Here is a 141,867-nt window from a genome sequence, read left to right as displayed (position 1 = left end):
CCGTACCTTCTCTGTTAAAGTGTTCAGTACCAGATATTTCAGAGGAAAGCAGTAATCCCTCAAGTGGTCTACACTACACATACAGGAAGTTTTTTCCTGACATCCCTAAGGTAGAGCCTGGCTTTTGCTCTGAAGAATTAGATAAGCTTATGGGGGATTGGTCATCAATGGCTATTAGCCAACATAGTCGGTGATACAACCCCATGCTCTGGGTGTCCTGAAGCCTTTCACTGCCAGACACTGGGACTGGACAACAGGGCAGCGATGGGTCACTCCATAATTGCCCAGTTCCGTTCATTCTCTCTCAAACATCTGGCATGGGCCACTATCTGAAGACAGTATACTAGGCTAGATGGACCATTTGTCTTGACCCAGTCTGGGTGCTATGGTTTTATCTAATTTATCAATGAAAACTAAATTGAAAGGAGCAATACATTTACATTTCAAAAGTTACATATGAAATCAAATATCATTGTTTTACTTAAATAAATAGGGCTGGATCCTCAGTTTTCAAAGATGGGTTTAGATTCTTTGAAGAGAGTGGAGGATGTGGCCAGATAGACACATACAAACTGACAGATAACATATACCTAGATATTATTTTTTCTTTCAATGATTAACGTTCTCCAGTATTAAAGTACTTTGAGAATGAGGTTTGCAAAGTCGCTTAATGGATTTGCATTCCAAATTAAAGTTAATAAGAATCTGGTGTCCCAAACACCTATGTCTTTTTGAAAACCGCAGCCTTAACTTCTAGTCTCCACAAACCAATCCCTACAGTTAAATAATTAAAATGTAAATATACCAATAAAAATAGGGGGAACTCTCACACACAAAAACACCCTGTTGATTGCCAAAATCACAAAGTATTTTTACAGGATTCAATTCCATGTAAATAAGTATCAGACTTACCCGTTCACCAAGGAGATTAAGTCAAGAGAAGTGGTTGGAACTGCCTTGAGTGGCGAACACTTTTATACTATTCCGCAGACATCCTGGAGGAATTGAGACATTCTCTGTGCCCTCCACTTACAAAACAAATTTTGTTGCACATGTACTTCCTCCAGCTGGTTGCTCTGTTCTCTGCTTAGGAGTATCAGGACATGATCAGTCCTACATTGGGTGGCATGCCTGTTACACCCTACGTTACACCCTATATGGTTGGTTCATCTTAAAAAAGTTTAAGTGCCAAACGAATTTCTGGTATCATTACGTTGATCTCATTTGAGATAAAACAGAAATTAAGGTTGCTCCATTGGTGTAGAGTTGGTTAGTTGGTGGGTTTGGAGGCTTTTTTTTGACATCTTTACCACATGAAGAGGGCTCAGAGATGGTTCAGTAGCACAATTTGCCATTATGCCCAGGATTATGTTTTAGTCTTTTAAACCCAGGCTACGAGCTAGTTGGGGAGAAAGTGGAGATTTCCTAAGAGGATGGGGATTCTACATACTTAGCATCTTCACCCCCTATCTATTCACTATGTGTTCAATACAATACCCATAATAATTTACAGACATCTATCCTGTGACTTCAGTGATCTTTGAATCAGGTTCTAGGAGTTGTAATCCACTCCTGGAAAGAAAGCCACTACAAAACTTTCATGGGCCATTTAAGTGCTTCATTACCCTTCAAAATATAGCTTATATGGAACTTAATGTTTTCCCTAGGCCCTTTCCATATGGTGTATTTCATCAGTGATGAGAAGAAATTATGCTCTGAAGTGACCTTAGTTATAGTGAAACGTTTTGAGGGTCATCATACAGCAAAAGAAGGCTGCCTGTTGTAGATTTCAGCCTGACTTGACATGAAAGCTCGCAGTGGATGAAAGAAAATTGTCGTGCTTTTTTTTTTTTTTTTTACAGCTCTTGAACCTACAACTCCATACATGACCAATCAATACAGCATAGCAAATGTGACAGAATCTGACCACGCTGGGAGAGCGCCTCTTTGAGAAAGCCACTCCACCATCGCTGAACTAGTTTTGCACTCCAAGTGGAGCCTCCTCTAAACGGACAGAAAGGAAGAAGGGGACACTCTATGAAGTACATTGTGGACTTCTCTGTGCAGATGGAGGGATATAGGAATCGTCAGAGTGATCAGTATTTGCTGCTTCACAAAGGTTTACTGGGAGATACTTATGTAGAACAGAAACAGGCAGCTATGAAAAAAACAAACAAACTAGGATCTAGAATAAATACCCCTCGAAAAATAGTAGAGTGTTGTCATCACCAATTTAATATATTGGTGGATGAAGATGAGAGGGGCACCCAAAACCCTTTTTAAAAAATGTTGGCCTTCAATTGTCCTAGCCTCATGACTTAAACCCCAGACAACCCTTCTTCACCTTTCCCTTATGTACCAGAACTAAATGCCCGGGAAGGTGGGATATAATGAAATGTTGTGGGATATTTAACTAAGCCTGCCATTGGTAGACAGAAAATTCTTTCAGAACATAGAAAAAAGCTTGAACAGCTTGTTTAGCGCTGGAGCTTCCGAAAATACATTGTTTGAAATAAATTGCGATATCATCAAAGGAGCTGGAGTTGTGCTGATTGCACCAGCCGAGAATCTCACCTGTCAGCTGTATGAAAAGCAAAGCTACTTTTTAATTAAAATAAAATCACCCTGCATTTTAATGCTATGAATTATAACCTGATTAGGGGAATGAGATGCACATTGCACATTTTAAGGCAACACTATTACTCAATGCCTGGGTGTCAAAAGCCATTCCTATCCATTTAATATTTAAATAATATAACACTTTGCATGTATAAACCTTTAATGAATGTTTGTGAAGTGGTTAGAAACCTTTGAAGCCTCATTACATTCTCCAATGAGTCTTATTATCCAGAGAATCCCGCAAACCACACCTCATCATTGAGGGATAAGTTGTGGTGTACAGAGCAGAACATTATTAAACAAGACTGTAAACTGGTTCAGGGAAATGATCCTGTTTTCTATCGAAGGGTGGGTGTAGATGAGTCACCCTTTCCTCTGAGTGGCAGACCCCAAAAGTCAAACTGGCTGCTCGCTCAGAGAATCCATCAGGGGTTCTAAGTGTTGTCAGACGCCAGTGGTGTGGTGCTCTGCTCTGTTCAATGTTGATAACAGTTGTCTGCGTGTGTGTGTTCCTTCTGTGTGCTGCCCCGGCTCTGCAGATCGCTGACACAGTAGAACTGAGAGAACCCCCAATGACCACAGACTCCGATAAGGTACGAAGGCACCCGGCCAGGTTTATTGTCAAACGAAGCACGGTAATAGTTCCCAGCAGACTCTACAGGACGTACTACGAATATGTGGCCCCTGACTGTGGACCGGCTCAGTCAGTGGCGGGACTCTCCACTGCCCCAGTTGAGACAAAGATGTCCACTCCAGGTAAATTCTTATACAAAGGTACAAACAAGTTACACATCACTCCTGACGTATTGAGGTACAACCCCTCTATGCAGCGAGGTGCAACCCCTCTAAGTAGTGAGGTGCCGCCTCTCACCTTGTACATGTTGGTTCAAACAAAACAACTCTATCCATCATATTACCCTTTTGCCGGTCTTTAGGATGGGTCAGCCTGTTCCTTGTCATCTGTGTGGAATGTGCAAGTATCGGAGTGTTCTGGTACCTGTTAAGTATGTGTATTTTTGCAACATCAGCCCTTTCCAGCTAAATAAATGGAGCCCGTTTATTCCTGCTGTAATGCAAATGGAGTCAATAGAATGATACCAAATATTAATCTGTTAAACCAAGTTTTCAAATGAAAGAAACGTGTAGCGTGTAATGCGCACATCATTCTGCGCAGGACTGCTAATGAACAAATAACCACAAGCAGTGAGCAACACAGGAATTTGGAGACATAATATCTGCAATAATATTTGTTTTATAACTAATTAGGACCTCATGCAACTAATTAGGACCTTTCAGCTCCTTTGCGGTGTCTGAGAAATTGTATAAAAGCACTTGCCACTCAGGGCTGTTCTAACCCTTCTCTTGTGTTATTCTCCTCGGTGAATTGGATAGGTCATATACTTGAGTCAGCTCTTCTCTTTCTAACTGTCAAAGCGGAAGTTTTCACATTGACCTGAATACTCCAAAAATACTGTGATTTAGGTAATTTAAAGTGTTCTGGGGGAGGGCAGGGGAAGTGCCCCACAAACCTGTTTTTGTTTTTTAATTCAGTTACACACTTCAGTTATCCTTGCCCAAGAAAAGAAAAATGAAGTGCTTTAAAAATAAGAGACTGGTAAAATACACCTCTATCTACCATATATGGACAATGAAGTTAACAATCAGCTAAAAGCCACTACCTGGACCAAGATAAACTGTCATTTAATTTCAACTTGGTTACTGTGTAAAAACAACTGTGTTATCGTTGTATTACTGTATTATTGCTCTATATCATTTGCAATATGCATAACATCGCTAAACTGTTTAACCAACACACAGGTAAAAATCAACAAATGAATGGCAGCAAACAACATGAAGGCAAGGAAAAAACCAATTGGTAAAGAAATTAAGTTAGACAGTAACTACGAATTGGGTAAAAAAATTCGCTGTTAGTACCGGTCAGAATTTGGGTTACTCACACTGCATCCTAACTAAGGCACACATTATTCAAAACAATTTTGTTCAGTGTCTAGGTACCAATACTAAATCCTGACACAGCAATATTTGATCAATTGTTTACTGTCCATTCCGTAGGCTATCTGGAAGACAACATCCATAAGAAACAACTGGTTCTGTCAACTACTGGTGTATCACAGAGCAATTCAACCAATGAAACAGAGACGCTAACCACTTCTGTTTCCTGCCCAGTGAAGCTTACCAAAAGGTGACAACCAGCAGTAAGGGTAATCTATAACCTGGATGGACAGTACTGAGTAGTAACTAATTACAATATATTTATGTATAAAGGCCTCAGTGGTAGTGTCACTACTCCAAATTTCTGTTTTATTTCTCATATACATAGCACTGTGGGACACATTATCACGGTCCCTATCCCAGTATTTCAAAACACTCAGCCTACTACTAATGATGATACAGATGGTAACTGTAATTGCCCTCATAAAAGTGGGTTGCTATCTGCAGCATCACAAGAGCCAAACTACAACATCCAGATTGGAAAAGAATTGTTATGCTTGGATATACAGTGCTATTATATGTACACAAACATACTATATATCTATGCCTGTGTACACAACAAATATATACACCTACCCCATATCCATTATACTTATATAATTATTTGAGAGTGCCTCTAAGACTCAATTATAAAACTATTTTCCTCAGTCGAGGTCCCGGGCCTAACATTCCCAGGCCCACCACAAGGGACTAAATAATTGGATAATAAAATCGGTCTATCAGTTGTACGAGGGAACGTGCAGACTAAGGGATAGACAGGGCATGAGTGTATGGATGGTAAAATGAGGTAACCACGTAAGTGTATAGCCCATTGGGTTATCTTTAGTCCATGCATTATGCTTTTCCGAGACGATGGGTAAACATCCTTCCCATAAAAAGATAAAAAGTGGGGGAAATGTACTAAGAGGAAGCCCTGAACTATAAACCCTTGGTATCAGAGGCCCGGTATGAGGCTTGAGGCCTGAACTAAAGTAGTGGTTAAGACTTTGTTAACATAAAGCAAAGTTAAACGGGGAGCCAGAGGCAGACCCTGCTCACAGAAGCTGGCAAAGAAAGGGCTGATGTTGCAAAAATAAACATACATAAAAGGATACCAAGGATACCTAAAATACACATACCAAGAATACTCCGATACTTGCACATTCCACAGAGATAACAAGGAACAGTTTGACGCATCCTAAAGACGGGCAAAAGGGTAATATGATGGATAGAGTTGTTTTGTTTGAACCAACATCTACAAGGTGAGAGGCGGCACCTCAATACTTAGAGGGGTTGCACCTCAATACGTCAGGAGTGATGTGTAACTTGTTTGTACCTTTGTATAAGAATTTACCACTGAGGAGTTGTCTTTGTCCGGCCTAGGGGGCAGTGGAGAGTCCCGCCACTGACTGAGCCGGTCCATTGTCAGGGGCACATATTCGTAGTATGTCCTGTAGAGTCTGCTGGGAACTATTACCGTGCTTTGTTTGACAATAAACCTGGCCGGGTGCCTTCGTACCTTATCAGAGTCTGTGGTCATTGGGGGTTCTCTCAGTTCTGCTGTGTCAGCGATCTGCAGAGCCGGGGCAGCACACAGAGGGAAGACACACACGCACGCAGCCGACTGATATCAACATTGAACAGAGCAGAGCACCACACCATGTCTCACAACACTTAGAACCCCTGATGGATTCTCTGAGCGAGCAGCCAGTTTGACTTTTGGGGTCTGCCACTCAGAGGAAAGGGTGATTCATCTACACCCACCCTTCGATAGAAAACAGGATCATTTCCCTCCTGAACCAGTTTACAGTCTTGTTTAATAATGTTCTGCTCTGTACACCACAACTTATCCCTCAATAATGAGGTGTGGTTTGCGGGATTCTCTGGATAATAAGACTCATTGGAGAATGTAATGAGGCTTCAAAGGTTTCTAACCACTTCACAAACATTCATTAAAGGTTTATACATGCAAAGTGTTGTATTATTTAAATATTAAATGGATAGGAATGGCTTTTGACACCCAGGCATTGAGTAATAGTGTTGCCTTAAAATGTGCATGCAAAGCCGCTAATCTCATTCCCCGAATCAGGTCATGATTCATAGCATTAAGATGCAGGGTGATTTTGTTTTAATTAGAAAGTAGCTTTGCATTTGTTTCCATACAGCTGACAGGTGAGATTCTCGGCTGGTGCAATCAGCACAACTCTACCTCCTTTGATGATACGGCAATAATTTACAACAATTTATTTCAAATAATGTATTTTAGGAAGCTCCAGCGCTATCAACAAGCTGTTTAAGCTTTTTTCTATGTTCTGAAAAAATGTTCTGTCTACCAATGGCAGGCTTAGTTAAATATCCCACAACATTTCATTATATCCCACCTCCCTGGGCAATTAACTTTGGTACATAGTTAATTGGTGAAGGAGGACTGTCTGGGGTTTAAGTCATGAAGCTAGGACAATTGAAGGCCAACATTTTTTTAAAGGGGTTTTGGGTGCCCCTCTCGTCTTCATCCACCAATATATTAAATTGGTGATGACAACACTCTTCTCTCTTTCGAGGGGTATTCATTCTTGATCTTAGGGTTTGTTTATTTGTTTTCATAGCTGCCTGCTTCTGTTCTACATAACTATCTCCAAGTAAACCTCTGTGAAGCTACAAGTACTGATCACTCTGACGATTCCTATATCCCTACATCTGCACAGGGAGGTCCACATGGGACTTCGTAGAGTGCCCCCATCTTCCTTTCTGCCCGTTTAGAGGAAGCTCCACTTGGAGTGCAAAACTAGCCCAGCGATGGTAGAGTGGCTTTCTCAAAGAGGTGCTCTCCCAGAGTGGTCAGACTCATACTTTGTCACATTTGCTATGTTGTATTGATGGGTCGTGGATGGAGTTGTAAGTTCAAGAGCTGTAAAAACAATTCACCCACTGCAAACTTTCATGTCAAGTCAGGCTGAAATCTACAACAGGCAGCCCTCTTTTGCTGTATGATGACCCCCAAAACATTTCAGTATAACTAAGGTCACCTGACAGCATAATTCTCTCTCATCACTCAGTGAAATACAGCATATGGAAAGGGCCTAGGGAAAACATTAGGTTTTATCTAAGCCATATTTTGTAGCACTCAAATAGCCCATGAATGTCTTGTAGTGGCTTTCTTTCCAGGAGTGGATTACAACCCCTAGGACCTGATTCAAAGATCACTGAAGTCACAGGACAGGTGTCTGTAAATTGTTATGGGTATTGTATTGAACACATAGTGAATAGATAGGGGGTGAAGATACTGAGTACGTAGAACCCCCATCCTCTTAGGAAATCTCCACTTTCTCCCCAACTAGCTCGTAGCCTGGATTTAAAAGACTAAAACAGAATCCTGGGCATAATGGCAAATTGTGCTACTGAACCATCTCTGAGCCCTCTTCGTGTAGTAAAGGTGGCCAAAAAACCACACCCCAATACCCACCAATTAACCAACTCTACATCAATGGAGCCAGCTTAATTCCTGTTTTATCTCAACTGAGGTCAACGGAATGATACCAGAAATTCATTTGGCACATACAGTTTTTAAGATGAAAAATAGATGTAGGGTGTAACAGGCATGCCACCAGATGTAGGACTGATCACGTCCTGATAGTCACAAGCAGATAACAGCTGGAGAAAGTACATGCGCAACAAAATTTGTTTTGTAAAAGGAGGGCACAAAGTATGTCTCACTTCCTCCAGGATGTCTGCAGAATAGTATAAAAGTGTTCGCCACTCAAGGCAGTTCCAACCACTTCTCTTGACTTAATCTCCTTGGTGAACAGGTAAGTCTGATATATACTTACTTGGAATTAAAATCCACAAAGTAGTTTTGCAGGATTCGTCAATCAAGGTGGGGGGAAAGGGAGGGGTTTGATGTGTGTGTGTGCGGGAGGTTCCCTCTATTTTTATTGATATATTTATATTTTCACTATTTAATTGTAGGGATTGGTTGCGGAGACTTTAGAAGTCAAGGCTGCAGATTTCAAAAAGACATAGTTGTTTCGGACACCTGATTCTTATTAACTTTAATTTGGGAATGCAAATCCATTAAGTGACTTATAATTCATAATTGATTCATATAAGAACAACCATATTGGGTCAAACCAATGGCCCATCTAGCCCAGCATCCTGTCTTCCAACAGTGGCTTGGGCCAGATGCTTTAGAGAGAATGAAGAGAACAGGGCAGATTTGTGTTATCCATCCCATGCTGTCCAATCCCAGTTTGTGGCAGTTGGAGATTTAGGGACACCCACAGCATGGGGTTCTGTCACTTACCATCTTAGCCAATAGCCACTGATGGACCTATCTCCCATGAATCTATCCAATTCTTTTTTTAAAATCAGTTATACTTTTGGCCTTCACAACATCCCATGGCAATGAATTCTATAAGATGACTGCGCCCTGTGTGAAGAAATACTTCCTTTTGTCTGTCATAAACATGCTGCCTATTAATTTCATTGGGTGACTCCTCATTCGTGTGATATGTGAAGGGATAAATAACACTTCCCTATTGGCCTTCTCCGCACCATTTATGAATTTATAGACCTCTAGCATATCGCCTCCTCCCCACTTAGTCGTCTTATTTCTAAGATGAACATTCCCGATCTTTTTAATCTGTCCTTGTATGGAAGCTGTTCCATACGCCTAATAAGTTTTGTTGCTCTTCTCTGCACCTTTTTCAATTCTAATACGTCTTTTTGTAATGGGGTGATCAGAACTTCAAGCAGTATTCAAGGTGTGCTCATCTGATGGGTTTATATAGAGGAAGTTTTGCATTTGTTTTCATAAAAGATCATTTTTGAAGCTTATGGTATCAGACCCATAGTGGATAGTTAGGAACTAGTGTTGCTAAGCATGAAGAACTCCCTTCATCTTGGGAACTGCAAGAGAGACTGGACCTTTTCTCCATCAAGATACTACCCAGGAGTTAAAGGACTAAAATAAAATACTGGCATAACAGCAAACTGTGCAGCTGAAACATTTCTGAGTTACTGTACAGTTGGGGGCGGGAAGCTAAATAAATGGAGCCCGTTGATTCCTGCTGTAACGCAAATGAAGTCAATAGAATGATACCAAATATTAATCTGTTAAACCAAGTTTTCAAATGAAAGACACAAGTAGCGTGTAAGGCACGTCATTCTGCGCAGGACTGCTAATGGACTCATAACCACAAGCAGTGAGCAACACAGTAATTTGGAGGCATTATATCTGCAATAAAATTTGTTTTATAACTAATTAGGACCTCATGCAACTAATTAGGACCTTTCAGCTCCTTCAGGCTGTCTGAAAAATAGTATAAAAGCACTTGCCAATCAGGGCTGTTCTAACCACTTCTCTTGCGTTATTGTCCGTGGTGAACTGGATAGGTCATATACATGAGTCAGCTCTTCTCTTTCTAACTGTCAAAACAGAAGTTTTCACATTGAACTGAATACTCCAAAAATACTGTGATTTTAGTAATTTTAAGTGTTCTGGGGAAGGGCAGGGGGAGGGCAGGGGAGTGCCCCACACACCTGTTTTTGTTTTTAAATTCAGTTACACGCTTAGGTGTGTGCAAACTTGTGAAGTTAAGGCTGGGGTTTTCAAAAAGACATTGGTGTTTGAGACATCCAAATCTTATTAATTTTAATTTGGAACTGCAAATGCATTGAGTGACTTTCAAAATATCCACCTGAAAGTGCTTTGATACTGAAGAGTATTAACCATTTTATACTCTAAAGAGTTTACTACTCGGTCTTTCTACAATAGCCAGCACAATGTGGCCTTGATATCAGAGCTTATCTATATGGGACCACTGGCCAGACTACGGGGATGTGAATTGCAGAGCACCCAATTGCACTGTAACTGCCCTGGGTAGACCCTGCTGACAAAGATACCCAGTGCATATTAACATAGTACATTGACTCAAGCTAGATACCTTTTAGTTCATATACAGGGTCTACATGGGGCATTTAGAGAGCAACGTAGTAGAGGTATTTGCAATTCACACCCTGAAGTCTGGACTGCAGAGCCACGTAGAGAAGCCCTGAGATCAAGCTCCCATTGTGCTGGGTATTGTACAGAGTAATGTAAGTCCTCAGACGACACTTCTCGGAGCAAATTGAATTCCAATTATAAATAAGAAGATTAACGGGTAGGTGTGCCTGGGTTGTGGTCCCAGCTCCGTGACACCCATGACAGCAATAGCCGAGCTTCGACACTCTTATTTTATGGGCAGCCGGGCTTATGTTTACTGACTCCTCACTGTGTGTTTCAGGGTTCTCTCCGTCGCAGAAAGATATCTTGCTATGACAGATGCTACCCACCCTGTGGGGGCCATGCCCAGCACTCTGTGCTGAGAACTGCAAAGAGCCAGATGCCGGTCGGTGTCCTGGCTCTAGAACTGTCACTCTCAGGCCCAAGTTCTTGCCTGCAGGATAGTGGAATGGGATTCTTCGGACCAGCTGGAATCGGGAGTCTTACACAGTTCCAAGGACTCTCTCTTTTTTGGAGGCTTACACAGTTCCAGGAGTTTCCAAAGTTACTGGAGATCATCCTTGGGTACTGGAGACTGTCACCCTTATTCTTACCAGCAGTACAATAGCTATCGCTACGGAAGCTGTGGGCCATGTGAAGCCCAGCAGGAATAACTGCAGAAGAAAGATTAATCAGGAAATGAAAAATAAGACACAGATTGCTCTGCGTATCTTATCCAGGCACATGTGTTTCTGTCTCACGTTATACTTTATCTTCGATTTCTGTTCTCATGGCTTCCTACCTTACTTTTCCTCTTATATTGTGTGTTGCTGTATTTGACATTGACCGGGATTTTTTAAAACATGTATTTTGGACACCATGACAGGAGCTCACCTCCACATCTGTCCATCCCATGATTAGCTATTAATTCTGCCCCCAACCTCCAAATCAATCCTGTTCCCCTGATCCCTGCATCAGTTTGTGCACCACCAATTCAGACCATCCTCCTGCACCCCAGCCGTTCAGCGCCCACCTAGCCTGTCCCTCAGCAGTACTGCCCCCCATGTGTTCAGCATCCCCACCAGTTCAGCCCCCAACCTCCTCTCTGCTCCTTACAGCATTCTGCATCCTCCTCTCCCAGACCTGTGGGTCACCTGCAGTGCAGCTCCTCCTCATGAGGGTAATTGCTGATCTGATTTCATCCTGTCTTGCAGCTAACAGAAAAATGTTGTGGGCCTCTGCAACTATCTGCACTAGATGAACTAGGCACTGAGATGGTTGAAGATGACTTAGAAATTTGCTATAAAATCTTGCTGTTGCCATGGTCTAAGTCACTCAAGAGAACCCTTCCTTGGACGAAACTACGCCTTGACCATCATCCAGGGAAAGCAACACCAGTACCCCTTCTGCCTGAGAAGGGGCACCAAGAGAGCCGCTCAAGGTGTGGATGAGAGTCCAAAAAGCAGCACTTTGTATTGGAAATGATTGTCCGCATTGTTAATCACAGAAATCCCATGCGAGTCTGGTGAATTGACACATGAAGGTCAGTATTCCTTTCTATGCATGAAAATCTTGTCAGCAGGGCCTATAACTCTAGTGCCCTCTGGGGACGAGTCAGAGGAATGGCTGTCACCTCAAGAAGAGACCAGTTTTCTCCTAATTTTCTCGGGCAACTTCTTGAATGCCTGTTCTCAATTCACTCCTTCGGGGAGGTGGGGATTGTGAACCTGAGTTGGATGAGGAGTCATATGAACTGCTTCTGCTAACAGGTGTCTCTTTTTCTTTGCCCTTTTGAGAAAGGCTAGAAGGCCTCTAAAAGGACACTGCAGCTGCTGCCTGGGGCTCACAAGATGGTAGCCTCTGAGGTGAAAGGACTTTTGGCACCAAATTCAGAAGCCTCCTATCCCACGAGGGAATATTTTCCTTGGAGGAGATTCCTTTCTTCTTCCCCCCCATGCAGAATTCCTGACTTCCCATGGGGCTGAGGGTTGGAGACTGAACTGTCCAAGCAAGAATCTCTCAATCTGCATATGGATAAAATGTCTCTCTCCGGGCTTAGTTATAAATTACCCAAAAAAAGGGACACCCTGCTTTCTTATATAAAGTGGACCATGTGGCTTGTTCTAATGAAAGCCCTGGAAGACAGGAATGCTTATATGCAATCTGAGAATGCATAGACTAGGTCCACTTGAATTAGAAGACAAAGATTTGGTTTGTTCTCGTAATGCAACATTCATTTACAACAAAGGTGATATGAATGATATAGCCCAAGAAGGAGAAAGGCATAATGAAGGTTTTAAGCACCTACTCAAGGTATAACTTTGAAATATTCAAGGCAATTGCTTAAAAGCAGGAATACCAATTGGTAGTCGGAGTCAATAAAGAGAAATACAGTCATTACAATGAATAACTATAAAAAACCTGCTAGAAGAAAAGGTTCGCAGAAATGTGTTGTCATACACCATCGCCATCTGCTGGACATCAGAGAAACTAAGGGCTGAAAGAACAGAGCTACAGTGTTTGGAAAGTGTTCCATAGAGACCAGAGGGTGGCCACCTTCAATGAACACTGAAACCAGGGTCTGAAATACAAGGTCACTTGTGGCAATCCAGAATTCCTGGAAATATTGCACTCATATCCAGAAGTCTTTGAAAACAATATTCCCCCTCTCTTGAGGTCTAATTTGTTAAACATTGCTCAGCTCCCCAGAATGAGTCAGCTTTTCAATCACACCCTAGGTCCTGGGCCCCCAGGCTTCTTTCCTGGGGCAGTGTGGGTCAAGCCCTGGCTTCCCAGTCTGCAAACTTTCTTCTTTAGTTCAAGGTTGTCCACAGCCCTCCTTCCGGGACTATATCATGGCAGAATCCCAAGCTTTCCATGACCCGTTTCGGGTGGAGGAAGAACCACCCCCATGATCAGTTTGGATGGGCATAAGACTACATAAAAGCTGCCATACAGGGTCAGACCATGGTCCATCTAGCCCACAATCCTGTCTCCAAGAGTGGCCCGTACCAACGGGAATATACAGAATAGGGCACTTATGGATTGATTCACCCCTGTCTTCCATTCCCAGCTTCTGGTAGTCAGAGGTATAGGATTCCCCCAAGCATGGTGTTGCATCCCTAACTATCTTAGCTAATAATCATTGATGGACCTGTCCTCCATGAACTTATCCAGTTTGAACCCAGTTATACTTTTGGCCAACACAATATCCCACGGCAATGAGTTCCACAGGTTGACTGTGAAATGTGTGAAAAAGTAATTCCTCTTGTTTGTGTTGAATCTTCTGCCAATAAATTTAATTGGATGATCCCTGATTTTTGTATTGTGTGAAAGGGTAAATAACACTTCCCTATTTCATTTTTCACAACAGTCATGATTTTATAGATCTGTCATATCACTCCTTAGTTGTTTCTTTTCTAAGCTGAACAGTTCTAACTTTTTAGTGTTGGTCCCAGGATATTAGAGAGACAAAGTAGGTTAGGTAATATCTTTTATTGGGCTAACTTCTGTTGGTGAAAGAGACAAGCTTCAGAAGAGCTCTGTATAGCTCAAAAGTTTGTCTTTCACCGACAGAAGTTGGTCCAATAAAAGTTCAAGTTCAAGTCCTTGATCTAACATGATCACACTTTCCAGTCTTCGTCTGGCTCTCTCATTTTGACCAAAAGTTATATCCTGCATCTGAAAAACCTTTCGCAATTAAAGTTTAATCAAAACTGGTACATTTCCCTCAAACAAATTTTGTTTTCAATGAATAGGCATTTTCCTACAAAAACCATTTGTTATAATAATTGTTATTATTATTTATTTATTATTATGCAGACCTATACCTGCAGAATGTATGTTGGTGTTGTGATGTTGGCTATCCATTGGCTTTTTTTTTTTTTTCTTTTTGGTTCAGGTCAAGCCAGAGTTTCAAGCGTATTTCCATGTGTTCCCATAAATTCTATTGCAATTTTGCAGCTGATATAGTCTTAGCAAAAAGTTAAATTCATTCAGCTGTGAGGGCAGGGATGGTGATTCGGGATGAAATACATCTCTCAGAATTGTGTGATTCATGTGTGTCTAGGACCAAAAGACTCACCAGCAGAGACTGCTGTGGTGGCAACTCTAGCCATCTCCACAGAAATGGAGAGTGACTTGGGTAAGCCTGGTGCCCAGCCTTGGGTGGCCAGATGCTCTCTCTGGTGGGGTAGCATTTTTTACCTTAGTTTCTGCAGGACAGGGCAATGGGTTTTCTCGTGGTTGGATTTAGCAGCTACAGTCACCCTTGACTACAAAAGTGTGTTCTTTTCCCAGCATAATTTGGTTACTTTCTTGTTATTTATTTAATAATATCTTTGGCTTTTTTTTGCTATAAATTATCACTAACATGTGAGGTGGCCTGGGGGGTGTGACACTCAAAAGGTGATTCATGTTCTCTCTGAGATGCTAAAGTCACACTTTCCTACAAAGTCTACTTGGTTTTCCTCCATGATATGATTACACTCATGTTGCTCGCTCATTTAATAAAGCTGCAACCATTTTCCCATAAATTATCCTTAAATTATGAGGTGTGTTTCTGGGGATCCCCTGGGCAATGACACTTAATGGCGATGTTCTCCAGTTTCCTAAGAACAAGAATTTCAAAGCACTTCACAAACATTCATTAATGCCTTACACATACACAGAGTTCTATTATTATAATATTGAAAATACATTACTGAATTTAGACTCGCTGGTCCTGAGTAATAACATCACTTTAAATATGTGGGTCAAAGTAATTTATGTCATTCCCCTAATGAGGTCATGATTTACAGCCTCAGAATTCAGGATTCCTTTATTTTTCATTTAAATCTTGCTTTGCTTTTTTGTTTTCCATAAACATTCCTTTTTAAAGTTTTGAAGAACCTTAACTGGTGCAAATCAGCCTGTCTCCATCAACTTCAATGATTGATTTTTAACTAGCTGAGGCTCCAGCATTATATTTCAAATAATATTTTTCTAAGATACTGCAGCTCTATGAGTGACTCATTTCCCCTTCTTCTATTGTCTATAAGGATGGTCTCTCTTTGTACAGTGTCTACTCATTTATTCATCTAGCTGCCTGATGTCTCCCTAAGATTCCTTCGACCATCAGTCATCTCCCATCTCCCTATGGATGTAGCTCTGGTACATAAAGGTTGGGAGAGGATAGATGGTCTGTTGCTTAAGACTTGAAGCTTCTTTGAAGATCTTAGCCAGAAAGGTTAAGAGATTTTCCAAAGTGACTAGTTACTTTGAGCTTTGGACTGGAGCCACCTTAAAGGGGCTTGGTTTTCACAGTGTGGGTGCTTATCAATGTCTGAAAAAACAGGCTCATTAAAGTGTCCCTAGCTTGGCAATTTAATTTGCTTGTTGGTTTTTAATGTCTGGGCTCTGCATTTATCCATAGATTCCCAGAGCAATCTTGGGCAAATCAATAACCTCTTTACTCTTCCATCTCCCCAGATGTGACTTTCAGTTCAGCCATTCCCCTTCTGTCTCCTCACCCTCCACACAAGAGTACATTACTCCATTTAGTGACCCTTTGTATATTCCCAGTACGCACAAGAACCCTACATCTGTCGGGAATTAACACACTGCCATTTCCCAAAGAGGAGTCCAACTCACAATCCACAGGTTAAAGTTAAATTCCTCTTTAACAAACCGCTTGCAAAAGATTATCCTGATTTTTTTTTAAAAGCTTGCAGAAATGTGAGTTGTTTGTAAGCAGGGGTGCTAACTGTCTTCTAATTCATTAGTTTCTTAAATATTGGGTTTGTACTCTGGTACACTTCCAAGGCCAGATAGGCCACAGGTGTGCTAAGACCCCCGTCTAATATGCTGACTAATATTGTCTCATTGTTTCCTTGAACTTCCCCATACATTTGTATCCCTCCTTTGTCTTATAGATTATAAACTCTTTGGGACAGTGACTGTCTTTTAGTTCTGTGTTTGTACAGCTCCTAGCACCATGTGTCCTGCTCCATAATTAAGGACCCTATGTGCTATGGTAAAATATTAATAATAAATGTATCAGTTATTATTTTATATTGGCACAGCCTGCTGAATGTATGTTGTAGCTGTGATGTTGACTAGTCATTGCTTTTTCTTTGTTTGTGTCATGCTAGAATTACATGCTAATTTTCACCTGTTGCCATACTTGTGTTGCAGATTTTGGGTGGACATCATCTTCAGAGAGTGGTAAATACATTCAACTGTTTGGGGCAGGATAGTGAGGAGGGACGGGGACCTATCGCCCAGAATTTTTGTTTCACGAGTACCTGGGACCAAAGGACTCAGCAGCAGCGACTGTGTGAAGCCTGTCCTGTACTAGTGTCTCTCATCATCATTACAGGGGGCTGCAGCCTGACTTTGGGCAAAACAGACCTGGGTGGGCCTAATGGTACCTGTGGCTGAGAAACCATGTTGACCTTGGCATCTGCCTGTCAGGACAAACGGTGGCTCTTACTCAGAGGAGGCGCTAAAATTATCCTTTGTTGCAAAATCTTTGTTTCTTTACATGCATGTTGTCTGCTCATTAGACAAAGTTGCAAACTTTTCCATAAATTATCTCTAAATTATTATGTTTCCCTGCCAGGATCATCTGGACAATTACTCTTATTGGGAAACTCTGAGGTTTCTCCAGAACAAAGGATTTCAAGGTGTATCAGAAACATTCATTAATGGTTGATGCATGCAAAGGTTTGTATTATGCTAAGAGTCAAAGCAGGTGACTGGAGTTGGAGTCTCAAGGACAACTGAGTAATAGCGTCACATTAAAATGTGTGTCAAGGTCATGCGTGTCATTCCTCTAACCCGTCATGAGTCATAACCTCAGAACTCAGAGTTCTTGTTTTTTTTTTCATTAAAAAATAGCTTTGAATTTGTTTTAATAAAGAGTCTTTATAAAAACGTCTAGCCCAGACCTCAGCTGGTGCCAACTGGCAATACTCCATCAACTGCAATGACCCTATCCTGATTTATGCTATTTCAGGATCTGTCCCTATGTTTGATGCATCTTCCTACAGACTTTATCAGGGACTTATTGTACCTTTATGTTATAAAAGGACAGTGTCTCACTTTTGTAGAATATTTTCACTTTTATTTAACAGTCTGCCAGTCATCTGCTTGAGATTACCTTTGTCTTCAACCATCTTTCACCTGCCAATGTATTTAAATCTGGAACATAAAGGAAGAGAGAGGTGGCTAAGACATAAGACTTGCAGAAATTAAAGCCAAAGTTTTAAAAAATTGACTAGTAACTTTGGCCTCCCTTTGAAACACCTTATAGAGGCCTGGTTTTCAAAAGGTGGGACTGAAAAAAAAAAAAAAAAAAAGCATGATCTTCAAGGGTGTCTCCACTTTGTTAGCCAATATCTCTGGTCAATTTGGAAAATCTTGGTTTAGGCTTAAGCCATAGAACTTGTGAGTGATCTTGGTCAAATCAGTAAGCTCTCTCCTCTTCCCTCTCCCCAGAGATACCATTAAACTCAGCTATTCTTCTCCTTAGCTCCCCACACAGACTTGCATGGAAGTGGGGGCAAAGTCCAACCAGCCCTGACAGCTTCCTTGGATGGATGTCAGATGCTCCAGGAATCCCCCAAATTTGAAAAGAGCTGCATACCTTCCTCCCCAGAGCCTGAGATGATGGAAGTGTAAAGATCTTCACAAGGGACTATATTTATTTGGACCAGGACGCTAAGTAGGGAAAGGTATATTTCTCCCAGAATAATGGGATTCATGTGTATCCAGGACTAAAAAAAACTCACTGGTAGAATACCTGGAATCTATCCCAGTGGTGGCTCTAACTCTGTCTTCTAGAGTTGAGAATAATATGGCACAAGCAATGTGTCCAGATTTCTGTTAACTCGTTTCACAGCCTTCCCCCCTTGAATGAAATGCTACTCGTATAGCTGAGTTCAAAGACAATTGACCTCATTGGAAAGATGCCCATGCATTTCTATGGCTATTCGACTAGACAAATAATAAATAGTTAAGGGTAGAGATAATAAAACACAGATGAAAGTCAGCCTCTATCTTCAGAGTTGCAAGGGTGAACTCCACTTTGTCCCCAACTAGACTGTAACCTGGATTTAAAGAACTAAAGTAGAATCCTGTGTATTACAGTGGATTATGCTATTGATGTTCCCCTGAACCATTCATGTTTTAAAGCTCATAAAAGAAGAACAAAATAAATGAAATCTGCTTAATTCCTGGCATAACTGAAATGTGGTTAATGGATGCCAGGAATTAATTTGACACGTAAAATGTTAAGCTCAAAGAAACCTGCAGAGCATAATGTGCAAGTCATACTGTCTGAGGCTGAGAAAACACTAGCAGACAACAAACAGTAAGCAAGACAATTCCATCAGTGGTTGGAGTTAAGCATACAGTATGATCTATTTTTAAACTAATTAGGGCTTCTTGTGGAAAGTGCGTCACAGATCCTCCAGGCTGTCTGGGAAACAGGATAAAAGCACTCGCCAGTCAGGACTCTTTTCTCCACTTCTCATCTATTTTCCTTGGTGAACCTGGTAAGTCCATTTTGGTGAATTGTTCGTTACTATTTAAATGTTAATTTAGTGATGGCTCTTGGTTTACAATCGAATCCTGCACAAAGACTATCTGAGTCTCAAAAATATTACGGGATTTCTTTCCGTAACAGAATCTTTTTTGTAGTCATTCCGTTTCGGGCAGTGGTGCCTGCAGGCTTCAGAAATTAAGACTGGGGTTTTCAAAGCTACCTAAGCATTTGGGACATTCATTTTAACATTCCATTCATTTTAACTGGGCATTAGGTATCCAAACCCCTTAAACAGCTTTGTAAAATCTCAGTACTTTAATACTGGAAAGTACTGTTTTTATATTTTAAAAATACTTATATATATCCAGATCCTGAGATGTCTTCAATGGAGGTATGTTAGCTTTCAGTTTCTGAGGAACTGCCCCTAAATATTTCCATAAAACTAGAGATTGGCATTCTCTAGCATTGAGATGCAACTCTATTGCTATTTTCAATGGAGGAGACTAGATCTATCAATAGCTAGCTACTTGGCAGATAGATAGGAACCCAGAGTTTGGAAAGAATATATTTAAATCCTCCTTCATCTGGTCAAAGGCAACTTTTACCTTAGGAGTGTTAGGAGATTTTTTACTCCATAATGAACCAAGTTATCTCTGAAATGACAGACACTATCTGAGACAGGATACTGGCCTTGATGGACCACAGCACTGACTCTGTATAGCAATTCTTTCATTCTTATTTGCAGAACTAGCAATTTCAGATCCAGGTCCTCAGCTTGTATAATTTGCTGTGGTTCCACTAAAGTGAAGTGCCCTTACTGGACATATGTATGAGAGTCTTGTGGTTACAGCTCTCTATTGTGTCTCGGGAAATCTGCCTTTAGGCCTCGGCTCTGCACAGATTTCCTGGGGCACCTTCGGCAAGTTATTTGGGGCCAGATTTCTAAGGACTCAAAATGCTTTGAAAACCTAGCTCTTAATCCTCGTGCATCAGCAGCCCATCTGTAAAACTGAGATAATGAATACGTCTCCCATTCTTTGCCTGTCTCAGATAATAAGTCTATGGAGAGCTGGGACTCTCTCTTAATTTGTGTTTGTAAATGGTCAGGAGCAGCCATTACATCTTCAAAGAGCTACTGGAATTCAAATCAGAAATAATAATACAACAACTAGAAGTGCCTGGGTTCTAGTCCAGGCTGTTCTGTGGGCTCACAAAGTGACCTGGGGCAATCCTTTGTGTTGGGGTTCCTCCTTCTATTAAGCATGGATAATAGCTACCCACCATTTCATATGAGTCTTGTTTTAAAATTAAAGTTTGCATAGAGCAGGGGAAAGGGAAATTGTTCTGGTAAGTGATAGGTAGCTTTTTTTAATAGTGTCTGAAGCTGTAAAAAGAACGGTAAGGAGTGACCAGGGAACAGAGTGGGAGAATGAGAGAGCACAACGGTTAATGAAACAAGAGGACAAGAATAAGCAAATGGGAGAGACTTGTCATCAGGAACTAAGGAACCAAGTCATCTTTGCACACCACTTTCTGCCTATCTCCATGGTTCCATAACCATAGTATCTGAGCTTTGCATCTCTTACTCCAAAAACTTTTGTGCATTTTGTGTATTCAGTTTGAGATTGTGTGTTTCAGGTTTAATCTCCATCACAGAAAGATGTCTTGCTACGGCCTACGCAACATACCATGTGAGGTTCCACGCCCAACGCCAGCTGCTGTCACCTACAATGAGCCTTGTGTCATTCAGTGCCCTGACTCAATATTTGAGTCTGACTCACCACCAGGCATTGCGATAATCCCTGGGCCAATTCTCACCACTTTCCCTCATTACTCTGTAGTGGAAACTTCACCACTATTTGGCACTGAGAGATCATTCTGCTCCGAAAGATCTCTCGGTTCTGAGGGTTTCATGAATTTGTATAATTAGAGTTTGCCATCCTTTGACACCAGATCCTAGAATCCTTATTCTTCCCTGCTGCCCAATAAATTCTGCTCTGTAAACTGTGAGCATGTTAAACCCAATAGAAATATCCAGGGTACAAGTAACCTGGAAATGAAAAGTAAGATACAGATTCATGGCTGAGGTCAGGCACAATGCATTTCAGAACTGCTGAGCACCCACGACTCCAATTCAAGTCAATAGAAGTTGCAACTGCTCAGAACGATAGCTGTGTGGGAACTAGAATCTCCACTGCTGTGAAATAGTCACAAATTTCAAAAAACTTGGTTTTGCTCCAAATTAGAATTTTCAAATTTAAAATGGAATTTTTGAAAAAAAAATGTTTTGTCTTGACTTTTTACAGATTTTATACTCTAATATTAAATTAAAAAAAAACAAAAAGTTGTTTGAAATCAGAAATCAAATGTTCTATTCCTATGATATCTGATTATAACATAACAAAACACTTCCTCACACACCTCCCAAATGAAATTTCATTGAAATTGATGAGATCCTGTGGAAAGTTTCAATTTAGCTGAAATTTACATTTTCCTATGTAAAAACTTTCCATTGGAAAAATTTTAACCAATTCTACTTGGTACCTCTTAAAATTAGGCCTAAATAAGTTTATCTCATGTTATGCTTTATTTTAGATCTATAATATAATGGCTTTCCAGCTTAGTTATCTACTTCTAATGTGCTTTGTCCTATTTGACACTGTCTGGGATAAATCAAATAACTAGAAATATATGAAAATGGGATTTGATTGTCAAACTCTATAGTTATAACAAAGAAAGAAGAAGAACATCTTGTGTGAAATGCAAATCCTTGGAGTGGGTCATTGGTTATAGCCCTTCTTGAATCCCTGGAAATGTTTCCTTTATAGACTGAATTGTTTCATTTGGCAAGCACATACTCCATTTGTCATTCTCAATAAAAATTGTGTTGCCTCATAGTATTGGTCTTCTGGTTTTCCTTTCTACTCCTTTCCTTATTTACAAACCATTCTGGGTGAAATTCACCGCAGTATAGATGGTGAATACTGAGCCCATGAACTATTTAGCATCTACCGAAGCTGAAGTGACTGGCTAACCATGCCCCTTCCATGGTCTTTAGAATTTTGCTAGGCCTCTGCAAAGAGGTGATTTTCACCCTTGATACACATATCAGAACTCATCCTATTGTATAACAATTCTACTTCCTGGAGGGGTTTGGTTACATATGCTAGCTACAAAGTAACAAAAATGTAGCAATGAAATAAATAAATTATTATTCAACATGAAAATATTTCTGTGCTCTAAATAATATTTACTTGGCGCTCAAACACTCATCCTTCACTAATGAGTTAATATATATTTCATTTACTTTGAAAAATCTTTGAGGATTAGTGGTAATCTTTTGGAAATGAAAATTTTCTTTTCCACTTTTTGGTCCCAAATTGGAATGACTTTTTTCCCCAGAAATGTGAAATTTACCATGGGATGGACATTCCAGTTCCCACCTATCTCTAGTTGTATATTTCCTCTGCACTCCAATTTGAACTTGGGGTCTGCGGTTAGGGTCGTGCTGAGTCTGTGTAGATACAGCTATCCTTCGCTGCAAAGACTACATTCATTTTGGCTAGATATGAGGGAGCTGCAGACCCCCCACCTACCTATCAGCCTATGCTCCTGCTGCATAAGGTTTTCCCTGCCACTAACCCCTGGACATGGAATCTGGGCTTAGGGCAAGCAGTCAATTATTATCCTCAGGATTATTAGCATATCAATATTAGCATATGACTGCTAAGTGTAATTCTGCAGCTGATGTAGTGTTTGCGGGGGGTGGGAGGAAGGGAGGTTATGTGGTCTTTATGCTCTTCATTATCCCTAGCATGAGACCAGCCTCTGGGGGACCGCCTGAGTGATAATGCTGATTGCGGATGTTTTGAGGAAACCTCAGGTGACAAGATTTCAAAACATTTCACAAATACTCATTATTGCTCTAGACATGCAAAGGGCTGCTTGAGGATAATCTCACTATTATGTCACTCAATGGAGACACCCCATGTTGAACAGTAGCATCACTTTAAAATACACATCTCAAGGTCAAGCATGTCCACCTTTTATTTAAATAATGATGTACAGCTTCTGAATTCACCATTATTTGATATTCCCTAAAAAATAGCTTGTGCTTATTTGTTATAAATTTTTTTTTAAATTGATGGGCCAAATCCTCAACTAGTGTCAATTAGAATGTCTCAATAGACGTCTGTGACAAAGTGGGAATGTTCTTAATGTTTTCTCTGAGTGCTGTGTGGGTGCCTCAGTTTCCCCTATGCATTTCTCGAGTGTCTAGGGGATTGTTGCAGAGCCCTAGGGGGCCAGTGTGATGCTGTCTGCACAGAGAATGGCTGACACCCTGTCTCCTGGCAACTGATGGCCTGGGCCCCTCCTCTGCAAAGGGGCCAACTGAAGGTGTTGGAGAACAAAGAAATCAGGTGGCCTCCTGGCCCGGGAATGAGACAAAGGGAGAGGAGGGGCTGGAGAGTTTTCAGTTTGGAGCTGGCTGGGAAAATGGAGGGGATCCCAGATGGGGCTCTAGGCTCCCTGCCCCCGCCCAAAATGAACCTGACTGAGGGGGTCCTGTTGCAGGTACCGACAAGACCTGTCTTGGACTGCGTTCCTGTCATCTTAATAAACTTTCTGTTTTACTGGCTGGCTGAGAGTCATGGTGAATCTCAGGAAGCTGGGGGTGCAGGGCCTTGTCTCCCCCAAACTCCGTGACAATGTCAATGATTCTCTATCACCTACATTAGTTGAGAATAGGACCCTATATTTCTAATAAGATGCCACCTATCATTTAGAAGAATCGTTATGGGTGAGTAGGGCAAAATGCTAAGTTAAAACCATCACTGAAGTAGAATTTCAATAGTAATGAAGAAATTGAGGCCCAGAGCCTCGAAGGTATTTAGGCACTTAACTCCCATTGATTTCCTTGGGAGTTAAAAGCTATATAGATGCTTGAGGATCTGGACCTGAGTCAAAAAGGGTTTACCCAGTTCACCGAAGAGAAGAAGAGAAGAGAAGAAGTCAGGGGAAGTGGAGTGAAGAGCCCTTGAGTTGCAAGAACTTTGGAATTGATAGAGCTGAAAACAGTCCTAATTAGTTACCAGTTTGTTGCACACAATTCCTCCAGTTCATGATGTTATTTTGCTCCCTGTGTTTGAGTCTAGTCTCAGCCCCATGTGGTCTACATTGCACATAAGCCTGCAGGTTTATTTCATCTGTCATACAGGGAATTAACATGGCCATCAAAAAGGGAATTCAAACTCTCAATTCCTGGGTTAAAAGGCCAACAGCTCTTTACAAAGTCACTGAAAGGAGATGATCCTAAAAGGGAAAAGGTAGCTTGAAGAAGTGTGAAATGTCTGTAGGCAGAGTTGATAAATCTTCTGTGGGTCATTAACTTTGCAAAAAATGGGGTTCTAAAATATCTATGGTGCCTTTCAATACCTAACTCAGGAGTAATGACATATTTTATGAAGATCAAAATAATAATTTTTTCTTGTTCTGTGTAAATAAAGTTTATGTATGTGAATGTAATAAAAACAGATCATTTTTGGATGTCACTCAAACTCCATGACAAGATGATGTCAAATTTGCACCATAAAAAGTCTGCTGACACGATTTACTATTTTTAAAGACGATCTCATTATTTTCCTGTAACTTCTAAGACATTTTGCATTCTGTCTGGACACAGAAATATTTCTAAAATGTTTTTAAAATGCCAGCTGGGCATGTTATTAGTATTCTATACACTATATCTTCAGCTCATCCTCACCTAAGATGACAAAGAAACAATGCACTTTGTCTTCAGTGTGAGATCCTATTCAGAGGGGTAGTCAGCCATCTTGCTGGAAGAAGCGTGTGCTAAGAATCTTACCCAATACCTGGACAATAGTTTGTTCAAGTTTAAGCACTAGAAAGCATATTTTTACTTGTGTGTGTGTGTCACCCTAACTCTATCCTTTATAATTGAACTGACTTAAAATCTTATCTCCTTTTGTTAATAAACTTGGTTTACCTTTAACCACAACCAACCAGTTCTGTGTTTGAATTAAAGTGATTGTTAACTCAGGCTAGTGCGGCAAGCCGCTGGGTATTGACTCTTTGATGGAGCAAACAAACCACCTTATTCCTCTCAATGGTCCGGGAAGGGGCTCGACATTGCAGAGCACACAGCTTGGGGAAAATTCGAGACTGGGAATGCATTGGAGTCACTTGGTTAGTAGTAACCAAGGTTGGTGGATACCATGGCTGGGGTATAACAAACAGGCTGCTGGACAGAGTTGCTGAATGAAAGCTGCTCAACACACAGACACCCAGTGCATGCTTGTTGACTGGCTGTTAGTGTCCCGGCTGTGAGCTACGGTAGCAGAGTGTATCAGGGTTACAGCCCTTCACCGGTCTGGACTGCATCCTTTCCCAGACCTGCAGAAGAGTTCTGTGTGGCTCGGAAGTTTGTCTCTCTCACCACCAGAAGTTGGTCCAGTAAAAGATATTACCTCACCCACATTGTCTCTCTGTACACGATATAGTCAGTGTTTTGTTTGTTCATTTTTTAACCCACCCTTTGTCCTTCATTGTTCTGTTGCTTTTATTGTGAACGATTCAAGGGCAGAACAGGACATACAACTGAAAGGAGAATAATAGACTGTGTAGTGTTGCATGGTGAACTAACCCATGTCTGTTTATTATAGGCACTGTACCAATGAAAGCCTTCACCAACTGGGCCCATGGTTGCACCACTAACCCTACCCCAGGACCCAATGAGTAATTTTCAACAAAATTCAAGTATTTATATGGATATTAGAATACTTTGAAACATTGAGTCTGAAACAGAAAACTCAGCTCACCAGCACTGCTCCATACTGACTGTCTTTTCTATTCTTCTTTTTTGCCTTCTTCTGGGATGTGCACTAATATACAGGGGTTAGAAACCAGGCAAAGGATAGTCATTTGCACCAATGCAAAGTGCTCATAACATGGTACTAAATCACAGTCTACAGCCATTGTGCACTCACTTTATACTGAAGATGACAGTCTGAGGTACAGGGTTAAGTATTTCAACTTAATTATGAGATTTTGCACCGCAGCCCACTCTGATGTGATGCAAACTGGTCTGCAACACTGCTTAGTCTTTCATCTTGTGATCAAAGGATGAGGTAAGAAGGTGACTCATCAAGGATGTTGCAAACACACCTGAATAAGTCTGTTCTCACAGACTAATTTACACACCAGCAAATAGAACCCAGGCCCTGAGAAACAGGGCTGAGGACGTGTAGTAGATGGTTTATTCCCAGAGACTATTGTTATTGTTGAGACAAGGCAGGTGAGGTATTATCTTTTATTGGTCCAACTTCTGTTGATGAGAGAGAAAAGCTTTCAAGCTTACACAGAGCTCTTCTGATGAAGAGTTGTATATTATTTTCTGTTTGTCTCCAGCCTGAATTGTGTTTGGGTTCCCACAGTTTATTGCAAGTTGGAACTGGATGTCATCTTTCACTGAGATGGTGAGTGGGGAGGGGCATGTGTCTCAGAACTGCAGGATTCATGTGCTATGAGCAGAAGTCCCTTCAGTAGAGATGGCCGAGAATCTGTCCCCTTGGTGGCTCTAACCCTTTCTATAGCAGTGCAACGAGGCTTGATTCAAGCAGCATAATCAGACCTGGTTGGGCCAGATGATATTTCTGTCTGCAGCCAATTTGACTTTGGCGGCTGTCAGCCTGGACAAAGTGTAGCTCAGCTACAAAGACCATGTTCACTTCTGTCCTTTATTTATGTTCTTATTGTTGGTTTATTTCATTCAGTTTTTATGCTATAAATGATCCCTAGCTTATGAATAGGCTGGGAGGATTCAATTTTTATTGGTAAATGTCAGTGAACATTGATTTCACGTACACACAAACTTGACAAAAACAATTACATCTATAATAATCAAAATTTACAGACTGGCAAAGTAAGAAAAATGCTGCTTGGGAACAGAGATTGAATTAAGGTTATTTATTTGGTATATTTTGGCATGTGATGCTGACCATTTGTGTTCTAACGGTCAGAAAGCTTTAAAATTTTGAATCTCAATGCCTAATGTCGTTAAATAATTATTGCCCAACCACCCCATAATTTCCTGCAACTGTGAACATTTAAATCAATAAAGATAAAGAAACTATTATCCACTAAAATTATAAATATACATACATATAAATTCATATATGTATGTATAAATTGAATGCTGACATTATGAAGTGTCTTTCTCCTGGGCAACAAAATTTATGAGGGATAGTCTGTGGATTCCTGAGAACAAAGGATTTCAAAGAGCTGCGCCAACATTCATTAACATGTTATATAAACAGTGTTTTTATCTAATATTAATAGCAAGTTACTGGGTTTATACGCCCCAGCGGTGAGTAATAGCATCATTTTCAAATGTGTGGCAAGATCATGTCACTCCCCTAATCAAGTCCTAATTTACACTCATAATTTGAGGCCACTTGATATTTCATTAAAAAATAGCCTTGCATTTGTTTTCCTACATAGAGTTCACCAGTCAGATCCTCATCTGATGTAAAGGCAGCACAAGTCCATAAAATTCAATGATGCTACATGAGTTTACACCAACTGAGGAACTGGCCCAAATAACATTTTCCTAGGACAACCCAGCATGATTCTTGAATCAGTTTCCCTATTGTGCTGTGAAAGGATGAGCTGCATTGTTAGACATATTTGTAAACTTGCCCCCTGCTTCAGGCTCCCTTGGTCTTCAGTAGGAAACTTAGAAAACTGAAAGCCAAGATTTCTTGGCATTCTACAGTGCCCAACTTGAAACATCATACAAGGGGACACATTTTCAGAGGGCAGTGGCTTAATGCTTTTGATAATAAAGTCCCTTTAAGGTATTTCAACTTTTGAAAATCGTCACCTTGTGTTTAGCTAAAAGACATCCTGAGAGATCTTGAGTAAATCAATAATCTCTCTCCTCTTCAGTATACTCAGTTAAATAAGGCATGATGATATTTTCCTGACTGTCTTTGGTATCAATATATTTTGGGATTTTCCACAGCCCCCACTAGCTTAGTATCTACATTGCCCAGGAGCTGGTACTGACTCCTGAAGACAAAATAGAGAACATAGAAATGTAATGCTGGAAAAAGATCTTGAGAGGTTATCTAGTCCAGCCCCCTGTGCTGAGACAGGACCAAGAATACCTAGACCATCCCTGACCGGTGTTTGCCCAACCTGTTCTTAAAAACCTCCAATGATGGGGATTCCACAAGCCCCCCTTGGAAGCCTGTTCCAGTGCTTAGAGTTTAGAGTTAGAAAGTTTTTCCTAATAGCTAACCTAAATCTCCCTTGCTTCAGATTTAGCCAATTACTTTTTCTCCCACATTCATTGGTCATGGAGAATAATTGATCACCATCCTCTTTATAATAGGCCTTATAATAGGCTGAAGACCTATCAGAGACCAGAGGGATCATGGTTCTAATCCAATTTGGCAATTTCTATGTGGTAATATGACAGCAAGGCCCTTCAGAATTCCAAGTTGCTATAGGATAAAATTTACCCCTGGGCCTCAGAGCAGAAGGCCAGCACAAGGTTCTATATACCACGTAAATCCCAGTTAAGAAACATTTTGAAGGCTTAAGTGGAACTTAAAAGGTGCATATGCCTTGGTGCCTGCCCTTAGTCCAGAAATGAACCACAACCCCTAGGGTCTAATTCATAGTCAATTGAACTCATTGTTGGAAAGACACCCATGGACTTCAGTGAGTACAGACATCATAGGGGTAAATGGCATTAGATTAATTCTCATTGTAACCCAAAAGGAATCAGTAGAATGATATTAGAAATCAATTTGCCCCCTAAAGTTTTGAGAGAGAAGAAACCTGTAGGTTGCAACACGCATTTCAAATTATCTGAGGCTGGGAATTGGGTAATAATAAAACAGCGAGCAAAATAATTGCAGCCACTTGAGGAGTCACACACACAAAGTTGGGTTCATAAGCGATTAGGACTTCATGCACAAAGGGTGTCATGTCCTCCAGGCAATTTAAGAAAGCATATAAAAGCTCTCGCAACTCAGAGCTACTCTTAAGGCTTCTCTTGACTCATTCTCCTCGTTGAACTGAGTAAGTCCAATTCAACTCAATTGTTTTTTATAACTATCTTTTGGTAACTAATTACTTTAGAGAGAGTTTTATTAACCTAGGGCCAAGTCTTGCACATAAAACTTTTTGATTCTCACCAGTGTTAGGGAGGTTCTTTCTATAAATCTGTTTTTGTAGCGATTCACTTGTCAGCATTGGTGGATGAAGACTTTTAAAAAAAAAAAAAGCTGTTTGTCCCAAATCCATATGAGGTTTCGGAAATCTTGACCTGTTAATTTTGTTTGGTATTAGGAATGTCAATACCTTAGATAACAATGGGGGAAAATTACTTTTGATAATAGAAATTTACATTGTTTTGGCATATGATCTGAAACACCAGATGAGAATTCAGCCTTTTGCTTTCTATTAAAAATGATTGAGATGAGCATTCATATATCTATTGAGTGAATTTCACTGCTGTTTTCAAGTTGGTTTATCTATAGATATAAAGATGCAGCAGTGGTTTGGCACTTATTTAAATCTCCACACCTTCAGCTGCTTTATTTGAAATCATGGCAAACTCCACCAGCTGAGGATCTGAATCTATTATTGCCATGTTATATGAAAGCTGATCTCCATAGTATCACTACTTAAATGTCACTTTATGGCTTTTTTTTAATTTATATTATCTCTGCAGTTAAAACTTTTTGAAAAATATTTGTGGAAGTTCTCCTTCCTGAAGTCAAAGCCAACTTCTAATTTAGGAAAAAATGACCTTTATGTTCAGGGTTTTCCATTATGGAGCACTTCAGCCTTCTTATACTTTTCTCTGAAGCAGCTGGGAGTCAGCACTCTTAGAGACAGGACAACAGATTAAATGGGACACAGATTTAATCCAGTATGGCCATTGCTATGTTCTTATGTGAGCAACTAGCAGTTTTAGATCCACATCCTCACCTAGAGTAAGGTAGCACAGCTCTGCTGGAGTCAGGGGAACTCAGTTTAAACATGTAGTCATTAAGGTTTTGTTTTGACAAGATTATTTTCTGTTTCTTCATTAGCAAGTATTGCTCACTCACAAGTTTTAGAAACAGGAGTACCACAGTGATTCTGGAGAACTGGTTTGCATGCTAAGATAAAATCTTAGCAAGGGCATGGTCATAATTCACATTGTCCCCACCCTACTCTATGCTATAATTTTCTAGGGTAGTTTGAAAATAACACCCATCCATCCTACACTCTATAGAAATATTCTGCATTCACTTATTAGAATCAGCATTTTTCACTCCGCCTCCTCCTTAGTGTTCACTCTTCTGTGAGTGTGACGAAACCAGTTCTAGAGAATTGCTGGATAATAGGTCTGAAAAGGTAATGAAATATTTATTCATCATCATGTATTGCTGACTTCCTTGCCAGTTTAAAAAGCAGTCACACTGCAGTGCTGAGCTGAACTGGTTTGCCTTTTAAGATTTAATCTGAAGGAGGGAAATAGCATTATTAGCCTTTTCCTAATCCTAACCCACGCTATAGTTTTCTGAACTGGTTTGAAGACACCAGCTGCCCATGATTCAAATAGTCTGCAGTGTTTTTTACTTATTACAATCATTGCTTTTAAACTCATCCATCCTCATTTTGTGAGTTTTACCAGGGCAATTCCAGGAAGCTACAGGCAATTTTAAGAGATAATACCAGGTAACAGTGACCTGACCACAGTACATACTGGATAACCTTGTAGTTTTACAAGCCCTCGACACCCTGTGTCTTTAGCTTCATTGAACATCAAGCCTCCTGTCACTCTTTGCCTCAGCAGTACCTACTTGTAAAACTGGGGTAATAAGCTTTCCTCCCATCTTTGCTCAGCCTTGCCAATTTAGTAGGTAAGCTCTTTAGAAAAGGGACTGTTTCTTACTGTGTTCGTACAGCTCAGCCCTACCCACTCTTGGTTGCAGCATCTCAGAAACACTGGAAATGAAGTTGAGATAAAGACAAACAACTAGCAGTGCCCAAGTTCTAGTCCCTGCGCTTTCACTAACCCAACAAATTATCTAGAGCATTTCATGTAGTGTTTGTGCCTTAATTCCCCTTGGGTAAGGAACAAGGGCAATAGCTCCCTATTTCAGATGGCTGCTGGGAGAACTGAAGGTTGCACAGAGCAGTTTAAAGTTTTTTTTAAACTGTGAATCAAGGTTGCTGCTTACAGAGCCCCCTTATGACAGAGAATAGCCCAGCAGCCACCCCACCCTATGCTACCTGTCCACACCTGCTTCTTGTTTGGCCAATGATTCCCTGGCTTGTTAACCCAGACCATTCACAAGGAAGCCCTCAAGATCAATCTATTCATCCTTTGCTGCTTTGTCAAAGCCCTCTCAGCCCCCTCCTGCCTGGATTATTTTGAGCCACTCCAAGGCATTTCTGCCTAAAGCCTTTCCCTGCTTTAGTAAGCCAGTCCTAGCCCTACCTCACTAGAGTCTTTACTCCTCTGGCACCTTAGATGGTCCTGCAGGAGTCTTTTGCTTCCTACAGTCCTCAGCTGAAGTCTTTATCTCATCAGGTATCTCATTCACCCAGCCTCTTCCTTATATAACCACCCCAGACTGAGTCATATGACCATTTCCCCCCACCTGGGGAGTCAAGTGAAGTATTATCACAGGTGGGACTGAGACTCGGCTCCCCTTAAAGAACCAGCCATCCTGTGACACTGTGAAAGTATTAGGGGAATTTTTTTTGTTTTTGTTTTGGTATTTGAGTCTGAAGCTTGGGTCTAAGAGGCTGTCTGGAAGCTGGCTTAAGCAACAGAGTGCGGGAGGACAAGAGGGGTGAAAAGATGGGGATGATGCAAGCTCAAAACAGTGTTTATCAGATCATCAGTGCAGACTTTACAGATGAGATGCATTTTGTGGACGACACCCATGTGAACAGGAAGGTTTCTTGCTGTCTGAGTAAGAGAGACTGAGGGCTTGTCTGCACAAGAAGTTAGTGCCAGGCAAGCCAGGGTGTGAATTTACAATATACCATCTTGCTACGCATTCACTCACTGCATGGACCCTGCTACCTTGCACTAACAGTTCTGTAGCACTATGGAACTTTTAGTGCACATTACTGGTGTCTCCATAGCCACTTAGTGTGTGGTAGACTAGTGAGCTGCAGATGTACACCCTGGCTTGTGAGCACTATCTCACTGTGCAGAGAAGCCCAGAGAGAAGTAGGGAAGAGTGGGGCTGGTTAGGAAGGAGGATAAGGGTGAATGGAACAAGTAGACAAGGACAAGTAAGTAGGAGCAGATTTGTAGCCAGGAACTATGATTAGCCTGTATCTATCTTCCTATCCATCTGGGTTCCTATACAGTCCCCATTACCTTTGTATCTGTTTTTCCACTAGCACTTGTGCCTTATGTTTACTCTATCCCCTCCTATGTGCTTCAGGTTTATCTCCATCCAGGAAAGATGTCTTTCAATGGACCACAGACTGGTGCCCAGGGCTCCCTACCATGTGGGGTGAAATGCTCAGAACCATATATTGCCACCGCCAATGAGCCATGTGTAGTGAAGTGTAAAGACTCACGAGTGATAATCTACCCACCACCCGTTGTCGTGACATTCCCGGGACCAATCCTCACCACTTGCCCTCAAGAGAGCATAGTGGCATCATCAGGACCGCCTGACACTGGCGTGGCTGAGTCAGCTGCTAGGATATCTGCTGCACCAAGAGTCACTGGAAGCTTGGGACCACATCTCGACAGATGCCCTGCAAGCATCAATATAAGACATGAGGCCCAATACACTCCAAAATACTCCTACACTTATTCTTCCCGATGGTCACATCCTGGCAAGTCCCTGGAAACCACTGGTTATAGTCAAACCACAAGGAACATCGACCGAACAAAATAAAAACAGAAAATAAAAGGCCAGGTAGAGTTTCGCAGCTGAGCTTGTGGACATGGCTTTCAGAAGCGCTGAGCTCCCACAACTGCACCTGAAATCAGCGGTAGGAGTGAGTGCGCCGCACCTCCGAAATTCATAGATGTCTTTGTCGTGTTACCCCTCGCCTTAGATTTCCTATCTCATGGCTCCCCAGCTTAGTTCTCTGCTTATAATGTGCCTTGTCAGTTCAAATGGTTGAAAATGGGAACTTGATTGTCAAACTCTGCAGCTGCAACAAAGATGGGAAGACGTGCAAAATGCATCTCCTCGGAGTGGGTGATTGCTTGCAGCCATCATTGAACCCTGTATAGTCTTTATGCTCTGTATTGTTTTGTTCTGCAATTTTATACTCCCATTCTTATTCTCATTAAAAATGGTACTGGGTCATGACATTGGCCTTCTGGTTTTCCTTTGTCCTCTATTATTTATTTACACACCACTATGGATATTTGCCTTGAGCAGAGGAATTGAGCTATGAACTCCTTCAGTCCCACGCAAGCCCTGTAGTGAAAGGACAATCTGGCCTTTTAATGGGTCAGTTACACTGTGCAGGCTGTTGTACAGGGGTGTACGCTGTTCATTTCAGTACCCACGCTATTGAATGGATTTTTTTTCTTCCTGGCTGGGTGAGGTTACAACTAGTGCTGGGTGACTAACTGATTTTTTTTCAGTTCAATGACAGTTCTGGGAGGGTGGAGGGGGCAGGGGAGTTGAAAATTCTGGAAAAATTCAGCAAATCAAAGTCAACAACTGTGTTTCAGTCAAATGAAACATTTCATCTGCCAACATTTTAACAATACAAACAAAGGAAATGAAGGGGTAGAGTCAGAAAACATGGGGGGTGAGGAGAAGCTTTCCTGATCATCTCTAAATACAGTGGTTAAGACATGGGGTGTGGGAAACCTATTTCAATTCCTCCCTGTCCCCCATTTCACGTGGAGAAGGGATTTGCACTAGGCTATTCTGGGGCAGGGCACTCAATCTTTCCCATTGAAGCTGTTCCTCTTTGTATTAAATGGTCACTGGGCACAGGGACCTAAATGTTTGCCTCCTACCTTCTAAGTGAGTACCCCAAACATCAGGTTACAGAGTCATTCCCACACTTTCTTTTTACTCATTGTCTATTAATATATTTTATATTCGCAGTCACATCAGTGGAGATATTGAGAGACCCCTTCCTCAGATGACCCTCTGGTTATAGAGTCATAGATTTGAAAGTCAGAAAATCTTCTGGTCTTACTTCCTGTACATCACAGGCCACCACCCCCCAACATTGGTCTCATTTCAGTTGTTGGATTTAGTGTGCCGAAGTATATCAGCCCACTGGAGACCAGGCTATTATGTGCCACAGGCAGAGAATAGGAGGGGCCGAGGTGTACTAGTGCCAGAGGCCCCTGTAATGGTCGGGAAATGATTAAGTGAAATACACTCAGTTAATGTTGCTAGTGACCTACACCCACCCACTGCAGAGGAAGGTGAAACCCTGCAGGTTCCCTGCCAGTATGACCTGGGGGGAAATTCCTTCCCCACCCCACACATGGCAATCAAGAACCAGCCAGCCACACATCTGAGAAGAGAGACTGCTCAGAGCCCTGCCCTGCCTTGTCCATCTCATTGCCCAGTGGTTAGGGCTTGCTCTTGAAAAAATGAGAGGCCTAACTTCAAATGCCTTCTCCACATCAAGCAGAGAGAGGAGCAGAATGTGGGTCTCTCGTACCCCAGGTGAGTACCCTAAACACAGAGCTAAATGTTATAAGGAAGGCACTACTGCTACTATCCGGCAAACTGGTGTATTTTTTCAGGCTGACACTGCCTTTTTTGGCAACCTCGTCATCCAAAAACTTTCACCCAGTGCTAGTGACACCATCTTCTAACTACAAAGCAACAAAGTGATAGAAATGAAAGAAAGAAATGACTTCCAACTTGTAAATATTTCCCTGCTTCAAATAATATTGGCCTGAAGCTCAGAAATTATTACCCTCTCCATTAAGGTTTTAATAAGTTGTGATGCTTTGGGGGAATTATGCATTCTGTTTGATATCGGAGAGGGTTTTATGTATATCTGTGTCAGACTGCAGACTCCATTTTGAATGTGTGGTTCGTTTTTCCTCTCTAGGGGGGCTGGAATTCCAAGGGAGAGCGCCAGAAGGCTAACAATGAAGGTCTGTTACGTTAAGAGCTGCTTCTCCACTGAAATGGAGCCACTGTTGACAAAGGCCTAGACTCTACCCAGGTGTGCTGGTTTATCAGGTTGCCTGGCAACACAGGCAGTTACTAGGGGTCTGTGCTCATGTGTGTTGAAACTGAGCAAGAGGACACAGGCCAGAGGAGACTGGGAAAGGTTTAAAAGGGCAGAAGCTGCTCTATTCTCGCTCCGTAGCCATTTTTGGTAGCTCAAGTTGAGGGGAGCTGAGGCGGCAGAGGGCAGCCCGGCCTACCTCAACACAGGACCTCCCCACACACCCAACGACTCTCAAAGTCATGTAAGGGGGCTGTTGGCCCTATAATGAAACTGTAGTGAGGATTTGTTTTTGGTTTGGTTTGGTTGGCCCTCTCCCATTAGCAAAAGATAGGGAAAGAATGGAAGAGAAATCAGGCTTGTGAGACTGACAGTCTGCAGGGCCAATGGGGAGAGGCCAACACTCCAAATCAGCCCGATTGACAGGGCAGGCAGGCCAATGAGGGAGTCAGGAATCCAGGGGCCCGTCCTCCAAGTGACCTTCTGCTGCTTGAGCCGGAGAAGGGCTGAGTTAAGGGGAGCCCAGAAGCTTGAGCCGAGCTGGGGAGCGAGCAGCAGCCCAGGGCCAGAGCTTGGGAGCTGGAGCAGCCAAGAGCTGGCACAGCAGAGGCCCGGTCTGAGCTCCAGCCGGGCGCTGCGGGGCCAAAGCCGGCACGGCGGATGCGGGCCGTACCCCAAGCGATACCGAAGCCGAGCGTGGTGAGCAGCTGGGGAGAGCAAGGTGGGGACCCTGGGCACAGGGCCTGGCACAGGGAGACTGACTTGGCGGAGGGACATGAACCCGACGGGAGGGACAATACCGGGAAGAAGGGCCCTGCCACCCAGAGCCTGAGGGTGCGTGGCTACTGCCAGAGCAGGTGTCCAGCCCCCGGTATCACCACAGCGCAGCCAGGGCCTGGGTGGGAGGCCTGGGGGGTGTGAGGGCCACCCTTAGGCCACCCCTGCCTGAGCCTGGCGAGGTCTGCTAGCACACGGCTGGTTCTCTCCAGAGCAACAGTGCAGCACCCAGGATAGGCACTGGGCAGTGTGTAAATTCCAGTGGAGGTGTGGAGTTCTGGGAATATACCAGGAAATATGGCTAAAATGGGGCTATGCACTTCACTTTCCCCCTGGACATCACTACTGGACTGTTAGCCTCTGAATGTGACATTGAGAGCCATGCTAATCACCGGCAAGGTCGCCTAGGGTCAATAATACTAAACATAGCATACTGAGGGATGGTGCAACTGTGTGATTGGATTAATGACATGAACTGGTGCTCAACAAAGACCGCTTTTCCATATTTGCAGTCCCTATTGCCATGCCCAGTGGCAGAGTTGAGACTGGAGAGACAGATAGTAAAGGCCATATTTTAAATATAGTAATGATTTGGGGTGTTGAGGTCTTCTTGACAATTTGACCCCAATTAGTACAAATTCATACATTAAATCTATGGCAGAGCCAGGACTTAAATGCAAATCTGAGTTTCTATCCTTTCCTTTCATCACAAGATCATCCATTCACATCAAGGTATGCATCTCTTTGTTAATTACTATGCTACATTGTTTGTGTTGCAAACCTGTCTTCATTTGTCCATGGATACCAAATAAAGTGCCTGTCAGCAAAATGTTCCCATTCTTGTAGGCATAGATCTTGCTGGGCATATGTAAACTTGCATATAGATTGATGAGTGCAAGGGTATGATAGGCAGGGCTGGCTCCAGCATTTCTGCCGCGCGGTGGCGGCAATTGGGGGGGGAAAAAAAGCCGCGATCAGCGGGGGCAGTTCAGCGTCAGGTCCTTCGCTCCTAGAGGGAGTGAGGGACCTGCTGCCCCCAAATTGCCGCAGGTGTTGCCCCAGCTACCTAAGCTGGTGCCTGGAGCCGGCCCTGGTGATAGGCTGTGTGCTGGAGTCAGTGTTTTCTGGCTAGTTGGGATAAGTGGGAACACTCTGAACCGATAAGCTTGAATTCTGTCCTCACCTTATCTGCAAAGTGGTTGATCCTTATGTGAGCCATATCAAGTCCAAATTAATTGGATTGAAGTATAGATGTTAATAGCTGTGTGTGTGACATTATGTGACAAGTCCAAATCACCCTGTACCTAAACTCCCTGTGTCTGGGCCTGGACAGTGTAAGCACAGAGCTGTTCCATGCCTAATAAAGTAACCTGAGTGACAAGCTGGAGTTCTTGGATTCCTGAGAGCAGCCTGAAGTGTTCTCCCAGATCTGGACAGGTGTTCTGGATAAGCTGAGTGGATACAGTCTCAGACGGAATCCCAAGAATTCTTACATATCTTGCACACTCCCAGTAACTCAAACTATGTAATGATCTCCAGTAAACCGAAATTACCCAATTGGATCTGACCTCAGGATCAATAATTACGGATTGTCTAACTCTATCAATTGCAAACATCTGGGATGCACACCAGAGAAAGTGATTTGTGGAAGTGCACAAGGGTGATTTCAGCTGGAATAATACGTGAATAGGGAACAAGAGGAAAGGAAAACCAGAAGGCCATTGTCCTGTTGCAGCATAACTTTAATGCAAAAGAGAAATAGAATATGTAGTTGTAGACAGAAATAGTGCAGGGAAGAAAATATATTTCTAGGGTTTTAAGAGGGACTGCAACCAATTACTCAATCCAAAGCAATGCACCACCCAATAACAGGTATGAAATGTTTATGCCGATCATTTTGTTGGAGAATTATACTCACATAGAAAGAAGGCAAAGGCAACATAGTTCACAATATCTGTCTTTTGTTTAGGCTCAGATAAGATGACTCAACCAGAATGTCACACAAAAATCCACCTAAATGAATCTTTATAACAATATTTTTGTTTTTGACCTATTTGGAATCAAAGAATGTTATCTTCTAATGCAATAGAGGTCAGGACTGGTGTTTGCAATGTCACAGGAGGAGGCAGGGTTCCTGGATTATGTTTCTGACACTGTCACTAGCTCCCTGTGTGACATTCACCTCAGTGTTCCTCTTTTAGCTACATATAAAACAAGGGTAACCGTCGTCATGACTGTTCTGAGTCTTCCTCAGAACTAAGGATTTCAAAAGCTCTTCACAAACATTCATTAATATTTTATAAGCGCAAAGCATACTATTAGAGTGTGGCCTGATGTAATGCCTGCTGAACGACTCTCGCTGATTTCACTGTGCATTGTATCAGACCCACAGGGGAGGGAGGTGCTGAGCATTCAGAATAGCCACTCTAAATCCTTCCTACAAACTGCCAGGGCAAATGGCTCTAACCAGTTCCAGAGTATCTAAAGGACCAGAATTAATTCCTGTGCTTGACATTAGATTGTGCGACTAATATACCATTGTAGTCTCATGACCTTCATTCCCACTGTAACTTCAATGAAATCAATGTAATAATTTGGCCTATAAAATTATTAGATGAGTTGTGTGAGGTGTATTAGATGAGTCCTGCATGTCATACCATATGGGGCTAAAAATAGACTAATCACCACCAACAGTGAGGAAGACAGAGGAAGTTCTGGAGACTACAAAGTGTATTTTTGGAACGAATTAGAGTCTTAGAAATTGTATAAAAGCGCTCACGACTTAGAGCTCTTCTAACCACTTCTCTAGACTTGTACTCTTTGGTGAATTGGGTAAGTGTGAGTTGATTCAATCTCTGTATTGCTATCCATGTCATGGTAATGTTTGTTTTAATTAAAGCCTGAATTCTGCTAATACATTCTGTGATTCTTAGCAATATAGAGGGCTTATATTAAGTTACAGGCATAGGTTGATTTCAGCTTTAGAGGGCAAGTCTGATTTTTAAAATACACATTTGGGAAACCTATTTCCTATTACATTTTAGTTGGACTTTCAGGTCCTTGAATTTTGAAATATCACACCCAACTTATAGTTCACAGGTGTTAGGAAAGTAGCAAATGGGTAGTAGTAATTTTAGGTTTAGATCCTCAGATGGCATAAGTTAGTGCTACTGTATTGGGGGTCAATGAAAATGCATGGATTTGCAGCAGCTGACATTCTGCTTCATAGTTCTTTGTTTTCACAAAAGCATGTTTTGCATTCATTCATTAGCAAGTTTTGCTTTAGAAACCAAAGTGCCAATCTGTGATGCTGGACAGAACTGATTTTCAGAGGTTAGATCATAAAAAGCAAATCAACATTAATGTTCTCCCCTCTGTACAACATGTTCGCATTTTCTGAAATGGATTGAAAACTCCATGTGTCCATGATAAAAATACTCTGGATTGTGGGGTTACTTCTTACAGCCTGTGTTCTAAAGGCAAAGCGCGAGAGACTATTTTAAGCATATGTGGCTAAAGATGTGTGAAGCAAGAGAATAGAAGGAGAAACTAGGAGCAGAGATGAAGCAAGGGACTAAGTCATTTCCTTATTCCATCTACTTAGCCCCATTATAACGTGCATTACCATCAACCTTATGCCTGTAACTGTGCTTTAACCCTTTTAATTCCACTGACACTTACACCTCATGTTTACTTTCTCCCTGCTGTGTGTTTCAGGTTTACATCCATCGCAGAAAATGACTTGGAGCGGCTACGGGTACAATGATGGGTGTTACTCACCCTGTGGCTATGGGGGACGATGGGGTTATGGGAGCCCTTGTGGCTACAGGGGCCTGTGTGGCTATGGAGGCCATAGCAGTCATGGTGGCTCATGGGGTCATAGGGGTTCTTATGGTTACAGGGGAGCATATCATTCTGGGTATTGCTACCCATTTTCTTCTCAGCAGGGCCATAGATACAGCTATGGAAACTGTGGGCCATGTTAAACCCAGAAGGACCATCCACGGAACAACGAACGACCAGGAAATGAAAAGCAAGATAACGATTCACAGCCGAGCTTATGGGCAAGGCTTTCAGAAGTGCGGAGCTCCCATGACTTAAATGTAGTCCATGAGAGCTGTGAGTGCACAGCACCTCTAAAGTTGCCGATGTATTTCCTATGTTATACTTTCTGGCTTTCTTCTTATGCCTTCCCAGCTATCTGCTGATTAACACCGAAGGCCTGATTCTTGATTACTATCTCGTTACACCCGGCCCTCTGGCAGTGTAAAGGAAGCAGGGCCGTAAGGTGAACATAAATTACATTTATACTCTTTAAGGATCCTTTCACTGCCAGAGTCCTGCAAAGGGGTTTTAGTGTCAATGCAAGTTAGGCACTCTATGTTCTAGCCTTTCCATAAAGATTATAGAATATCAGGGTTGGAAGGGACCTCAGGAGGTCATCTAGTCCAACCCCCTGCTCAAAGCAAGACCAATTCCCAACTTCCAACTAAATCATCCAATTACCATTTGTTTCGTGCTTTTAACTTTGCTACAGCAGATGTGTAATGGAAGAGCTGTTTAGTCTTGCTTATGCTGTGCTTTGTCTCTCTCACTGATTGGGGTGAAACATGAAGCTTGAGATGGTTGAAAACAGGCTTGATTATCTAACACTGCAAGAAAGAAAGTCATCACATTGGAGTGAGTGATGGGTTTGGAGCCCTTCTTGAACCTCTGGAAAAAGTTCTGTGTACTGTTTCTTTCTACCACTGTATACCCTACTTCTTAGTCTCATTAAAATTTTGCTGCATCATAATACCAGCCTTCCAGTTTTTCTTTCTCATCCATTCCTTATGAGCAAACCAATCTGGGTGAAATTCATCCTGTACAGAGAACCAAAGCCAGGCCTATGCACTTCTTAAATACTACTTCAGCCCTGAACTGAAAGGAAAATCAGGCCCCTTTTGTGGTGAAAAGCATTGGCTGTAGGGTGACCAGACAGCAAATGTGAAAAATTGGGACAGGGGGTGGGGGATAATAGGAGCCTATATAAGAAAAAGACCCAAAAATCGGGACTGTCCCTATAAAACCAGAACATCTGGTCACCCTAATTGGGTGGGCCTTCTGCATGGCGGTCAATTTTTCTTAGGGTCAGAGATGTTTCCGTAAAGAGCCTGCCCCTCTTAACATTTATGCACATACCTGACTTTAATTATATGAGCTGTCTTTGAATTTAGTAAGGTTGGTCACATAATTCATGTGAAGCACCCGTGTAAGTCTTCACAGGACAGTGATCCAGTTTTTCACAAATAAAATAATTCACCAAAAATGCTTCGTTAATGCAGGGTACATTTTACCCCAACCCCTCTGTACTGTCTTTTTTTCAAGACAGTCTGAGGATGCTTTTGGTATCCGAGCATTTTCAATAATTGGTTCTTAAACAGAAGGCTCTGATCATCCTGTAGTATACACTCCTCCCTAAGCTCCCCAGGGAGTTTTCATGTGCCTCAGCAGAGAAGATTAATATAAATTAATGCTGGGAAAATTTTACTGACCCGGTGTTTGTGGTGTTTTTACACTCTGGGGTGCTGTCATCAAGCCAAGTTTCCACAGCTATCCCTGTTCCAGGCCCTGATGAAACATAACTATGTCAATACAGTCTGGACAGGTGAATGTTAGAGCATTTTGACTAATTGTCTCTTAATCAGAAATCTCTGCTCGTCTTCTAACTATAGACTCACTACCACTCTTCCACACTATTTGTCCATTTCACATCACTGTACATTCTTCCTTTCTTCTGCTTCTGTGCTGTGTACCGCCACACAGACGTGAATGTAACTGGTGGGTGGGGAGAGTAGTTATTTGTGTCAATTTTAAGTATGTGCAAAGTTCTACCAAATCAGATGCTCCACCTTCATTTGGCTCTGGTGTTGATGAATCTGACCCAGATATTTTATTTTCATGTAGTGAATTTGGGTATCAGTTTACTGGAAAACTCAAACTAATCCACTAGTGTGTGATGTGTTCAGAAACTGGGTTGCAACAATTTCCAGTCTTTCAAGCTCTGGACAAATATAGTGATAGACAGTCCAGTCATCAAGAACATTGCAAATACCTGCATATATCCATTTTCCCCACATACAACAAACACCTCTGTAGGGTCAGGAATCTCCTGTGTGTTTATAAATAGTTCTTCTTAGTTTATGCACAACGTGCCTCAGGTGGCATGTGACCAGGATTCATCACAAATTTGGTCCGCTGATTGGCTTCAGCTCCCCAGTACTGATGGGGAGTGTGACGTGAATGCTGATCCATGCTCCCCTATAAATAGTTGAACTGTTAGGAACAAATTCAGTAATGGAATGTAATCATTTTTAATGTAGGTGGGTTACACAGCACTGCAGCTAGCCAATGTTATATAAAATGGCCTTGGGGTATCAGGACTCAACACAGCAGGAACCGTGACATTTGCCATGCTGAATATCTCTCACCATGTTGCACTTGCACCAGATGCACTGGTGTAAACAGGAACACAGATTTCAAAGTAGTCTAGAATAAGGCTGTTTTTTTCATTTGACAGTGTTATCTGAGCATGTGGATCCGGAGGTCCTTAGTGGGGAGATGACAGACGGTGGCAGTTGTCCTGTGGGGCCATCAGTTTTCAAATTACAGCACTGTACAATGTAACCTTGTAGAAGAGGGACGTGGAAGGAAAATTTAGTGAGAAAATGTCTGCTTCTGTTGGCGCTCCCTTGACCTTCAGCTATCTGCCAATGTCTTTAAGGCTTTTGTTTCATAAATAGTGCTTCCTCTCAGGGTAATGAGGGACAACTTGGACTAAACTCTGATCTCAGTTGAATACTAGTATAAATCTGGAGTAATTTTAGAGAAGTTAAATAGCTCCCCTGGAGTTCTACATGAGTAAATGAGAACAGAAGCCTGACTTGTTTCTTGTACCAGATGTAGGGTAAGGCCAAGGTTTTAATCTGTCTAGATCAAGATGTTCCAAAGTAATAGAGAATGATATTGGGGGCCCTGAATAACCTATTTCAGCCTCCTTATATGTAACATTCAGCTCTGCTGCCCTCCCCCCCGCCCCTCCTCCCCCCCCAGCACACACACACACACACACACACACACACTGCCCTTAGTAGAGCTGGTCAAAGAGTGGATTTTTTTTAAGTTCATTGGCAATTTGGAAAAGATGAAGAAAAATCAATATGGGTCAGACTCAAAACACTTTTTTAAAAAAATTCTCAACAAATTGAAAAGTCAAAAAAATTGTCTTAGGTTCTACTAAATGTTTTGCCTTGAAAGAATAGAAATGTTTCTTTTGATTTAGACAATTTCTAAATGTTTTGTTGAAAATTTTCTAATGAAATCAAAGGACTTCTAAATGAAAAGTTGTTCCAAACAAAAATCGGTGTTGCAGTATTTTGGGAATTTATTTTTGTGAATGAAGAATGGGCAACATGGACATAAATTCCTGAAATGTTTTGTGTTGCACAATATGCATTTTTTGCCCAAAAGTTTCAGCCAAAAAATCTTACCCAGTTCTGCTGTGCCAGTTCACAGGGTAGTAGGCTGGCAGCTAACATGCTATGTTTGCAAATGTTTTCCTTGGATGGTTGCCCAAGGCCTCCTTGTCTCTTCACCTATCCTAGTCCAACTATTGGAACTGAAATGTGCGGAAGTCCTTAGTGCTGGGGAAATCTCAGAGCATCCAGTGAAATTGCTAATCTCTTCCTCCTTGCAGATTTACAGAGGCACATTGAGATGAATGCCACTACTCCGTCTCAAAGGCAGAAATAAAATATAATTGTCTTAACCCCTGGTGCCACATACTAACCACTAGTCCTGAGCCCTATTAGACAGTGTTACACAAGACAGCATTAATAACTTATCTTGTTAAATAACATTTACCATTCTTGGCTTCCAAATATGTCACTTACATGAGAGTAATTGCTAATTCTCTTTTTTAATTTCAGTTTATTTTTCTTTGGTTTTGGTATAGTGAGATTCTGGATGAATCACATTCTGATCTAAGTGTAAACAATGACCACCTAGATAATATTGAGGTCTGATCTAACTTTGCCTTTTTGGATGCATGTGATTTTGCCTCCATAAGGATAATAATTCTCCAAAAGAATCACAAACATGTAAATGTCATGCTTGTTCAGGCATGGTGTAGGACTGTAAATCTCCATATAAAATTCAAATAGCCAAACTTCATTACAAGATCCATGTGGTTGCTCAAGTGTAAATTAATCTGAGTGTTGCTAAAAGGAAAACCTTTGCTCCACCTCCATATTTTCCTCATGATATTTGTCTGTCTCTTCCAGCAATCCAGACTCTGGCACTGTTCCATGCACAAGTCATTTTGGTGTAGTCACAGTTAAGCACCTGTCAGAATTAATGTGCAGAGATGGGTAGCCCTTTCTTTAAGTAGAAAGACTTCTGGGTTTTCTAATCACAGTAGCCCAATGAAAGTGTATAATTTCAGGAATTTCTACCACAGAGATGAATTTTTAACCAAGTAGGGAGAAACAAGGAGAACCATAACACTGATATGATGATGCAGCATAGTTTTTAATGCGAATGAAATTTGCAGTACAAAGTTACAGGAAGAAATAATACAGAGCAGAACCTTTTTAAGGTCCTTGTTTTACACCAGTTGGTAGGAAATAAAACACAGCATAATAGAGGCAGAGGACTAGGCAGGTTCTCCATTACCTATCTGCCGTAGCATAATTCAAAGTGAGATGCTTACAATACATATTGGTGGAAAGGATAGAACATGTAGGGCCTATTCTACTTTATTTCATGGATATTCCTGTTGGGATTAACATGGCCCACAGTATCCACTGCGATACCTACGGCCATATCCCCCATAACCGCATAATCCCCCATAACCACCTAATCCCCCATAACCGTAACCTCCCCCGTAACCACACAGTCCCCCATAACCTCCCCCATAACCACACAATCCCCCATATCTACCCAATCCCCCATAACCACCTAATCCCCCATAACCGTAACCTCCCCCATAACCACACAGTCCCCCATAACCACCCAATCCCCCATAACCGTAAAGGCCCCCATAACCACCGAATCCCCCTAAACCATACAATCCTCCATAATAGCCTCCAGAGCCATACAGTCCCCCCAAACCGAATGAGCCCCCGTAGCCAGCTCCGACCACAGGTGCTCCTACGGCTCCCACGCCACTATGCTGTGGGAAAGTGCTGAGAATTGGTCCTGGGAGGGTCACGACAACCGGTGATGGTCTGATGACCACTTCAGAGTCAGGGCACTGCCTAACGCACGGCTCATTGCAGCTGCCAGAAACTGGACTTGGACGGGCCACCCCACATTCTGGATAGGACAGGCTGGAGCAAGACATCTTTCTGTGATGGAGATAAACCTGAAACACACAACAGGGAACAGATTCAAGAGAAGGTACAAGTGTCAATGGAAGAAAGGCTTCGAAGCTCAGTTACTATTGTGGTGAGATCTACAAGGGCCCCGAGAGAGAGGAGGAGGAGTGGACTTAGTCCCTATCTTCATGGTTATTATTTTTCCTATTTCCGCTTTCTACGCCTCTTCTCCTCTCCCACTAAACTTCCCTCCCAGCCAGCCCCTTTGAAGTCCTCTCCATGATTGTGTCTCAAAAGCACCAACTGGAATCAGTGTAATTATATCTATTATGGACAGTTGGGATTCTGTGTTCCATTTAAACTTTACTCAATGAGAACATGGCTAGGATAATGGTAATTGAATTCTTCTCCTTTTGGATATTGGGAGTGGCTCTTTGGTTTTCCAAACCTTGTAAATCACCAATACTTGCTGAGAAATGAACAGAAACTTTTCTTTTCTCCAAACAAATCACTAAAGGCAAGATCCTTGGCTGAGGTACATTGGCTCAGGTCCACTGACTACCATCGAGTAACACTAAATTTAACCATCTAAGGAGAAAAATCTTCAATGGGTATTTCTGCTCATAAGAATGTAGGAATTGCTAGAATGGATTATACCAGTTGTCATCTTTTAATCCATTCTTCTATCTGGAACAGTGATGAATAATAGCTTCTTCAGAATAAAGTAGAAGACCACTGCATTAGCCCTTTATGGAGTAAACTGGGAACGTTTCTTCCTAATCTACCAAAAAGAGAAATGACTAAAGGATTTTATAAGGTCACTTAAAAGATTTAAGTGCCCTAATTCAATTTCCAATTAATAGAAAATATATTTCCCAGTTCCATATGTTGCTTCTAAATTCCCCCCTTTAGCTTAACATCATGAATCCACCAGCCCTTGTATCTGAATAAGTGCACAATGTAATTATGGAATAACACCCTCATCCCTGATAAAAGTAAGAGTATATGCAAGATTCAGTCTTAAATGGAAATGGAAGCTAGTAGGATATCTCTATGGTAAGAAAGAGATGGAGTCCAAATGGACTTACCGTGTTCACCGAGGAGATGAAGTGCAGAGAAGTGTTTAGAAGAGTCCTGAGATGTGAGCACTTTTATACAGTTTGTAGGACTGCCTGAAGGATCTGAGATGCCTTTAATGGAGGAGGTCCCAATTAGTTACCAAACAAACTTGACTGCCTTGCTAAATCCTCCTTTTGATGGAGTTGTTTTCCTCAGGGTTTGGGATTGTTGGGCTAATCTCAGTCTGAAGGGGTGTGACATTGTTGCATTCTTCAGCTTTCTTTCATCTAAAATTTGTACAAGCCAACTGCAATCCTCGTGTCATTCCACTGACTGACTTGGTGCTGCCATGAGAATGCATGTCAAGGTGATTCAGAGCTGTGTCAGTAGTACAACTGTCTGTCATGAACAGGAATCTGGTTTGGTCGTTTCCATTCATGCTGGTCATGGTTAGGGGCATTGGGCAGTGCATTTTACACCCGGTAGGAAGGAGGGAGGCATTTTTGTACATTGGGTCAGATCCAGTCCCCTTTGTAATCAATGGGATTCATACCATTGTCTTCAGTGTGTTTCTTCTCAGGACCTTATATCTGAAATTCCCCCTTTGGCAGGAGGATAGCACGATGCCTATGGCCATTTTGAGTCCAACTTGAAACGTTCGAACTAGGACTCAGCAGGGACCGTAGTGGGGCATGGGCCTTTGTGATGGCCCTCTGCCAAGGGGAGAATTTCTCCTTACAGGGATTCAAAATTAACCTAAAATTGGACCTCCACTTGTAGAACCAATTGTAAACAATTATCAAAAGAAGATTAAACAAAATAGAATGAGCCTCTTTAGGAGTTACTTTCAGGGTTAGTGACAGATTTGGAAGCCATGATTGGTAAGTGTCCAGTAGGGTTCAAGAGATTGAGGTTAGTATTTGGCATGAGTAGTCCTGATTATTGGGGGATATTTCTGACTCTGCCAATCTCTCCCTGTCTGACCTTGAACTTAACATGTCTCCGTTCACCTCTGTATAAAACAGGTATAATTATAATTGGAAAGCTCTTCACAAACAATTTATACAGCCAAAGTTACGTACAGTATTATTATAGTAGTAATAACTTTTTATTGCAATTAGACGTTCCAATATTCACTTTAGAAATGCATGTCAAGGTCATAGATGTCATTCCAGTACTCGGTTCATGATTCTGAGCTCCCTCCCGCTAAAATGGAGGCTCTTTGAGTTTTTTTGAATGTAGCATTTTTTCCCCTTCTAGATATATTTTAAAGTTGAAGGGCCTGAATGTGAGCTAGTGTTGACCAGCACAACTCCTTCAACTTCAATTTGAAGGAAGGCACTTTACCCAGCCCAGGTTAGAGAAAACCTTGTGTGGGGTGTATCTTTCTGTGCATACACTGCACCTCCACCCCCAACTGTGTGAGTGAAATCAGACTTACCAAGTTCACCAAGACGAATAACGCTAGATTAGTGATCTGAAAAGGTCTAAGTTGCAGGTGCTTTCATATGATTTAGAAAGTCCGTGAGATACTCTTTACTTCTGGTGAGGACATTATTCGCTACAAAACCAATCTTGCTGAATGCATAACAACTTCAATGGATGTAAATGCTTTCCTCATTGTTTGTGATTATTAGTGTAAAGCTACAATTAATGAAAATTTAATATGAAAATTATGAGGCTGTATATCATGGGAATCTGAAGAAGGAATCCAGTTTGGGCCTTTCAATTTATGCTGGTCATGGTTGGGGCATTGGGCAGTTCATTTTGTACCCGGTAGGAAGGAGGGAGGCATTTTTGTGCACTGGGTCAGATCCAGTTCCCTTTGTAATCAATGGGAATCATTCTATTGCCTTCAGGACCTTATATCTGAAATTCCCCCTTTGGCAGGGGGATAGTAAGAAGCCTGTGGACAGTTTGAGTCCAACTTGAAACTTTCAAACTAGGACTCAGCAGGGACTGTAGTGGAGCATGGGCCTTTGTGATGGTCCTCTACCCAGGGGAGAATTTCTCCTTACAGGGATTCAAAATTGATTGGACCTTCACTTGTGGCACCAATTGTAAACAATTATCAAATGAAGATTAAATAAACCCAGCATGAGCCTCTCTAAGAGTTACTTTCAGGGTTAGTGACAGATTTGGAACCCATGATTGGTAAGTGTCCAGTAGGGTTCAAGAGATTGAGGTTAGTGTTTGGCAGGAGTAGTCCCAATTATTGGGGGATATTTCTGACTCTGCCAATCTCTCCCTGCCTAACCTTGACCTTGATCTTAACATGCCTCCGTTCACCTATGTGTAAAACAGGTATAATTATCATTTGAAAGCACTTCACAAACACTTTATATGGCCAAAGAGACGTACTGAATTATTATAGTACAGTAGTAATAACTTTTTACTGAAATTAGATGTTCCAATATTCACTTTAAAAAGGCATGTCAAGGTCTCAGAGGTCATGCCAGTACTCCGTTCATTATTCTGAGCTCCCTCCCCGTCATATGGAGGCTCTTTGATTTTTTTGAATGTAGCTTTGTTTTCCCTTGTTTATATATTTTAAAGTTAAGGGATTGAATGTGAGCTAGTGTAGACCAACACAACTCCATCATCTTCAATTTGAAGGAAGGCACTTTACCCAGCCTAGGTTAGAGAAATCCTTGTGTGGAGTGTATCTTTCCGTGTATACTCTGTACCTCTACGGCCAACTCTGTGAGTCAAATCAGACTTACCAAGTTCACCAAGATGAATAACGCTACATAATTGATCTGGTAAGTTCTAAGTTGCAGGTGCTTTCATATGATTTAGAAAGGATGTGAAATGCCCTTTTCTTCTGATGAGGACCTTATTAGCTACGAAACCAATCTTGTTGCATTCATAACAACTTCAAAGGATGTAAATGTGTTCCTCATTGTTTGTGATTATTAGTGTGAAGCTATCATTGATGAAATTTTAATACCCACATTATGAGGCTGTATATTATGGCCTGAGTAGGGAGGGACATGAGAGACCTTGCTGTGCCTTTTGTGTTATCCAATCAAAAATTTGATTATGGAAAATATTCATCTTCTGGGAGCTGAAGGGCACAAAAATGTTGACGACATGTGTAGATGAAAATGTAATTTTTAATTTGCAGTTCCTGCAATATCATGCCATGATAGACCCTGGGGATATGATGTATATGGAGTGTAGTGAGCAACAGCAACCTCAAAAGCCATTAGACTCTTGTACTACATTAAGTTGTGGAGTTAAAGTTGAGAAGAGCTTTCTAGTGAACAGCCAAACCTTCAAAGTGCTCTAGAAGCAAAGGCTGCCTGTCTCCAAAGATACTCTGCCATTCAAGGGGTCGGGTCTAGACTTAACCATGCATTAACCGAGCAATTTGCTGGCCAATTTTCTTTTCCTTCTGAAAACCTGTGTCCTTCTACTGCAAACAGTCACACCGATGCTTACCCTGAACCATGTGATTGGTCTTCTTGAAACCAAAGGAAAAATGTACACAGGATTTTTTCAGACAAAGACAGTAACAAGGATTCAATAGAGCTGGTTAGGGTGGTGACTAAGGGTAAGTAGAGCAAGAAGACTAAAAGCAGAATACTGGACTAGAGTTGGAGACATGAAGAGAGGGGCTAGGTCTGTCTTTGTTACTCTCTTTCTCTCTCTTGCTCTCTCTTTAGGTCTCTACATGACCTCAATTGTGTTTTGCCTTAGTTGAGACTGACCAAGGGGAAACAAGTAATTGAAAATGGTGGCACACCGGACTTGTTTGTCAAACTCTACAGCTGCAATAAAGAAGACAATTTGAGAAATACATTACTTTGGAGCTGGTGACAGGATATGGCCTATCATCCTCGAGTATCTCAAAGGGGAGGGATTCATCCTTAGCCCATAAAGTAGTGCTAGGGATGGAAACGGGGATTGGTTTGGCCAAATGCCTCCAGATAAAGCACCCATATCAAATGGCCATGTCAATAAAGTTTTCCCAGTCTTTGTCTTTATCCATAATCTCTGCTGAAAAACCCAAATCCTGGGGAAAGGAAGCTTTATAGAAAAGTGAGGTTACTTGACTTAAAGTTGAAAAGATCTTTCTAGTATCATAGAATCATAGAATATCAGGGTTGGAAGGGACCTCAAGAGGTCATCTAGAGGGCCAACCCTCTGTGGAGAAAGAAGTGGTTCGGGACTATTTAGAAAAACTGGACGTGCACAAGTCCATGGGGCCGGATGCGCTGCATCCGAGGGTGCTAAAGGAGTTGGCGGGTGAGATTGCAGAGCCATTAGCCATTATTTTTGAAAACTCATGGCTATCGGGGGAGGTCCCAGATGACTGGAAAAAGGCTAATGTAGTGCCCATCTTTAAAAAAGGGAAGAAGGAGGATCCGGGGAACTACAGGCCAGTCAGCCTCACCTCAGTCCCTGGAAAAATCATGGAGCAGGTCCTCAAGGAATCAATTATGAAACATTTAGAGGAGAGGAAAGTGATCAGGAACAGTCAGCATGGATTCACGAAGGGGAAGTCGTGCCTGACTAACCTAATTGCCTTCTATGATGAGATAACTGGCTCTGTGGATGAGGGGAAAGCAGTGGATGTGTTATTTCTTGACTTTAGCAAAGCTTTTGATACTGTCTCCCACAGTATTCTTGCCACCAAGTTAAAGAAGTATGGGCTGGATGAATGGACTCTAAGGTGGATAGAAAGCTGGCTAGATCGTCGGGCTCAACGGGTAGTGATCAATGGCTCCATGTCTAGTTGGCAGCCGGTTTCAAGTGGAGTGCCCCAAGGGTCAGTCCTGGGGCCGGTTTTGTTTAATATCTTTATTAATGATCTGGAGGATGGTGTGGACTGCACTCTCAGCAAGTTTGCAGATGACACTAAACTAGGAGGCGTGGTAGATACACTAGAGGGTAGGGATCGGATACAGAGGGACCTAGACAAATTAGAGGATTGGGCAGAAAAAAACATGATGAGGTTCAACAAGGACAAGTGCAGAGTCCTGCACTTAGGACGGAAGAATCCCATGCACTGCTACAGACTAGGGACCGAATGGCTAGGTAGCAGTTCTGCTGAAAAGGACCTAGGGGTCACAGTGGATGAGAAGCTGGATATGAGTCAACAGTGTGCTCTTGTTGCCAAGAAGGCTAACGGCATTTTGGGCTGTATAAGTAGGGGCATTGCCAGCAGATCGAGGAACGTGATCGTTCCCCTTTATTCGACATTGGTGAGGCCTCATCTGGAATACTGTGTCCAGTTTTGGTCCCCACACTACAAGAAGGATGTGGAAAAATTGGAAAGAGTCCAGCGGAGGGCAACAAAAATGATTAGGGGTCTGGAGCACATGACTTATGAGGAGAGGCTGAGAGAACTGGGATTGTTTAGTCTCCAGAAGAGAAGAATGAGCGGGGATTTGATAGCAGCCTTCAACTACCTGAAGGGGGGTTCCAAAGAGGATGGAGCTCGGCTGTTCTCAGTGGTGGCAGATGACAGAACAAGGAGCAATGGTCTCAAGTTGCAGTGGGGGAGGTCCAGGTTGGATATCAGGAAAAACTATTTCACTAGGAGGGTGGTGAAACACTGGAATGCGTTACCTAGGGAGGTGGTGGAGTCTCCTTCCTTGGAGGTTTTTAAGGCCCGGCTTGACAAAGCCCTGGCTGGGATGATTTAGCTGGGAATTGGTCCTGCTTTGAGCAGGGGGTTGGACTAGATGACCTCTTGAGGTCCCTTCCAACTCTGATATTCTATGATTCTATGAGTCTATGATTCAACCCCCTGCTCTGCACTTGTCCTTGTTGAACCTCATCATGTTTTTTTGGCCCAATCCTCTAATTTTTCTAGGTCCCTCTGTATCCGATCTAGTTTATCTACCACGCCTCCTACCCTCTAGTTTATCTACCATGCCTCCTACTTTAGTGTCATCTGCAAACTGGCTGAGAGTGCAGTCCACACCATCCTCCAGATCATTAATAAAGATATTAAACAAAACCGGCCCCAGGATCGACCCTTGTGGCACTCCACTTGAAAGTGGCTGCCAACTAGACATGCAGTCATTGATCACCACCTGTTGAGCCCGACGATCTAGCTAGCTTTCTATCCATCTTACAGTCCATTCATCCAGCCCATACTTCTTTAACTTGGCGGCAAGAATACTGTGGGAGACCGTATCAAAAGCTTTGCTAAAGTCAAGGAATAACACATCCACTGCTTTCCCCTCATCCACAGAGCCAGTTATCTCATCATAGAAGGCAATTAGGTTAGTCAGGCACGACTTCCCCTTGGTGAATCCATGCTGCCTGTTCCTGATCACTTTCCTCTCCTTTAATAGTTTCATAATTGTTTCCTTGAGGACCTGCTCCATGATTTTTCAAGGGACTGAGGTGAGGCTGACTGGCCTGTAGTTCCCCGGATCCTCCTTCTTCCCTTTTTTAAAGATGGGCACTACATTAGCCTTTTTCCAGTCATCTGGGACCTCCCCCGATAGCCATGAGTTTTCAAAAATAATGGCTAATGGCTCTGCAATCTCATCCGCCAACTCCTTTAGCACCCTCGGATGCAGCGCATCCGGCCCGATGGACTTGTGTACGTCCAGTTTTTCTAAATAGTCCCGAACCACTTCTTTCTCCACAGAGGGCAGGTAACCTTCTCCCCATATTGTGCTGCCCAGTGCAGCAGTCTGGGAGCTGACCTTGTTCGTGAAGACAGAGGCAAAAAAATCATTGAGTACATTAGCTTTTTCCACATCCTCGGTCACTAGGTTGCCTCCCTCACTGAGTAAGGGGCCTACACTTTCCTTGATTTTCTTCTTCTTGCTATCATAACTGAAGAAACCCTTCTTGTTACTCTTAACATCTCTTGCTAGCTGCAACTCCAAGTGTGATTTGGCCTTCCTGATTTCACTCCTGCATGCCTGAGCAATATTTTTATACTCCTCCCTGGTCATTTGTCCAATCTTCCACTTCTTGTAAGCTTCTTTTTTGCGTTTAAGGTCAGCAAGGATTTCACTGTTTAGCCAAGCTGGTTGCCTGCCATATTTACTATTCTTTCTACACATCGGGATGGTTTGTTCCTGCAACCGCAATAAGGATTCTTTAAAATACAGCCAGCTCTCCTGGACTTCTTTCCCCCTCATGTTATTCTCCCAGGGGATCCTGCCCATCTGTTCCCTGAGGGAGTCAAAGTCTGCTTTTCTGAAGTCCAGGGTCCGTATTCTGCTGCTCTCCTTTCTTACTTGTGTCAGGATCCTGAACTCGACCATCTCATGGTCACTACCTCCCAGGTTCCCATCCACTTTTGCTTCCCCTACTAATTCTTCCCTGTTTGTGAGCAGCAGGTCAAGAAAAGCTCTGCCCCTAGTTGGTTCCTCCAGCACTTGCACCAGGAAATTGTCCCCTACACTTTCCAAAAACTTCCTGGATTGTCTGTGCACCGCTGTATTGCTCTCCCAGCAGATATCAGGGTGATTAAAGTCTCCCATGAGAACCAGGGCCTGCGATCTAGAAACTTCTGCTAGTTGCCAAAAGAAAGCCTCATCCACCTCATCCCCCTGGTCTGGTGGTCTATAGCAGACTCCAACCACGACATCACCCTAGTGAACAGCCAAAACTTCAAAGCGCTCTAGAAGCAAAGGTAGCCTGTCTCCAAAGATACTCTGCCATTCAAGGGGTCGGGTCTAGACTTAACCATGCATTAACCAAGCAATTTGCTGGCCAATTTTCTTTTCCTTCTGAAAACCTGGGCCCTTCTCCTGCAAACAATCACACCGATGCTTACCATGAAACCAAAGGAAAAATGTACATTCTTTAAGTGACAATATCGATAAATCATTTCAGGAAAAGACACTTTGCTCAACCAGGTAAGGAAAGGAGGAACTCTTTCCAGAGGGCTTGTATAATCCTATGGTCCTCTTCAAGGACCGGATTCACTCCATGGCTTTCAAAGTTGCAACTTGAGATGTGCCCGGTGCTGCCTGCTCCATAGAGATGAATTTTTAACCAAGTAGGGAGAAACAAGGAGAACCATAAGACTGATATGATGATGCAACATAGTTTTTAATGTGAATTAAATTTGCAGTACAAAGTTACAGGAAGAAACAATACAGAGCAGAACCTTTTTAAGTTCCTTGTTTTACACCAGTTGTTAGGAAATAAAATACAGCATAATAGAGGCAGAGGACTAGGTAGGTTCTCCATTACATATCTGCAGTAGCATAATTCAAAGTGTGATGCTTACGATACATATCAGTGGAAAGGATAGAACATGTAGGGCCTATTCTACTTTATTTCATGGATATTCCTGTTGGGATTAACATGGCCCACAGTATCCACCGCGATACCTACGGCCATATCCCCCGTAACCGCATAATCCCCCATATCCGTAACCTCCCCCGTAACCACACAGTCCCCCATAACCTCCCCCGTAACCACACAATCCCCCATATCTACCCAATCCCCCATAACTACCTAATCCCCCATAACCGTAACCTCCCCCGTAACCACACAATCCCCCATAACCACCCAATCCCCCATAACCGTAAAGGCCCCCATAACCACCCAATCCCCCTAAACCATACAATCCTCCATAATGGCCTCCAGAACCATACAGTCCCCCCAAACCAAATGAGCCCCCGTAGCCAGCTCCGACCACAGGTGCTCCTACGGCTGCCACTTCACTCTGCTGCGGGAAAGTGCTGAGAATTGGTCCTGGGAGGGTCACGACAACCGGTGATGGTCTGATGAGTACTTCAGAGTCAGGGCACTGCCTAACGCACGGCTCATTGCAGCTGCCAGAAACTGGACTGGGACGGGCCACCCCGCATTCTGGATAGGACAGGCTGGAGCAAGACATCTTTCTGTGATGGAGATAAACCTGAAACACACAACAGGGAACAGATTCAAGAGAAGGTACAAGTGTCAGTGGAAGAAAGGCTTCAAAGGTCAGTTACTATTGTGGGGAGATCTACAAGGGCCCCGAGAGAGAGGAGGAGGAGGAGACGCAGTCCCTATGTTCATGGTTATTATTTGTTCCTATTTCCGCTTTCTTCACCTCTTTTCCTCTCCCACTAAACTTCCCTCCCAACTGGCCCCTTTGAAGTCCTCTCCATGTCTGCAACAGTGATGAATAATAGCTTCTTCAGAACAAAGTAGAAGACCAATGTATTGCCCCGTTAAGGAGTGAACTGGGAACATTTCTTCCTAATCTACCGAAAAGAGAAATGACTAATGGATTTTATAAGGTCACTTAAAAGATTTAAATGCCCTAATTCAATTTCCAATTAATAGAAAATATATTTCCCAGGTCCATATGTTGCTTCTATAATCCCCCGTTTAACTTAACATCGTGAATCCACCAGTCCTTGCAACTGAATAAGTGCACAGTGTAATTATGGAATAACACCCTCATCCCTGATAAAAGTCACTGAGAGTATGTGCAAGATTCAATCTTGAATGGAAATGGAAGCTACAAGATATCTCTATGGTAAGAAAGAGAAGGAGTCAAAATGGACTTACCGTGTTCACTGAGGAGATGAAGTGCAGAGAAGTGTTTAGAAGAGCCCTGAGATGTGAGCACCTTTATACAGTTTGTAGGACTGCCTGAAGGATCTGAGATGCCTTTTATGGAGGCGGTCCCTATTAGTTACCAAACAAACTTGACTGCCTTGCTAAATCCTCCTTTTGATGGAGCTGTTTTCCTCAGGGTTTGGGATTGTTGGGCTAATCTCAGCCTGAAAGGGTGTGACATTGTTGCATTCTTCAGCTTTCTTTCATCTAAAAATTGTACAAGCCAACTGCAATCCTCGTGTCATTCCACTGACTGACATTGTGTTGCCATGAGAATGAATGTCAAGGTGATTCAGAGCTGTGTCAGTAGTACAACTGTTTGTCATGAACAGGAATCTGGTTTGGTCCTTTCCATTTATGCTGGTCATGGTTAGGGGCATTGGGCAGTGCATTTTGTACTCGGTAGGAAGGCGGGAGGCATTTTTGTACATTGGGTCAGATCCAGTCCCCTTTGTAATCAATGGGATTCATACCATTGCCTTCAGTGTGTTTCTTCTCAGGACCTTATATCTGAAATTCCCCCTTTGGCAGGGGGATAGCACAATGCCTATGGCCATTTTGATTCCAACTTGAAACGTTGAAAGTAGGACTCAGCAGGGACTGTAGTGGAGCATGGGCATTTGTGATGGCCCTCTGCCAAGGGGAGAATTTCTCCTTACAGGGATTAAAAATAAACCTAAAATTGGACCTCCACTTGTGGCACCAATTGAAAACAATTATCAAAAGAAGATTAAAAAAAAATAGAATGAGCCTCTTTATGAGTTACTTTCAGGGTTAGTGACAGATTTGAAAGGCATGATTGGTAAGTGTCCAGGAGGGTTCAAGAGATTGAGGTTAGTATTTGGCATGACTAATCCCAACTATTGGGGGCTTTTTCTGATTTTGTCAATCATGCCCTGTCTGACCTTGAACTTAATATGTCTCCATTCACCTCTGTGTAAAACAGGTATAATTATAATTGGAAAGCTCTTCACAAACACTTTATACAGCCAAAGTTACGTACAGTATTATTATAGTAGTAATAACTTTTTATTGCAATTAGACGTTCCAATATTCACTTTAGAAATGCATGTCAAGGTCATAGATGTCATTCCAGTACTCGGTTCATGATTCTGAGCTCCCTCCCGCTAAAATGGAGGCTCTTTGAGTTTTTTTGAATGTAGCATTTTTTCCCCTTCTAGATATATTTTAAAGTTGAAGGGCCTGAATGTGAGCTAGTGTTGACCAGCACAACTCCTTCAACTTCAATTTGAAGGAAGGCACTTTACCCAGCCCAGGTTAGAGAAAACCTTGTGTGGGGTGTATCTTTCTGTGCATACACTGCACCTCCACCCCCAACTGTGTAAGTGAAATCAGACTTACCAAGTTCACCAAGACGAATAATGCTAGATAAATGATCTGAAAATGTCTAAGTTGCAGGTGCTTTCATATGATTTAGAAAGTCCGTGAGATACTCTTTACTTTTGGTGCGGACATTATTCGCTACAAAACCAATCTTGCTGAATGCATAACAACTTCAATGGATGTAAATGCTTTCCTCATTGTTTGTGATTATTAGTGTAAAGCTACAATTAATGAAATTTTAATATGAAAATTATGAGGCTGTATATCATGGGAATCTGAAGAAGGAATCCAGTTTGGGCCTTTCAATTTATGCTGGTCATGGTTGGGGCATTGGGCAGTTCATTTTGTACCCGGTAGGAAGGAGGGAGGCATTTTTGTGCACTGGGTCAGATCCAGTTCCCTTTGTAATCAATGGGAATCATTCTGTTGCCTTCAGGACCTTATATCTGAAATTTCCCCTTTGGCAGGGGGATAGTATGATGCCAATGGGCATTTTGAGTCCAACTTGAAAGATTCAAACTCGGATTCATCAGGGACTGTAGTTTAGCACAGGTCTTTGTGCTGACACTCTGCAAAGGGGAGAATTTCTCCTTGCAAGAATTCAAAATTAACCTAAAATTGGACCTCCACTTGTGGCACCAATTCTAAACAATTATCAAAAGATGATAAAAAAAATAGAATGAGCCTCTCTAAGAGTTTCTTTCAGGGTTAGTGACAGATTTGGAAGCCATGACTGCTAAGTGTCCAGTAGGGTTCAAGAGATTGAGGTTAGTGTTAGGTATGAGTAGTCCCAACTATTGGGGGCTTTTTCTGATTTTGTCAATCATGCCCTGTCTGACCTTGACCTTAACATACCTCCGTTCATCTCTGTGTAAAACAGGTATAATTATAATTTGAAAGCACTTCACAAACATTTTATACGGCCAAAGAGACATACTGTATTATTATAGTGGTAATAACTTTTTTACTGCAATTAGATGGTCCAATATTCACTTTAAAAATGTACGTTAAGGTCTCAGAGGTCATTCCAGTACTCCGTTCACTATTCTGAGCTCCCTCCCCTCTCAGAAAGGAAGGATCTTTGATTTTTTTGAATGTAGCTTTGTTTTCCCTTGTTTATATATTTTAAAGTTAAGGGATTGAATGTGAGCTAGTGTAGACCAACACAACTCCATCATCTTCAATTTGAAGGAAGGCACTTTACCCAGCCTAGGTTAGAGAAATCCTTGTGTGGAGTGTATCTTTCCGTGTATATTCTGTACCTCCACGGCCAACTCTGTGAGTCAAATCAGACTTACCAAGTTCACCAAGATGAATAACGCTACATAATTGATCTGGTAAGTTCTAAGTTGCAGGTGCTTTCATATGATTTAGAAAGGATGTGAAATGCCCTTTTCTTCTGATGAGGACCTTATTAGCTACGAAACCAATCTTGTTGCATTCATAACAACTTCAATGGATGTAAATGTTTTCCTCATTGTTTGTGATTATTAGTGTAAAGCTATCATTGATGAAATTTTAATACCCAAATTATGAGGCTGTATATTATGGCCTGAGTAGGGAGGGACATGAGAGACCTTGCTGTGCCTTTTGTGTTATCCAATCAAAAATTGGATTATTGGAAAATATTCATCTTCTGGGAGCTGAAGGGCACAAAAATGTAGATGAAAATGTAATTTTTAATTTGCAGTTCCTGCAATATCATGCCATGATAGACCCTGGGGATATGATATATATGGAGTGTAGTGAGCAACAGCAACCTCAAAAGCCATTAGACTCTTGTACTACATTAAGTTGTGGAATTAAAGTTGAGAAAAGCTTTGTAGTGAACAGCCAAACCTTCAAAGTGCTCTAGAAGCAAACGCTGCCTGTCTCCAAAGATACTCTGCCATTCAAGGGGTCGGGGCTAGACTTAACCATGCATTAACCGAGCAATTTGCTGGCCAATTTTCTTTTCCTTCTGAAAACCTGTGTCCTTCTCCTGCAAACAGTCACACCGATGCTTACCCTGAACCACGTGATTGGTCTTCTTGAAACCAAAGGAAAAATGTACACAGGATTTTTTCAGACAAAGACAGTAACAAGGATTCAATGGAGCTGATTAGGGTGGTGACTAAGGGTAAATAGAGCAAGAAGACTAAAAGCAGAATACTGGACCAGAGTTGGAGAGACGAAGAGAGGGGCTCGGTGTGTCTTTGTTACTCTCTTTCTCTCTCTCGCTCTCTCTTTAGGTCTCTGCATGACCTCAATTGTGTTTTGCCTTAGTTGAGACTGACCGAGGGGAAACAAGTAATTGAAAATGGTGGCACACCGGACTTGTTTGTCAAACTCTACAGCTGCAATAAAGAAGACAATTTGAGAAATACATTACTTTGGAGCTGGTGTCAGGATATGGCTTTCGTGAAACCATGGATATATAGCCTTTTCTTTTCTTTTCTTTTCTTTTCTTTTCTTTTCTTTTCTTTTCTTTTCTTTTCTTTTGAAAATTTCTACTCCCCTTTATTTCAAATTCAAATATATAATACATTATACTATTGGTCTTCTGGTTTTAATTTCTCCTCAATTCGTTATCTTTTCTTATCATGAAAGGCTTCCATATCATTTGACCAAAGAGGAAGACTGGCAATATTAGGGCATTTGTTCTCAATGAAGTTTATGAATTGCCAGTGAAAGGCTAACTGCTCATAGTAAAGGTTTCTTCCTCAGCCGTTCAGGACTTCAGTGCTGCAGCTTTAAATTGCAATCATCCTCGAGTATCTCAAAAGGGAGGGATTCATCCTTAGCCCATAGAGTAGTGCTAGGGATGGAAACGGGGATTGGTTTGGCCAAATGCCTCCAGATAAAGCACCCATATCAAATGGCCATGTCAATAAAGTTTTCCCAGTCTTTGTCTTTATCCATAATCTCTGCTGAAAAACCCAAATCCTGGGGAAAGGAAGCTCTATAGAAAAGTGAGGTTACTTGAGGACTTAAAGTTGAGAAGATCTTTCTAGTATCATAGAATCATAGAATATCAGAGTTGGAAGGGACCTCAAGAGGTCATCTAGTCCAACTCCCTGCTCAAAGCAGAAACAATTCCCAACTAAATCATCCCAGCCAGGGCTTTATCAAGCCGGGCCTTAAAAACCTCCAAGGAAGGAGACTCCAGCACCTCCCCAGTTAACGCATTCCAGTGCTTCACCACCCTCCTAGTGAAATAGTGTTTCCTAATATCCAACCTGGACCTCCCCCACTGCAACTTGAGACCATTGCTCCTTGTTCTGTCATCTGCCACCACTGAGAACAGCTGAGCTCCATCCTCTTTGGAACCCCCCTTCAGGTAGTTGAAGGCTGCTATCAAATCCCCCCTCATTCTTCTCTTCTGGAGACTAAACAATCCCAGTTCCCTCAGCCTCGCCTCATAAGTCCTGTGCTCCAGACCCCTGATCATTTTTGTTGCCCTCCGCTGGACTCTTTCCAATTTTTCCACATCCTTCTTGTAGTGTGGGGCCCAAAACTGGAGACAGTATTCCAGATGAGGCCTCACCAATGTCCAATAAAGGGGAACGATCACGTTCCTCGATCTGCTGGCAATACCCCTACTTATACAGCCCAAAATGCTGTTAGCCTTCTTGGCAACAAGAGCACACTGTTGACTCATATCCAGCTTCTTGTCCACTGTGACCCCTAGGTCCTTTTCTGCAGAACTGCTACCTAGCCATTCGGTCCCTAGTCTGTACCAGTGCATGGGATTCTTCAGTCCTAAGTGCAGGACTCTGCACTTGTCCTTGTTGAACCTCATCATGTTTTTTTTGGCCCAATCCTCTAATTTGTCTAGGTCCCTCTGTATCCGATCTAGTTTATCTACCACGCCTCCTACCCTCTAGTTTATCTACCACGCCTCCTACTTTAGTGTCATCTGCAAACTGGCTGAGAGTGCAGTCCACACCATCCTCCAGATCATTAATAAAGATATTAAACAAAACCGGCCCCAGGATCGACCCTTGGGGCACTCCACTTGAAAGTGGCTGCCAACTAGACATGGAGCCATTGATCGCTACCCGTTGAGCCCGACGATCTAGCTCGCTTTCTATCCATCTTACAGTCCATTCATCCGGCCCATACTTCTTTAACTTGGCGGCAAGAATACTGTGGGAGACCGTATCAAAAGCTTTGCTAAAGTCAAGGAATAACACATCCACTGCTTTCCCCTCATCCACAGAGCCAGTTATCTCATCATAGAAGGCAATTAGGTTAGTCAGGCACGACTTCCCCTTGGTGAATCCATGCTGACTGTTCCTGATCACTTTCCTCTCCTTTAAGTGTTTCATAATTGTTTCCTTGAGGACCTGCTCCATGATTTTTCAAGGGACTGAGGTGAGGCTGACGGGCCTGTAGTTCCCCGGATCCTCCTTCTTCCCTTTTTTAAAGATGGGCACTACATTAGCCTTTTTCCAGTCATCTGGGACCTCCCCCGATAGCCATGAGTTTTCAAAAATAATGGCTAATGGCTCTGCAATCTCATCCGCCAACTCCTTTAGCACCCTCGGATGCAGCGCATCCGGCCCGATGGACTTGTGTACGTCCAGTTTTTCTAAATAGTCCCGAACCACTTCTTTCTCCACAGAGGGCAGGTAACCTTCTCCCCATATTGTGCTGCCCAGTGCAGCAGTCTGGGAGCTGACCTTGTTTGTGAAGACAGAGGCAAAAAAAGCATTGAGTACATTAGCTTTTTCCACATCCTCGGTCACTAGGTTGCCTCCCTCACTGAGTAAGGGGCCTACACTTTCCTTGATTTTCTTCTTCTTGCTAACATAACTGAAGAAACCCTTCTTGTTACTCTTAACATCTCTTGCTAGCTGCAACTCCAAGTGTGATTTGGCCTTCCTGATTTCACTCCTGCATGCCTGAGCAATATTTTTATACTCCTCCCTGGTCATTTGTCCAATCTTCCACTTCTTGTAAGCTTCTTTTTTGCGTTTAAGGTCAGCAAGGATTTCACTGTTTAGCCAAGCTGGTTGCCTGCCATATTTACTATTCTTTCTACACATCGGGATGGATTGTTCCTGCAACCGCAATAAGGATTCTTTAAAATACAGTCAGCTCTCCTGGACTCCTTTCCCCCTCATGTTATTCTCCCAGGGGATCCTGCCCATCTGTTCCCTGAGGGAGTCAAAGTCTGCTTTTCTGAAGTCCAGGGTCCGTATTCTGCTGCTCTCCTTTCTTACTTGTGTCAGGATCCTGAACTCGACCATCTCATGGTCACTGCCTCCCAGGTTCCCATCCACTTTTGCTTCCCCTACAAATTCTTCCCTGTTTGTGAGCAGCAGGTCAAGAAAAGCTCTGCCCCTAGTTGGTTCCTCCAGCACTTGCACCAGGAAATTGTCCCCTACACTTTCCAAAAACTTCCTGGATTGTCTGTGCACCGTTGTATTGCTCTTCCAGCAGATATCAGGGTGATTAAAGTCTCCCATGAGAACCAGGGCCTGCGATCTAGCAACTTCTGCTAGTTGCCAGAAGAAAGCCTCATCCACCTCATCCCCCTGGTCTGGTGGTCTATAGCAGACTCCAACCACGACATCACCCTAGTGAACAGCCAAAACTTCAAAGCGCTCAAGAAGCAAAGGCTGCCTGTCTCCAAAGATACTCTGCCATTCAAGGGGTCGGGGCTAGACTTAACCAGGCATTAACCGAGCAATTTGCTGGCCAATTTTCTTTTCCTTCTGAAAACCTGGGCCCTTCTCCTGCAAACAGTCACACCGATGCTTACCATGAAACCAAAGAAAAATGTACATTCTTTAAGTGACAATATGGATAAATCATTTCAGCAAAAGACACTTTGTTCAACCAGGTAAGGAAAGGAGGAACTCTTTGCAGAGGGCTTGTATAATCCTATGGTCCTCTTCAAGGACCGGATTCACTCCATGGTTTTCAAAGTTGCAACTTGAGATGTGCCCGGTGCTCCCTGCTCCATAGAGATGAATTTTAAACCAAGTAGGGAGAAACAAGGAGAACCATAAGACTGATATGATGATGCCACATAGTTTTTAATGTGAATGAAATTTGCAGTACAAAGTTACAGGAAGAAACAATACAGAACAGAACCTTTTTAAGTTCCTTGTTTTACACCAGTTGTTAGGAAATAAAATACAGCATAATAGAGACAGAGGACTAGGCAGGTTCTCCATTACATATCTGCCGTAGCATAATTCAAAGTGAGATGCTTACGATACATATCGGTGGAAAGGATAGAACATGTAGGGCCTATTCTACTTTATTTCATGGATATTCCTGTTGGGATTAACATGGCCCACAGTAGCCACCGCGATACCTACGGCCATATCCCCCGTAACCGCATAATCCCCCATAACCGTAACCTCCCCCGTAACCACACAGTCCCCCATAACCTCCCCCGTAACCACACAATCCCCCATATCTACCCAATCCCCCATAACCACCCAATCCCCCATAACCGTAAAGGCCCCCATAACCACCCAATCCCCCTAAACCATACAATCCTCCATAATGGCCTCCAGAACCATACAGTCCCCCCAAACCAAATGAGCCCCCGTAGCCAGCTCCGACCACAGGTGCTCCTACGGCTCCCACGCCACTCTGCTGCGGGAAAGTGCTGAGAATTGGTCCTGGGAGGGTCACGACAACCGGTGATGGTCTGATGACCACTTCAGAGTCAGGGCACTGCCTAACGCATGGCTCATTGCAGCTGCCAGAAACTGGACTGGGACGGGCCACCCCGCATTCTGGATAGGACAGGCTGGAGCAAGACATCTTTCTGTGATGGAGATAAACCTGAAACACACAACAGGGAACAGATTCAAAAGAAGTTACAAATGTCAGTGGAAGAAAGGCTTCAAAGCTCAGTTACTATTATGGTGAGGTCTACAAGGGCCCCGAGAGAGAGGAGGAGTAGCAGACGCCGTCTCTATCTTCATGTTTATTATTTGTTCCTATTTCCGCTTTCTTCACCTCTTCTCCTCTCCCACTAAACTTCCCTCCCAACTGTCCCCTTTGAAGTCCTCTCCATGTTTGCAACAGTGATGAATAATAGCTTCTTCAGAATAAAGTAGAAGACCAATGTATTGCCCCTTTATGGAGTGAACTGGGAACCTTTCTTCCTAATCTACTGAAAAGAGAAATGACTAAAGGATTTTATAAGGTCACTTAAAAGATTTAAATACCCTAATTCAACTTCCAATTAATAGAAAATATTTTTCCCAGTTCCATATGTTGCTTCTACAATCCCGCCGTTAGCTTAGCATTGTGAATCCACCAGCCCTTGCAACTGAATAAGTGCACAATTTAATTATGGAATAACACCCTCATCCCTGATAAAAGTCACTGAGAGTATGTGCAAGATTCAATCTTGAATGGAAATGGAAGCTACAAGATATCTCTATGGTAAGAAAGAGATGGAGTCGAAATGGATTTACCGTGTTCACCGAAGAGATGAAGTGCAGAGAAGTGTTTAGAGGAGTCCAGAGATGTGAGCACTTTTATACAGTTTGTAGGACTGCCTGAAGGATCTGAGATGCCTTTTATGGAGGCGGTCCCTATTAGTTACCAAACAAACTTGACTGCCTTGCTAAATCCTCCTTTTGATGGAGCTGTTTTCCTCAGGGTTTGGGATTGTTGGGCTAATCTCAGCCTGAAAGGGTGTGACATTGTTGCATTCTTCAGCTTTCTTTCATCTAAAACTTGTACAAGCCAACTGCAATCCTCCTGTCATTCCACTGACTGACTTGGTGCTGCCATGAGAATGCATGTCAAGGTGATTCAGAGCTGTGTCAGTAGTACAACTGTCTGTCATGAACAGGAATCTGGTTTGGTCCTTTCCATTTATGCTGGTCATGTTTAGGGGCATTGGACAGTGCATTTTGTACCCGGTAGGAAGGTGGGAGGCATTTTTGTACATTGGGTCAGATCCAGTCCTCTTTGTAATCAATGGGATTCATACCATTGCCTTCAGTGTGTTTCTTCTCAGGACCTTATATCTGAAATTCCTCCTTTCGCAGGGGGATAGCACGATGCCTATGGCCATTTTGAGTCCAACTTGAAACGTTGAAACTAGGACTCAGCAGGGACTGTAGTGGAGCATGGGCGTTTGTGATGGCCCTCTGCCAAGGGGAGAATTTCTCCTTACAGGGATTCAAAATTAACCTAAAATTGGACCTCCTCTTGTGGCACCAATTGTAAACAATTATCAAAAGAAGATTAAAAAAAAATAGAATGAGCCTCTTTATGAGTTACTTTCAGGGTTAGTGACAGATTTGAAAGCCATGATTGGTAAGTGTCCAGGAGGGTTCAAGAGATTGAGGTTAGTATTTGGCATGAGTAGTCCCAACTATTGGGGGCTTTTTCTGATTTTGTCAATCATGCCCTGTCTGACCTTGAACTTAACATGTCTCCGTTCACCTCTGTGTAAACAGGTATAATTATAATTGGAAAGCTCTTCACAAACACTTTATACAGCCAAAGTTACGTACAGTATTATTATAGTAGTAATAACTTTTTATTGCAATTAGACGTTCCAATATTCACTTTAGAAATGCATGTCAAGGTCATAGATGTCATTCCAGTACTCGGTTCATGATTCTGAGCTCCCTCCCGCTAAAATGGAGGCTCTTTGAGTTTTTTTGAATGTAGCATTTTTTCCCCTTCTAGATATATTTTAAAGTTGAAGGGCCTGAATGTGAGCTAGTGTTGACCAGCACAACTCCTTCAACTTCAATTTGAAGGAAGGCACTTTAAACCAGCCCAGGTTAGAGAAAACCTTGTGTGGGGTGTATCTTTCTGTGTATACACTGCACCTCCACCCCCAACTGTGTGAGTGAAATCAGACTTACCAAGTTCACCAAGACGAATAATGCTAGATAAATGATCTGAAAAGGTCTAAGATGCAGGTGCTTTCATATGATTTAGAAAGTCCGTGAGATACTCTTTACTTCTGGTGAGGACATTATTCGCTACAAAACCAATCTTGCTGAATGCATAACAACTTCAATGGATGTAAATGCTTTCCTCATTGTTTGTGATTATTAGTGTAAAGCTACAATTAATGAAATTTTAATATGAAAATTATGAGGCTGTATATCATGGGAATCTGAAGAAGGAATCCAGTTTGGGCCTTTCAATTTATGCTGGTCATGGTTGTGGCATTGGGCAGTGCATTTTCTACCCGGTAGGAAGGAGGGAGGCATTTTTGTGCACTGGGTCAGATCCAGTTCCCTTTGTAATCAATGGGAATCATTCTGTTGCCTTCAGAACCTTATATCTGAAATTTCCCCTTTGGCAGGGGGATAGTATGATGCCTATGGACATTTTGAGTCCAACTTGAAAGATTCAAACTAGGATTCATCAGGGACTGTAGTTGAGCACGGGTCTTTGTGCTGACACTCTGCAAAGGGGAGAATTTCTCCTTGCAAGAATTCAAAATTAACCTAAAATTGGACCTCCACTTGTGGCACCAATTCTAAACAATTATCAAAAGAAGATAAAAAAAATAGAATGAGCCTCTCTAAGAGTTTCTTTCAGGGTTAGTGACTGATTTGGAAGCCATGATTGCTAAGTGTCCAGTAGGGTTCAAGAGATTGAGGTTAGTGTTAGGCATGAGTAGTCCCAACTATTGGGGGCTTTTTCTGATTTTGTCAATCATGCCCTGTCTGACCTTGACCTTAACATACCTCCGTTCATCTCTGTGTAGAACAGATATAATTATAATTTGAAAGCACTTCACAAACATTTTATACGGCCAAAGAGACATACTGTATTATTATAGTGGTAATAACTTTTTTACTGCAATTAGATAGTCCAATATTCACTTTAAAAATGTACGTTAAGGTCTCAGAGGTCATTCCAATACTCCGATTGCCATTCTGAGCTCCCTCCCGCTCAAAGGAAGGATCTTTGATTTTTTTGAATGTAGCTTTGTTTTCCCTTGTTTATATATTTTAAAGTTAAGGGATTGAATGTGAGCTAGTGTAGACCAACACAACTCCATCATCTTCAATTTGAAGGAAGGCACTTTACCCAGCCGAGGTTAGAGAAAACCGTGTGTGGAGTGCATCTTTCCATGTATATTCTGTACCTCCACGGCCAACTCTGTGAGTCAAATCAGACTTACCAAGTTCACCAAGATGAAAAACGCTACATAATTGATCTGGTAAGTTCTAAGTTGCAGGTGCTTTCATATGATTTAGAAAGGATGTGAAATGCCCTTTTTTTCTGATGAGGACCTTATTAGCTACGAAACCAATCTTGTTGCATTCATAACAACTTCAATGGATGTAAATGTTTTCCTCATTGTTTGTGATTATTAGTGTAAAGCTATCATTGATGAAATTTTAATACCTAAATTATGAGGCTGTATATTATGGCCTGAGTAGGGAGGGACATGAGAGACCTTGCTGTGCCTTTTGTGTTATCCAATCAAAAATTGGATTATTGGAAAATATTCATCTTCTGGGAGCTGAAGGGCACAAAAATGTTGACGACATGTGTAGATGAAAATGTAATTTTTAATTTGCAGTTCCTGCAATATCATGCCATGATAGACCCTGGGGATATAATGTATATGGAGTGTAGTGAGCAACAGCACCCTCAAAAGCCATTAGACTCTTGTACTACATTAAGTTGTGGAGTTAAAGTTGAGAAGAACTTTGTAGTGAACAGCCAAACCTTCAAAGTGCTCTAGAAGCAAAGGCTGCCTGTCTCCAAAGATTCTTTGCCATTCAAGGGGTCGGGGCTAGACTTAACCATGCATTAACTGAGCAATTTGCTGGCCAATTTTCTTTTCCTTCTGAAAACCTGTGTCCTTCTCCTGCAAACAGTCACACCGATGCTTACCCTGAACCATGTGATTGGTCTTCTTGAAACCAAAGGAAAAATGTACACAGGATTTTTTCAGACAAAAACAGTAACAAGGATTCAATAGAGCTGGTTAGGGTGGTGACTAAGGGTAAGTAGAGCAAGAAGACTAAAAGCAGAATACGGGACCAGAATTGGAGAAACGAAGAGAGGGGCTCGGTGTGTCTTTGTTACTCTCTTTCTCTCTCTCGCTCTCTCTTTAGGTCTCTGCATGACCTCAATTGTGTTTTGCCTTAGTTGAGACTGACCGAGGGGAAACAAGTAATTGAAAATGGTGGCACACCGGACTTGTTTGTCAAACTCTACAGCTGCAATAAAGAAGACAATTTGAGAAATACATTCCTTTGGAGCTGGTGTCAGGATATGGCCTTCGTGAAACCATGGATATATAGCCTTTTCTTTTCTTTTCTTTTCTTTTCTTTTCTTTTCTTTTCTTTTCTTTTCTTTTCTTTTCTTTTCTTTTGAAAATTTCAACTCTCCTTTATTTCAAATTCAAATATATAATACATTATACTATTGGTCTTCTGGTTTTAATTTCTCCTCAATTCGTTATCTTTGCATATCATGAAAGGCTTCCGTATTATTTGACCAAAGAGGAAGACTGGCAATATTAGGGCATTTGTTCTCAATGAAGCTTATGAATTTCCAGTGAAAGGCTAACTGCTCATAGTAAAGGTTTCTTCCTCAGCCGTTCAGGACTTCAATGCTGCAGCTTTAAATTGCTATCATCCTCGAGTATCTCAAAGGGGAGGGATTCATCCTTAGCCCATAGAGTAGTGCTAGGGATGGAAATGGGGATTGGTTTGGCCAAATGCCTCCAGATAAAGCACCCATATCAAATGGTCATGTGAATAAAGTTTTCCCAGTCTTTGTCTTTATCCATAATCTCTGCTGAAAAACCCGAATCTTGGGGAAAGGAAGCTCTATAGAAAAGTGAGGTTACTTGTGGACTTAAAGTTGAGAAGATCTTTCTAATGAACAGCCAAACCGTCAAAACACTCTAGAAGCAAAGGCTGCCTGTCTCCAAAGATACTCTGACATTCAAGGGGTCGGGTCTAGACTTAACCATGCATTAACCGAGCAATTTGCTGGCCAATTTTCTTTTCCTTCTGAAAACCTGGGCCCTTCTCCTGCAAACAGTCACACTGATGCTTACCAGGAAACCAAAGAAAAATGTACATTCTTTAAGTGACAATATGGAGAAACAAGGAGAAGCATAAGACTGATATGATGATGCAGTATAGTTTTTAATGCGACTGAAATTTGCAGTACAAAGTTACAGGAAGAAACAATACAGAGCAGAACCTTTTTAAGTTCCTTGTTTTACCCCAGTTGGTAGGAAATAAAACACAGCATAATAGAGGCAGAGGACTAGGCAGGTGCTCCATTACATATCTGCCGTAGCATAATTCAAAGTGAGATGTTTACGATACATATCGGTGGAAAGGACAGAACATGTAGGGCCTATTCTACTTTATTTCATGGATATTACTGTTGGGATTAACATGGCCCACAGTATCCACCGCGATACCTACGGCCATATCCCCCGTAACCGCATAATCCCCCATAACCACCTAATCCCCCATAACCGTAACCTCCCCCGTAACCACACAGTCCCCCATAACCTCCCCTGTAACCACACAATCCCCCATATCTACCTAATCCCCCATAACCGTAACCTCCCCCGTAACCACACAATCCCCCATAACCACCCAATCCCCCAAAACCGTAATGGCTCCCATAACCACCCAATCCCCCTAAACCATACAATCCTCCATAATGGCCTCCAGAGCCATACAGTCCCCCCAAACCAAATGAGCCCCCATAGCCAGCTCCGACCACAGGTGCTCCTACGGCTCCCACGCCACTCTGCTGCGGGAAAGTGCTGAGAATTGGTCCTGGGAGGGTCACGACAACCGGTGATGGTCTGATGACCACTTCAGAGTCAGGGCACTGCCTAACGCATGGCTCATTGCAACTGCCAGAAACTGGACTGGGACGGGCCACCCCGCATTCTGGATAGGACAGGCTGGAGCAAGACATCTTTCTGTGATGGAGATAAACCTGAAACACACAACAGGGAACAGATTCAAGAGAAGGTACAAGTGTCAGTGGAAGAAAGGCTTCAAAGCTCAGTTACTATTGTGGTGAGATCTACAAGGGCCCCGAGAGAGAGGAGGAGGAGTAGACGCAGTCCCTATGTTCATGGTTATTATTTGTTCCTATTTCCGCTTTCTATACCTCTTCTCCTCTCCCACTAAACTTCCCTCCCAACTGGCCCCTTTGAAGTCCTCTCCATGTCTGCAACAGTGCTGAATAATAGCTTCTTCAGAATAAAGTAGAAGACCAATGTATTGCCCTGTTATGGAATAAACTGGGAACATTTCTTCCTAATCTACCGAAAAGAGAAATGACTAAAGGATTTTATAAGGACACTTAAAAGATTTAAATGCCCTAATTCAATTTCCAATTAATAGAAAATATATTTCCCAGTTCCATATGTTGCCTCTACAATCCCCCCTTTAGCTTAACATCGTGAATCCACCAGCCCTTGCAACTGAATAAGTGCACAATATAGTTATGGAAAATCACCCTCATCCCTGATAAAAGTCACTGAGAGTATATGCAAGATTCAGTCTTCAATGGAAATGGAAGCTATTAGGATATCTCTATGGTAAGAAAGAGATGAAGTCAAAATGGACTTACCGTGTTCACTGAGGAGATGAAGTGCAGAGAAGTGTTTAGAAGAGCCCTGAGATGTGAGCACTTTTATACAGTTTGTAGGACTGCCTGAAGGATCTGAGATGCCTTTTATGGAGGAGGTCCTAATTAGTTACCAAATAAACTTGACTGCCTTGCTAACTCCTCCTTTTGATGGAGCTGTTTTCCTCAGGGTTTGGGATTATTGGGCTAATCTCAGCCTGAAAGGGTGTGACATTGTTGCATTCTTCAGCTTTCTTTCATCTAAAAATTGTACAAGCCAACTGCAATCCTCGTGTCATTCCACTGACTGACTTGGTGCTGCCATGCGAATGCATGTCAAGGTGATTCCGAGCTGTGTCAGTAGTACAACTGTCTGTCATGAACAGGAATCTGGTTTGATCCTTTCCATTTATGCTGGTCATTGTTAGGGGCATTGGGCAGTGCATTTTGTACCCGGTAGGTAAGAGGGAGGCATTTTTGTACATTGGGTCAGATCCAGTCCCCTTTGTAATCAATGGGATTCATACCATTGCCTTCAGTGTGTTTCTTCTCAGGACCTTATATCTGAAATTTACCCTTTGGCAGGGGGATAGTACCATGCCTATGGACATTTTGAGTCCAACTTGAAATGTTCAAACTAGGACTCAGCAGGGACCGTAGTGGAGCATGGGCGTTTGTGATGGCCCTCTGCCAAGGGGAGAATTTCTCCTTACAGGGATTCAAAATAAACCTAAAATTGGACCTCCACTTGTGGCACCAATTCTAAACAATTATCAAAAGAAGATTTTAAAAAAACAGAATGAGCCTCTTTAAGAGTTTCTTTCAGGGTTAGTGACAGATTTGGAAGCCATGATTGGTAAGTGTCCAGTAGGATTCAAGAGACTGAGTTTAGTGTTTGGCATGAGAAGTCCCAACTATTGCGAGCTTTTTCTGATTTTGTCAGTCATGCCCTGTCTGACCTTGAACTTAACATGTCTCCCTTCACCTCTGTGTAAAACAGGTATAATTATAATTGGAAAGCTCTTCACAAACACTTTATACAGCCAAAGTTACGTACAGTATTATTATAGTTAATAACTTTTTATTGCAATTCGACGTTCCAATATTCACTTTAGAAATGCATGTCAAGGTCATCATGTCATTCCAGTACTCGGTTCATGATTCTGAGCTCCCTCCCCCTCAAATGGAGGCTCTTTGATTTTGTTTGAATGTAGCTTTTTTCCCCTTTGTTTATATAGTTTAAGGTTAAAGGGCCTGAATGTGAGCTAGTGTAAACCAGCACAACTCCTTCAACTTCAATTTGAAGGAAGGCACTTTACCCAGCCCAAACCTTGTGTGGAGTGTATCTTTCTGTGTATACTCCGTACCTCCACCCCCAACTCTGTGAGTCAAATCAGACTTACCAAGTTCACCAAGACGAATAACGCTAGATAAGTAATCTGAAAAGTCCTAAGTTGCAGGTGCTTTCATATCATTTAGAAAGCATGTGAGATGCTCTTTACTTCTGGCGAAGACATTTTTCGCTACAAAACCAATCTTGTTGCATGCATAACAACTTCAATGGATGTAAATGTTTTCCTCATTTTTTGTGATTATTAGTGTAAAGCTCCAATTAATGAAATATTAATACGAAAATTATGAGGCTGTATATCATGGCCTGAGTAGGGAGGGACATGAGAGAGCTTGCTGTGCCTTTTTTGGGGTGACTCAAGCACTCAGGACTGGGCGTCTAACACAAAGAGGACACCCTCAATATTATAATAATAAAACACTTTGTTATCCCTGTTTTACATGCAGATGCACAGAAGCACTTTGAGGTGAAGATTATACACTGAATCCACTTAAAGAATTACACACAAAGTGCCCATTAATTCCAAGATATGCTATAAAATAAAGCCTAACTATAACCTCAGCAAATTGACGCGTGCAATGGAAAAGTTCCATTATCCCGTTGATGGAAGAGATGGAAAAATACCTTTTGGAAAATATAGGCTTTGAAAGTTTACTTTCATTGGTCACTGTGCCTTTTCTGTCCTCTACTCATTGCTGTGTGTTGCAAGCTGACTTCCATTGCAGAAAGATGTCTTGCTCTAGAAACCCATGATGGGTGGTACCATATGGGGTGACAGGCCCTCAGTCAGTTGCTACGCGCTGCAATGAGCCATGGATTCGGCCGTACCAAGACTGCAGAGTGTTTATCTACCCACAATAGAACAAGAGAAAACAAAGCTACGTTCAAAAAAATCAAAGAGCCTCCATTTGAGGGGGAGGGAGCTCAGAATGATGAACGGAGTACTGGAATGACATCTGACACACTGACATGCATTTTTAAAGTGAATATTGGACCATCTAATTGCAGTAAAAAAGTTATTACTACTATAATAATACAGTACATCTCTTTGGCCGTATAAAACGTTTGTGTAGTGCTTTCAAATTATAATTATACAGAGGTGAATGGAAGTATGTTAAGGTCAAGGTCAGACAGGGAGAGATTGGCAGAATCAGAAATATCCCCCAATAATCAGGACTACTCATGCCAAATACTAACCTCAATCTCTTGAACCCTACTGGACACTTACCAATCATGGCTTCCAAATCTGTCACTAACCCTGAAAGTAACTCTTAAAGAGGCTCATTCTATTTTTTTTTAATCTTTAGATAATTGTTTAGAATTGGTGCCACAAGTGAAGGTCCAATTTTAGGTTTATTTTGAATCCCTGTAAGGAGAAATTCTCCCCTTGGCAGAGGGCCATCACAAAGGCCCATGCTCCACTACAGTCCCTGCTGAATGCTAGTTTGAACGTTTCAAGTTGGACTCAAAATGTCCAAAGGCATCGTGCTATCCCCCTGCGAAAGGGGGAATTTCAGATATAAGGTCCTGAGAAGAAACACACTGAAGGCAATGGTATGAATCCCGTTGATTACAAAGGGGACTGGATCTGACCCAATGTACAAAAATGCCTCCCTCTTACCTATCGGGTACAAAATGCACTGCCCTAACCATGACCAGCATAAATGGAAAGGACCAAACCAGATTCCTGTTCATGACAGACAGTTGTACTACTGACACAGCTCGGAATCACCTTGACATGCATTCTCATGGCAACACAATGTCAGTCAGTGGAATGACACGAGAATTGCAGTTGGCTTGTACAATTTTTAGATGAAAGAAAGCTGAAGAATGCAACAATGTCACACCCTTTCAGGCTGAGATTAGCCCAACAATCCCAAACCCTGAGGAAAACAGCTCCATCAAAAGGAGGATTTAGCAAGGCAGTCAAGTTTGTTTGGTAACTAATAGGGACCGCCTCCGTAAAAGGCATCTCAGATCCTTCAGGCAGTCCTACAAACTGTATAAAAGTGCTCACATCTCAGGGCTCTTCTAAACACTTCTCTGCACTTCATCTCCTCAGTGAACACGGTAAGTCCATTTTGACTCCTTCTCTTTCTTACCATAGAGATATCCTAATAGCTTCCATTTCCATTGAAGACTGAATCTTGCACATACTCTCAGTGACTTTTATCAGGGATGAGGGTGATTTTCCATAACTATATTGTGCACAATTTCAGTTCCAAGGGCTGGTGGATTCATGATGTTAAGCTAAAGGGGGGATTTTAGAGGCAAAATATGGAACTGGGAAATATATTTTCTATTAATTGGAAATTGAATTAGGGCATTTAAATCTTTTAAGTGACCTTATAAAATCCTTTAGTCATTTCTCTTTTCAGTAGATTAGGAAGAAACTTTCCCAGTTTACTGCATAAAGGGTCAATTCAGTGGTCTTCTACTTTATTCTGAAGAAGCTATTATTCATCACTGTTGCAGACAGAAGAATGGATTAAAAGCTGACAACTGGTGAAATCCAGTGTAGCAATTCCTACATTCTTATGAGCAGAAATACCCCTTGAAGACTCTTCTCCTTAGATGGTTAAATTTAGTGTTACTCGATGGTAGTCAGTGGACCTGAGCCAATGTACCTCTGCCAAGGATCTTGCCTTTAGTGATTTGTTTGGAGAAAAGAAATGTTTCTGTTCATTTCTCAGCAAGTATTGGTGATTTACCAGGTTTGGAAAACCAAAGAGCCACAGCCAATATCCAAAAGGAAAAGAATTCAATTACCATTATCTTAGCCATGTTCTCATTGAGTAAAGTTTAAATGGAACACAGAATCCCAGCTGTCCATAATAGACATAATTACACTGATTCCGGTTGGTCCCTTTCAGACACAATCATGGAGAGGACTTCAAAGGGGCCAGTTGGGAGCGAAGTTCAGTGGGAGAGGAGAAGAGGCGTAGAAAGTGGAAATAGGAACAAATAATAACCATGAACATAGGGACTGAGTCCACTTCTCCTCCTCTCTCTCGAGGCCCTTGTAGATCTCACCACAATAGTAACTGAGCTTTGAAGCCTTGCTTCCATTGACACTTGTACCTTCTCTTGAATCTGTTCCCTGTTGTGTGTTTCAGGTTTATCTCCATCACAGAAAGATGTCTTGCTCCAGCCTGTCCTATCCAGAATGCGGAGTGGCCCGTCCCAGTCCAGTTTCTGGCACCTGCAATGAGCCGTGCGTTAGGCAGTGCCCTGACTCTGAAGTGGTTATCAGACCATCACCGGTTGTCGTGACCCTCCCAGGACCAATTCTCAGCACTTTCCCGCAGCAGAGTGGCGTGGGAGCCGTAGGAGCACCTGTGGTCGGAGCTGGCTACGGGGGCTCATTCGGTTTGGGGGGACTGTATGGCTCTGGAGGCCATTATGGAGGATTGTATGGTTTAGGGGGATTGGGTGGTTATGGGGGCCTTTACGGTTATGGAGGATTGGATGGTTATGGGGGACTGTGTGGTTACGGGGGAGGTTATGGATATGGGGGATTAGGTAGATATGGGGGATTGTGTGGTTACGGGGGAGGTTATGGGGGACAGTGTGGTTATGGGGGAGGTTACGGTTATAGGGGATTAGGTGGTTATGGGGGATTATGCGGTTATGGGGGATATGGCCGTAGGTATCGCGGTGGATACTGTGGGCCATGTTAATCCCAACAGGAATATCCATGAAATAAAGTAGAATAGGCCCTACATGTTCTATCCTTTCCACCGATATGTATCGTAAGCATCTCACTTTGAATTATGCTACGGCAGATATGTAATGGAGAACCTGCCTAGTCCTCTGCCTCTTTATGCTGTGTTTTATTTCCCACCAACTGGTGTAAAACAAGGACCTTAGAAAGGTTCTGCTCTGTATTGTTTCTTTCTGTAATTTTGTACTGCAAATTTCATTCGCATTAAAAACTGTGCTGCATCATCATATCAGTCTTATGGTTCTCCTTGTTTCTCCCTACTTGGTCAAAAATTCATCTCTGTGGAGCTTGCAGTACTGGGAACATCTCAAGTTGCAACTTTGAAAGCCATGGAGTGAATCTGGCCCTTGTAGAGGTCCATAGGATTATGCAAGCCCTCTGCAAAGAGTTCCTCCTTTCCTTACCTGGTTGAACAAAGTGTCTTTTTCTGAAATGATTTATCCATATTGTCACTTAAAGAATGTACATTTTTCCTTTGGTTTCATGGTAAGCATCAGTGTGACTGTTTGCAGGAGAAGGACACAGGTTTTCAGAAGGAAAAGAAAATTGGCCAGCAAATTGCTCGGTTAATGCCTGGTTAAGTCTAGACCCGACCCCTTGAATGGCAGAGTATCTTTGGAGACAGGCAGCCTTTGCTTCTTGAGCGCTTTGAAGATTTGGCTGTTTACTAGAAAGCTCTTCTCAACTTTAAATCCACAAGTTAATGTAGTACAAGAATCTAATGGCTTTTGAGGTTGCTGTTGCTCACTACACTCCATATATAGAATATCCCCAGGGTCTATCATGGCATGATATTGCAGGAACTGCAAATTAAAAATTACATTTTCATCTACACATGTCGTCAACATTTTTGTGCCCTTCAGCTCCCAGAAGATGAATATTTTCCAATAATCAAATTTTTGATTGGATGACACAAAAGGAAAAAATTATGCAGACCAAGAACATGTCATAATATTTAGCTGGTGAGGGGAGATATATCCATCTGTGCACAGGTTTTATTTAAGGGCAATACAGCTCTACTCTTCAATATCACACCATACCTATGGACTCCTCTCTGGAACGGAAGAACAGAGACATTTCTATAGATGATCAGACCTCTCTCTATCAGCGGTCAGTACCAGAGGCTTTACTGGGAGTTCAAGTAACCCAGGAGAACAGAGGTACAGGGTCACTATCCCCCATCAGTTAGCTCTAACCTACATTATTGGATGATACCCTGAAGCACAAGAGTTTATATCCTTGAAACTTTGCCGCCCTAGGCAAAAAAGCCACCCACCTCCTGGCCCCCCGCAGCACGGCAGGGGAGGGCGCCCAGCCTGGCTGCGGGCCCGCAATCCCCGACCAGCTGGAGCGCTGGGAGCAGGGCGGAGAGCTAGGCCGGGGCTCTCTGCTCTCCCCGGCGGCCAGAGCACCGGGGGGAGGGTGGAGAACCCCCATTGGCCAGAGCTCCAGGAGGAGCGCGGCGATCCCAGCCGGGGCTCTCCGCTCTCCCCGGCGGCTAGAGTGCTGGGAGGAGGGTGGCGAGCCCACCGCGGCTCTCCGCTCTCCCCGATCGGCCTGAGCGCTGGGGGGAGGGCAGCGAGCCCGCTGCGGCTTCGCTCTCCCCAGAGTCTGGAGTGCCGCGGGGAGGGGGCGAGCCCAGTCGCGGCCCTGCTCTCGGGCCTGAGTGCCCCGCCGTGCCGCCCCCCTCCAGGCGCCGCCCCAAGCACATGCTTGGTGTGCTGGTGCCTGGAACCGGCCCTGATGTCATTAGTACTTGCTGATGGATAAAGGAAAGTGTTTGGCTTTTTTAATATAAAAACAAAACACTAAACATCACTTCCTCCGCTAATACAAATCTGCGCTTCCCACTGACTTCACTGGAGGTACACTAATTTAGATGAGATGAGGATTTTCACCTATAATCATCTCTGCACCTTAGAATGTAGCAATTGGCATGCTGGAACAGATGTGTGGCCCATCAAATCCAATATCCTGTTGCAATGAGTGTCACTTACCAACTGCTTCACAAGGAACAAGAACAATTAATTTGTCATTTATGGTGTAAACTTAGGGAATTTCTTCCTAAACCCGCAATTAAAAATTGGGGGTGAGAATTTTCAGAGCTACCTATGGAATTTGAAAGCCCAAGTTCTAACTGAAATCAATAAGATCTAGTGTTACAAATGCATGTCTTACTCTGAAAATTCAAGCCTTAGCTTCTAAACCGAAGAAAAAAATTTCTGCAACTTTATAATGGAGTAAAAGATATTGAAAAAGAATCAAACAAAACCTTTAACGCTGTTAAGAATCATGGAGTGAATGTGCAAGATTCAGTCCTAAATTAAAACTATCACTGACATGCTAACACATCATCTCAAAGATTAAAGAGAGATTGAGTCGAATAGGACTTACCCAATTCATGGAAGAGAATAGGTTAAACACGTGGTTTGAAGACTTCTGAGTCATGAGTGTTTTTATACAGTTTTGTAGACAGCCTAGAGGACTAGATAGGCCTTTTGTTTCTGTAAGTCTAATTAGTTATGAAACAAACTTTGTGTAACCCCTTCAATTGATGTATTTTTTCCTCTGTGTTTATGACGATTAGTTTGTTCTTAAATCCATATGGTAGGACATGCACAATACACTCTGGACCTCTCTTTCATCTTAAAACTCCTCACTCCTGAGGAAAAGAGCTGACAATTGGTCCCAAGTTAGTCACAGCAGCCAGTGGTGGGTAGATAAACATTCTGCAGTCTTGGTACGGCCTAATCCATGGCTCATTGCAGCGTGTAGCAGCTGACTGAGGGCCTGTAACCCCATATGGTGCAACCCATCATGGGTTTCTAGAGCAAGACATCTTTCTGCAACGGAAGTCAGCTTGCAACACACAGCAATGAGTAGAGGACAGAAAAGGCACAGTGACCAATGAAAGTAAACTTTGAATTTCAAGGCATTGCAAAAACACTCATTACGCTTTTATAAGTGCAAAGTGTTTTATTATGATAATATTGAGGGTGTTCTCTTTGTGTTAGACGCTGAGTGCTTGAGTCACCTCAAAAAAGGCACAGCAAGGTCTCTCATGTCCCTCCCTACTCAGGCCATGATATACAGCCTCATAATTTTTGTATTAAAATTTCATCAATGATAGCTTTACACTAATAATCACAAACAATGAGGAAAACATTTACATCCATTGAAGTTGTTATGAATGCAACAAGATTGGTTTCGTAGCTAATAAGGTCCTCATCAGAAGAAAAGGTCATCTCACGTCCTTTCTAAATCATATGAAAGCACCTGCAACTTAGAACTTTTCAGATCACTTATCTAGCGTTATTTGTCTTGGTGAACTTGGTAAGTCTGATTTCACTCACACAGTTGGGGGTGGAGGTGCAGTGTATGCACAGAAAGATACACTCCACACAAGGTTTTCTCTAACCTAGGTTGGGTAGAGTGCCTTCCTTCAAACTGAAGATGATGGAGTTATGTTGGTCTACACTCTCTCTCACTCTCTACATGACCTCAATTGTGTTTTGCCTTAGTTGAGACTGACCGAGGGAAAACAAGTAATTTAAAATGGTGGCACACCGGACTTGTTTGTCAAACTCTACAGCTGCAATAAAGAAGACAATTTGAGAAATACATTCCTTTGGAGCTGGTGTCAGGATATGGCCTTCGTGAAACCATGGATATATAGCCTTTTCTTTTCTTTTCTTTTCTTTTGAAAATTTCTACTCCCCTTTATTTCAAATTCAAATATATAATACATTATACTATTGGTCTTCTGGTTTTAATTTCTCCTCAATTCGTTATCTTTGCATATCATGAAAGGCTTCCGTATTATTTGACCAAAGAGGAAGACTGGCAATATTAGGACATTTGTTCTCAATGAAGCTTATGAATTGCCAGTGAAAGGCTAACTGCTCATAGTAAAGGTTTCTTCCTCAGCCGTTCAGGACTTCAGTGCTGCAGCTTTAAATTGCTATCATCCTCGAGTATCTCAAAGGGGAGGGATTCATCCTTAGCCCATAGAGTAGTGCTAGGGATGGAAATGGGGATTGGTTTAAATAAATAAATAAATTAATGGAGATATCCTATCTCCTAGAACTGGAAGGGACCTTGAAAGGTCATCGAGTCCAGCCCCCTGCCTTCTCTAGCAGGACTAAGTACTGATTTTGCCCCAGATCCCTAAGTGGCCCCCTCAAGGATTAAACTCACAACCCTGGGTTTAGCAGGCCAATGCTCAAACCACTGGCCAAATGCCTCCAGATAAAGCACCCATATCAAATGGCCATGTCAACAAAGTTTTCCCAGTCTTTGTCTTTATCCATAATCTCTGCTGAAAAACCCGAATCCTGGGGAAAGGAAGCTCTATAGAAAAGTGAGGTTACTTGTGGACTTAAAGTTGAGAAGATCTTTCTAGTGAACAGCCAAACCTTCAAAGAGCTCTAGAAGCAAAGGTAGCCTGTCTCCAAAGATACTCTGCCATTCAAGGGGTCAGGTCTAGACTTAACCATGCATTAACCGAGCAATTTGCTGGCCAATTTTCTTTTCCTTCTGAAAACCTGTGTCCTTCTCCTGCAAACAGTCACACCGATGCTTACCATGAAACCAAAGGAAAAATGTACATTCTTTAAGTGACAATATGGAGAAACAAGGAGAACCATAAGACTGATATGATGATGCAGTATAGTTTTTAATGCGAATGAAATTTGCAGTACAAAGTTACAGGAAGAAACAATACAGAGCAGAACCTTTTTAAGTTCCTTGTTTTACCCCAGTTGGTAGGAAATAAAACACAGCATAATAGAGGCAGAGGACTAGGCAGGTGCTCCATTACATATCTGCCGTAGCATAATTCAAAGTGAGATGTTCACGATACATATCGGTGGAAAGGATAGAACATGTAGGGCCTATTCTACTTTATTTCATGGATATTCCTGTTGGGATTAACATGGCCCACAGTATCCACCGCGATACCTACGGCCATATCCCCCGTAACCGCATAATCCCCCATAACCACCTAATCCCCCATAACCGTAACCTCCCCCGTAACCACACAGTCCCCCATAACCTCCCCCGTAACCACACAATCCCCCATATCTACCTAATCCCCCATAACCGTAACCTCCCCCGTAACCACACAATCCCCCATAACCACCCAATCCCCCAAAACCGTAATGGCTCCCATAACCACCCAATCCCCCTAAACCATACAATCCTCCATAATGGCCTCCAGAGCCATACAGTCCCCCCAAACCGAATGAGCCCCCGTAGCCAGCTCCGACCACAGGTGCTCCTACGGCTCCCACGCCACTCTGCTGCGGGAAAGTGCTGAGAATTGGTCCTGGGAGGGTCACGACAACCGGTGATGGTCTGATGACCACTTCAGAGTCAGGGCACTGCCTAACGCATGGCTCATTGCAACTGCCAGAAACTGGACTGGGACGGGCCACCCCGCATTCTGGATAGGACAGGCTGGAGCAAGACATCTTTCTGTGATGGAGATAAACCTGAAACACACAACAGGGAACAGATTCAAGAGAAGGTACAAGTGTCAGTGGAAGAAAGGCTTCAAAGCTCAGTTACTATTGTGGTGAGATCTACAAGGGCCCCGAGAGAGAGGAGGAGGAGTAGACGCAGTCCCTATGTTCATGGTTATTATTTGTTCCTATTTCCGCTTTCTATACCTCTTCTCCTCTCCCACTAAACTTCCCTCCCAACTGGCCCCTTTGAAGTCCTCTCCATGTCTGCAACAGTGATGAATAATAGCTTCTTCAGAATAAAGTAGAAGACCAATGTATTGCCCTGTTATGGAATAAACTGGGAACATTTCTTCCTAATCTACCGAAAAGAGAAATGACTAAAGGATTTTATAAGGACACTTAAAAATTTAAATGCCCTAATTCAATTTCCAATTAATAGAAAATATATTTCCCAGTTCCATATGTTGCCTCTACAATCCCCCCTTTAGCTTAACATCGTGAATCCACCAGCCCTTGCAACTGAATAAGTGCACAATATAGTTATGGAAAATCACCCTCATCCCTGATAAAAGTCACTGAGAGTATATGCAAGATTCAGTCTTCAATGGAAATGGAAGCTATTAGGATATCTCTATGGTAAGAAAGAGATGAAGTCAAAATGGACTTACCGTGTTCACTGAGGAGATGAAGTGCAGAGAAGTGTTTAGAAGAGCCCTGAGATGTGAGCACTTTTATACAGTTTGTAGGACTGCCTGAAGGATCTGAGATGCCTTTTATGGAGGAGGTCCTAATTAGTTACCAAATAAACTTGACTGCCTTGCTAACTCCTCCTTTTGATGGAGCTGTTTTCCTCAGGGTTTGGGATTATTGGGCTAATCTCAGCCTGAAAGGGTGTGACATTGTTGCATTCTTCAGCTTTCTTTCATCTAAAAATTGTACAAGCCAACTGCAATCCTCGTGTCATTCCACTGACTGACTTGGTGCTGCCATGCGAATGCATGTCAAGGTGATTCCGAGCTGTGTCAGTAGTACAACTGTCTGTCATGAACAGGAATCTGGTTTGATCCTTTCCATTTATGCTGGTCATTGTTAGGGGCATTGGGCAGTGGTAAGAGGGAGGCATTTTTGTACATTGGGTCAGATCCAGTCCCCTTTGTAATCAATGGGATTCATACCATTGCCTTCAGTGTGTTTCTTCTCAGGACCTTATATCTGAAATTTACCCTTTGGCAGGGGGATAGTACCATGCCTATGGACATTTTGAGTCCAACTTGAAATGTTCAAACTAGGACTCAGCAGGGACCGTAGTGGAGCATGGGCGTTTGTGATGGCCCTCTGCCAAGGGGAGAATTTCTCCTTACAGGGATTCAAAATAAACCTAAAATTGGACCTCCACTTGTGGCACCAATTCTAAACAATTATCAAAAGTAGATTTTAAAAAAACAGAATGAGCCTCTTTAAGAGTTTCTTTCAGGGTTAGTGACAGATTTGGAAGCCATGATTGGTAAGTGTCCAGTAGGATTCAAGAGACTGAGGTTAGTGTTTGGCATGAGAAGTCCCAACTATTGCGAGCTTTTTCTGATTTTGTCAGTCATGCCCTGTCTGACCTTGAACTTAACATGTCTCCCTTCACCTCTGTGTAAAACAGGTATAATTATAATTGGAAAGCTCTTCACAAACACTTTATACAGCCAAAGTTACGTACAGTATTATTATAGTTAATAACTTTTTATTGCAATTAGACATTCCAATATTCACTTTAGAAATGCATGTCAAGGTCATGATGTCATTCCAGTACTCGGTTCAAGATTCTGAGCTCCCTCCCCCTCAAATGGAGGCTCTTTGATTTTGTTTGAATGTAGCTTTTTTCCCCTTTGTTTATATAGTTTAAGGTTAAAGGGCCTGAATGTGAGCTAGTGTAAACCAGCACAACTCCTTCAACTTCAATTTGAAGGAAGGCACTTTACCCAGCCCAAACCTTGTGTGGAGTGTATCTTTCTGTGTATACTCCGTACCTCCACCCCCAACTCTGTGAGTCAAATCAGACTTACCAAGTTCACCAAGACGAATAACGCTAGATAAGTAATCTGAAAAGTCCTAAGTTGCAGGTGCTTTCATATCATTTAGAAAGCATGTGAGATGCTCTTTACTTCTGGCGAAGACATTTTTCGCTACAAAACCAATCTTGTTGCATGCATAACAACTTCAATGGATGTAAATGTTTTCCTCATTTTTTGTGATTATTAGTGTAAAGCTCCAATTAATGAAATATTAATACGAAAATTATGAGGCTGTATATCATGGCCTGAGTAGGGAGGGACATGAGAGAGCTTGCTGTGCCTTTTTTGGGGTGACTCAAGCACTCAGGACTGGGCGTCTAACACAAAGAGGACACCCTCAATATTATAATAATAAAACACTTTGTTATCCCTGTTTTACATGCAGATGCACAGAAGCACTTTGAGGTGAAGATTATACACTGAATCCACTTAAAGAATTACACACAAAGTGCCCATTAATTCCAAGATATGCTATAAAATAAAGCCTAACTATAACCTCAGCAAATTGACGCGTGCAATGGAAAAGTTCCATTATCCCGTTGATGGAAGAGATGGAAAAATACCTTTTGGAAAATATAGGCTTTGAAAGTTTACTTTCATTGGTCACTGTGCCTTTTCTGTCCTCTACTCATTGCTGTGTGTTGCAAGCTGACTTCCATTGCAGAAAGATGTCTTGCTCTAGAAACCCATGATGGGTGGTACCATATGGGGTGACAGGCCCTCAGTCAGTTGCTACGCGCTGCAATGAGCCATGGATTCGGCCGTACCAAGACTGCAGAGTGTTTATCTACCCACAATAGAACAAGAGAAAACAAAGCTACGTTCAAAAAAATCAAAGAGCCTCCATTTGAGGGGGAGGGAGCTCAGAATGATGAACGGAGTACTGGAATGACATCTGACACACTGACATGCATTTTTAAAGTGAATATTGGACCATCTAATTGCAGTAAAAAAGTTATTACTACTATAATAATACAGTACATCTCTTTGGCCGTATAAAACGTTTGTGTAGTGCTTTCAAATTATAATTATACAGAGGTGAATGGAAGTATGTTAAGGTCAAGGTCAGACAGGGAGAGATTGGCAGAATCAGAAATATCCCCCAATAATCAGGACTACTCATGCCAAATACTAACCTCAATCTCTTGAACCCTACTGGACACTTACCAATCATGGCTTCCAAATCTGTCACTAACCCTGAAAGTAACTCTTAAAGAGGCTCATTCTATTTTTTTTTAATCTTTAGATAATTGTTTAGAATTGGTGCCACAAGTGAAGGTCCAATTTTAGGTTTATTTTGAATCCCTGTAAGGAGAAATTCTCCCCTTGGCAGAGGGCCATCACAAAGGCCCATGCTCCACTACAGTCCCTGCTGAATGCTAGTTTGAACGTTTCAAGTTGGACTCAAAATGTCCAAAGGCATCGTGCTATCCCCCTGCGAAAGGGGGAATTTCAGATATAAGGTCCTGAGAAGAAACACACTGAAGGCAATGGTATGAATCCCGTTGATTACAAAGGGGACTGGATCTGACCCAATGTACAAAAATGCCTCCCTCTTACCTACCGGGTACAAAATGCACTGCCCTAACCATGACCAGCATAAATGGAAAGGACCAAACCAGATTCCTGTTCATGACAGACAGTTGTACTACTGACACAGCTCAGAATCACCTTGACATGCATTCTCATGGCAACACAATGTCAGTCAGTGGAATGACACGAGGATTGCAGTTGGCTTGTACAATTTTTAGATGAAAGAAAGCTGAAGAATGCAACAATGTCACACCCTTTCAGGCTGAGATTAGCCCAACAATCCCAAACCCTGAGGAAAACAGCTCCATCAAAAGGAGGAGTTAGCAAGGCAGTCAAGTTTGTTTGGTAACTAATAGGGACCGCCTCCGTAAAAGGCATCTCAGATCCTTCAGGCAGTCCTACAAACTGTATAAAAGTGCTCACATCTCAGGGCTCTTCTAAACACTTCTCTGCACTTCATCTCCTCAGTGAACACGGTAAGTCCATTTTGACTCCTTCTCTTTCTTACCATAGAGATATCCTAATAGCTTCCATTTCCATTGAAGACTGAATCTTGCACATACTCTCAGTGACTTTTATCAGGGATGAGGGTGATTTTCCATAACTATATTGTGCACAATTTCAGTTCCAAGGGCTGGTGGATTCATGATGTTAAGCTAAAGGGGGGATTTTAGAGGCAAAATATGGAACTGGGAAATATATTTTCTATTAATTGGAAATTGAATTAGGGCATTTAAATCTTTTAAGTGACCTTATAAAATCCTTTAGTCATTTCTCTTTTCAGTAGATTAGGAAGAAACTTTCCCAGTTTACTGCATAAAGGGTCAATTCAGTGGTCTTCTACTTTATTCTGAAGAAGCTATTATTCATCACTGTTGCAGATAGAAGAATGGATTAAAAGCTGACAACTGGTGTAGTCCAGTGTAGCAATTCCTACATTCTTATGAGCAGAAATACCCCTTGAAGACTCTTCTCCTTAGATGGTTAAATTTAGTGTTACTCGATGGTAGTCAGTGGACCTGAGCCAATGTACCTCTGCCAAGGATCTTGCCTTTAGTGATTTGTTTGGAGAAAAGAAATGTTTCTGTTCATTTCTCAGCAAGTATTGGTGATTTACCAGGTTTGGAAAACCAAAGAGCCACAGCCAATATCCAAAAGGAAAAGAATTCAATTACCATTATCCTAGCCATGTTCTCATTGAGTAAAGTTTAAATGGAACACAGAATCCCAGCTGTCCATAATAGACATAATTACACTGATTCCGGTTGGTCCTTTTCAGACACAATCATGGAGAGGACTTCAAAGGGGCCAGTTGGGAGCGAAGTTCAGTGGGAGAGGAGAAGAGGCGTAGAAAGTGGAAATAGGAACAAATAATAACCATGAACATAGGGACTGAGTCCACTTCTCCTCCTCTCTCTCGAGGCCCTTGTAGATCTCACCACAATAGTAACTGAGCTTCGAAGCCTTGCTTCCATTGACACTTGTACCTTCTCTTGAATCTGTTCCCTGTTGTGTGTGTTTCAGGTTTATCTCCATCACAGAAAGATGTCTTGCTCCAGCCTGTCCTATCCAGAATGCGGAGTGGCCCGTCCCAGTCCAGTTTCTGGCACCTGCAATGAGCCGTGCGTTAGGCAGTGCCCTGACTCTGAAGTGGTTATCAGACCATCACCGGTTGTCGTGACCCTCCCAGGACCAATTCTCAGCACTTTCCCGCAGCAGAGTGGCGTGGGAGCCGTAGGAGCACCTGTGGTCGGAGCTGGCTACGGGGGCTCATTCGGTTTGGGGGGACTGTATGGCTCTGGAGGCCATTATGGAGGATTGTATGGTTTAGGGGGATTGGGTGGTTATGGGGGCCTTTACGGTTATGGAGGATTGGATGGTTATGGGGGACTGTGTGGTTACGGGGGAGGTTATGGATATGGGGGATTAGGTAGATATGGGGGATTGTGTGGTTACGGGGGAGGTTATGGGGGACTGTGTGGTTATGGGGGAGATTACGGTTATGGGGGATTAGGTGGTTATGGGGGATTATGCGGTTATGGGGGATATGGCCGTAGGTATCGCGGTGGATACTGTGGGCCATGTTAATCCCAACAGGAATATCCATGAAATAAAGTAGAATAGGCCCTACATGTTCTATCCTTTCCACCGATATGTATCGTAAGCATCTCACTTTGAATTATGCTACGGCAGATATGTAATGGAGCTCCTGCCTAGTCCTCTGCCTCTATTATGCTGTGTTTTATTTCCCACCAACTGGTGTAAAACAAGGACCTTAGAAAGGTTCTGCTCTGTATTGTTTCTTTCTGTAATTTTGTACTGCAAATTTCATTCGCATTAAAAACTGTGCTGCATCATCATATCAGTCTTATGGTTCTCCTTGTTTCTCCCTACTTGGTTAAAAATTCATCTCTGTGGAGCTTGCAGTACTGGGAACATCTCAAGTTGCAACTTTGAAAGCCATGGAGTGAGTCCGGCCCTTGAAGAGGACCACAGGATTATACAAGCCCTCTGGAAAGAGTTCCTCCTTTCCTTACCTGGTTGAGCAAAGTGTCTTTTTCTGAAACGATTTATCCATATTGTCATTTAAAGAATGTACAAGAGAAAACAAAGCTACACACCTTAATGTAGTACAAGAGTCTAATGGCTTTTGAGGTTGCTGTTGCTCACTACACTCCATATATATAATATCCCCAGGGTCTATCATGGCATGATATTGCAGGAACTGCAAATTAAAAATTACATTTTCATCTACACATGTCGTCAACATTTTTGTGCCCTTCAGCTCCCAGAAGATGAATATTTTCCAATAATCCAATTTTTGATTGGATAACACAAAAAGGCACAGCAAGGTCTCTCATGTCCCTCCCTACTCAGGCCATAATATACAGCCTCATAATTTAGGTATTAAAATTTCATCAATGATAGCTTACACTAATAACCACAAACAATAAGGAAAACATTTACATTCATTGAAGTTGTTATGAATGCAACAAGATTGGTTTCGTAGCTAATAAGGTCCTCATCAGAAGAAAAGGGCATTTCACATCCTTTCTAAATCATATGAAAGCACCTGCAACTTAGAACTTACCAGATCAATTATGTAGCTTTATTCATCTTGGTGAACTTGGTAAGTCTGATTTGACTCACAGAGTTGGCAGTGGAGGTACAGAGTATACATGGAAAGATACACTCCACACACGGTTTTCTCTAACCTGGGCTGGGTAAAGTGCCTTCCTTCAAACTAAAGATGATGGAGTTGTTTTGGTCTACACTAGCTCACATTCAATCCCTTAACTTTAAAATATAAAAACAAGGGAAAACAAAGCTACATTCAATAAAATCAAAGATCCTTCCTTTGAGCGGGAGGGAGTTCAGAATGGCAAACGGAATACTGGAATGACCTCGGAGACCTTAACAGACATTTTTAAAGTGAATATTGGACCATCTAATTTCAGTAAAAAAGTTATTATTACTATAATAATACAGTACGTCTCTTTGGCCGTATAAAATGTTTGTGAAGGGCTTTCAAATTATAATTATACCTGTTTTACACAGAGATGAACGGAGGTATGTTATGGTCAAGGTCAGACAGGAAATGATTGACAAAATAAGAAAAAGCCCCCAATAGTTTGGAATACTCATGCCTAACACTAACCTCAATCTCTTGAACCCTACTGGACACTTACCAATCATGCCTTTCAAATCTGTCACTAACCCTGAAAGAAACTCTTAGAGAGGCTCATTCTATTTTTTTTAATCTTCTTTTGATAATTGTTTAGAATTGGTGCCACAAGTGGAGGTCCAATTTTAGGTTAATTTTGAATCCCTGTAAGGAGAAATTCTCCCCTTTTCAGAGGGTCAGCACAAAGACCCATGCTAAACTACAGTCCCTGATGAATCCTAGTTTGAATCTTTCAAGTTGGACTCAAAATGTCCATAGGCATCATACTATCCCCCTGCCAAAGGGGAAATTTCAGATATAAGGTTCTGAAGGCAACAGAATGATTCCCATTGATTACAAAGGGAACTGGATCTGACCCAGTGCACAAAAATGCCTCCCTCCTTCCTACCGGGTAGAAAATGCACTGCCCAATGCCCCAACCATGACCAGCATAAATTGAAAGGCCCAAACTGGATTCCTTCTTCAGATTCCCATGATATACAGCCTCATAATTTTCATATTAAAATTTCATTAATTGTAGCTTTACACTAATAATCACAAACAATGAGGAAAGCATTTACATCCATTGAAGTTGTTATGCATTCAACAAATTTTTTTTTGTAGCGAATAATGTCCTCACCAGAAGTAAAGAGTATCTCATGTCCTTTCTAAATCATATGAAAGCACCTGCAACTTAGACCTTTTCAGATCATTTATCTAGCATTATTCGTCTTGGTGAACTTGGTAAGTCTGATTTCACTCACACAGTTGGGGGTGGAGGTGCAGTGTATGCACAGAAAGATACACCCCACACAAGGTTTTCTTTAACCTGGGCTGGGTAAAGTGCCTTCCTTCAAATTGAAGTTGAAGGAGTTGTGCTGGTCAACACTAGCTCACATTCAGGCCCTTCAACTTTAAAATATATCTAGAAGGGGAAAAAATGCTACATTCAAAAAAACTCAAAGAGCCTCCATTTTAGCGGGAGGGAGCTCAGAATCATGAACCGAGTACTGGAATGACATCTATGACCTTGACATGCATTTCTAAAGTGAATATTGGAATGTCTAATTGCAATAAAAAGTTATTACTACTATAATAATACTGTACGTAACTTTGGCTGTATAAAGTGTTTGTGAAGAGCTTTCCAATTATAATTATACCTGTTTTACACAGAGGTGAACGGAGACATGTTAAGTTCAAGGTCAGTCAGGGCATGATTGACAAAATCATAAAAAGCCCCCAATAATAGGGATTAGTCATGCCAAATACTAACCTCAATCTCTTGAACCCTCCTGGACACTTACCAATCATGCCTTTCAAATCTGTCACTAACCCTGAAAGTAACTCATAAAGTGGATCATTCTATTTTTTTTAATCTTCTCATGATAATTGTTTACAATTGGTGCCACAAATGGAGGTCCAATTTTAGGTTAATTTTGAATCCCTGTAAGAAGAAATTCTCCCCTTGGCAGAGGGCCATCACAAATGCCCATGCTCCACTACAGTCCCTGCTGAGTCCTAGTTTCAACGTTCCAAGTTGGAATCAAAATGGCCATAGGCATCGTGCTATCCCCCTGCTAAAGGAGGAATTTCAGATATAAGGTCCTGAGAAGAAACACACTGAAGGCAATGGTATGAATCCCATTGATTACAAAGAGGACTGGATCTGACCCAATGTACAAAAATGCCTCCCTCTTACCTACCGGGTACAAAATGCACTGCCCAATGCCCCTAACAATGACCAGCATAAATGGAAAGGACCAAACCAGATTCCTGTTCATGACAGACAGTTGTACTACTGACACAGCTCTGAATCACCTTGACATGCATTCTCATGGCAGCACCAAGTCAGTCAGTGGAATGACAGGAGGATTGCAGTTGGCTTGTACAAGTTTTAGATGAAAGAAAGCTGAAGAATGCAACAATGTCACACCCTTTCAGGCTGAGATTAGCCCAACAATCCCAAACCCTGAGGAAAACAGCTCCATCAAAAGGAGGATTTAGCAAGGCAGTCAAGTTTGTTTGGTAACTAATAGGGACCGCCTCCATAAAAGGCATCTCAGATCCTTCAGGCAGTCCTACAAACTGTATAAAAGTGCTCACATCTCTGGACTCTTCTAAACACTTCTCTGCACTTCATCTCTTCGGTGAACACGGTAAGTCCATTTCGACTCCATCTCTTTCTTACCATAGAGATATCTTGTAGCTTCCATTTCCATTCAAGATTGAATCTTGCACATACTCTCAGTGACTTTTATCAGGGATGAGGGTGTTATTCCATAATTAAATTGTGCACTTATTCAGTTGCAAGGGCTGCTGGATTCACAACGCTAAGCTAACGGGGGGGATTGTAGAAGCAACATATGGAACTGGGAAAAATATTTTCTATTAATTGGAAGTTGAATTAGGGTATTTAAATCTTTTAAGTGACCTTATAAAATCCTTTAGTCATTTCTCTTTTCAGTAGATTAGGAAGAAACGTTCCCAGTTCACTCCATAAAGGGGCAATACATTGGTCTTCTACTTTATTCTGAAGAAGCTATTATTCATCACTGTTGCAAACATGGAGAGGACTTCAAAGGGGCAGTTGGGAGGGAAGTTTAGTGGGAAAGGAGAAGAGGTGAAGAAAGCGGAAATAGGAACAAATAATAACCATGAAGATAGAGACTGCGTCTACTCCTCCTCCTCTCTCTCGGGGCCCTTGTAGACCTCACCATAATAGTAACTGAGCTTTGAAGCCTTTCTTCCACTGACACTTGTAACTTCTCTTGAATCTGTTCCCTGTTGTGTGTGTTTCAGGTTTATCTCCATCACAGAAAGATGTCTTGCTCCAGCCTGTCCTATCCAGAATGCGGGGTGGCCCGTCCCAGTCCAGTTTCTGGCAGCTGCAATGAGCCATGCGTTAGGCAGTGCCCTGACTCTGAAGTGGTCATCAGACCATCACCGGTTGTCGTGACCCTCCCAGGACCAATTCTCAGCACTTTCCCGCAGCAGAGTGAAGTGGGAGCCGTAGGAGCACCTGTGGTCGGAGCTGGCTACGGGGGCTCATTTGGTTTGGGGGGACTGTATGGTTCTGGAGGCCATTATGGAGGATTGTATGGTTTAGGGGGATTTGGTGGTTATGGGGGCCTTTACGGTTATGGGGGATTGGGTGGTTATGGGGGATTGTGTGGTTACGGGGGAGGTTACGGTTATGGGGGATTAGGTGGTTATGGGGGATTGAGTAGATATGGGGGATTGTGTGGTTACGGGGGAGGTTATGGGGGACTGTGTGGTTACGGGGGAGGTTACGGTTATGGGGGATTATGCGGTTACGGGGGATATGGCCGTAGGTATCGCGGTGGCTACTGTGGGCCATGTTAATCCCAACAGGAATATCCATGAAATAAAGTATAATAGGCCCTACATGTTCTATCCTTTCCACCGATATGTATCGTAAACATCGCACTTTGAATTATGCTACGGGAGATATGTAATGGAGAACCTACCTAGTCCTCTGTCTCTATTATGCTGTATTTTATTTCCTACCAACTGGTGTAAAACAAGGAACTTAAAAAGGTTCTGCTCTGTATTTTTTCTTCCTGTTACTTTGTACTGCAAATTTCATTCACATTAAAAACTATGTTGCATCATCATATCAGTCTTATGGTTCTCCTTGTTTCTCCCTACTTGGTTAAAAATTCATCTCTATGGAGCAGGTAGCACCGGGCACATCTCAAGTTGCAACTTTGAAAGCCATGGAGTGAATCCGGTCCTTGAAGAGGACCATAGGATTATACAAGCTCTTTGCAAAGAGTTCCTCCTTTCCTTACCTGGTTGAACAAAGTGTCTTTTCCTGAAATGATTTATCCATATTGTCACTTAAAGAATGTACATTTTTCCTTTGGTTTCATGGTAAGCATCGGTGTGATTGTTTGCAGGAGAAGGACACAGGTTTTCAGAAGGAAAAGAAAATTGGCCAGCAAATTGCTCGGTTAATGCCTGGTTAAGTCTAGCCCCGACCCCTTGAATGGCAGAGTCTCTTTGGAGACAGGCTGCCTTTGCTTCTAGAGCGCTTTGAAGTTTTGGCTGTTCACTAGGGTTATATCATGGTTGGAGTCTGCTATACACCACCAGACCAGGGGGATGAGGTGGACGAGGCTTTCTTCTGGCAACTAGCAGAAGTTGCTAGATCGCAGGCCCTGGTTCTCATGGGAGACTTTAATCACCCTGATATCTGCTGGAAGAGCAATACAGCGGTGCACAGGCAATCCAGGAAGTTTTAGGAAAGTGTAGGGGACAATTTCCTGGTGCAAGTGCTGGAGGAACCAACTAGGGGCAGAGCTTTTCTTGACCTGCTGCTCACAAACAGGGAAGAATTTGTAGGGGAAGCAAAAGTGGATGGGAACCTGGGAGGCAGTGACCATGAGATGGTCGAGTTCAGGATCCTGACACAAGGAAGAAAGGAGAGCAGCAGAATACGGACCCTGGACTTCAGAAAAGCAGACTTTGACTCCCTCAGGGAACAGATGGGCAGGATCCTCTGGGAGAATAACATGAGGGGGAAAGGAGTCCAGGAGAGCTGACTGTATTTTAAAGAATCCTTATTGCGGTTGCAGGAACAATCCATCCCGATGTGTAGAAAGAATAGTAAATATGGCAGGCAACCAGCTTGGCTAAACAGTGAAATCCTTGCTGACCTTAAACGCAAAAAAGAAGCTTACAAGAAGTGGAAGATTGGACAAATGACCAGGGAGGAGTATAAAAATATTGCTCAGGCATGCAGGAGTGAAATCAGGAAGGCCAAATCACACTTGGAGTTGCAGCTAGCAAGAGATGTTAAGAGTAACAAGAAGGGTTTCTTCAGTTATGTTAGCAACAAGAAGAAAATCAAGGAAAGTGTAGGCCCCTTACTCAGTGAGGGAGGCAACCTAGTGACCGAGGATGTGGAAAAAGCTAATGTACTCAATGCTTTTTTTGCCTCTGTCTTCACGAACAAGGTCAGCTCCCAGACTGCTGCACTGGGCAGCACAATATGGGGAGAAGGTTACCAGCCCTCTGTGGAGAAAGAAGTGGTTCGGGACTATTTAGAAAAACTGGACGTACACAAGTCCATCGGGCCGGATGCGCTGCATCCGAGGGTGCTAAAGGAGTTGGCGGATGAGATTGCAGAGCCATTAGCCATTATTTTTGAAAACTCATGGCTATCGGGGGAGGTCCCAGATGACTGGAAAAAGGCTAATGTAGTGTCCATCTTTAAAAAAGGGAAGAAGGAGGATCCGGGGAACTACAGGCCAGTCAGCCTCACCTCAGTCCCTGGAAAAATCATGGAGCAGGTCCTCAAGGAAACAATTATGAAACACTTAAAGGAGAGGAAAGTGATCAGGAAGAGTCAGCATGGATTCACCAAGGGGAAGTCGTGCCTGACTAACCTAATTGCCTTCTATGATGAGATAACTGGCTCTGTGGATGAGGGGAAAGCAGTGGATGTGTTATTCCTTGACTTTAGCAAAGCTTTTGATACGGTCTCCCACAGTATTCTTGCCGCCAAGTTAAAGAAGTATGGGCCGGATGAATGGACTGTAAGATGGATAGAAAGCTAGCTAGATCGTCGGGCTCAACGGGTAGTGATCAATGGTTCCATGTCTAGTTGGCAGCCACTTTCAAGTGGAGTGCCACAAGGGTCGATCCTGGGGCCGGTTTTGTTTAATATCTTTATTAATGATCTGGAGGATGGTGTGGACTGCACTCTCAGCCAGTTTGCAGATTACACTAAAGTTGGAGGCGTGGTAGATAAACTAGAGGGTAGGAGGCGTGGTAGATAAACTAGATCGGATACAGAGGGACCTAGAAAAATTAGAGGATTGGGCCAAAAAAAACATGATGAGGTTCAACAAGGACAAGTGCAGAGTCCTGCACTTATGACGGAAGAATCCCATGCACTGGTACAGACTATGGACCGAATGGCTAGGTAGCAGTTCTGCAGAATAGGACCTAGGGGTCACAGTGGACAAGAAGCTGGATATGAGTCAACAGTGTGCTCTTGTTGCCAAGAAGGCTAACAGCATTTTGGGCTGTATAAGTAGGGGTATTGCCAGCAGATCGAGGAACGTGATCGTTCCCCTTTATTGGACATTGGTGAGGCCTCATCTGGAATACTGTCTCCAGTTTTGGGCCCCACACTACAAGAAGGATGTGGAAAAATTGGAAAGAGTCCAGCGGAGGGCAACAAAAATGATCAGGGGTCTGGAGCACATGACTTATGAGGCGAGGCTGAGGGAACTGGGATTGTTTAGTCTCCAGAAGAGAAGAATGAGGGGGGATTTGATAGCAGCCTTCAACTACCTGAAGGGGGGTTCCAAAGAGGATGGAGCTCAGCTGTTCTCAGTGGTGACAGATGACAGAACAAGGAGCAATGGTCTCAAGTTGCAGTGGGGGAGGTCCAGGTTGGATATTAGGAAACACTATTTCACTAGGAGGGTGGTGAAGCACTGGAATGCGTTAACTGGGGAGGTGCTGGAGTCTCCTTCCTTGGAGGTTTTTAAGGCCCGGCTTGATAAAGCCCTGGCTGGGATGATTTAGTTGGGAATTGTTTCTGCTTTGAGCAGGGAGTTGGACTAGATGACCTCTTGAGGTCCCTTCCAACTCTGATATTCTATGATCTATGATACTAGATCTTCTCAACTTTAAGTCCTCAAGTAACCTCACTTTTCTATAGAGCTTCCTTTCCCCAGGATTTGGGTTTTTCAGCAGAGATTATGGATAAAGACAAAGACTGGGAAAACTTTATTGACATGGCCATTTGATATGGGTGCTTTAGTTAGAACTTGGGCTTTCAAATCCCATAGGTAGCTCTGAAAATTCTCACCCACAATTTTTAATTGAGGGTTTAGGAAGAAATTCCCTAAGTTTACACCATAAAAGACAAATTAATTGTTCTTGTTCCTTGTGAAGCAGTTGGTAAGTGACACTCATTGCAACAGGATATTGGATTTAATGGGCCACACATCTGTTCCAGCATGCCAATTGCTACATTCTAAGGTGCAGAGGTGATTATAGGTGAAACTCCTCATCTCATCTAAATTAGTGTATCTCCAGTGAAGTCAGTGGGAAGCGCAGATTTGTATTAGCGGAGGAAGTGATGTTTCGTGCTTTGTTTTTATATTAAAAAAGCCAAACACTTTATCCATCAGCAAGTACTAATGACATCAGGGCCGGTTCCAGGCACCAGCACACCAAGCATGTGCTTGGGGCGGCGCCTGGAGGGGGGCGGCGCGGCGGGGCACTCGGGCCCGAGAGCGGGGCCGTGACTGGGCTCGCCCTCTCCCTGCAGCACTCTGGACTCTGGGGAGAGCGGAGCCGCAGCGGGCTCGCTGCCCTCCCCCCGGCGCTCAGGCCGGTCGGGGAGAGCGGAGAGCCGCGGTGGGCTCGCCACCCTCCCCCCAGCACTCTAGCTGCCGGGGAGAGCGGAGAGCCCTGGCTGGGATCTCCGCGCTCCTCCCGGCGCTCTGGCCACCGGGGGTTCTCCACCCTCCCCCCGGTGCTCTGGCTGCCGGGGAGGGCAGAGAGCCCCAGCCGGGCTCTCTACCCTGCTCCCAGCGCTCCGGCTGGTCGGGGATTGCGGGCCCACAGCCAGGCTCGGCTCCCTCCCCTGCTGCGCTGCGGGAGGCCAGGCGGTGGGTGGCTTTTTTGCCTAGGGCGGCAAAGTTTCAAGGATATAAACTCTTGTGCTTCAAGGTATCATCCAATAATGTAGGTTAGAGCTAATTGATGGGGGATAGTGACCCTGTACCTCTGTTCTCCTGGGTTACTTGAACTCGCAGTAAAGCCTCTGGTACTGACCGCTGATAGAGAGAGGCCTGATCATCTATAGAAATGTCTCCGTTCTTCCATTCCAGAGAGGAGTCCATAGGTATGGTGTGATATTGAAGAGTAGAGCTGTATTGCCCTTAAATAAAACATGTGCACAGGTCTCCCCTCACCAGCTAAATATTATGACATGTTCTTGGTCTGCATAATTTTTTCCTTTTGTGTCATCCAATCAAAAATTTGATTATTGGAAAATATTCATCTTCTGGGAGCTGAAGGGCACAAAAATGTTGACGACAGGTGTAGATGAAAATGTAATTTTTAATTTGCAGTTCCTGCAATATCATGCCATGATAGACCCTGGGGATATTCTATATATGGAGTGTAGTGAGCAACAGCAACCTCAAAAGCCATTAGATTCTTGTACTACATTAACTTGTGGATTTAAAGTTGAGAAGAGCTTTCTAGTAAACAGCCAAATCTTCAAAGCGCTCAAGAAGCAAAGGCTGCCTGTTTCCAAAGATACTCTGCCATTCAAGGGGTCGGGGCTAGACTTAACCATGCATTAACCGAGCAATTTGCTGGCCAATTTTCTTTTCCTTCTGAAAACCTGGGCCCTTCTCCTGCAAACAGTCACACTGATTCTTACCATGAAACCAAAGGAAAAATGTACATTCTTTAAGTGACAATACGTATAAATCATTTCAGAGAAAGACACTTTGCTCAACCAGGTAAGGAAAGGAGGAACTCTTTCCAGAGGGCTTGTATAATCCTATGGTCCTCTTCAAGGGCCGGACTCACTCTATGGCTTTCAAAGTTGCAACTTGAGATGTTCCCAGTACTGCAAGCTCCACAGAGATGAATTTTTAACCAAGTAGGGAGAAACAAGGAGAACCATTAGACTGATATGATGATGCAGCACAGTTTTTAATGCGAATGAAATTTGCAGTACAAAATTACAGAAAGAAACAATACAGAGCAGAACCTTTCTAAGGTCCTTGTTTTACACCAGTTGGTGGGAAATAAAACACAGCATAATAGAGGCAGAGGACTAGGCAGGTGCTCCATTACATATCTGCCGTAGCATAATTCAAAGTGAGATGCTTACGATACATATCGGTGGAAAGGATAGAACATGTAGGGCCTATTCTACTTTATTTCATGGATATTCCTGTTGGGATTAACATGGCCCACAGTATCCACCGCGATACCTACGGCCATATCCCCCATAACCGCATAATCCCCCATAACTACCTAATCCCCCATAACCGTAACCTCCCCCATAACCACACAGTCCCCCATAACCTCCCCCGTAACCACACAATCCCCCATATCTACCTAATCCCCCATATCCATAACCTCCCCCGTAACCACACAGTCCCCCATAACCATCCAATCCTCCATAACCGTGAAGGCCCCCATAACCACCCAATCCCCCTAAACCATACAATCCTCCATAATGGCCTCCAGAGCCATACAGTCCCCCCAAACCGAATGAGCCCCCGTAGCCAGCTCCGACCACAGGTGCTCCTACGGCTCCCACGCCACTCTGCTGCGGGAAAGTGCTGAGAATTGGTCCTGGGAGGGTCACGACAACCGGTGATGGTCTGATAACCACTTCAGAGTCAGGGCACTGCCTAACGCACGGCTCATTGCAGGTGCCAGAAACTGGACTGGGACGGGCCACTCCGCATTCTGGATAGGACAGGCTGGAGCAAGACATCTTTCTGTGATGGAGATAAACCTGTAACACACAACAGGGAACAGATTCAAGAGAAGGTACAAGTGTCAGTGGAAGCAAGGCTTCGAAGCTCAGTTATTATTGCGGTGAGATCTACAAGGGCCTCGAGAGAGAGGAGGAGAAGTGGACTCAGTCCCTATGTTCATGGTTATTATTTGTTCCTATTTCCACTTTCTACGCCTCTTCTCCTCTCCCACTGAACTTCGCTCCCAACTGGCCCCTTTGAAGTCCTCTCCATGATTGTGTCTGAAAAGGACCAACCTGAATCAGAGTAATTATGTCTATTATGGACAGCTGGGATTCTGTGTTCCATTTAAACTTTACTCAATGAGAACATGGCTAGGATAATGGTAATTGAATTCTTTTCCTTTTGGATATTGGCTGTGGCTCTTTGGTTTTCCAAACCTGGTAAATCACCAATACTTGCTGAGAAATGAACAGAAACATTTCTTTTCTCCAAACAAATCACTAAAGGCAAGATCCTTGGCAGAGGTACATTGGCTCAGGTCCACTGACTACCATCGAGTAACACTAAATTTAACCATCTAAGGAGAAGAGTCTTCAAGGGGTATTTCTGCTCATAAGAATGTAGGAATTGCTACACTGGATTTCACCAGTTGTGAGCTTTTAATCCATTCTTCTATCTGCAACAGTGATGAATAATAGCTTCTTCAGAATAAAGTAGAAGACCACTGAATTGACCCTTTATGCAGTAAACTGGGAAAGTTTCTTCCTAATCTACTGAAAAGAGAAATGACTAAAGGATTTTATAAGGTCACTTAAAAGATTTAAATGCCCTAATTCAATTTCCAATTAATAGAAAATATATTTCCCAGTTCCATATTTTGCCTCTAAAATCCCCCCTTTAGCTTAACATCATGAATCCACCAGCCCTTGGAACTGAAATTGTGCACAATATAGTTATGGAAAATCACCCTCATCCCTGATAAAAGTCACTGAGAGTATGTGCAAGATTCAGTCTTCAATGGAAATGGAAGCTATTAGGATATCTCTATGGTAAGAAAGAGAAGGAGTCAAAATGGACTTACCGTGTTCACCGAGGAGATGAAGTGCAGAGAAGTGTTTAGAAGAGCCCTGAGATGTGAGCACTTTTATACAGTTTGTAGGACTGCCTGAAGGATCTGAGATGCCTTTTACGGAGGCGGTCCCTATTAGTTACCAAACAAACTTGACTGCCTTGCTAAATCCTCCTTTTGATGGAGCTGTTTTCCTCAGGGTTTGGGATTGTTGGGCTAATCTCAGCCTGAAAGGGTGTGACATTGTTGCATTCTTCAGCTTTCTTTCATCTAAAAATTGTACAAGCCAACTGCAATCCTCGTGTCATTCCACTGACTGACATTGTGTTGCCATGAGAATGCATGTCAAGGTGATTCCGAGCTGTGTCAGTAGTACAACTGTCTGTCATGAACAGGAATCTGGTTTGGTCCTTTCCATTTATGCTGGTCATGGTTAGGGCAGTGCATTTTGTACCCGGTAGGAAGGAGGGAGGCATTTTTGTGTATTAGGTCAGATCCAGTCCCCTTTGTAATCAATGGGATTCATACCATTGCCTTCAGTGTGTTTCTTCTCAGGACCTTATATCTGAAATTCCCCCTTTCGCAGGGGGATAGCACGATGCCTTTGGACATTTTGAGTCCAACTTGAAACGTTCAAACTAGCATTCAGCAGGGACTGTAGTGGAGCATGGGCCTTTGTGATGGCCCTCTGCCAAGGGGAGAATTTCTCCTTACAGGGATTCAAAATAAACCTAAATTGGACCTTCACTTGTGGCACCAATTCTAAACAATTATCTAAAGAAGATTAAAAAAAAATAGAATGAGCCTCTTTAAGAGTTACTTTCAGGGTTAGTCACAGATTTGGAAGCCATGATTGGTAATTGTCCAGTAAGGTTCAAGAGATTGAGGTTAGTATTTGGCATGAGTAGTCCTGATTATTGGGGGATATTTCTGATTCTGCCAATCTCTCCCTGTCTGACCTTGACCTTAACATACTTCCATTCACCTCTGTATAATTATAATTTGAAAGCACTACACAAACGTTTTATACGGCCAAAGAGATGTACTGTATTATTATAGTAGTAGTAACTTTTTTACTGCAATTAGATGGTCCAATATTCACTTTAAAAATGCATGTCAATGTGTCAGATGTCATTCCAGTACTCCGTTCATCATTCTGAGCTCCCTCCCCCTCAAATGGAGGCTCTTTGATTTTTTTGAATGTAGCTTTGTTTTCTCTTGTTCTATTGTGGGTAGATAAACACTCTGCAGTCTTGGTACGGCCGAATCCATGGCTCATTGCAGCGCGTAGCAACTGACTGAGGGCCTGTCACCCCATATGGTACCACCCATCATGGGTTTCTAGAGCAAGACATCTTTCTGCAATGGAAGTCAGCTTGCAACACACAGCAATGAGTAGAGGACAGAAAAGGCACAGTGACCAATGAAAGTAAACTTTCAAAGCCTATATTTTCCAAAAGGTATTTTTCCATCTCTTCCATCAACGGGATAATGGAACTTTTCCATTGCACACGTCAATTTGCTGAGGTTATAGTTAGGCTTTATTTTATAGCATATCTTGGAATTAATGGGCACTTTGTGTGTAATTCTTTAAGTGGATTCAGTGTATAATCTTCACCTCAATGTGCTTCTGTGTCTCTGCATGTAAAACAGGGATAACAACAGTTATGCTACATGTAGGCTTCCTCGGGACAATGAATTTCAGGGCATTGCAAAAACACTCATTACTCTTTTATAAGTGCAAAGTGTTTTATTATTATAATATTGAGGGTGTCCTCTTTGTGTTAGACGCCCAGTCCTGAGTGCTTGAGTCACCCCAAAAAAGGCACAGCAAGCTCTCTCATGTCCCTCCCTACTCAGGCCATGATATACAGCCTCATAATTTTCGTATTAATATTTCATTAATTGGAGCTTTACACTAATAATCACAAAAAATGAGGAAAACATTTACATCCATTGAAGTTGTTATGCATGCAACAAGATTGGTTTTGTAGCGAAAAATGTCTTCGCCAGAAGTAAAGAGCATCTCACATGCTTTCTAAATGATATGAAAGCACCTGCAACTTAGGACTTTTCAGATTACTTATCTAGCGTTATTCGTCTTGGTGAACTTGGTAAGTCTGATTTGACTCACAGAGTTGGGGGTGGAGGTACGGAGTATACACAGAAAGATACACTCCACACAAGGTTTGGGCTGGGTAAAGTGCCTTCCTTCAAATTGAAGTTGAAGGAGTTGTGCTGGTTTACACTAGTTCACATTCAGGCCCTTTAACCTTAAACTATATAAACAAAGGGGAAAAAAGCTACATTCAAACAAAATCAAAGAGCCTCCATTTGAGGGGGAGGGAGCTCAGAATCATGAACCGAGTACTGGAATGACATCATGACCTTGACATGCATTTCTAAAGTGAATATTGGAACGTCTAATTGCAATAAAAAGTTATTAACTATAATAATACTGTACGTAACTTTAGCTGTATAAAGTGTTTGTGAAGAGCTTTCCAATTATAATTATACCTGTTTTACACAGAGGTGAAGGGAGACATGTTAAGTTCAAGGTCAGACAGGGCATGACTGACAAAATCAGAAAAAGCCCCCAATAGTTGGGACTTCTCATGCCAAACACTAACCTCAGTCTCTTGAATCCTACTGGACACTTACCAATCATGGCTTCCAAATCTGTCACTAACCCTGAAAGAAACTCTTAAAGAGGCTCATTTTGTTTTTTTTAAATCTTCTTTTGATAATTGTTTAGAATTGGTGCCACAAGTGGAGGTCCAATTTTAGGTTTATTTTGAATCCCTGTAAGGAGAAATTCTCCCCTTGGCAGAGGGCCATAACAAACGCCCATGCTCCACTACAGTCCCTGCTGAGTCCTAGTTTGAACATTTCAAGTTGGACTCAAAATGTCCATAGGCATGGTACTATCCCCCTGCCAAAGGGTAAATTTCAGATATAAGGTCCTGAGAAGAAACACACTGAAGGCAATGGTATGAATCCCATTGATTACAAAGGGGACTGGATCTGACCCAATGTACAAAAATGCCTCCCTCTTACCTACCGGGTACAAAATGCACTGCCCAATGCCCCTAACAATGACCAGCATAAATGGAAAGGACCAAACCAGATTCCTGTTCATGACAGACAGTTGTACTACTGACATAGCTCGGAATCACCTTGACATGCATTCTCATGGCAGCACCAAGTCAGTCAGTGGAATGACACGAGGATTGCAGTTGGCTTGTACAATTTTTAGATGAAAGAAAGCTGAAGAATGCAACAATGTCACACCCTTTCAGGCTGAGATTAGCCCAATAATCCCAAACCCTGAGGAAAACAGCTCCATTAAAAGGAGGAGTTAGCAAGGCAGTCAAGTTTATTTGGTAACTAATTAGGACCTCCTCCATAAAAGGCATCTCAGATCCTTCAGGCAGTCCTACAAACTGTATAAAAGTGCTCACATCTCAGGGCTCTTCTAAACACTTCTCTGCACTTCATCTCCTCAGTGAACACGGTAAGTCCATTTTGACTTCATCTCTTTCTTACCATAGAGATATCCTAATAGCTTCCATTTCCATTGAAGACTGAATCTTGCATATACTCTCAGTGACTTTTATCAGGGATGAGGGTGATTTTCCATAACTATATTGTGCACTTATTCAGTTGCAAGGGCTGGTGGATTCACGATGTTAAGCTAAAGGGGGGATTGTAGAGGCAACATATGGAACTGCGAAATATATTTTCTATTAATTGGAAATTGAATTAGGGCATTTAAATCTTTTAAGTGTCCTTATAAAATCCTTTAGTCATTTCTCTTTTCGGTAGATTAGGAAGAAATGTTCCCAGTTTATTCCATAACAGGGCAATACATTGGTCTTCTACTTTATTCTGAAGAAGCTATTATTCATCACTGTTGCAGACATGGAGAGGACTTCAAAGGGGCCAGTTGGGAGGGAAGTTTAGTGGGAGAGGAGAAGAGGCATAGAAAGCGGAAATAGGAACAAATAATAACCACGAACATAGGGACTGCGTCTACTCCTCCTCCTCTCTCTCGGGGCCCTTGTAGATCTCACCACAATAGTAACTGAGCTTTGAAGCCTTTCTTCCACTGACACTTGTACCTTCTCTTGAATCTGTTCCCTGTTGTGTGTTTCAGGTTTATCTCCATCACAGAAAGATGTCTTGCTCCAGCCTGTCCTATCCAGAATGCGGGGTGGCCCGTCCCAGTCCAGTTTCTGGCAGTTGCAATGAGCCATGCGTTAGGCAGTGCCCTGACTCTGAAGTGGTCATCAGACCATCACCGGTTGTCGTGACCCTCCCAGGACCAATTCTCAGCACTTTCCCGCAGCAGAGTGGCGTCGGAGCCGTAGGAGCACCTGTGGTCGGAGCTGGCTATGGGGGCTCATTTGGTTTGGGGGGACTGTATGGCTCTGGAGGCCATTATGGAGGATTGTATGGTTTAGGGGGATTGGGTGGTTATGGGAGCCATTACGGTTTTGGGGGATTGGGTGGTTATGGGGGATTGTGTGGTTACGGGGGAGGTTACGGTTATGGGGGATTAGGTAGATATGGGGGATTGTGTGGTTACGGGGGAGGTTATGGGGGACTGTGTGGTTACGGGGGAGGTTACGGTTATGGGGGATTAGGTGGTTATGGGGGATTATGCGGTTATGGGGGATATGGCCGTAGGTATCGCGGTGGATACTGTGGGCCATGTTAATCCCAACAGTAATATCCATGAAATAAAGTAGAATAGGCCCTACATGTTCTATCCTTTCCACCGATATGTATCGTAAACATCTCACTTTGAATTATGCTACGGCAGATATGTAATGGAGCACCTGCCTAGTCCTCTGCCTCTATTATGCTGTGTTTTATTTCCTTCCAACTGGGGTAAAACAAGGAACTTAAAAAGGTTCTGCTCTGCATTGTTTCTTCCTGTAACTTTGGACTGCAAATTTCATTCGCATTAAAAAGTATACTGCATCATCATATCAGTCTTATGGTTCTCCTTGTTTCTCCCTACTTGGTTAAAAATTCATCTCTATGGAGCAGGTAGCACCGGGCACATCTCAAGTTGCAACTTTGAAAGCCATGGAGTGAATCCGGCCCTTCAAGAGGTCCATAGGATTATACAAGCCCTCTGGAAAGAGTTCCTCCTTTCCTTACCTGGTTGAGCAAAGTGTCTTTTCCTGAAATGATTTATCGATATTGTCACTTAAAGAATGTACATTTTTCTTTGGTTTCATGGTAAGCATCGGTGAGACTGTTTGCAGGAGAAGGGCCCAGGTTTTCAAAAGGAAAAGAAAATTGGCCAGCAAATTGCTCGGTTAATGCATGGTTAAGTCTAGACCCGACCCCTTGAATGGCAGAGTATCTTTGGAGACAGGCTACCTTTGCTTCTAGAGCTCTTTCAAGGTTTGGCTGTTCACTAGAAAGATCTTCTCAACTTTAAGTCCACAAGTAACCTCACTTTTCTATAGAGCTTCCTTTCCCCAGGATTCGGGTTTTTCAGCAGAGATTATGGATAAAGACAAAGACTGGGAAAACTTTATTGACATGGCCATTTGATATGGGTGCTTTATCTGGAGGCATTTGGCCAAACCAATCCCCATTTCCATCCCTAGCACTACTCTATGGGCTAAGGATGAATCCCTCCCCTTTGAGATACTCGAGGATGATAGCAATTTAAAGCTGCAGCATTGAAGTCCTGAACGGCTGAGGAAGAAACCTTTACTATGAGCAGTTAGCCTTTCACTGGCAATTCATAAGCTTCATTGAGAACAAATGCCCTAATATTGCCAGTCTTCCTCTTTGGTCAAATAATATGGAAGCCTTTCATGATATGCAAAGATAACGAATTGAGGAGAAATTAAAACCAGAAGACCAATAGTATAATGAAAAGAAAAGAAAAGAAAAGAAAAGAAAAGAAAAGAAAAGAAAAGGCTATATATCCATGGTTTCACGAAGGCCATATCCTATCACCAGCTCCAAAGTAATGTATTTCTCAAATTGTCTTCTTTATTGCAGCTGTAGAGTTTGACAAACAAGTCTGGTGTGCCACCATTTTAAATTACTTGTTTTCCCTCGGTCAGTCTCAACTAAGGCAAAACACAATTGAGGTCATGTAGAGAGTGAGAGAGAGTGTAGACCAACATAACTCCATCATCTTCAGTTTGAAGGAAGGCACTCTACCCAACCTAGGTTAGAGAAAACCTTGTGTGGAGTGTATCTTTCTGTGCATACACTGCACCTCCACCCCCAACTGTGTGAGTGAAATCAGACTTACCAAGTTCACCAAGACGAATAACGCTAGATAAGTGATCTGAAAAGTTGCAGGTGCTTTCATATAAATTAGAAAGGACGTGAGATGACCTTTTCTTCTGATGAGGACCTTATTAGCTACGAAACAAATCTTGTTGCATGCATAACAGCTTCAATGGATGTAAATGTTTTCCTCATTGTTTGTGATTATTAGTGTAAAGCTATCATTGATGAAATTTTAATACAAAAATTATGAGGCTGTATATCATGGCCTGAGTAGGGAGGGACATGAGAGACCTTGCTGTGCCTTTTTTGAGGTGACTCAAGCACTCAGCGTCTAACACAAAGAGAACACCCTCAATATTATCATAATAAAACACTTTGCACTTATAAAAGCGTAATGAGTGTTTTTGCAATGCCTTGAAATTCAAAGTTTACTTTCATTGGTCACTGTGCCTTTTCTGTCCTCTACTCATTGCTGTGTGTTGCAAGCTGACTTCCGTTGCAGAAAGATGTCTTGCTCTAGAAACCCATGATGGGTTGTACCATATGGGGTTACAGGCCCTCAGTCAGCTCCTACACGCTGCAATGAGCCATGGATTAAGCCGTACCAAGACTGCAGAATGTTTATCTACCCACCACTGGCTGCTGTGACTAACTTGGGACCAATTGTCAGCTCTTTTCCTCAGGAGTGAGGAGTTTTAAGATGAAAGAGAGGTCCAGAGTGTATTGTGCATGTCCTACCATATGGATTTAAGAACAAACTAATCGTCATAAACACAGAGGAAAAAATACATCAATTGAAGGGGTTACACAAAGTTTGTTTCATAACTAATTAGACTTACAGAAACAAAAGGCCTATCTAGTCCTCTAGGCTGTCTACAAAACCGTATAAAAACACTCATGACTCAGAAGTCTTCAAACCACGTGTTTAACCTATTCTCTTCCATGAATTGGGTAAATCCTATTCGACTCAATCTCTCTTTAATCTTTGAGATGATGTGTTAGCATGTCAGTGATAGTTTTAATTTAGGACTGAATCTTGCACATTCACTCCATGATTCTTAACAGCGTTAAAGGTTTTGTTTGATTCTTTTTCAATATCTTTTACTCCATTATAAAGTTGCAGAAATTTTTTTCTTCGGTTTAGAAGCTAAGGCTTGAATTTTCAGAGTAAGACATGCATTTGTAACACTAGATCTTATTGATTTCAGTTAGAACTTGGGCTTTCAAATTCCATAGGTAGCTCTGAAAATTCTCACCCCCAATTTTTAATTGCGGGTTTAGGAAGAAATTCCCTAAGTTTACACCATAAATGACAAATTAATTGTTCTTGTTCCTTGTGAAGCAGTTGGTAAGTGACACTCATTGCAACAGGATATTGGATTTGATGGGCCACACATCTGTTCCAGCATGCCAATTGCTACATTCTAAGGTGCAGAGATGATTATAGGTGAAAATCCTCATCTCATCTAAATTAGTGTACCTCCAGTGAAGTCAGTGGGAAGCGCAGATTTGTATTAGCGGAGGAAGTGATGTTTAGTGTTTTGTTTTTATATTAAAAAAGCCAAACACTTTCCTTTATCCATCAGCAAGTACTAATGACATCAGGGCCGGTTCCAGGCACCAGCACACCAAGCATGTGCTTGGGGCGGCGCCTGGAGGGGGGCGGCACGGCGGGGCACTCAGGCCCGAGAGCAGGGCCGCGACTGGGCTCGCCCCCTCCCCGCGGCACTCCAGACTCTGGGGAGAGCGAAGCCGCAGCGGGCTCGCTGCCCTCCCCCCAGCGCTCAGGCCGATCGGGGAGAGCGGAGAGCCGCGGTGGGCTCGCCACCCTCCTCCCAGCACTCTAGCCGCCGGGGAGAGCGGAGAGCCCCGGCTGGGATCGCCGCGCTCCTCCTGGAGCTCTGGCCAATGGGGGTTCTCCACCCTCCCCCCGGTGCTCTGGCCGCCGGGGAGAGCAGAGAGCCCCGGCCGGGCTCTCCGCCCAGCTCCTGGCACTCTGGCCGCCAGGGACAGTGGAGAGCCCCGGCCGAGCTCTCCGCCCTGCTCCCAGCGCTCCAGCTGGTCGGGGATTGCGGGCCCGCAGCCAGGCTCGGCGCCCTCCCCTGCCGTGCTGCGGGGGGCCAGGAGGTGGGTGGCTTTTTTGCCTAGGGCGGCAAAGTTTCAAGGATATAAACTCTTGTGCTTCAGGGTATCATCCAATAATGTAGGTTAGAGCTAACTGATGGGGGATAGTGACCCTGTACCTCTGTTCTCCTGGGTTACTTGAACTCCCAGTAAAGCCTCTGGTACTGACCGCTGATAGAGAGAGGTCTGATCATCTATAGAAATGTCTCTGTTCTTCCGTTCCAGAGAGGAGTCCATAGGTATGGTGTGATATTGAAGAGTAGAGCTGTATTGCCCTTAAATAAAACATGTGCACAGGTCTCCCCTCACCAGCTAAATATTATGACATGTTCTTCGTCTGCATAATTTTTTCCTTTTGTGTCATCCAATCAAAAATTTGATTATTGGAAAATATTCATCTTCTGGGAGCTGAAGGGCACAAAAATGTTGACGACATGTGTAGATGAAAATGTAATTTTTAATTTGCAGTTCCTGCAATATCATGCCATGATAGACCCTGGGGATATTATATATATGGAGTGTAGTGAGCAACAGCAACCTCAAAAGCCATTAGACTCTTGTACTACATTAAGTTGTGTAGCTTTGTTTTCTCTTGTACATTCTTTACATGACAATATGGATAAATCGTTTCAGAAAAAGACACTTTGCTCAACCAGGTAAGGAAAGGAGGAACTCTTTCCAGAGGGCTTGTATAATCCTATGGTCCTCTTCAAGGGCCGGACTCACTCTATGGCTTTCAAAGTTGCAACTTGAGATGTTCCCAGTACTGCAAGCTCCACAGAGATGAATTTTTAACCAAGTAGGGAGAAACAAGGAGAACCATAAGACTGATATGATGATGCAGCACAGTTTTTAATGCGAATGAAATTTGCAGTACAAAATTACAGAAAGAAACAATACAGAGCAGAACCTTTCTAAGGTCCTTGTTTTACACCAGTTGGTGGGAAATAAAACACAGCATAATAGAGGCAGAGGACTAGGCAGGTGCTCCATTACATATCTGCCGTAGCATAATTCAAAGTGAGATGCTTACGATACATATCGGTGGAAAGGATAGAACATGTAGGGCCTATTCTACTTTATTTCATGGATATTCCTGTTGGGATTAACATGGCCCACAGTATCCACCGCGATACCTACGGCCATATCCCCCATAACCGCATAATCCCCCATAACTACCTAATCCCCCATAACTGTAACCTCCCCCATAACCACACAGTCCCCCATAACCTCCCCCGTAACCACACAATCCCCCATATCTACCTAATCCCCCATATCCATAACCTCCCCCGTAACCACACAGTCCCCCATAACCATCCAATCCTCCATAACCGTGAAGGCCCCCATAACCACCCAATCCCCCTAAACCATACAATCCTCCATAATGGCCTCCAGAGCCATACAGTCCCCCCAAACCGAATGAGCCCCCGTAGCCAGCTCCGACCACAGGTGCTCCTACGGCTCCCACGCCACTCTGCTGCGGGAAAGTGCTGAGAATTGGTCCTGGGAGGGTCACGACAACCGGTGATGGTCTGATAACCACTTCAGAGTCAGGGCACTGCCTAACGCACGGCTCATTGCAGGTGCCAGAAACTGGACTGGGACGGGCCACTCCGCATTCTGGATAGGACAGGCTGGAGCAAGACATCTTTCTGTGATGGAGATAAACCTGTAACACACAACAGGGAACAGATTCAAGAGAAGGTACAAGTGTCAGTGGAAGCAAGGCTTCGAAGCTCAGTTATTATTGCGGTGAGATCTACAAGGGCCTCGAGAGAGAGGAGGAGAAGTGGACTCAGTCCCTATGTTCATGGTTATTATTTGTTCCTATTTCCACTTTCTACGCCTCTTCTCCTCTCCCACTGAACTTCGCTCCCAACTGGCCCCTTTGAAGTCCTCTCCATGATTGTGTCTGAAAAGGACCAACCGGAATCAGAGTAATTATGTCTATTATGGACAGCTGGGATTCTGTGTTCCATTTAAACTTTACTCAATGAGAACATGGCTAGGATAATGGTAATTGAATTCTTTTCCTTTTGGATATTGGCTGTGGCTCTTTGGTTTTCCAAACCTGGTAAATCACCAATACTTGCTGAGAAATGAACAGAAACATTTCTTTTCTCCAAACAAATCACTAAAGGCAAGATCCTTGGCAGAGGTACATTGGCTCAGGTCCACTGACTACCATCGAGTAACACTAAATTTAACCATCTAAGGAGAAGAGTCTTCAAGGGGTATTTCTGCTCATAAGAATGTAGGAATTGCTACACTGGACTACACCAGTTGTCAGCTTTTAATCCATTCTTCTGTCTGCAACAGTGATGAATAATAGCTTCTTCAGAATAAAGTAGAAGACCACTGAATTGACCCTTTATGCAGTAAACTGGGAAAGTTTCTTCCTAATCTACTGAAAAGAGAAATGACTAAAGGATTTTATGAGATGTGAGCACTTTTATACAGTTTGTAGGACTGCCTGAAGGATCTGAGATGCCTTTTATGGAGGCGGTCCCTATTAGTTACCAAACAAACTTGACTGCCTTGCTAAATCCTCCTTTTGATGGAGCTGTTTTCCTCAGGGTTTGGGATTGTTGGGCTAATCTCAGCCTGAAAGGGTGTGACATTGTTGCATTCTTCAGCTTTCTTTCATCTAAAAATTGTACAAGCCAACTGCAATCCTCGTGTCATTCCACTGACTGACATTGTGTTGCCATGAGAATGCATGTCAAGGTGATTCCGAGCTGTGTCAGTAGTACAACTGTCTGTCATGAACAGGAATCTGGTTTGGTCCTTTCCATTTATGCTGGTCATGGTTAGGGCAGTGCATTTTGTACCCAGTTGGAAGGAGGGAGGCATTTTTGTATATTGGGTCAGATCCTGTTCCCTTTGTAATCAATGGGATTCTTTCCATTGCCTTCAGTATGTTACTTGTCAGGACCTTGTATCTGAAATTCCCCCTTTACCAGGGCGATAGTACGATGCCTATGGACATTTTGAGTCTAACTTGAAACGTTCAAACTAGGACTCAGCAGGGACTGTACTAGAGCCTGGGCCTTTGTGATGGCCCTCTGCCAAGGGGAGTTACTTTCAGGGTTAGTGACAGATTTGGAAGGCATGATTGGTAAGTGTCCAGTAGGGTTCAAGAGATTGAGGTTAGTATTTGGCATGAGTAGTCCCAACTATTGGGGGCTTTTTCTGTTTTTGTCAATCATGCCCTGTCTGACCTTGAACTTAACATGTCTCCGTTCACCTCTGTGTAAAACAGGTATAATTATAATTTGAAAGCACTTCACAAACACTTTATATGGCCAAAGAGACGTACTGTATTATTATAGTAGTAATAACTTTTTACTGCAATTAGATGTTCCAATATTCACTTTAAAAAGGCATGTCAAGGTCTCAGATGTCATTCCAGTACTCCATTCATCATTCTGAGCTCCTTCCCACTCAAATGGAGGCTCTTTGATTTTTTTTGAACGTAGCTTTGTTTTCTCTTGTATATATATTTTAAAGTTTAGGGATTGAATGTGACCTGGTGTAGACCAGCATAACTCGATCAACGTCAATTTGAAGGAAGACACTTTACCCAGCCTAGGTTAGAGAAAACCTTGTGTGGAGTGTATCTTTCTGTGCATACTCTGCACCTCCACCCCCAACTGTGTGAATCAAATCAGACTTACCAAGTTCACCAAGACGAATAACCATATGGAGTTAAGAACAAACTATTGGAACATCTAATTTCAGTAAAAAGTTATTACTACTGTACTATAATAATACAGTACGTCTCTTTGGCCGTACAAAGTGTTTGTGAAGTGCTTTCAAATTATAAGTAGTAATAACTTTTTACTGCAATTAGATGTTCAAATACTCACTTTAAAAATGCATGTCAAGGTCTCAGAGGTCATTCCAGTACTCCGCTTGCCATTCTGAGCTCCCTCCCCCTTAAATGGAGGATCTTTGATTTTTTTTGAATGTAGCTTTGTTTTCTCTTGTTTGAAGGAAGGCACTCTACCCAACCTAGGTTAGAGAAAACCTTGTGTGGAGTGTATCTTTCTGTGCATACACTGCACCTCCACCCCCAACTGTGTGAGTCAAATCAGACTTACCAAGTTCACCAAGACGAATAACGCTAGATAAGTGATCTGAAAAGTCCTAAGTTGCAGGTGCCTTCATATGATTTAGAAAGGACGTGAGATGACCTTTTCTTCTGATGAGGACCTTATTAGCTACGAAACCAATCTTGTTGCATTCATAACAACTTCAATGGATGTAAATGTTTCCCTCATTTTTTGTGATTATTAGTGTAAAGCTACAATTAATGAAATTTTAATACAAAAATTATGAGGCTGTATATCATGGTCTGAGTAGGGAGGGACATGAGAGACCTTGCCATGTATGTTTTGAAGTGACTCAAGCACTCAGGACTGGGCGTCTAACACAAAGAGGACACCCTCAATATTATAATAATAAAACACTTTGCACTTATAAAAGAGTAATGAGTGTTTTTGCAATGCCTTGAAATTCATAGTGCCGATGAAGCCTCACACGTAGCATAACTGTTGTTATCCCTGTTTTACATGCAGAGACACAGAAGCACATTGAGGTGAAGATTATACACTGAATCCACTTAAAGAATTACACACAAAGTGCCCATTAATTCCAAGATATGCTATAAAATAAAGCCTAACTATAACCTCAGCAAATTGACGTGTGCAATGGAAAAGTTCTATTATCCCGTTGATGGAAGAGATGGAAAAATACCTTTTGGAAAATATAGGCTTTGAAAGTTTACTTTCATTGGTCACTGTGCCTTTTCTGTCCTCTACTCATTGCTGTGTGTTGCGAGTTGACTTCCGTTGCAGAAAGATGTCTTGCTCTAGAAACCCATGATGGGTGGTACCATGTGGGGTGACAGGCCCTCAGTCAGTTGCTACGTGCTGCAATGAGCCATGGATTAGGCCGTACCAAGACTGCAGAGTGTTTATCTACCCACCACTGGCTGATGTGACTAACTTGGGACCAATTGTCAGCTCTTTTCCTTAGGAGTGAGGAGTTTTAAGATGAAAGAGAGGTCCAGAGTGTATTGTGCATGTCCTACCATATGGAGTTTAGAACAAACTAATCATCAAAAACACAGAGGAAAAAAATACATCAATTGAAGGGGTTACACACAGTTTGTTTCATAACTAATTAGATTTACAGGAACAAAGGACCTCTCTAGTCCTCTACAAAACTGTATAAAAACACTCATGACTCAGAAGTCTTCAAACCACCTTTTTAACTTATTCTCTTCCATGAATTGGGTAAGTCCTATTCGATTCACTCTCTCTTTAATCTTTGAGATAATGTGTTAGCATGTCAGTGATAGTTTTAATTTAGGACTGAATCTTGCACATACACTCCGTGATTCTTAACAGCGTTAAGGGTTTTGTTTGGTTCTTTCTCAATATCTTTTAGTCCATTATAAAGTTGCAGGAATTTTTTTCTTCAGTTTAGAAGCTAAGGCTTGAATTTTCAGAGCAAGACATGCATTTGTAACACTAGATCTTATTGATTTCAGTTAGAACTTGGGCTTTCAAATCCCATAGGTAGCTCTGAAAATTCTCACCCCCAATTTTTAATTTAGGTTTTAGGAAGAAATTCCCTAAGTTTACTCCATAAATGACAAATTAATTGTTCTTGTTCCTTGTGAAGCAGTTGGTAAGTGACACATCTGTTCCAGCATGCCAATTGCTACATTCTAAGGTGCAGAGGTAAGTATAGCTTCAGCTCCTCATCTCGTCTAACTTAGTGTAGCTCCAGTGAAGTCAGTGGAAAGTGCAGATTTGCACCAGCGGAGGAAGTGATGTTTAGTGTTTTGTTTTTATTTTTCAAAAGCCAAACACTTTCCTTTATCCATCAGCAAGTACTCATGACACACTAAGTTTACAAACCAAAGTACCACATTCTGATGCTTCACTGTTCTTGTTTGTATGTAGAGGTTATAGGCTAACAAAGAAATTAGCATTATTTATTGTATCCCAACCATTTTCTGTGTTATAATTTTTAATTGACTGAAAATCCAAAGTATTAAGGACACAAATTTTATATATTTATACCACATAGACACAGGATTTTTTCGGACAAAGACAGTAACAAGGATTCAATAGAGCTGGTTAGGGTGGTGACTAAGGGTAAGTAGAGCAAGAAGACTAAAAGCAGAATACAGGACCAGAGTTGGAGACATGAAGAGAGGGGCTAGGTCTGTCTTTGTTACTCTCTTTCTCTCTCTCGCTCTCTCTCTTTAGGTCTCTACATGACCTCAATTGTGTTTTGCCTTAGTTGAGACTGACCAAGGGGAAGCAAGTAATTAAAAATGGTTGCAAACAGGACTTGTTCGTCAAATTCTACAGCTGCAATAAAGAAGGCAATTGTGTGAGAAATACATCACTTTGGAGCTGGTGATAGGATATGGCCCTTCATGAAACCATGGATATATAGTCTTTCTTTACTTTTCTTTTCTTTTGAAAATTTTCTACTCTCCTTTATTTTAAATTCAAATACAGAATACATTATACTATTGGTCTTCTAGTTAAAATTTCTCCTCCATTCGTGATCTTTTCATATCATGAAAGGCTTCCACATCACTTGGCCAAAAGTGTCTCCCAGTTTTGGACACCTCCACATCACTTGGCCAAAAGTGTCTCCCAGTTTTGGACACCTCCAGTGTTGCTGTACAACTCAATAAAGCTCACGGCCTGTTATCAAGAAATATTGAGCATAGAAAGCTCCCGTTAGCTTCAATAGGAGTTTTCAGTACTCAGCAGTCCAGAAAAATGGGCCTGGAGCCTCTCCTGTCAGGCATCTAAAATTAGTGGCTCGTTTGGAAAGACATTTTCTTAGATGTTTCCAGAACTAAGACCATTGTTATATTTGCTGATTTAGCCCAGATCCAATTGTGTTACAGCTTGAGTTGACCATGAAACGCTATCCCTGGAATTCAAATGATCAGAGTTTGCTAGGCCTAACAATTTAAAAATAAAGAAAGAAAAATTAAGTAGATACTTTAGAGAGGAAGACTGGCAATATTAGGGCATTTGTTCTCAATGAAGTTTGTGATTTGCCAGTGAAAGACTCATTCCTTAATGGGAAAAGTTTCTTCCTCAGCAGTTCAGGACTTTTTAAATTGGTATTGATCCTCGAGTATCTCAAAGGAGAGACGTGAGTTGGGACATGTCTCTTGGTGATGTGGACAGAATGGTGCTTGCAGAAAATAGAGGAAATGAGGAAAAGAGGAAATAGAGACTGAGATGGATTTACAGCATTTGTTCTAGTTTCAAGGATATAAACTCTTGTGCTTCAGGGTATCATCCAATAATGAAGGTTAGATCTGATTGATGAGGGATAATGAAAAACTTCCTTCATGGACAAGTGACCTTATACCTCAGTTCTCCTGGGTTACTTGCAACTCCCAGGAAAGCCTCTAGTACTGACTGCTAATGGAGAGAGCCCTGATCATCTATAGCAATGTCTATGTTCTCCTGTTCCAAAGAGGAGTCCATAGGTATGGTGTGATATTGAAGAGTAGAGCTGTATTGCCCTTAAATAAAACCTGTGGCCAGATGGATATATCTCCCCTCACCAGCTAAATATTATGACATGTTCTTGGAAAAGACAGGCTGATCTGGATAATTTTTTCCTTTTGTGTTATCCAATCAAAAATTTGATTATTGGAAAATATTCATCTTCTGGGAGCTGAAGGGCACAAAAATGTTGATGACATGTGTAGATAAAAATGTAATTTTTAATTTGCAGTTCCTGCAATATCATGCTATCATAAACCCCGGGGATGTTATATAAGAATGGTAATATGGAGTGTTGTGAGGAACAGCAACCTCAAAAGCCATTAGATTCTTGTACTAAATTAATGCTCTGTGCATTAATTCATATCACACATGAGGTTCCTGACTGCTGCAGATTCCTTTGGTGTCATCTAATTTGTTTTATTGGCTGAACAAATTCAGTCAGGTGTGTTTGCAACATCCTTGTGAAATCCTCTATTGGTCTTGTCATTTCACCAAGGAGTGGAGATTGCTGCTGACCAGCTGATGAACACATCAAGGCAAAGAATGAGAAGATCAATTTAATTGACTTTTAATGGTGCAACGATGGATGGGAAATAAAACACAGCATAATAGAGGCAGCATAATAGAGGCAGAGGACGAGGCAGTTTGTCCATTACATATCTGACATAGCATAACGCAAAGTGAGATGCTTATGGTACATATCGGTGGAAAGGATAGAACTGTGGTCCCCAACCTTTTTCATCTGGCGGGTGCCAGACGACGAGCCATGGAGGACTGTGGCGGCAGACGAGCATCCGCCAAAATGCTGCCGACAAGCGGCATCATCCAGAGGCATCGCCGCCGAAATGCCCCGCCTCTCCATGGGGTTCTGCTGCAGCCTTCACCATCAGCTGCTCCACTCCACCAGCCACTCCACTCTGCTCCGCTCCTCCAGCTGTCCCGTGAGCCACTCCAGCCGTCCCTCAAACTGCTCAGCTCCGCTCACCGTCCCGTGGGCCATGCCAAACGTCCTGCAAACTCCTCTGCCAGCTGCTTAGCAATAAATCTTCAGGCTCCGCCACTAGTTAACACATCTCAGTGTTTTCAGCTTGAAGTAGGGGAGCCCCAGTGCTGGAGCACCATTGGCCCAAAGTGAATTCAGCATATCAGCCTATAACTAGACTCTTAATGGAATCAAAATTAGCTCTGCTATTCAACAATGAAGAGAGAAGATGGTGCAATTGGGGTTTCAGCCTCTCTCAATCCACTGGGTTTTGGAACCCATGTCCCTTCTCTAGCGAGTGCTACTTAGGTGGTGGTGAGACCCTCTGTCATAAAACAGTTTCGTTGTCCTTGATTCACATAATCAGGGTAACAACACTTTATTCCTCCTGCCCCAATAACAGAGAAACTGGGGATCCCACAGCAGCCAAAGTGACCATTTTGGGCTGCCGTGGGCTCATGCTAGGTGGGGTGGGTGTGCCTATGCAAACAAGATCAGCCCCTGAAGTTGTTTTCCACACTCGCCATAGTTCACCACCAGATGTCAGGGTAGAGCTCATCCTGACTCTGCTTACATCCATATACAAGGGAAACAAAGCTACTTTGGTGGCTCAGAAACATGAACTGAGTACTAGAATGACATCTGAGACCTTGACATGCAGTTTTAAAGTGAAACTAATCTTTAATTTTGGAACATCTAATCCCAGTAAAAAGTTATTACTACTATAATAATACATCTCTTTGGACGTATAAAGCTTAATGAGTGTTTGTGAAATGCTTTGAAATGCTTACATCAGAGTACGCTTCAGACCATCCACCATGAAAGTTATAATTATATCTGTTTGATACACAGGTATATTAAGGTCAAGGTCAGACAGGGAGTGATTGGCAGAGTCAGAAAAAATCTGCTGTAGTTGGGAGTACTCATTCCAAACACTAACTTCAATCTCCTGAACCATTCATAGCTTCCAAATACATCACTAACCTGAGTATAACTCTTTGAAAGGCTCATTCTGGATTTTTTTTATTTTGTTTTGATAATTGTTTAGAATTGGTGCCACAAGTGGAGGTCCAATCTTAGGTTAGTTTTGAATCCCCGTAAAGTGAACTTCTTCCCTTGGCAGATGTCCATCACAAAGGCCTATGCTCCACTACCGTCCCTGCTAAGACCTAGTTCGAAAGTTTCAAGATGGACTAAAGTTGTCCATAGACATCGTACTATCTCCCTGACAAAGGGGGAATTTCAGACAAAGTCCCGACAAGAAACATACTGAGGCAATGGAATGATTCCCATTGATTGCAAAGGGAATTGAATCTGACCCGTTGGGGATGGAGGTGGTGAGAATGCAAAAAAATGGCTCCCTTCTTCCTACCGGGTACAAAATGCACTGCCCAATGCCCCTAACTACAACCAGCATGAATTGAAAGAACCAAACTGGATTCCTCTTCATGGCAGCCAATTGTACTATTGATACAGCTCTGAATCACCTTGACATGCATTCTCATGGCAGCTCCAAGGAAGTCAGAGGAATGACACAAGGAATGCAGTTGGCTCATTTAATTTTTAGGTGAAAGAAAGCTGAAAAATGGAACGTCACACCCTTTGAGGCTGAGATTAGCCCAATAATCCCAAACCCCGAGGAAAACAGCTCCATCAAAACAAGGATTTAGCAAGGCAGTCAAGTTTGTTTGGTAACTAATTAGGACCTCCTCCACAAAAGGCATCGCAGATCCTCCAGGCAGTCCAACAAACTGTATAAAAGCGCTCACAATTCAGGGCTCTTCTCCAGACTTCATCTCCTTGTTGAACTAGGTACGACCAATTTGATTCCATCTCTTTCTAACCATAGAGATGTGTCAGTAGGTTCCATTTTCATTTAAGACTGAATCTTGCACAAACGTTCTGTGATATTTATCTGGGATGAGAGAGTTTATTCATAATTATCTTGTGCACTTATTCATTTTCAGGTGCTTATGGATTCACAATCTTAAGCTAAAGGGGGGATATAAGGATCCGCATATGTAATTGGGAAACATCAGGGCTGGCGCAACCCATTAGGTAGGGGGGCGGCATTTCAGGGCGGGACCTTCCGCCGCCTAGGGTGGCAGAAAAGCTGGCGGCGCTCCTGGGAAACATATTTCATAATAATTGGAAATAGAATTAGGGTATAATTTTAGAAAGTCCCTTATCAATTTTTCAGTTAGCTATCTTAGGAGCAAACTTTCCCTGCTTAGTCCACACAGGGCAAATTCAGTAGTCTTCTACTTTACTGTGAAGCACATCTTACTCTTCACTATTGGAGACAGGAGAATGGAGGAAGCTGACACTTAGTGCGATCCAGTCTAGCAATTCTTACATGTTTATGAACAGAAATACTCATTTGAGATGCTTCTCCTCAGATTGTGTAATTTAGTGTTGCTCCATGGAAGTCAGTGGACCTGAATCAATTTGTCTCAGCTGAGGATTTTTTCCTTAGTGATTCATTTGGAGAAAATAAAAGTTTGTTCATTCATCAGCAAGTAATGGTGATTCCAAAGGTTTGGAAAACCAAAGAGCTACGCTATAACACTGGACAGAACTATTTGCCATACAGAGGTTAATTCCTCAAAGCAAAGGATGTGATTACTATTATCCCAGCCATGTTCTCTTTGAGAAATGTCTATAATGGACAAAGAATCCCAGCTGTCCATCAAAGAAATAGCTTTAAGAGGGTTTCAAAGGGACCGGTTGGGAGGGAAGTTTAGTGGGAGAGGACAAGAGGTGTAGAAAGTGGAAATAGGAACAAATAATAACCATAAACATAGGGACTAAGTCCACCCCTCCTCTCTCTCTCGTGCTGCACATAAACCTCATTATAATGGTAACCGACCTTTGAGAACTTACTTCCACTGACACTTGTACCTTCTCTTTACTCTATTCCCTGTTGTGTGTTTCAGGTTTATCTCCATCACAGTAAGATGTCTTGCTCCAGCCTGTGCTATCCAGAATGCGGGGTGGCCCGGCCCAGTCCAGTTTCTGGCAGCTGCAATGATCAGTGCATTAGGCAGTGCGCTGATTCCAAAGTGCTGATCAAACCATCACCGGTTGTTGTGACCCTCCCAGGACCAATTCTCAGCACTTTCCCTCAGCAAAGTGGAGTGGGAGCAATAGGAGCACCTGTGGTTGGACCCAGCTACAGGGGATCATTCAGTTTGGGGGGACTGTATGGCTCTGGAAGCTGTTATGGAGGGTTGTACAGTTATGGGAGCCTTTACGGTTATGGGGGATTGGGTGGTTACATTGGGTGGTTATGGGGGATTAGGTCGTTATGGGGGATTATGTGATTACGGGGGATATGGCCGTAGGTATCATGGTGGATACTGTGGACCATGTTAATCTGAACAGGAATATCCATGGAATAAAGGAGAATAGGCCCTACATGTTCTGTCCTTTCCACCAATATGTACCTTAAGCATCTTGTGACGAACTGGGACTGTTCTTAATGTGGTCTTTGAATGCTAAGTGGGGAGTGTTGGCCTGGGAAGGCAGGGGAGTTTGGCTAGGATGGTCTGCATTGGGGGATGGGAGACTGGCCTTGAGGAAGGATGCCTGAGCATGTAACCTGAGAACCCAGGAAGGTTGGAGGTTAGGTGACACCTTTGCCCGGGAAACTGAATAAAGGCTGGGGGAGGAGACGCTGGGGAGAGTGAGAGTTTCAGGAGCTGGCTGGTGTAATGGAGGGGAACCCAGATGGGACTCTGATCGCCCAATGGGGTTGTGGTGCCTCTGGGACCCCAAGATGGACCTAATTCGGGGGGGGTCCTGTTGTCTGTGCCTGCAAGACCTGTCTTGGACTGTGTTCCTGTCGTCTAAATAAACCTTCTGCTTTACTGGCTGGCTGAGAGTCATGGTGAATCGCAGGAAGCCGGGGGTGTAGGGCCTTGTGTCCCCCCGCACTCCGTGACACATCTCACTTTGAATTTTGCTACAACTGATATATAATGGAGAAGCTGCATAGTTCTCTGCCTTTGTTATGCTTTTTTTAATTCCCAACCAACTGGGACTTAAAATGGTTCTGCTCTTGTATTATTTCTTCCTGTAACTGTGTACTGCAAATTTCATTCGCATTAAAAACTATAATGCTTCATAATAGCAGTCTTCTGGTTCTCCTTGTTCCTCCCTTCTTGTTTAAAAATCATGGCAGATGAAATTCATTCCTGTGGAGAAGGCAGCACCAGGCACATCTCAAGTTACAACTTTGAAAGCCATGGAGTGAATCCAGCCCTTGAAGTGGTCTATAGCATTATGGAAGCCCTCCACACAGAGCAGGAGTTGTTTCTTGCATTACCCGGTTTAGCAAAAAGTATTTTCCTGAAAAGATTTATACAGATTGTCACTTTAAGAATGTACAATTTCCTTTGGTTTCAAGAAGAACAATCAGATGGTTCATGGTTCATAATAGGGTTAAAAAAAATCTAGATAAATTCATGGAGGATCGGTCCATCAATGGGTATGAGCCAGGATGGACAGGCATGGTGTCCCTAGCCTCTGTTTGCCAGAAGCTGGGAATGAGTCACAGGGTGTCATAACTATAAAGGGAAGGGTAACAGCCGTCCTGTGTACAATACTATAAAATCCCTCCTGGCCAGAAACACCAAAATCCTTTTACCTGTAAAGGGTTAAGAAGCTCAGGTAACCTGGCTGACACCTGACCCAAAGGACCAATAAGGGGACAAGATACTTTCAAATCTTGGTGGGGGGAAGGCTTTTGTTTGTGTGCTCTTTGTTTTGGGGGTTATTCACTCTTGGGACTAAGAGGGACCAGACATCAATCCATGCTCTCCAAATCTTTCTGAACAAGTCTCTCATATTTCAAACTTGTAAGTAACATCCAGGCAAGGTGTGTTAGTTTTATCTTTGTTTCCTCAACTTGTAAATGTTCCTTTTGCTAGAGGGTTTATCTCTGTTTGCTGTAACTTTAAACCTAAGGCTAGAGGATGTTCCTCTGGGCTCTTTGAATCTGATTACCCTGTAAAGTTATTTTCCATCCTGATTTTACAGAGATAATTTTTAACCTTTCTTTCTTTAATTAAAAGCCTTCTTTTTAAGAATCTAATTGATTTTTCCTTATTTTAAAATCCAAGGGGGTTGGATCTGGACTCACCAGAAATTGGTGGGGGGTGGGGAAAGGAGGGGGAATGGTTAATTTCTCCTTGTTTTAAGATCCAAGGGTTTGGATTGGTGTTCACCAGGAAATTGGTGGAGAAGTCTCTCACGGCTACCCAGGGAAGGGTTATAGTACGTGGGAGGGAGATATTCTGGGGGGAGATTGACAGAGTTTCCCAAATAACTCATAAATAATTTGGGTGGTGACAGCAAAACAAAATCTAAGCCGGTAGTTAAGCTTAGAGGTTCTCATGCAGGTCCCCACATCTGTACCCTAGAGTTCAGAGTGGGGAAGGAGCCTTGACACAGGAGATGGATCACTCGGTGATTCCCTGTTCTGTTCATTCCCTCTGGGGCACCTGGCACTGGCCAGGGCCAGCGCCAGCTTTTTGGCTGCCCCAAGCGGCAGAAAAAAAAAAAGAAAAGAAAAAGCCGATCGGTGGCACTTTGGCGGCAGCTCAATCGCGCTGCTTCAGTCTTTGGCGGCAGCAATTCGGAGGTGGGTCCTTTGCTCCCTCTCTTCCTCTTTGGCAGCACTTCGGCGACAGCTCAAAGAGGAGGAGAGGGACCTGGACTTGCCGGACGTGCTGCCCCAATCACGAACGCACTGCCGCCCCTTTCGATTGGCCGCCCCAGGCACCTGCTTCCTTCGCTGGTGCCTGGAGCCGGCCCTGTCACTGGCCACGGTCGGAAGAAAGGATACTGGGCTAGACAGACCTTTAGTCTGACCCAGTAGGGCCATTCTTATGTTTTTATGGTAAGCATCTGTGTGAGTCATTGCATGATAACAGCCCAGTTTTTCATAAGGAAAAGAAAATTGGCCAGAAAATTGCTTGGTTAATACAGGGTTGACTCTTGCCCCACCCCCTGGAATGGGTAAAGGAACTTTCAAGATAGGCTGCCTTCGCTTCTAAACCACTTTGAAAGTTCAGCTGTTCACTAGAAAGCTCTTCTCAACCTAACTCCACAAGTAACCTCGCTGTTCTATGGAGCTTGCCTTCCTCAGGCTCTCGGCGTTTGAGCTGTAATCATTCATACAGACAAACACTGGGAAAATTTTATTAACCTGGCCATTTGAGATAGATGCATTATCTTTAGGCCTTTGACCAAACAAGTCCCTGTTTCCATCGCTATCGCTACTCCAGGTGAAAAGGATGAATGTTCAAAGCAATGTATCTCTGGCATGTCAATTTGCAATCATTTTGAATAATAAACTCTCAAACAGAAACTCTGCTGAAACTTAATTATGGAGTCAGCAGCCCTCTTTCAGAATAATTCTCCCTTTTCCAGGACATTCATCTCTTTTCCTCTGCTGGGACCTCCAGTGACATGCTCTACTTAGCATCCATCTAGAAAGCAGTCTTTTATAACAACCTATTTGGGGTGTAAATTCAACCAAGTCTGCTTCTTGACACCAAATCTGCACTCACGTTGCCATGCTGGAGCTGAGCTGACAAGATCTAAAGCAATGGGCAAAGGGGCAGAAATAGTTCAGCTTCATATTGAGATTTTGAATTTCAGTGCTCCATTAAAACTCAATTAAATTCATCTTCTTCTCATTCTTGGCCTTGATGTGTTCATCAGCTGGACAGCAGCGATCTCCACTCCTCGGTAAAATGACTAGACCAATAGTTGATTTCATAGGGATGTTGCAAACACGCCTGAAGGAGTCCATTTTGCTTATATAAACAAATAAGACTAAAGACATCTGGAGCAGTTAGAAATCTCATGTGTGATATGAATTAATGCACAGACCATTAATTCAGTATAAGAATCTAATGGTTTTCGAGGTAGCGGCTGCTCAGTGCATTCCACGTTGCCACTCTTAGATAATGTCCGCTGGATGTATCAATACATTATTCTTCCAAATTTTTGTGGCTCTCAGTTATCAGAAGATGAACATTTTCCACTAATCAAATTTTTGATTTGATGACACAAAAGGAAAAATTATCCAGACCATCCTGGCTCTTCAAGAACATTCCATAATACTCACATAGTGAGGGGAGATTTAGCCATCTGGCAACAGGTTTTATTGAAGAGCAATACAACCCTACTCTTCAATATCAGACCACAATGATGGACTCCTCCTTGGAATGGAAGAACACAGGCATTGCTCCAGCAGATCAGGTGATTGGTCTTTTTGAAATCGAAGGAAATATTTACATTCTTAAATTGAAAATATGTGTAAGTGTTAGCAGGAAAAGACTTTTTGCTAAACAGATAATGCAAGGAAGAACTCCACCCCTGTGCAGAGGGCCTCCATAATGCTATGAACCACTTAAAGTGCATTATTCTCCTATCACTCTATGCCTTCAGAAGTTGCGACTTGAGAAGTGCCTGGTGCTGCCTGCTCGAAAGGGATGAATTTCATCCAGCACAATTTTTAAACAAGGAGGGAGGAACAAGGAAATCCAGAAGATTAATATTATAATGCAGCATAGTTTTTAATGAGAATGACATTTGCAATACACAGTTACAGAAAGAAATAAAACAGAGCAGAAAGGATGTATTTCAAGTATTTCCAGACGGGCTGCAATCACCCGCTTCCTTGGGATGCATTTGAGGCAAGATGTTCTTTTTCCTTTGCTGCAGGTACAGAGTTGGACAAACAAATTAAAGTGATAATAAATACAACTGATGCCTGTCTTAAGGCCCCTGTTTCCTTCACACTGTGGGGTTAGTGCAAACAGCTTGAGTGCAATTCAGAATGAGTCCACATGTGACTAGGAGAATAAGCACGTGGTTGGGAATGCATTGGCAGAAAGAGTTTATAAGCATAACATTAGCAGTCAGTCTATGAGACAAAGGGGCTGAAAAGACATAGTTTGCATTGAATTCAAGTGGAGCCATGCCTGCCCAGCACTTCTGAAATCTCTGTCTGAATCTCTAGCTTGTTGTTCATTTCCTGGTCTTTTCTTTTACCATTGATATTCCTGCAGGGTTTAACATGGTGTACAGCTTCCACTCAGGTACCTATGGCAAGATACCCCGGAACCGCATGCTCCCCCATAACCATAACCTCCCCCATAACCTCCTCCGTAACCACACAGTCCACCATAACGGCCCCCATAACCACTCAATCCCCCGTAACCATAATGGCCCCCGTAACCACACAATCCCCCATAACCTCCCCCATAACCACTCAATCCCCCATAACCATAATGGCCCCCGTAACCACCTAATCCCCCATAACCATACAATCCTCCGTAATGGCCTCCATAGCCGTTCAATCCCCCCAAACCGAATGAGCCCCCGTAGCCTGCTCCGACCACAGGTGCTCCAACGGCTCCCACTTCACTCTGCTGAGGGAAATTGCTGAGAATTGGTCCTGGGATGGTTACAACAACCGGTGATGGTGTGATGATGACTTCAGAGTCAGGGCACTGCCTAACGCACGGCTCGTTGCAGCTGCCAGAAACTGGACTGGGTCGGGCCACCCCGCATTCTGGATAGCACAGGCTAGAGCAAGACATCTTTCTGTGATGGAGGTAAACCTGAAACACACAACAGGGAATAGAGTAAAGAAAAGGTACAAGTGTCACTGGAAAAAAGGATTCAAACCTCAGTTACTATAGTAGTGAGGTCTACGTGGGGCCCGAGAGAGAGAGGAGGAGTGCACTTAGACCCTATATTTGTGGCTATGTTTTTGTTCCTATTTCCTATTTCTATGCCTTTTATCCACTCCCACTAAACTTTACCTCCCAATTGTCCCCTTTGAAACCTTTTTTAATTTGAAGGATACCTGGTATGCTGTGTCCATTATAGACATTTCTCAAAGAGAACATGGCTGGGATAATGCTGATCTTTTCCTTTCCTTTGAGGATTCAACCTCTGCATGCAAACCCGTTGAGTCCAGTGTCAGAGTGTGGCTCTTTGGTTTTCTAAACCTTGGGAGTCACCAATACTTGCTAATGAAGGAACAGAAATTTTTCCTTTCTCCAAATAAATCACTAAGGACAAGGTCCTCAGACCTTGTACTCTGGTAAAATGGCTTCCATGGAGCGAGAATAAATTACACCATCTGAGGAAAGGCATCTTTAATGGGTATTTCTGTTCATAAGAATGTAGGAATTGCTAGACTGGCTCATGGCTCCAATAGTGAGGAGTAACAGCTACTTCAGAATAAAGAAGACCCCTGAAATGCCTATTTATGGACGAAGGTGGCAAAGTTTCTTGCTAATCTATCCAAGCTAAAAATGGCTAAGGGACTTTCTTATGTTACTTTAAAGATTTAAATACCCTAATTCTATATTCAGTTAATAGGAAATATGTTTCCCGGTTGAATATGGTGCTCCTATAAATCCCCAACTTTGGCTTCAAATAACTACACAAGATAATTATGGAACAACACTGTCATTCCTGATAAAAATCACAGAGATAACATGCAAGATTGAGTCTTAAATGAAAATGGACCCTACTGTGCTAGCTCTTGGGTTAGAAAGAGAATGAGTCGAATCGAACTTACCCAGTTCACCGAGAGGATGAAGTCCAAAGAAGCCTTTAGAAGAGACCTGAGCCATGAATGCTTTTATACAGTTTCTAGGACTGCCTGGAGGATTTGTGATGCGTCTCTTACAGGAGGTCCCAATTAGTTACCAAACAAACTTGATTGCCTCGCTAAATCCTCCTTTTGAACATGCTGTTGTCTCAGGGTTTGGGATTATTGGGATAATCCTAATAATGCACGTTGCAGTCTGCATTCGTTGTGTCATTCCACTGACTTTCTTGGTGGTGGAATGAGAATGCATGTCAAGGTGATTCAGGACTGCATCAGTAGCACAACTGGCTGTCATGAGCAGATATCCCCTTTCAGTTCATACAGGTCATTGTTAGGGGCACTGGACATTTCATTATAAACTTGCTAGGAAGCAGAGAGCTATTTTTCTGCATTCTCACGACCTCCATCCCCATCTCAGATCCAATTCCCTTTGTAATCAATCGGAAATATTTAATTGCCTTCAGTCTCAAATTCACCCTTTGGCAGGGGGATAGAACAATTCCTATGGAAAACTTTAGTTCTACTTTAAACTTTCAACCTACATCTTAGCAAGGACTTAAGTATAGTACGAGCCTTTGTGATGACCCTCTGCCCAGGAGTGAATTTCACTCTACAGTGATCAAAATTTGACCTAGCATTGGACCTCCACTTGTGTCACCAATGCTGTCTCAAAGGGATGCCTAGAATTGATTTACTTATCGATCAAGGGAAAGGACGGTAGGGAGTGAAAGGAAGCCGTCCTCTTCTATAGAAAGGTTTTGAGTTAAGCTGTGGAACTTGTACTCCCTCAGAAACCGTCTCTCTGTGACTGAGCTGACAAGAAACTGAGGTCTTGCAAGATAATGCAGCTGACGAAGCCTGGAAGAAGCCCAGGAGAGGTTGAAATCATGGATTCTTGGTACAGGAGGAGAGTGCTGTGGGATGAGATATATTCCAGGCTAGCTTAGAGAGAATCTTGTGTGGAGTGCATCTATCTGAGCATACTTGGCACGTTCACCACAACTGCTCAGATGCAATGTACAGTGAAGTCAATGGGAAACATCAGCTACTGCATCTCCGTTCATGAGCAGCCAAGGGAACTGGATCCTGTAAGAGAATTCAGCTTGTAAAGAAAAGGAAGAAGCACAAAACAGACAGAGTTGAGGAGTACTTCTTCAGTGGTCAACTTTCTGTGAGATGAGATTGGATTAATTCCAAGTCTGACCAACCTGGGGCATTCTGCAGAAAGCTCTTCAGCAGTCATTGGAATGTTCTGTAAAGTACAAAATACATCCCCAATGCCATTTCTTCTAACCTCAGATGTGTCAATGCCTTCCCTCAATTGACGTGTATGGAATTGTGCTGATGTACCCTGGCTCAGCATCTGCCCCTTAAGGTTTACAAAGGAATGTTTCTTAAAGAAAGGGAAATGAAAAGCACACTGAGGTGAAGGATACATTGGGAGCATATGGCAGAGTCTGAAATAAATCCCAATGATAGGCAACATGCTCACCGTGGCTTCTCTGTTATGCTGGACATTTACCATTTTAGGCTTCCAAATATCCCATTGCAGCATCAGTGAAGTCAGTTGAATTCAATATGGAGAGTTTTATTCCTCTACAAGACATGAACAAGCTTGAAATGTACACTCTTTGGACAATTATTATCCTCATGTATAAAGAAGGCTATGTTAAAGAGACGACTTACCCTGTACCTCATTTCACAAATCTGAAAGAATTCATTACCATTGGGTCACTTTGACCCATGAGAGAGATGTGTTTCCAAGGAGGACAGAAAAAGTAGCACACACACTCAGTTGGCGACTTCGTCCCAATGGGTGAAATGCCTTAAAGCAAGTTTTTGAAGCTTGAATTATACATTGGGATTTACAATGTTATCATACTCATGGAAAAGAAATTAACCGACTTGTAATTTCTTTGGAGAAATATTGTAATAATGTATAAAGGAGATACAGGTAAAGTGGACCAAAATTAGCCAGGTTTTTTATCGTTGATGCTTAGATCCAAGGATGCACACATTCTTTAACAAGACATATTACTAACCTTATCTTCTAAAAGACTGTAACAGGGATGAAGCATGTGCTTAGCCTGTGGTGGGAGGAGTCAGAAGTATTGGGTTGTATTTCTGTTTCTGCAGCTCACACCTTTGCAACCTTCACCTCAATGAGCTTCTTTTTTCTATACCTATAAAACTGGGATAGTAAGATTGTTAAGACTGTAAATTGTTCAGCGTTCTTAGAACTCAATATATCAAAGCATCTGAGAACACTCATTGGTGTTTCATAAATGCAATTGTATTCTTAAAATATTATTAAATCATTTTGGGATTAGATGCCTCTGCATTGACTAATACAATCACGTAAAAAACTAGAGGTCAAGATCTCTCATCTCATTCTTTTAATAAGGACATGATTTAAAGCCACAGGATTTGGGGATGTTTCATTTTCATTCTAATGTAATTTTGCATTTGGTATTTTTAAATTATTTTTATAGGAAAAGGAAGGTGCTCTCTTGATGTAAATCAGCACAATTGCTTCATCTTCAAAGCGATTCAGGGCCTGAAAATCAAAGGAAGATATTTTTGCCTTCTTCACGGATACAGAAGGCACTCCTGGAAATACAGTTTAGGCTTAAAACACGATTCCAGTTCTTGCAGGATTGTTTTCTGCAACATGGCCTATAGCTGGTCAGATTTTATGTCATATCTCATCCCACAGCATTCTCCTCCTTTACCAAGACTCCATGATTTCAACCTCTCCTGGGCTTCTTCCAGGCTTCGTCAGCTGCATTATCTTGCAAGACCTCAGTTTCTTGTCAGCTCGGTCACAGAGAGACGGTTTCTGAGGGAGTACAACTTTCACAGCTTAACGCAAAACCTTTCTGTAGAAGACCACTGCTTCCTTTCACTCCTTACCGTCCCTTCCCTTGACCCTTAAGTAAATCAACTCTAGGCATCCCTCTGAGACAGCATTGGTGACAGAAGTGGAGGTCCAATGCTAGGTCAGATTTGAATAACTGTAGAGTGAAATTCACTCCCAGGCAGAGGGTCATCACAAAGGCTCGTACTATACTTAAGTCCTTGCTAAGATGTAGTTTGAAAGTTTAAAGTAGAACTAAAGTTTTCCATAGGTATTGTTCTATCCCCCTGCCAAAGGGTGAATTTGAGACTCAAGGCCATTGGATCTGAGATAGGGATGGAGGTTGTGAGAATGCAGAAATATAGATCTTCTTTGGACTTCATCCCCTTGGTGAACTAGGTAAGTCCGATTCCATTCACTCTCTTTCTAACCCAAAGGCTGTCACAGTAGGGTCCATTTTTCATTTAAGACTCAATCTTGCACATTCTCTCTGTGATTTTTAACAGCGAATAGGGTGTTCTTCCATAATTATCTTGTGTCGTTATTTGAAGCCAGATTTGGGAATTTTAGGAGCACCATATGCAACCGGGAAACATATTTCCTATTAACTGAATATAGAATTAGGGCATTTAATTCTTTAAAGTAACATTAGAAAGTCCCTTTGCCATTTTTAGCTTGGATAGATTAGGAAGAAACTTTGCCACCTTCGTCCATAAATGGGCAATTTAGGGGTTTTCTTTATTCTGAAGTAGCTGTTACTCCTCACTATTGGAGCCAGGAGAATTATTAAGGTGACAACTGGTGTGATCCAGTCTAGCAATTCCTACATTCTTATGAAGAGAAATACCCATTGAAGATGCTTTTCCTCAGATGGCATGATTTATTGTTGCTCCATGGAAGCCATTTTACCAGAGTACAAGGTCTGAGGATCTTGTCCTTAATGATTTATTTGGAGAAAGGAAAAGTTTCTGTTCCTTCATTAGCCAGTATTGGTGACTCCCAAGGTTTAGAAAACCAAAGAGCCACACTCTGACACTGGACACAACGGGTTTGCATGCAGAGGTTGAATCCTCAAAGGAAAGGAAACGATGAGCATTATCCCAGCCATGTTCTCTTTGAGAAATGTCTATAATGGACACAGCATATCAGGTATCCTTCAAAGAAATAATGACACTTATTCCAGGTGGTGACAGGTCATTCAGAGGGTTTCAAAGGGGACAATTGGGAGGTAGGTTTGGTGAGATTGGATAAGAGGCAAAGAAAAAGGAAATAGGAACAAAAACATAGCCACAAATATAGGGTCTAAGTCCTCTCCTCCTCTCTCTCTCGGGTCCCACGTAGACCTCACTATTATAGTAACTGAGGTTTGAGTTCTTTCTTCCACTGTCATTGGTACCTTTTCTTTACTCTAGTCCCTGTTGTGTGTTTCAGGTTTATCTCCATCACAGAAAGATGTCTTGTTCCAGCCGGTGCTATCCAGAATGCGGGGTGGCCCGTACCAGTCCAGTTTCTGACAGCTGCAACGAGCTGTGCATTAGGCAGTGTCCTGACTCTGAAGTCATCATCAGACCATCACCGGTTGTCGTAACCATCCCAGGACAAATTCTTAGCAATTTCCCCTATGGAGGCCATTACGGAAGATTGTATGGTTATGGGGGATTAGGTGGTTACGGGGGCCATTATGGTTACGGGGGATTGAGTGGTTACGAGGGCCATTATGGTGGACTGTGTGATTAGGGGGGAAGTTACGGTTACGGGGGAGCATGCGGTTCTAGGGTATCTTGCCAATTGACAGACTTGTAATTCCTTTGGAGAGTGTTGTCCTCAAGTATAAAGAAGAAACAATTAATGTGAATCAAACATTAGTCATTTTTTTATCGTGGATGCTTAGATCCAAGGATGCACACACTATTTAACAAGACCTGTTACTAATGTTGTCTTGTAATAGAGTCTAACAGGGATGAACCTCGAGCTTGAACTGTGGTAGGGAGGATCAGAACTATTGGGTTCAAAGCACTTCGTAAACATTCATTGGTGTTTCACACATAAAAAAGGTTGTATTCTTAGAAGATTAGTAAATTGTTCCTGGGATTAGACGCCTGTGCAATGAGTAATAGAGTCACTTAAAAAAAAATAGAGGCCAAGGTCTCTCATGTCATTCCTTTAATCAGGTCACGATTCAAAGCCAAAGAATTTGGGGATATTTTATTTTCATTCTAATGTAATTTTACATTTGGTGTATTTATAGGAAAATGGAGGTGCTCTCCTGGTGTTAATCAGCACAGTTGCTTTAAATTGAAAGAAGTTCAGGGTCTTAAAGTCAAAGGAAGACATTTCTGCGTTCTTCCCTGGATACAGAATGTACTCCTAGAGATATATTTTACACTTAAAACAACATTGTGGTTCTTGCAGGAATGGTTTATGCAACATAACCTATGGCTGGTCGGACTCTATGTCAAATCACAGCCAACAGCCCTTTCCTCCTTCACCCATAATCCATGATTTCCATCTCTCCTGTGCTTCTTCCAGGCCTTAGTCAGCTGCATTATCTTGCAAGACCTCAGTTTCTTGTCAGCTCAGTCATAGAGAGATGGTTTTTAACAGAGTACAAATTCAACCATTTAACTCAAAAGCTTTCTAGAAAAGAGCAGAGCTTCCTTTAACTCCCCACTATCCCTTCCATTGACCCATGAGCAAATCTGGTCTAGGCAACCCTTTGAGATAACATTGGTGACCCAAGTGGATGTCCAATGTTAGATAATGGTTTAATCACTCTAAGGTGAAATTCACCTCTGGGCAGAGGGCCATCACAAAGGCCCACGCTCCACTGAAGTCCCTGCTAAGATATAGTTTGCTAGTTTAAAGTGGGGCTAAAGTTGTCCATAGGCATCGTACTATCCCTCTGCCAAAAGTTGAATCTGAGACTTAAGGTCACGACAGGAAAAGACTCTGAAGGCAATGGAATGATTCTGATTGTTTTCCGAGGGAATCAGATCTCACCCGTTGGGGATGGAGCTTTTTGGAAGACAGAAAAATAGCTCTTTGCTTCATAGCAAGTTTATAATGAGCTGTCCAATGCCCCTAACAATAACCCGCATGAACTGAAAGGACCAAAGTGGATTTCTGCTCATGACAGCCAGTTGTGCTCCTGATGCAATTCTAAATCACCTCGACATGCATTCTCATTGCACCACCAAGAAAGTCATTGGAATGATACTTGGAACGCAGATTGCAACGTGCATGTCACTCCCTTTGAGGCTGAGAAGGCATGTAGTCTTACCACAAACCATGTGATTGGTCCTTTTGAAATCAAAGGAAATATTTACATTCTTAAAGGGAAAATCTGTGTAAGTCTTATCAGGAAAAGACTTTTTGCTAAACAGATAATGCAAGGAAGAACTCCACCCCCGTGCAAAGGGCCTGAATAATGTTATGAACCATTCTATGGGCTTTATTCTCCTATCACTCCATGCGTTCGAAAGTTGCAGCTTGAGAGGTGTCTGGTACTGCCGGCTCTACAGGGATGAATTTTCTCCAGCAAGATTTTTAAACTAGGAGGAAGGAACAAGGAAAACCAGATGACCGATATTATGATGCAGCATAGTTTTTAATATGAATGATATTTGCAATACACAGTTACAGAAAGAAATAATACAGAGCAGAAAGGATGCATTTCAAGTATTTCCAAAAGGGCTGGGACCGATGACCCGCTTCCTTGGGATGCATTTGAGGCAAGATGCTCTTTTCCCTTTGTTGCAGATGCAAAGTTGGACAAACAAATTAAAGTGATAATAAAGACAACTGATGCCTGTGTTAAGGCCCCTGTTTCCTTCACACTGCGGGGTTAGTGCAAACAGCCTGAGTGTAATTCAGAATGAGTCCACGTGTGACTAAGAGAATAAGCGCGTGGTTGGGAAAATATTGGCAGAAAGTGTTTACAGGCATAATATTAGCAATCGGTCTCTGATTGAAAGGGGCTGAGCAGACACAGTTCGCATTGAATTCAAGTGGAGCCATGCCTGCCCAGCACTTCTGAAATCTCTGTCTCAATCTCTAGCTTGTTGTTCATTTCCTGGTCTTTTCTTTTACCATTGATATTCCTGCAGGGTTTAACATGGTGTACAGCTTCCACTCAGGTACCTATGGCAAGATACCCCGGAACCGCATGCTCCCCCATAACCGTAACCTCCCCCGTAACCTCCTCCGTAACCACACAGTCCACCATAACGGCCGCCGTAACCACTCAATCCCCCATAACCATAACGGCCCCCGTAACCACACAGTCCCCCGTAACCTCCCCCGTAACCACTCAATCCCCCATAACCATAATGGCCCCCGTAACCACCTAATCCTCCATAACCATACAATCCTCCGTAATGGCCTCCATAGCCATACAATCCCCCCAAACCGAATGAGCCCCCGTAGCCGGCTCCGACCACAGGTGCTCCAACAGCTCCCACTTCACTCTGCTGAGGGAAATTGCTGAGAATTGGTCCTGGGATGGTTACAACAACTGGTGATGGTCTGATGATGACTTCAGAGTCAGGGCACTGCCTAACGCACGGCTCGTTGCAGCTGCCAGAAACTGGACTGGGACGGGCCACCCCGCATTCTGGATAGCACAGGCTGGAGCAAGACATCTTTCTGTGATGGAGATGAACCTGAAACACACAACAGGGACTAGAGTAAAGAAAAGGTACCAGTGTCAGTGGAAGAAAGGACTCAAACCTTGGTTACTATAGTAGTGAGGTCACCGTGGGGCCCGAGAGAGAGAGGAGGAGTGGATTTAGACCCTATGTTCGTGCTATGTATTTGTTCCTATTTCCTCGTTCTATACCTCTTATCTACTCACACTAATCTTCCCTCCTCATGGGCCCCTTTCAACCCTTCTCAATGACTTTGTCTGAAAAACACCGCCTGGAATAAGTGTAACTATTTCAATGATGAACCCCTGGTATTCGCTGTCCATTATGGACATTTCTCAGAGAGAACATGACTGGGATACTGCTATCATTTCTTTTCCTTTGACGATTCAATCTCAGCATACAAACCAGTTGAGTCCAGGGTCAGAGTGTGGCTTATTGGTTTTCTAAACCTTGGGAGTCCCCAATACTTGCTGATGAATAAACAGAAACTTTTCTTTTCTCCAAATATATCACTAAGACAAGATCCTCAGCTCTGGTAAACTGGGTTCAGATAAACTGACTTCCATGGAGTGACCCTAAATTACACCATCTGAGGAGATGAATCTTCAGTGGGGATTTCTGCTCATAAGAACGTTGGAATTCCTAGACTGGATCACACCATTTGTCAGTTTAATCATTCTCCTGCCACCAATACTAAGGAATAAGAGCTACTTCAGAATAAAGTAGAAGACCCCAAAGTTGGCCATGTAGGGGCTAAACTGGGAAGGTTTCTTCCTAATCTAGCCAAGAGAAAAATGGCTAAGAAAGTTTCTAAAGTTAATTTAAAGATTTAAATTCCCTATTTCAATTTCCAGTTAATAGGAAATATGTTTCTCAATTGCATCTGGTGCTCCTAAACTCCCCACTGTTGGCTTCAAATCATGGATCCACCACAACTTGCTACTGAATAGCTACACAAGAGAATTATGGAACAACACTGTCCTTCCTGATAAAAATCACAGCGAATACGTGCAAGATTCAGTCTTAAATGGAAATGGATCCTACTGTGACATCTCTTGGGTTAGAAAGAGATTGAGTCGAATTGGACTTACCCAGTTGACCGAGGAGCTGAAGTCCGGAGAAGTGTTTAGAAGAACCCTGAGTCGTGAGTGCTTTTATACAGTTTCTAGGACTGCCTGGAGGATCTGCGTTGTGTTTTATACAGGAAGTCCCAATTAGTTACCAAACAATCTTAATGGCCTTGTTAAATCCTCCTTTGGATGGAGCTGTTTTCTCAGGGTTTGGGAGTATTGGGCTAATCTCAGCCTCAAAGGGAGTGACATGCGTGTTGTAATCTGCGTTCCTAGTATCATTCCAATGACTTTCTTGGTGGTGCAATGAGAATTCATGTCAAGGTGATTCAGAATTGCATCATCAGCACAATTGGCTGTCATGAGCAGAAATCCACTTTGGTCCTTTCAGTTCATGCGGGTCATAGTTAGGGGCATTGGACAGTTCATTATAAACTTGCTAGGAAGCAAAGAGCCATTTTTCTGCCTTGTGAAAAGCTCCATCCCCAACAGGTGAGATCCGATTCCCTCGGAAAACAATCAGAATCATTCCATTGCCTTCAGTGTCTTTCCTGTCGTGACCTTAAGTCTCACATTCACCTTTTGGCAGAGGGATAGTACGATGCGTATGGACAACTTTAGCCCCACTTTAAATTTTCAAACTATGTCTTAGCAGGGACTTCAGTGGAGCATGGGCCTTTGTGAAGGCCCTCTGCCTAGAGGTGAATTTAAACTTAGGGTGATTAAAACTTGATCTAACATTGGACCTCCACTTGGGTCACCAATGCTATCTCAAAGAGTTGCCTAGACCAGATTATCTCATGGGTCAATGGAAGGGATAGTGGGGAGTTAAAGGAAGCACTGCTCTTTTCTAGAAAGCTTTTGAGTTAAATGGTTGAATTTGTACTCTGTTAAAAACCATCTCTCTATGACTGAGCTGACAAGAAACTGAGGTCTTGCAAGATAATGCAGCTGACTAAGGCCTGGAAGAAGCCCAGGAGAGATGGAAATCATGGATTATGGGTGAAGGAGGAAAGGGCTGTTGACTGTGATTTGACATAGAGTCCAACCAGCCATAGGTTATGTTGCATAAAACATTCCTGCAAGAACCAGAATGTCGTTTTAAGTGTAAAATATATCTCTAGCAGTACATTCTGTATCCAGGGAAGAACGCAGAAATGTCTTCCTTTGACTTTAAGACCCTGAACTTCTTTCAATTTGAAGCAACTGTGCTGATTAACACCAAGAAAGCACCTTCATTTTCCTATAAATACACCAAATGTAAAATTACATTAGAATGAAAATGAAATATCCCCAAATTCTTTGGCTTTCAATCGTGACCTGATTAAAGGAATGACATGAGAGACCTTGGCCTCTATTTTTTTTTAAGTGACTCTATTATTCATTGCACAGGCGTCTAATCCCAGGAACAATTTACTAATCTTCTAAGAATACAACCCTTTTTATGTGTGAAACACCAATGAATGTTTACGAAGTGCTTTGAACCCAATAGTTCTGATCCTCCCTACCACAGTTCAAGCTCGAGGTTCATCCCTGTTAGACTCTATTACAGGACAACATTAGTAACAGGTCTTGTTAAATAGTGTGTGCATCCTTGGATCTAAGCATCCACGATAAAAAAATGACTAATGTTTGATTCACATTAATTGTTTCGTCTTTATACTTGAGGACAACACTCTCCAAAGGAATTACAAGTCTGTCAATTTCTCTCCTTTCCTTGAGTGTTAGCACTGCAAATCACAGTACATAATTCAAGCGTCAAAAACTTGCTTTAACGCATAGCACCCATTGGGATGAAGTCACCATCTGTACTGTGTTTTCTACTTTTTCTTTCCTTGGAAACACATTTCTATAATGAGTCATAGTGACCCAATGGTAATGACTTCTTTCAGATTTGTGAAACGTGGTACAGGGTGGGACGTCTCTTTAACATAGCCTTCTTCATACATGAGGATAATAATTGTCCAAAGGAATTACAAGTGTGTACATTTCAAGCTTGTTAATGCGCAGTGCAAGAATAAAACTATCAATATTGAATTCAAATGGGAAAAATGATGGTACCAGATAATTCTAGTCTACTGAAACGTACATACCAACCACTAAGGAAATACCTTTCTTTAATTAGTAGAAAATATTCATCTTCTAGGAATTGAGAGCCATGAAAATGTTGAAGAAAATAGTAGAAAATTCAGTCTTGGTATGTGCAGTTCCTGCAATATCAAGCTATGGTGCACTCGGGGGGGTTGTATAAAATGCGCTCTTGGTGTTAATCAGCACAGTTGCTTCAAATTGAAAGAAGTTCAGGGTCTTAAAGTCAAAGGAAGATATTTCTGCTTTCTTCCCTGGATACAGAATGTACTGCTAGAGATATATTTTATATTTAAAACAACATTCTGGTTCTTGCAGGAATGGTTTATGCAACATAACCTATGGCTGGTCGGACTCTATATCATAATCACAGCCAACAGCCCTTTCTTCCTTCTCCCATAATCCATGATTTCCATCTCTCCTGGGCTTCTTCCAGGCCTTAGTCAGCTGTATTATCTTGCAAGACCTCAGTTTCTTGTCAGCTCAGTCATAGAGAGATGGTTTCTAACAGAGTACAAATTCAACCATTTAACTCAAAAGCTTTCTAGAAAAGAGCAGAGCTTCCTTTAACTCCCCACTATCCCTTCCATTGACCCATGAGCAAATCTGGTCTAGGAAACCCTTTGAGATAGCATCGGTGACAAAAGTGGAGGTCCAATGTTAGATCAAGTTTTAATCACCCTAAGTTTAAATTCACCTCTGGGCAGAGGGCCATCACAAAGGCCCATGCTCCACTGAAGTCCCTGCTAAGACATAGTTTGAAAGTTTAAAGTGGGGCTAAAGTTGTCCATACGCATCGTACTATCCCTCTGCCAAAAGGTGAATGTGAGACTTAAGGTCACGACAGGAAAGACACTGAAGGCAATGGAATGATTCTGATTGTTTTCCGATGGAATCGGATCTCACCCGTTGGGGATGGAGCTTTTGAGAAGGCAGAAAAATGGCTCTTTGCTTCCTAGCAAGTTTATAATGAACTGTCCAATGCCCCTAACTATGACGCGCATGAACTGAAAGGACCAAAGTGGATTTCTGCTCATGACAGCCAATTGTGCTGCTGATGCAATTCTAAATCACCTTGACATGCATTCTCATTTCACCACCAAGAAAGTCATTGGAATGACACTAAGAACGCAGATTACAACGTGCATGTCACTCCCTTTGAGGCTGAGATTAGCCCAATACTCCCAAACCCTGAGAAAACAGCTCCATCAAAAGGAGGATTTAACAAGGCCATTAAGATTGTTTGGTAACTAATTGGGACTTCCTGTATAAAACACAACGCAGATCCTCCAGGCAGTCCTAGAAACTGTATAAAAGCACTCACGACTCAGGGTTCCTCTAAACACTTCTCCGGACTTCAGCTCCTCGGTCAACTGGGTAAGTCCAATTCGACTCAATCTCTTTCTAACCCAAGAGATGTCACAGTAGGATCCATTTCCATTTAAGACTGAATCTTGCACGTATTCGCTGTGATTTTTATCAGGAAGGACAGTGTTGTTCCATAATTCTCTTGTGTAGCTATTCAGTAGCAAGTTGTGGTGGATCCATGATTTGAAGCCAACGGTGGGGAGTTTAGGAGCACCAGATGCAATTGAGAAACATATTTCCTATTAACTGGAAATCGAAATAGGGAATTTAAATCTTTAAATTAACTTTAGAAACTTTCTTAGCCATTTTTCTCTTGGCTAGATTAGGAAGAAACTTTCCCAGTTTAGTCCCTACACAGCCAACTTTGGGGTCTTCTACTTTATTCTGAAGTAGCTCTTATTCCTTGGTATAGGAGGCAGGAGAATGATTAAACTGACAAATGGTGTGATCAGGTATAGGAATTCCAACGTTCTTATGAGCAGAAATACCCACTGAAGATTCTTCTCCTCAGATTGTGTAATTTAGGGTCGCTCCACGGAAGTCAGTGGATATGAACCCAGTTTACCAGAGCTGAGGATCTTGTCTTAATGATTTATTTGGAGAAAAGAAAAGTTTCTGTTTATTCATCAGCAAGTATTGTGGACTCCCAAGGTTTAGAAAACCAATAAGCCCCACTCTGACCCTGGCCTCAACTAGTTTCTAGGCAGAGATTGAATCGTCAAAGGAAAAGAAATGATAGCAGTATCCCAGTCATGTTCTCTTTCAGAAATGTCTATAATGGACAGCGAATCCCAGGGGTCCATCAATGAAATAGTTACACTTATTCCAGGCGGTGTTTTTCAGACAAAATCATTGAGAAGGGATCAAAGGGACCCATTGGGAGGGAAGTGTAGCGTGAGTGGATAAGAGGTATAGGAAGAGGAAATAGGAACAAATACATAGCCACGAACCTGGCTCTCTCTCGGGCCCCACGGTGACCTCACTGTAATCGTAACCGAATTTTGAATCCTTTCTTTCCCTGTCATTGGTACCTTTTCTTTACTGTATTCCCTGTTGTTTGTTTCAGGTTTATCTCCATCACAGAAAGATGTCTTGCTCCAGCCTGTGCTATCCAGAATGCGGGGTGGCCCGACCCAGTCCAGTTTCTGGCAGCTGCAACGAGCCGTGCGTTAGGCAGTGTCCTGACTCTGAAGTCATCATCAGACCATCACCGGTTGTTGTAACTATCCCAGGACCAATTCTCAGCAATTTCCCTCAGCAGAGTGAAGTGGGAGCCGTTGGAGCACCTGTGGTCGGAGCGGGCTACGGGGGCTCATTCGGTTTGGGCGGATTGTACGGCTATGGAGGCCATTACGGAGGATTGTATGGTTTGGGGGGATTAGGTGGTTACGGGGGCCGTTATGGTTATGGGGGAGGTTATGGGGGTGGTTACGGGGGATTGTGTGGTTACGGGGGCCGTTATGGTTATGGGGGGTTGAGTGGTTACGGCGGCCGTTATGGTGGACTGTGTGGTTACGGAGGAGGTTACGGTTATGGGGGAGCATGCGGTTCCGGGGTATCTTGCCATAGGTACCTGAGTGGAAGCTGTACACCATGTTAAACCCGGCAGGAATATCAATGGTAAAAGAAAAGACCAGGAAAAGAACAACAAGCTAGAGATTCAGAGATTTCAGAAGTGCTGGGCAGGCATGGCTCCACTTGAATTGAATGCGAACTGTGTCTGCTCAGCCCCTTTATCTCATAGAGCGATTGCTAATATTATGCTCATAAACTCTTTCTGCCAATACTTTCCCAACCACGTGCTTATTCTCCTAGTCACACGTGGACTCGTTCTGAATTGCACTCAGGCTGTTTTCACTAGCCCTGCAGTGTGAAGGAAACAGGGGCCTTAAGACAGGCATCAGTTGTATTTATTATCACTTTAATTTGTTTGTACAACTCTGCACCTGCATAAAGGAAAAAGAACATCTTGCCTCAAATGCATCCCGACGAAGCGGGTGATCGGTCCCAGCCCTTTTGGAAATACTTGAAATGCATCCTTTCTGCTCTGTATTATTTCTTTCTGTAACTGCATTGCAAATTCATTCTCATTAAAAACCATGCTGCATCATAATATCGATCTTCTGGTTTTCCTTGTTCCTCCCTCCTAGTTTAAAAATCGTGCTGGAGAAAATTCATCCCTGTAGAGCAGGCAGCACCAGACACTTCTCAAGTTGCAACTTTCGAAGCCGTGGAGTGAGAGGAGAATAAAGCACTTTAACGTAAATATTTCCTTTGATTCCAAAAAAACAATCTCATGGTTCGTGGAAAGTGTCTGTGTCAGTCTTTGCTGGATAGCGACCCAGATTTTCAAAAGGAAAAGAAAATTGGCCATCCCTAAAGACAAATTACACTACACTAAAGTCATCTACAGCAGTCAGGAATCTCCTTTGTGATATGAAGAGATTAGTACACTGACCAGTACTTCAGTATAAGAATCGAATGGTTTTTTAGGAAGCTGTTCCTCACTGCACTCCATAGTACCATTTTTATACAAACCCAGCGGCTGCACCATAGCTTGATATTGCAGGAACTGCACATACCAAGATTGCATTTTCTACCATGTTTTTCTTCAACATGTTCATGGCTCACAGTGCCCAGAAGATGAACATTTTCCACTGATCACATTTTTGATTTGACAACACAAAAGGAAAAATGTCTCCAGACCTTCCTGGCTCTTCACTGACATGATGTAACACTCACATAATGAGGGGAGATTTAGCCATGTGCCACCGGGTGTTATTTAAGGGCAATACAGCTATATTCCTCAATGTCAGAATACACCTAATGACCCCTCCTTGGAATGGAAGAACACAGGCATTGCTGCAGCAAATCAGGCCTCTCTCCCACAGTGGTGAGTGCCAGAGGCTTTACAGGGAGCTGCAAGAAACCCTGTAGAACACAGGTATGGGATCACCTGCCCATAGAGGAACTTTTTCATTATCCCCCGTCAATCCGATCTACCTCCATTATTGGATGATACCCTGAAGCACAAGAGTTTATATCCTTGCCAAGCTTGTAGAAATGCAGTAAATCCATCTCAGTCGGAATTTGCTCCAGAGTATTGCAAGCACCATTCTCTCTGCATCACCGAGGCCCACTATGTTGATAATAGAGGAAGCAAATAGCCAGGCAGGCATTAGAAGAAAGACCCATCATGTGAAATATGAGAAACATTAGTCATCTTTCCAGAGGTGTTGGTTAAATGCAGCCCTTTTATTATTTCACAAAGAGTTCGATTTACTCAGCAATTCTCAAAACTAGGGCTATGCGCTAAAACCTCAATCTGCATCTTGCTGTTCATTTCCTGGTTCTTCCTTTTTCTTTGGATATGCCTACTGGGTTTACCTATGGCCCCATCACCACCCCCACAACCCTACATTCCTCCCACAACCATATGGTAACTTGTAACCATAGAATCTCTCCTAACCATATGGACCCCGATAACTATGTCATGTCCCATAACCACAGGGAGCCCCCACAACCATATATGCCTCCATAACGTTATAAGGCTCTATCACCACATACACTCCCATCACCACTTCTAATGTCAGCTGCTGCTGAAGATCCCACTACGCTTTCCTGAGGGAAAGAACTGAGAATTGGTCCTCAGAAGGTCATGACAGCGAGGGGTGGTTGGATCAGCAGTGTGGGCTCAGGGCACGACCTTATGTAAGGCCTGTTGAAGCTGTCCACATGTGCTTTGTGGAGTGTCACTCCACGCATTTGTGAAACAAGACATCTTTCTGCAGTGGCGATAAATCGGAGACACACAACAGGGAAGAGAGTAAATTTAATGTGTGTGGGCAAGTGGAATAAAAATTTTTATATTGAGCTCCTAATTCAATTGAGGTCACATAGACAC

General features: G+C 42.6%; 14 protein-coding genes and 1 long non-coding RNA gene across 16 annotated transcripts; 6 read left to right on the top strand and 9 right to left on the bottom strand.

Moving 5' to 3' along the window:
• The first annotated feature begins 29,143 nt into the window (after positions 1-29,143).
• LOC128827466 (uncharacterized) lies at positions 29,144-33,496 on the top strand. Its single transcript, XR_008442960.1, has 2 exons — positions 29,144-29,228; positions 32,609-33,496. It is a non-coding gene; the product is annotated as an uncharacterized LOC128827466 (long non-coding RNA).
• An 11,175-nt stretch (positions 33,497-44,671) lies between these two features.
• LOC128827228 (claw keratin-like) lies at positions 44,672-46,618 on the bottom strand. Its single transcript, XM_054011045.1, has 2 exons — positions 46,567-46,618; positions 44,672-45,525 (listed from the first exon to the last, which is right to left on the bottom strand). The coding sequence occupies exon 2, from the start codon at positions 45,502-45,504 to the stop codon at positions 44,944-44,946; it is 561 nt and encodes a 186-aa protein (XP_053867020.1). The 5' UTR covers positions 45,505-45,525; positions 46,567-46,618; the 3' UTR covers positions 44,672-44,943.
• Positions 46,619-54,601: 7,983 nt separating this feature from the next.
• Positions 54,602-56,084, bottom strand: LOC128827250 (claw keratin-like). The gene is made up of 2 exons (XM_054011089.1): positions 56,030-56,084; positions 54,602-55,388 (listed from the first exon to the last, which is right to left on the bottom strand). The coding sequence occupies exon 2, from the start codon at positions 55,365-55,367 to the stop codon at positions 54,825-54,827; it is 543 nt and encodes a 180-aa protein (XP_053867064.1). The 5' UTR covers positions 55,368-55,388; positions 56,030-56,084; the 3' UTR covers positions 54,602-54,824.
• A 7,417-nt stretch (positions 56,085-63,501) lies between these two features.
• Positions 63,502-64,900, bottom strand: LOC128827257 (claw keratin-like). Its single transcript, XM_054011105.1, has 2 exons — positions 64,855-64,900; positions 63,502-64,213 (listed from the first exon to the last, which is right to left on the bottom strand). Exon 2 carries the CDS (start codon positions 64,190-64,192, stop codon positions 63,704-63,706), a length of 489 nt encoding a protein of 162 aa, XP_053867080.1. The 5' UTR covers positions 64,193-64,213; positions 64,855-64,900; the 3' UTR covers positions 63,502-63,703.
• A 4,887-nt stretch (positions 64,901-69,787) lies between these two features.
• Positions 69,788-71,048, bottom strand: LOC128827246 (claw keratin-like). Of its 2 annotated transcripts, XM_054011083.1 has the most exons (4): positions 70,994-71,048; positions 70,099-70,351; positions 69,984-70,044; positions 69,788-69,917 (listed from the first exon to the last, which is right to left on the bottom strand). In XM_054011083.1, exons 2-4 carry the CDS (start codon positions 70,328-70,330, stop codon positions 69,788-69,790), a joined length of 423 nt encoding a protein of 140 aa, XP_053867058.1. In that variant the 5' UTR covers positions 70,331-70,351; positions 70,994-71,048. The 2 variants fall into 2 exon arrangements, with proteins under 2 accessions (XP_053867058.1, XP_053867057.1); XM_054011082.1 differs by having other exon boundaries at positions 69,788-70,351.
• A 3,311-nt stretch (positions 71,049-74,359) lies between these two features.
• LOC128827217 (claw keratin-like) lies at positions 74,360-76,292 on the top strand. The gene is made up of 2 exons (XM_054011032.1): positions 74,360-74,411; positions 75,458-76,292. The coding sequence occupies exon 2, from the start codon at positions 75,479-75,481 to the stop codon at positions 76,019-76,021; it is 543 nt and encodes a 180-aa protein (XP_053867007.1). The 5' UTR covers positions 74,360-74,411; positions 75,458-75,478; the 3' UTR covers positions 76,022-76,292.
• Positions 76,293-80,721: 4,429 nt separating this feature from the next.
• LOC128827229 (claw keratin-like) lies at positions 80,722-82,253 on the bottom strand. The gene is made up of 2 exons (XM_054011047.1): positions 82,199-82,253; positions 80,722-81,557 (listed from the first exon to the last, which is right to left on the bottom strand). Exon 2 carries the CDS (start codon positions 81,534-81,536, stop codon positions 80,994-80,996), a length of 543 nt encoding a protein of 180 aa, XP_053867022.1. The 5' UTR covers positions 81,537-81,557; positions 82,199-82,253; the 3' UTR covers positions 80,722-80,993.
• A 3,294-nt stretch (positions 82,254-85,547) lies between these two features.
• On the top strand, positions 85,548-87,483 carry LOC128827218 (claw keratin-like). The gene is made up of 2 exons (XM_054011033.1): positions 85,548-85,599; positions 86,648-87,483. The coding sequence occupies exon 2, from the start codon at positions 86,669-86,671 to the stop codon at positions 87,209-87,211; it is 543 nt and encodes a 180-aa protein (XP_053867008.1). The 5' UTR covers positions 85,548-85,599; positions 86,648-86,668; the 3' UTR covers positions 87,212-87,483.
• Positions 87,484-90,919: 3,436 nt separating this feature from the next.
• On the top strand, positions 90,920-92,327 carry LOC128827224 (claw keratin-like). The gene is made up of 2 exons (XM_054011041.1): positions 90,920-90,943; positions 91,587-92,327. Exon 2 carries the CDS (start codon positions 91,608-91,610, stop codon positions 92,148-92,150), a length of 543 nt encoding a protein of 180 aa, XP_053867016.1. The 5' UTR covers positions 90,920-90,943; positions 91,587-91,607; the 3' UTR covers positions 92,151-92,327.
• A 5,156-nt stretch (positions 92,328-97,483) lies between these two features.
• Positions 97,484-99,427, bottom strand: LOC128827215 (claw keratin-like). Its single transcript, XM_054011029.1, has 2 exons — positions 99,366-99,427; positions 97,484-98,319 (listed from the first exon to the last, which is right to left on the bottom strand). Exon 2 carries the CDS (start codon positions 98,296-98,298, stop codon positions 97,756-97,758), a length of 543 nt encoding a protein of 180 aa, XP_053867004.1. The 5' UTR covers positions 98,299-98,319; positions 99,366-99,427; the 3' UTR covers positions 97,484-97,755.
• A 3,385-nt stretch (positions 99,428-102,812) lies between these two features.
• On the top strand, positions 102,813-104,345 carry LOC128827505 (claw keratin-like). The gene is made up of 2 exons (XM_054011423.1): positions 102,813-102,867; positions 103,510-104,345. Exon 2 carries the CDS (start codon positions 103,531-103,533, stop codon positions 104,071-104,073), a length of 543 nt encoding a protein of 180 aa, XP_053867398.1. The 5' UTR covers positions 102,813-102,867; positions 103,510-103,530; the 3' UTR covers positions 104,074-104,345.
• Positions 104,346-108,580: 4,235 nt separating this feature from the next.
• Positions 108,581-109,412, bottom strand: LOC128827506 (claw keratin-like). Its single transcript, XM_054011424.1, has one exon. It carries the CDS (start codon positions 109,393-109,395, stop codon positions 108,853-108,855), a length of 543 nt encoding a protein of 180 aa, XP_053867399.1. The 5' UTR covers positions 109,396-109,412; the 3' UTR covers positions 108,581-108,852.
• Positions 109,413-124,271: 14,859 nt separating this feature from the next.
• Positions 124,272-124,909, bottom strand: LOC128827507 (claw keratin-like). The gene has a single exon (XM_054011425.1). It carries the CDS (start codon positions 124,907-124,909, stop codon positions 124,379-124,381), a length of 531 nt encoding a protein of 176 aa, XP_053867400.1. The 3' UTR covers positions 124,272-124,378.
• Positions 124,910-132,459: 7,550 nt separating this feature from the next.
• Positions 132,460-134,554, bottom strand: LOC128827508 (claw keratin-like). The gene is made up of 2 exons (XM_054011426.1): positions 134,529-134,554; positions 132,460-133,452 (listed from the first exon to the last, which is right to left on the bottom strand). Exon 2 carries the CDS (start codon positions 133,429-133,431, stop codon positions 132,901-132,903), a length of 531 nt encoding a protein of 176 aa, XP_053867401.1. The 5' UTR covers positions 133,432-133,452; positions 134,529-134,554; the 3' UTR covers positions 132,460-132,900.
• A 3,397-nt stretch (positions 134,555-137,951) lies between these two features.
• On the top strand, positions 137,952-140,053 carry LOC128827509 (claw keratin-like). The gene is made up of 2 exons (XM_054011427.1): positions 137,952-137,972; positions 139,030-140,053. Exon 2 carries the CDS (start codon positions 139,051-139,053, stop codon positions 139,561-139,563), a length of 513 nt encoding a protein of 170 aa, XP_053867402.1. The 5' UTR covers positions 137,952-137,972; positions 139,030-139,050; the 3' UTR covers positions 139,564-140,053.
• The last annotated feature ends 1,814 nt before the right edge of the window (positions 140,054-141,867 follow it).

This window comes from Malaclemys terrapin, chromosome 21, assembly GCF_027887155.1.
Source record: "Malaclemys terrapin pileata isolate rMalTer1 chromosome 21, rMalTer1.hap1, whole genome shotgun sequence".
NCBI lineage: Eukaryota > Metazoa > Chordata > Testudines > Emydidae > Malaclemys > Malaclemys terrapin.
The sequence above is the reverse complement of the archived record's forward strand: the minus strand, read 5'-3'. Positions and strand labels throughout refer to the sequence as shown.

Bases quoted from the DNA above. Each gene is read 5' to 3' on its own strand.
- LOC128827228 (XM_054011045.1), bottom strand. From the start codon at position 45,504: ATGTCTTGCTCCAGCCTGTCCTATCCAGAATGTGGGGTGGCCCGTCCA.
- LOC128827250 (XM_054011089.1), bottom strand. From the start codon at position 55,367: ATGTCTTGCTCCAGCCTGTCCTATCCAGAATGCGGGGTGGCCCGTCCC.
- LOC128827257 (XM_054011105.1), bottom strand. From the start codon at position 64,192: ATGTCTTGCTCCAGCCTGTCCTATCCAGAATGCGGGGTGGCCCGTCCC.
- LOC128827246 (XM_054011082.1), bottom strand. From the start codon at position 70,330: ATGTCTTGCTCCAGCCTGTCCTATCCAGAATGCGGGGTGGCCCGTCCC.
- LOC128827217 (XM_054011032.1), top strand. From the start codon at position 75,479: ATGTCTTGCTCCAGCCTGTCCTATCCAGAATGCGGAGTGGCCCGTCCC.
- LOC128827229 (XM_054011047.1), bottom strand. From the start codon at position 81,536: ATGTCTTGCTCCAGCCTGTCCTATCCAGAATGCGGGGTGGCCCGTCCC.
- LOC128827218 (XM_054011033.1), top strand. From the start codon at position 86,669: ATGTCTTGCTCCAGCCTGTCCTATCCAGAATGCGGAGTGGCCCGTCCC.
- LOC128827224 (XM_054011041.1), top strand. From the start codon at position 91,608: ATGTCTTGCTCCAGCCTGTCCTATCCAGAATGCGGGGTGGCCCGTCCC.
- LOC128827215 (XM_054011029.1), bottom strand. From the start codon at position 98,298: ATGTCTTGCTCCAGCCTGTCCTATCCAGAATGCGGAGTGGCCCGTCCC.
- LOC128827505 (XM_054011423.1), top strand. From the start codon at position 103,531: ATGTCTTGCTCCAGCCTGTCCTATCCAGAATGCGGGGTGGCCCGTCCC.
- LOC128827506 (XM_054011424.1), bottom strand. From the start codon at position 109,395: ATGTCTTGCTCCAGCCTGTCCTATCCAGAATGCGGAGTGGCCCGTCCC.
- LOC128827507 (XM_054011425.1), bottom strand. From the start codon at position 124,909: ATGTCTTGCTCTAGCCTGTGCTATCCAGAATGCGGGGTGGCCCGACCC.
- LOC128827508 (XM_054011426.1), bottom strand. From the start codon at position 133,431: ATGTCTTGCTCCAGCCTGTGCTATCCAGAATGCGGGGTGGCCCGTCCC.
- LOC128827509 (XM_054011427.1), top strand. From the start codon at position 139,051: ATGTCTTGCTCCAGCCTGTGCTATCCAGAATGCGGGGTGGCCCGACCC.